Source organism: Rattus norvegicus, chromosome 5 (assembly GCF_021556685.1).
Source record: "Rattus norvegicus strain SHRSP/BbbUtx chromosome 5, alternate assembly SHRSP_T2T, whole genome shotgun sequence".
NCBI classification, from domain to species: domain Eukaryota; kingdom Metazoa; phylum Chordata; class Mammalia; order Rodentia; family Muridae; genus Rattus; species Rattus norvegicus.
This window is the reverse complement of record NC_141538.1, coordinates 23,302,358-23,446,536: the sequence shown is the minus strand read 5'-3', so window position 1 is coordinate 23,446,536 and position 144,179 is coordinate 23,302,358. Positions and strand designations below refer to the sequence as shown.

Here is a 144,179-nt window from a genome sequence, read left to right as displayed (position 1 = left end):
GCATTTGCTGTCACCTGAGTTTTTGATCTTAGCCATTCTCACTGGTGAGAGGTGAAATCTCAGGGTTGTTTTGATTTGCATTTCCCTTATGACTAAAGATGTTGAACATTTCTTTAGGTGTTTCTCAGCCATTCGGCATTCCTCAGCTGTGAATTCTTTCTTTAGCTCTGAACCCCATTTTTTAATAGGGTTATTTGTCTCTCTGCTGTCTAACTTCTTGAGTTCTTTGTATATTTTGGATATAAGCCCTCTATCTGTTGTAGGATTGGTAAAGATATTTTCCCAATCTGTTGGTTGCCATTTTGTCCTAACCACAGTGTCCTTTGCCTTACAGAAGCTTTGCAGTTTTATGAGATCCCATTTGTCGATTCTTGATCTTAGAGCATAAGCCATTGGTGTTTTGTTCAGGAAATTTTCTCCAGAGTCCATGTGTTCGAGATGTTTCCCCACTTTTCTTTCTATTAGTTTGAGTGTATCTGGTTTGATGTGGAGGTCCTTGATCCACTTGGACTTAAGCTTTGTACAGGGTGATAAGCATGGATCGATCTGCATTCTTCTACATGTTGACCTCCAGTTGAACCAGCACCATTTGCAAAAGAGGTTGTCTTTTTTCTAAAATATATTTTTATATTATTTCGAAGACCAGTTGTCTGTGGCTCTGTGGGTGCAACCTTATTCCCATTTTCTATTCCATTTATTTATATGTCTGTCTCTGTGTTCTGTGTCAATATCATAATGATTTTTTGTTTATTTTATTGTTTAAACTATGGCTCCATAGTATAACTTGAAAGCAGATGTGGTTGTATGGTTAATAACTCCAACATTATAATTTTTACCTTTATTACTGGAAACCACTTGTATTTGTATATAAAGTTTAAGACTTTTTCATTACTGTGAAGAATGATACGAAAAATTTTATTACATTGACTTGAATCTGTAGTTGGCTTTGCATAGTATACCCATTTTAAAATATTAAATCTTTGTATCTATGTGCATGGAAGGCCTTTAAGCATTAATTTTAAAATATTCTCATATATTTATGTGAATCTGTGTTTTGTTTGTATGTGTGTAACAATAACAGAGGATAAAAGAGAACCTCAAAGATCATGGAACTACAATTACAGATGGTTTTGAGCTACCATGGAATGCAAGGAACTGAACCCCAGTACTCCGTAAGAACAGCAAGAGTTCTTAGCCTTAGAGAAATCTCTCCAAATCAAGGGCTTCCCATGTTCTAAAATCTTTTTTTTTTCAGTATTTAAAATCTCATTGTAGATCTCTTTCACATTCCTCATTAAATTTATTCTAAAGTATTTTGGGAGATTTGTCATTGTTGAGGCCGTTCAGAATGGAGTTTCTCCTGATTTCTTTCTCAGGGTATTTATTATTGGTTTATAGGAAAGTGTCTCAGCTATTCATGTAAGGAAACACCATGCTAAGCAACTTGGCAGGAAAGGGTTTATTTAGCTTACTCTTCTGTATCACTGTGTATCACCAAAATAAGTCAGGATAGGAACTCAAACAGGGAAGAACCTTGCGTCAGGAGATGATATAGAGGGCATTGAGAAATGCTCCTTCCTGGCTTCCTTCTCATAGCTTGCTCAGCCTGCTTTCATAAAGAACGCAGAACCACCTGTCCAAGGGTAGGCCCAACCACAGTTGACTGGGCTATTCCACTTCAATGACTATATAAGAAAACACTCTCAAGGCTTGCCTACATCCCAATCTTATGAAAGCATTTTCTCAGTTGAGACTCCCTTCTCTCTAGTGATTATACATTATATTGTGTCAAATGGACAGAAAACTAGACAACACAAAACACTACTGATTCTTGTTGTCACTTTTATACTCAATTCTCTGGGCTCATCATTTATAGTCATTTTCTGGTGAAGCTTTAAAGGCTTTTACATATAGAATCGAATCACGTTCAAATAATGATTTTTTTATTTCTCCTTTCCTATTATTATTCCTTTTGTTTCCATTTCTTATCTCATGCCTGTAGCTAAGACTTTTAAGAACTATGTGGAATGGAAGTTAAGAAAGTAGACATTTTTGCCTTGCTTCTGATCCTATTGGAGATTCTTTGCTTTTGTCATTATTTACTAAAATGTTTGCTATAAGTTTGTTGTAAAGTCTTTACTATGTTGAGACATGTTCTATTTATTCCTATTTTCTTTAGAGCTTTTCTCATGCACAATGTTAGATTTTATTTTGAAATCCCCTTTGCTTCTATTAAAATGATCATATGATTATTGTTTACAAGTCCATTTATTGGATGACTAAAATTAGGTGATTTGCAGGTATTATAACATCTGTGCATTTCTGGGATAAAGCTTACTTGATCATGGTAAATGATTTGTCTGAAGTGCTCTTGATTTCAGTTTTTTTTTCCTTGGCAAAAACTTTATCAGTACTTTGTGATGCTGTACTTGTCAGAGAGATCTGTAAGTTTTTTTTTTTTTTTTTTTGTTTTTTTTTTTTTTTTTTTTTTGGTTCTTTTTTTTTCGGAGCTGGGGACCGAACCCAGGGCCTTGCGCTTCCTAGGTAAGAGCTCTACCACTGAGCTAAATCCCCAGCCCCGATCTGTAAGTTTTTTAAAGTATGTATGTTTTATACAGTTTAAGTATCAGGATACTACCCAGAATTATAAAAATACCCTGGTTTCTTTCTTTTCCTTATCGACTAATCTTGGAAACATTTTCTCTTTTCAAAGGACCCTAGCCTGAGTGAAATTTACAAAAAATAAAAAAAAATAATAAAAAAAACAAAATAAAGACAAAACTTTTTTAAAGAATACCACTACCACTACCACTATCACTACCACCACCACTGAATTTCAACCAGGACAATGACAATTATTTTCCTTCTTTTTCTCCTCTGCAGCCCTTCCTGTGTATATGTAAAAGAGGCTGTCTTTTCTCTAAAATATATTTATTACATCATTGTCAAAGATCAGCTGGCTGTCTTACTATAAAAGCCTATATTCAACAAAACTTGAAAATCTGCAGGAAATGGACAATTTTCTAGACAAATACCAGGTACCAAAGCTAAATCAGGAGCAGACAAACAACTCCATAACCCCTAAAGAAACAGAAGCAATTATTCAAAGTCTCCCAACTAAAAAGAGCCCAGGACCAGACGGGTTTAGTGCAGAATTCTATCAGACCTTCATAGAAGACCTCATACCAATACTGTCCAAACAATTCCACAAAATAGAAACAGATAGAGCACTACCAAATTCCTTCTATGAAGCCACAATTGTGAGTATGCCTAAACCACACAAAGACCAAACGAAGAAAGAGAACTTCAGAGCAATTTCCCTTATGAATATCGATGCCAAAATACTCAGTAAAATTATTGCAAACTGAATCCAAGAACATATCAAAACAATCATCCCTCATGATCAAGTAGGCTTCATCCCATGAATGCAGGAATGGTTCAATATATGGAAATCCATCAACATAATCCACTATATAAACAAAATCAAAGATAAAAACCACTTTAAATGCTGAGAAAGCATTTGACAAAATTCAACACCCCTTCATGATAAAAGTCCTGGAAAGATCAGAAATTCAAGGTCCATAACTAAACATAGTAAAAGCAATATACAGCAAACCAATAGCTAACATTAAACTAAAGGGAGAGAAACTTGAACAATCCCACTAAAATCAGGGACTAGACAAGGCTGCCCACTCTCTCCCTACTTATTCAGTATAGATCTCAAAGTCCTAGTTAGAGCAATGAGATAATGAAAGGAGGTCAAAGGGATGGAATTTGGAAGGAAAGAAATCAAAATATTACTACTTGCAGATGATATAATAGTATACTTTAGTGACCCCTAAAGTTTCACCAGAGAAATACTAAGTCTGATAAACAACTTCAGCAAAGTGGCTGGGTCTAAAATTAACTCAAAGTAGTAACCTTTCTCTACTCAAAGGATAAATAGGCTGAGAAGAAACTAGGGAAATAACACCCTTCACAATAGTCCCAAATAATATAAAATATGTTGGTGTGACTTTAACCAAGCAAGTGAAAGATTTGTATGACAAGAACTTTAAGCCTCTGAAGAAAGAAATTGAAGATCTCAGAAGATGGAAAGATCTCTCATGCTCATGGATTGGCAGGATTAATACAGTAAAAATGGCCATTTTGCCAAAAGCAATCTACAAATTCAATGCAATCCTCATCAAAATTCCAACTCAATTCTTCATAGAGATAGAAAAAGCAATTTGAAAATTCATTTGTAATAACATAAAGCTCAGGATAATGAAAACAATACTCAACAATAAAAGCACTTCTGGGGAAATCACCAACCCTTACCTCAAAGCAGTATTACAGAGCAATAGTGATAAAAACTGTATGGTATTGGCACAGAGACAAGTAGGTATATTAGTGGAATAGAATTGAAGACCCAGAAATAAACCCAAACACCTATGGTCATTTGATCTTTGACAAAGGAGCTAAAACCATCCAATGGAAAAAAGACAGCATTTTCAGCAAATGGTGCCAGTTCACCTGGAGGTCAGCATGTAGAAGAATGCAGATCGATCCATTCTTATCACTCTGTGCAAAGCTTAAGTCCAAGTGGATCAAGGACCTCCACATCAACCCAGATACACTCAAACTGATAGAAGAAAAAGTGGGGAAGAGTCTCAAACATATGGGTACTGGGGAAAATTTCCTGAGCAAAACACCAATGGCTTATACTCTAAAATCAAGAATCGGCAAATGGGATCTCATAAAACTGTAAAGCTTCTGTAAGGCAAAGAACACTGTCATTAGGACAAAACAGCAGCCAATAGATTGCAAAAAGATCTTTACCAATCTTACATCTGATAGAGGGCTATTATCCAAAATATACAAAGAACTCAAGAAGTTAGATTCCAGCAAGCCAAATAACTCTATTACAAAGGGGGTACAGAGCTAAACAAAAAAAGTTTCAGCTGAGGAATACTGAATGACTGAGAAGCACCTAAAGAAATGTTCAACATTCTTAGTAATCAGGGAAATGCAAATCAGGACAACCATGAGATTCCACTTCATACCAATCAGAAAGGCTAAGATAAAAAACTCAGGTGACAGCAGATGCTGGCAAGCATGTGGAGAAAGAGGAACACTCTTCCATTGTTGGTGGGATTACAAACTGGTTCAACCACTCTGGAAATCAGTCTGGAGGTTCCTCAGAAAGTTGGACATTCCACTACCTCAGGACCTATCTATACCTCTCCTGGGCATATACCCAAAAGATGCTCCAACATAGAACAAAGACACATGTTCCACTATGTTCATAGCAGCATTATTTGTAATACCCAGAAGCTGGAAAGAACCCAGATGACCTTCAACAGAGGAATGGATACAATGTGGTATATCTACACAATGGCATACTACTCAGCTGTCAAAAAAGAATGTCATGAAGAATGACTTCATGAAATTCATAAGCAAATGGATTGAATTAGAAAATATCCTCCTGAGTGAGCAAAGCCAATCACAGAAAAACACACATGCTATGCACTCACTGATAAGTGGATATTATCCGAAAAGATCGAATTATCCATGATGTAATCCATGGACCACATGAAGCTCAAGAAGGAGGATGACCAAAATGTGGATGCTTCACTCCTTCTAAAAAGGGGGAACAAAAATATTCATAGCAGTGGATATGGAGGCAAAGTTTGGAGCAGACACTGAAGGAATGGCCATTCAGAGCCTTTCCCATATATGGCCCCTATGTATATACAGCCACCAAAACTAGATAAGTTTCACAAAGCTAAGAAATGTATACTGGCAGGAGCCAGATATAGATCTCTCTTGAGAGAGACAGACAGAACATGTCAAATACAGAGGCAAATGGTAGAAGCAAACCATTGAACTGAGAACAGAATCCCTGTTAAAGGAATTAGAGCAAGGATTGAAAGAGCTGAAGTGGCTTGCAACCCCATAAGAACAACAATGTCGACACCGGCGGATCCCGGACCGCAGCAGCTCTCTGCTCCCAAACCCCGTGGGAGAGAGACCTCACCGCCTGATCAGGTGGGCACTCCTGAGGCTGCAGAGCGGAGGAGACCACCAACACTGCCCACCCCTGCCCACATCCCTGGCCCAAGAGGCAACTGTATAAGGCCTCTGGGTTCCCGTAGGGGAGGGCACGGGAGCGGCAGGACCCCTGCGCCTGAGACACTGCCGGAACCTGAAGGAAACAGACCGGATAAACAGTTCTCTGCACCCAAATCCCGTGGGAGGGAGAGCTGAACCTTCAGAGAGGCGGACACGCCTGGGAAACCAGAAGAGACTGCACTCTGTGCACATCCAGGCGCCAGAGGAAAACACCAAACGCCATCTGGAACCCTGGTGCACGGAGGCTCCTGGAAAGAGCGGCCCAGATCTTCCTGGTTGCTGCCAAGGCGGAGAGGACTTAGGCAGTACCCCAAGAGCAAACTTGAGCCTTGGAACTGCAGGTAGGACCAACTTTTCCCTTGCAAGAAACCTGCCTGGTGAACTCAGGACACACAGAGGCAAAATTCCTCTAAGGCCGGGCACTTCCTGTGTTTACCGGAAGTCCCACACCGGCGGATCCCGGACCGCAGCAGCTCTCTGCTCCCAAACCCCGTGGGAGAGAGACCCCACCGCCTGATCAGGTGGGCACTCCTGAGGCTGCAGAGCGGAGGAGACCACCAACACTGCCCACCCCTGCCCACATCCCTGGCCCAAGAGGCAACTGTATAAGGCCTCTGGGTTCCCGTAGGGGAGGGCCCGGGAGCGGCAGGACCCCTGCGCCTGAGACACTGCTGGAACCTGAAGGAAACAGACCGGATAAACAGTTCTCTGCACCCAAATCCCGTGGGAGGGAGAGCTGAACCTTCAGAGAGGCGGACACGCCTGGGAAACCAGAAGAGACTGCACTCTGTGCACATCCAGGCGCCAGAGGAAAACACCAAACGCCATCTGGAACCCTGGTGCACGGAGGCTCCTGGAAAGAGCGGCGCAGATCTTCCCGGTTGCTGCCACAGCGGAGAGGACTTAGGCAGTACCCCACGAGCAAACTTGAGCCTTGGAACTGCAGGTAGGACCAACTTTTCCCCTGCAAGAAACCTGCCTGGTGAACTCAGGACACACAGAGGCAAAATTCCTCTAAGGCCGGGCACTTCCTGTGTTTACCGGAAGTCCCACACCGGCGGATCCCGGACCGCAGCAGCTCTCTGCTCCCAAACCTGCCTGGTGAACTCAAGACACAGGCCCACAGGAACAGCTGAAGACCTGTAGAGAGGAAAAACTACATGCCCGAAAGCAGAACACTCTGTCCCCATAACTGGCTGAAAGAAAACAGGAAAACAGGTCTACAGCACTCCTGACACACAGGTTATAGGACAGTCTAGCCACTGTCAGAAATAGCAGAACAAAGTAACACTAGAGATAATCTGATGGCGAGAGGCAAGCACAGGAACCCAAGCAACAGAAACCAAGACTACATGCGATCATCGGAGCCCAATTCTCCCACCAAAACAAACATGGAATATCCAAACACACCAGAAAAGCAAGATCTAGTTTCAAAATCATATTTGATCATGATGCTGGAGGACTTCAAGAAAGACATGAACACACTTAGGGAAGCACAGGAAAACATTAATAAACAAGTAAAAGCCTACAGAGAGGAATCGCAAAAATCCCTGAAAGAATTCCAGGAAAACACAATCAAACAGTTGAAGGAATTAAAAATGGAAATAGAAGCAATCAAGAAAGAACACATGGAAACAACCCTGGATATAGAAAACCAAAAGAAGAGACAAGGAGCTGTAGATACAAGCTTCACCAACAGAATACAAGAGATGGAAGAGAGAATCTCAGGAGCAGAAAATTCCATAGAAATCATTGACTCAACTGTCAAAGATAATGTAAAGCGGAAAAAGCTACTGATCCAAAACATACAGGAAATCCAGGACTCAATGAGAAGATCAAACCTAAGGATAATAGGTATAGAAGAGAGTGAAGACTCCCAGCTCAAAGGACCAGTAAATATCTTCAACAAAATCATAGAAGAAAACTTCCCTAACCTAAAAAAAGAGATACCCATAGGCATACAAGAAGCCTACAGAACTCCAAATAGATTGGACCAGAAAAGAAACACCTCCCGTCACATAATTGTCAAAACACCAAACGCACAAAATAAAGAAAGAATATTAAAAGCAGTAAGGGAAAAAGGTCAAGTAACATATAAAGGCAGACCTATCAGAATCACACCAGACTTTTCGCCAGAAACAATGAAGGCCAGAAGATTCTGGACTGATGTCATACAGACCCTAAGAGAACACAAATGCCAGCCCAGCTTACTGTATCCTGCAAAACGCTCAATTAACATAGATGGAGAAACCAAGATATTCCATGACAAAACCAAATTTACACAATATCTTTCTACAAATCCAGCACTACAAAGGATAATAAAGGGTAAAGCCCAACATAAGGAGGCAAGCTATACCCTAGAAGCAAGAAACTAATCATCTTGGCAACAAAACAAAGAGAATGAAAGCACACAATCATAACCTCACTTCCAAATATGAATATAACGGGAAGCAATAATCACTATTCCTTAATATCTCTCAATATCAATGGCCTCAACTCCCCAATAAAAAGACATAGATTAACAAACTGGATACGCACGAGGCCCCTGCATTCGGCTGCCTACAGGAAACACACCTCAGAGACAAAGACAGACATTACCTCAGAGTGAAAGGCTGGAAAACAATTTTCCAAGCAAATGGTCAGAAGAAGCAAGCTGGAGTAGCCATTCTAATATCAAATAAAATCAATTTTCAACTAAAAGTCATCAAAAAAGATAAGGAAGGACACTTCATATTCATCAAAGGAAAAATCCACCAAGATGAAGTCTCAATCCTAAATATCTATGCCCCAAATACAAGGGCACCTACATATGTAAAAGAAACCTTACTAAAGCTCAAAACACACATTGCACCTCACACAATAATAGTGGGAGATTTCACCACCCCACTCTCATCAATGGACAGATCATGGAAACAGAAATTAAACAGAGATGTAGACAGACTAAGAGAAGTCATGAGCCAAATGGACTTAACGGATATTTATAGAACATTCTATCCTAAAGCAAAAGGATATACCTTCTTCTCAGCTCCTCATGGTACTTTCTCCAAAATTGACCATATAATTGGTCAAAAAACGGGCCTCAACAGGTACAGAAAGATAGAAATAATCCCATGCGTGCTATCGGACCACCACGGCCTAAAACTGGTCTTCAATAACAATAAGGGAAGAATGCCCACATATACGTGGAAATTGAACAATGCTCTACTCAATGATAACCTGGTCAAGGAAGAAATAAAGAAAGAAATTAAAAACTTTTTAGAATTTAATGAAAATGAAGGTACAACATACCCAAACTTATGGGACACAATGAAAGCTCTGCTAAGAGGAAAACTCATAGCGCTGAGTGCCTGCAGAAAGAAACAGGAAAGAGCATATGTCAGCAGCTTGACAGCACACCTAAAAGCTCTAGAACAAAAAGAAGCAAATACACCCAGGAGGAGTAGAAGGCAGGAAATAATCAAACTCAGAGCTGAAATCAACCAAGTAGAAACAAAAAGGACCATAGAAAGAATCAACAGAACCAAAAGTTGGTTCTTTGAGAAAATCAACAAGATAGATAAACCCTTAGCCAGACTAACGAGAGGACACAGAGAGTGCGTCCAAATTAACAAAATCAGAAATGAAAAGGGAGACATAACTACAGATTCAGAGGAAATTCAAAAAATCATCAGATCTTACTATAAAAACCTATATTCAACAAAACTTGAAAATCTTCAGGAAATGGACAATTTCCTAGACAGATACCAGGTATCGAAGTTAAATCAGGAACAGATAAACCAGTTAAACAACCCCATAACTCCTAAGGAAATAGAAGCAGTCATTAAAGGTCTCCCAACCAAAAAGAGCCCAGGTCCAGACGGGTTTAGTGCAGAATTCTATCAAACCTTCATAGAAGACCTCATACCAATATTATCCAAACTATTCCACAAAATTGAAACAGATGGAGCCCTACAGAATTCCTTCTACGAAGCCACAATTACTCTTCTACCTAAACCACACAAAGACCCAACAAAGAAAGAGAACTTCAGACCAATTTCCCTTATAAATATCGACGCAAAAATACTCAATAAAATTCTGGCAAACCGAATTCAAGAGCACATCAAAACAATCATCCACCATGATCAAGTAGGCTTCATCCCAGGCATGCAGGGATGGTTTAATATAAGGAAAACCATCAACGTGATCCATCATATAAACAAACTGAAAGAACAGAACCACATGATCATTTCATTAGATGCTGAGAAAGCATTTGACAAAATTCAACACCCCTTCATGATAAAAGTCCTGGAAAGAATAGGAATTCAAGGCCCATACCTAAACATAGTAAAAGCCATATACAGCAAACCAGTTGCTAACATTAAACTAAATGGAGAGAAACTTGAAGCAATCCCACTAAAATCAGGGACTAGACAAGGCTGCCCACTCTCTCCCTACTTATTCACTATAGTTCTTGAAGTTCTAGCCAGAGCAATCAGACAACAAAAGGAGGTCAAGGGGATACAGTTCGGAAAAGAAGAGGTCAAAATATCACTATTTGCAGACGACATGATAGTATATTTAAGTGATCCCAAAAGTTCCACCAGAGAACTACTAAAGCTGATAAACAACTTCAGCAAAGTGGCTGGGTATAAAATTAACTCAAATAAATCAGTTGCCTTCCTCTATACAAAAGAGAAACAAGCCGAGAAAGAAATTAGGGAAACGACACCCTTCATAATAGACCCAAATAATATAAAGTACCTCGGTGTGACTTTAACCAAGCAAGTAAAAGATCTGTACAATAAGAACTTCAAGACACTGAGGAAAGAAATTGAAGAAGACCTCAGAAGATGGAAAGATCTCCCATGCTCATGGATTGGCAGGATTAATATAGTAAAAATGGCCATTTTACCAAAAGCAATCTACAGATTCAATGCAATCCCCATCAAAATACCAATCCAATTCTTCAAAGAGTTAGACAGAACAATTTGCAAATTCATCTGGAATAACAAAAAACCCAGGATAGCTAAAGCTATCCTCAACAATAAGAGGACTTCAGGGGGAATCACTATCCCTGAACTCAAGCAGTATTACAGAGCAATAGTGATAAAAACTGCATGGTATTGGTACAGAGACAGACAGATAGACCAATGGAATAGAACTGAAGACCCAGAAATGAACCCACACACCTATGGGCACTTGATTTTTGACAAAGGAGCCAAAACCATCCAATGGAAAAAAGATAGCATTTTCAGCAAATGGTGCTGGTTCAACTGGAGGGCAACATGTAGAAGAATGCAGATCGATCCATGCTTATCACCCTGTACAAAGCTTAAGTCCAAGTGGATCAAGGACCTCCACATCAAACCAGACACACTCAAACTAATAGAAGAAAATCTAGGGAAGCATCTGGAACACATGGGCACTGGAAAAAATTTCCTGAACAAAACACCAATGGCTTATGCTCTAAGATCAAGAATCGACAAATGGGATCTCATAAAACTGCAAAGCTTCGGTAAGGCAAAGGACACTGTGGTTAGGACAAAACGGCAACCAACAGATTGGGAAAAGATCTTGACCAATCCTATAACAGATAGAGGCCTTATATCCAAAATATACAAAGAACTCAAGAAGTTAGACCGCAGGGAAACAAATAACCCTATTAAAAAATGGGGTTCAAAGCTAAACAAAGAATTCACAGCTGAGGAATGCCGAATGGCTGAGAAACACCTAAAGAAATGTTCAACATCTTTAGTCATAAGGGAAATGCAAATCAAAACAACCCTGAGATTTCACTTCACACCAGTGAGAATGGCTAAGATCAAAAACTCAGGTGAAAGCAGATGCTGGCGAGGATGTGGAGAAAGAGGAACACTCCTCCATTGTTGGTGGGATTGCAGACTGGTAAAACCATTCTGGAAATCAGTCTGGAGGTTCCTCAGAAAATTGGACATTGAACTGCCTGAGGATCCAGCCATACCTCTCTTGGGCATATACCCAAAAGATGCCTCAACATATAAAAGAGACACGTGCTCCACTATGTTCATCGCAGCCTTATTTATAATAGCCAGAAAATGGAAAGAACCCAGATGCCCTTCAACAGAGGAATGGATACAGAAAATGTGGTACATCTACACAATGGAATATTACTCAGCTATCAAAAACAACGAGTTTATGAAATTCGTAGGCAAATGGTTGGAACTGGAAAATATCATCCTGAGTGAGCTAACCCACTCACAGAAAGACATACATGGTATGCACTCATTGATAAGTGGCTATTAGCCCAAATGCTTGAATTACCCTAGATCCCTAGAACAAAGGAAACTCAAGACGGATGATCAAAATGTGAATGCTTCACTCCTTCTTTAAATGAGGAAAAAGAATACCCTTGGCAGGGAAGGGAGAGGCAAAGATTAAAACAGAGACTGAAGGAACACCCATTCAGAGCCTGCCCCACAGGTGGCCCATACATATACAGCCACCCAATTAGACAAGATGGATGAAGCAAAGAAGTGCAGACCGACAGGAGCCGGATGTAGATCGCTCCTGAGAGACACAGCCAGAATACAGCAAATACAGAGGCGAATGCCAGCAGCAAACCACTGAACTGAGAATAGGTCCCCCGTTGAAGGAATCAGAGAAAGAACTGGAAGAGCTTGAAGGTGCTAGAGACCCCAAAAGTACAACAATGTCAAGCAACCAGAGCTTCCAGGGACTAAGCCACTACCTAAAGACTATACATGGACTGACCCTGGACTCTGTCCCCATAGGTAGCAATGAATATCCTAGTAAGAGCACCAGTGGAAGGGGAAGCCCTGGGTCCTGCTAAGACTGAACCCCCAGTGAACTAGACTATGCGGGGAGGGTGGCAATGGGGGGAGGTTTGGGAGGGGAACACCCATAAGGAAGGGGAGGGGGGAGGGTGATGTTTGTCCGGAAACCGGGAAAGGGAATAACACTTGAAATGTATATAAGAAATACTCAAGTTAATAAAAAAAAAAAAAGAAAAATTAAAAAAAGAAACAAATAAAAAAAAAGAATTGTCATCAGCATTAATACTTCATTTGTCATCTCAGAATAGAGAAATCAGATTAAAGCTTAAATTATTTAAAAAAAAAAAAAAAGAACAACAATGTCATCCAATCCAAGCTTCCAAGGACTAATCCACTACCCATGACTCTAGCTGCATATGTAGCAGAGGATGGGCCTGTTGGGCACCAATGAAAGGAGAAGCCCTTGGTCCTGCCAAGGGTGGACTCCCAGTGTAAGGGAATGTTGGGGTTGGTAATGGGGGGGCTGGATGGAGAAGTGCACACCTTTATAAAAGCAGGGGAATGGGAGGGGATAGGGAGCTTATCGACAGGAAACCAGGAAAGGGCATAACATTTGAAGTATAAATAAAGAAATGTTCAATAAATAAATAATAAAAAATGATCAGCTAGCTGTGGCTCTGTGGCATCCTTGCTACCTCTTGAATTTATGACACTATTTTTTGTTATTTTACAGCATATATAAATACAGACTACTCAGTCCACTTAGTGTCACTTGTCTGTATATGATTTCAAAACTGATTACTTACTACTGGATGACAATTAGGGGAGAGTCTGCTTTTTTTATCACGTGGGCATACCCCGTGGGCATGTGCTGTATTACCCCATCTGCACAATTGCCTTTGGAATGCACTCCCATGGAGCATCACCTCACTGGGGGAAAGTCTCTTTTCATACTGAGTCTCTAGGAGATACAGCAATGCTAGCTAAGGAATGGGGAACACTTCACTTGAGCTTTGTCTGTGGAAATGCATGAGTCACACTTTCTGTAGCACTAAGGATTGCTTAAAGATGTGCCTAGGTCCATCACCCTCCACTTTGGCATAATCAGAGGAAAGTGCATGAGCAACAAGGGCACATGTTTTAATAGGAATGTTTTTAGTATCAGTCTGTGAGATTTCAATAATATCATCTAACTAAGCTTTCATTATATGACAGATCAGCATTTGGAAACCCATATCTAGGTGACCTATACAGATTTCTTTCACCTGCTTTCATGTAGGTATAGTCCTATGTACATAGAAACTTGACTCCCAACTAATTCACTTCTTGGAATTTCTCTTACAACTATGCTAAATGACCTGTCATGGTAGAAACATAGTTGATAGTCACTGACTTTGAAGAGGAATGCTACCCTGGATTATCTGGGTGATCTTGTTACAAATATATGGACCCTTTATATAAGCTGTGAACAGCAGAAAAGTTGGAAGAATAGCTAATAGAGACCTGAAGCAAGGGAGGAGCTCAACTCACTGAAATGGAGAAAAGGGTCCATAAAGTGTGGGAATGGCCTTTAACCAAGAGTTGGCAAGCAATGACATCTTGTCCTTATAACTGCAAGAAATTACTCAAATGAGCAAGGAAACAAAACACTGGACTCTCCAAGATGGTAACTCTTCCAAAAATGGAAACTTTGGACTAGAAAAAAACCACGCCAGACTTCTAATCTAATGGTCTGTTATACAATTATAGTGTAGTATGCTGATTTGACTGATAAACTTAAAACAGCAATATGAAAGTAATGTGTTACCTTAGTAATCTTAATACTAAATGAGACAGGGTTAACAAAAGAGTTTTGCCCATAGCACTTGCCTAGTTTTTGTTCTCATTGCAGATGAAACATACTAGCCCAGAGTGTCATAAAGAAGCACTTACAGAGCAGTAAGTGACCGGCTTTCTGGCTTCACTTTGCTACATATCCTGTGGGAAGATGTCAGGAGTAGGCCTATATCTGCAATCATGTTGTAAGTAGCGTCCTGGCTAATAGAAAGCTGAAGGCAGAGACTACCAAAGTCAGCAAGTCTGCAGTGGTGCTCTGTAAGGATGTTGGGAGGGCGTTTATGCCTAGAGCTTACACTGAGAACTCAATATCTTGCAGAATTGAGATTTCTTTTAAAATAAGGGAATAGCTAGTTCTCTTGCAAAAGAAGCAATAAACTTTTATTGTCCTGTGAGCTTTATTAAATGGATCAGTGAAAAATACAGAAAAATCAATTTACGCTTAATACAAACATTACATCCCTGTATTCTGTTCCTTCAAATTGAGTAAACCACATGGTGGCTGAGTGTGGTGGTTTCAATATGCTTGGCCCAGGAAGTGGCACTATTATGAGTTGTGGCCCAGTTGGAGTAGGTGTGTTGTAGTAGTAGTATGTGGATGAACTGCTAGACAACATGGGTTCTTCAGGGAACCTGATGATTGGAGGTTCACCAAACATTCAGAGGTTTTTACTCATGGTTCAAGGGGAAACAAAATCTTCCAAAAATATATATCAGGTTATGTTCTAGAGGGTTTTTTGGAAATAAACCATATAATTTTTTGCATTCTATTGTCTGATGTTTAGTTTAACTACTTTATTATAACCTATCTGCAAGAGATTAAGACAAATAGTACCTAAACTTTTGGTAATAGAGACAAAAATAACTTGAATGTAGTTCTCTGATAAGTCATTTGTAATAAAGACAAAGAAACTTTATTGTTAATGTTTCCTCTTGTTCAACATACCTTACTAGATACATTTCTTAACTTTAATTCCTGACTTATAACTATAGTAAAACTACAGTAGCTCTGGGGGCATGGATAAAAACTAACACCTGAAGTGATTTGTTACACACTTATTAGAAAGGACTAGTAGACTTTGGACAATGAGGATGCTAAAGGAGGACAAAGGACTTAAGAGTTACCCAGGCAAGAGGTGATAGAAAGGATGGACACCAACTGGGAAACAAGTGTGGATTGGAGATGCATTTTGGGAGTCAGTGTTAGAAGCTACGTGGGCTGGATAAAGAGAGACAAAGGGTTAGCATATTTTGTAGACTTCTTACTTAAGATGTTAGGTAATGATCGGAAGGGGTAGCTAAAGAAGAGTGGGAGTGAAGGGAAGACTGTGTGATCTTAGGGGAAGTTGCTTATTTGAACAAAAGAACTAGAAAATTCTGCTGACTCCTGATGCATCGTCAGCATTTCTGCTCAAAGCTGTGTTCAGTGTTGTCTGTGATGTATCAGATTTTCCCAGCCTGAATTATTTCTATGCTTACAGACATTTATTGTTGTTGCTTGCCTGAAATATCTTATATGACCATCAAAATCAATAAAGTTATGAAGTACTTGCCAAATCCCTCATGTTCTGTTTCTGAAGATAAACAAAATTTTAAAATATAAGAAATTACTTAGAATTGCCAGAATCAAATAGAGAATCCCTTTTCTCTATTTATTATGGGTGTGGTCTTCTTTCTTCATCTACTGTGACCATGCATGCATTAGAGCCTTCCCCCCATTTCCTATATTATTCTTACATTTATTTCCACAAATAAAATGTGCATATGCCACAGTGTATATAGGGAGGTCATAGGACTACTTGCAAAAAATGATTCTCTGTTTTCATTATGTGGGCTCCAGGGGTTGAACCTCATTTGTCAGACTCGGGGGCTATTGCTTAACCAAGTGAAACATCTCACTGACTCACGACATTTATATAAATACGGATCTGATGAACAACCCATTCTGTTTCTCAGTCTTTGATTTTTTGTTGATTTTCCATTCATGAGTGCGGAATATGAGAATTCATTAGACATCTTCTTGTGTCTTCATGGCTTTGCATAACAGTGAAATAGGGTCTAAAATGTCTATATTTTTTTTACTCCAAAATTTTACCAAACCAGGGCAAATATGTCAAGAATTTCCCCATTTCTCATGACACTCATTGTTTTAAACTTTCCTATATCTCAAAATGTTCTCATTAGAATATTTGAAATTTATTTCAATTAGCATGAGGTTACTGATATTCCATATAATTCCTATTCTAGGCTGAATTGTCTAAGAGTCAAAGCCAATTTTGAAGGAATGGGGACTAAGGTGGTAATTGCAGATTCCAGAAGACACTGAAGGTTAGAGTGTCTGAGCAAGTGTGAAGAGTCATAGGAAGCTCTGGATTCTTCTCTTTTCCCTTGACAGAGTAGTGCCCTAGATATGCCTTTTCCTCATCTGTAGCTGTCTGTCAGTGTTCTGTAGATGATAGTCTTTATAACTTTCATAGGCTTATATGGGAACAAGTGTAAGTCATGCTCTGTGAGAAGGAGGAATCTTGGAAGTTTCCGAGAGGAATCAGGTGCCTGGGTTTGCTGACTCCAGGCAGCCCCTCTGTGACTGAAAGATGATGGCAGATAAGGGATCCATATAACATCCATGTACCAGGAATACTCTTTGGGTGGGAAGTTACATAGGGATCTCCAACTTGTTTGCATACTTGATGATGAACATGAATATTAATAAGACTTCTGGAGGTTTAACCACTCACTTAATACCTAGCATAAAATTTAATGTGAAGTATTGTACCATATACTATCACAATTATTCTATTACTCTGCATTTGTGTGACATATTGTAACTTGAATATTTTTAGAGCAACAAAAGGTAGTTTAATTTGAATCGCAAACAGCTTCATAGCTGCACTTAGAAAATGAAGATATGGTTTTTTTGACATGTGGTCAATTATTTGTGAAGAGATATCTAAGTGGCTTGGTCATTATTTTGTAGAAATTTTAGGTGTTCAGTGTTTTTTTTTTTATGATAGTACTGTTTGAAAGACACAAAAATATCTTCCTGGTGCCTTTGAAACCCATTTCTAAGCCATTCAGACCTATCATTTTCTTGCACCTGTGTGTAATTTCTGGCTTCCTTCCTATTTATAATTCAGCGGTTTGGAAATGCTTCAATAACAATGCGAAGGTGGTATTATAAAAAGCTGGAAATCATCTTTTTGGTCCTCTGCATTTGCTTGATATATACAATTTCTCTTCCCAGCATCCAACCCCTCTCAATACTTACAATCAATTCTTTCAATGTCTTTCCCTTTAACTATGACTGGAAATTTACTTGTATAGCTGTGACTATGCATGAAGAATTTTGGATGTGCAAATGACTGTAGCATGTGCTGCAAAGGAACTTTATGAAAAACTCGTCTTTTCTACTTGTAAGTACATCAGATGGATTTGTATCAATGAGTGAGTTTTATGGCTGTTAAAATGTGTTTTTGAAAATTGTGTTCAATGGAGTAAGGACTACAGCTCTATAGGACTGTGTGAAAGATACTGTCATTTAGAAACAGCTGCATTTTTGATCATTTATTCATATTCCAGCAAAGAAAATATTATTGCAAAAGGAAAAGATGATTTTTCATTTTGAACTATAATTATAGTTCATGGAGAAATCTGGGAAAATACTTATTTGGGGTCTCATCTCTATAGGTATTAAATGATAGGGGAAGAATAATACAAGATGTAGCCACCTGTCTGTAACACTGAGTCAAATAGGGCTCATTTTTTTGTGACACTCAATTGTTTCTTATGCAAATGAGAAAAAAGTATTCAGAAACTGTCAATGAGAAGGTACTGGAACCCAGCAATGTCAACTGTGCCATTTAAGACATCATGAGGCAATGTTTCCAGTCAAAAGACTTACTTGTTTCCCTCTCCTGCTGGAAAGTAATTGAGTCACATAGTCAACAAACTCACAGTGAGCACAGACTCCCACATTCCTTACTTCGTACATCTCCACCTTCATGAAAGTACAGTAAAGCATCTTAGTTCACTTTATAGAAACGGTTTTTATCCTAGAGATATGTCTAAACTCTCACAGATGCTTGTTCCATACAATCACGTTCATTAAACTACTTGGAGCATAGATTTGGGTGAGATAAAAGAGGCCTGAAGATTTAACCTGGTGCCATTCTACAGTTTTAGAGGAAAGGAGGGGAAAGAGGAGGAGTGGGGGGAGATGAAATAAAGAAGGAAGAGGACAGATGAACAAGAGGAAGGAAAGGAATGTTCAGGAGAGGAGAGGTGGGAAGAGAGGCAGAGATGCACAAGGAAACAAATCAAGTCATCCCCATCTCCCATCCTCTCCTTCCCCAGACTTCACCAACTGTTGCAAAGCAGAGGGAAAATAGCAACATCCAGACTAGACTCTGGTATCCCTGACTCCTTGTTCTTGTTTTGTCCACTGCCAGGTTGGAAGCTGCAGCAGCCCATTTTTCACTTCAGACCTGTTTGTAGTCTATCATTTAGGAGGCACATGACCTTAAAAACAATCTCTCAGCTTATGACTTCCTTAGCTTCCCCACTGGTATAAGGGGGAAAGCTTTGTAACTATCTCATGGGATTAGTGAAGGACTGACTAAAATGACAGGTGTATAGTTTTTGGCAAAGGGTCTTTTGTGTGTGGTGTGTGTGTGTGTGTGTGTGTGTGTGTGTGTGTTGAATGTGTAGCTTTTGTAATTTATTGATTAATTCTTGCTTTATCTTGTATCCCATTTTGCTTAACTTCTTAGTTCACGTTACAATCTGATGACAGTTCTCATCAGTCTCAACTTCCCTTTTGATCACAGATGAGGCCTGGTTGGCTTTCAAGTGAGAACCCTAGGAATTGCTGCTGAGAATTTCAACAGGATTAAATGAAGTCTCAAGTTGGTTGCCCTGAGACCTGAATGTTCACAGTCTGTGAACACTGAAAACAAACAAACAAAAGAATCCCAAAGTGGGTATTTTTGAATGTGAACTTGCTTTTGACTTTCAGCATCTTACACGTAGAATTCATGAGTGTAGGCCTGTGGGCTAGAGGCTGCCTCCAAGTCCATCTTGAGAGTAAGTTCCCATTGTCTTAGGTTAGACACATAGGGAGCCCTCTCTTAGTTGATGACAGGAAGAAACTTGCAGATTGAGCTATTAGAAGAAAAATGGTCTGTTTCCGGGGATCCTATCTCTGCTGGAGTTTACAAGCAGAGACTGTGGTCCCCAGCATAGGGAGAGGGTGGGACTGTTGCAGCAGTCATGGAAGTGCAGAGAAGCCTACACTGATATATGGGATCTTAAGACTGTAATGCATGAATCAAGGAACCAAAAAATTGAAGAAGCATGTCCTCCTATGCCCATCTAATAAAATTATTTTATTTTCTTACACTGAGCAAATTGAAACAGACATTTCTCTTTTTAATACCTAATTTTCCTTAAAAAATAACAGCTTATTTGTACATAGTAGGATCTAGTGGCATTGTTTTATAGATTTCTAATCACATAGTGTTAGTTGATTGGAGCAGAGACCAAGCTCGTGACCTTGTCTATGACTTCACTAAACCTATCACAGTGATAAGTCCCAATGTCCACAGCTACAGAGCATGGCATTGGACCAGGCAGGCAGAGCACACTCCCCCCCGTAATTCAGCATACTTTTTCAAATACTGAAACCTAAGTAACTGGTAGTGACCACTTCAATAAAATTCAACAACAAGCTTATCATCAAAGCTAAGTCACTGCATCACTTTCAGGGCTGTTTAAGACACCTGTCATAGTGTCTCCATTACTGTGAAGAGACCCCGTAACCAAAGCAACTCATAAAGGGCAACATTTAATTGAGGCTGAATTATAGGTTTCAAGTTTCAGTCCATTTATCATCAAGGTGCTAACATAGCGGTGCCCAGACAGGCATGACTCTGGAGGACACTGTTACTCCATATTATTCCAAAGACAAACTGGAGAAGACTGACTTCTAGGCAGCTAGGAGGACAATCTCTTAAAGTCTACTCCCACAGTGACTCACTTCCTCCAACAAGGCCACATCTCCAAATAATGCCACTCCCTGGGCCAAGGACATTCAAGTCGCCACAGCACTCCTCACCTACAAGAAGAGTGAGTAAAGTATCTTTTGTTCCCACCTCCCAGGAACATTGGTGGAGGACTACTAGAGGGCCCCAACCTGACAAGACACACTCCATCTTGTAACCAAACCTCCATTTTATACACTAGGCCCTGCCCTCAGGTTAAACTCTAATTACTGGAAAAAACACAAACTGTTCCAGGGAAGAACCACCCTAGACATGACCATCAGCAGGAAAATACCTAACATTTCAGAGTCTATAGATAAATATAGATAGATTGCTTTAGACAACTGAAATCATTGTTAGTCACTCATATAATTGCCAAGTTGATAAGTTCCTCACCCTGCTGTAACCATAATTAAAAAGGATGAATCTTAGGTGTTTGTGGAATTCTGTACTACCCCACTGTGTCAGAGTGGACTAAGGGTACAAGATAAAGCTTTAATAAAGACTCTTTGCTTTAACAAAAGAGTTAGACCCCTGGTAGTTTTTGGAGACCCTCAAATCAGGGTATAACACCAGCATATTAGGAAGGCCTAAAGAAGTCTTTGTTGGGAACACATCAGGAATCCATTAATCTTGGGCACTTCTGCGAACTAATTCACAGACTTAGTGAGGATAATTCTTTTCCACCTGTTTCCATAGCCCCCATGACTGCTGGTTTCTAGCATTCTCTTTCTTCTCTCAGATGGCCTTCACCCTTCCAACTAACCTCAAGGTAAGTAAACCCCCAGGTAAGCAAAATTCCTGGTGGAATTCAGCTACACTATCTGAGGGCTGCAGGGACTAGCATTTCTGTCTTCTGTTAGAGAAAGAAAGGGTGTCAGAGATCTTAAGATGGCCAACATCAAAATTAGTGGTGGGGAGGGGTAGGAGAATAAGGATGGGGGAGTGTCTCTGGTAGTGGTGTTTTCATAAGGCTTAGGCAATTATCTACAGCAACTTCCCACTATTTAAGGAAGAGAGAACCGAAAGAACCACTGGATTGGGATATGGGGGAATAGCTGTGATGTGGGAAATACTGACATTTGCATATCTTATGCATATGTCAACTCACAACAGCCATTGTTACCTGTTTACTTGCACAAAATCAAAGCAGTCAAAATTTCAGCTGGGTAGAGGGGTTGTTATTAAGTCTCCATTGTTGCTGGAGAACTATTAGCATTTGATGGACACTTAGGGAGGGAGTGTCCATTTGGGCATATGGTAGCTAATAGGTCATTTATATCCCTGTGGATGGCACAGTGTTCATATATGTATATATACTGGACATAAGGGATTATTAATAAGAACAAAAAACATAAAATAAAGACAGGGCATTACTCCCACTTTACTTGGTAATGTGAACCTGGAAGCCTAAAATGAAGCCATCTAAAATCTCATATAATAGCCAACTTTATTCAGAGTATCTGACCATTTATATTCTGAGAGGATTCTAAAGGTTAAGCAAGGTTTTGTGAGAAAAATTCACTTGAGTTTAATTTATAAACTTTCACAAGGGCAAGGTCACATGAACTTAGGCTTACACAGTCCTGAGGACTGAGTCCATGGCTGGAAACCATCCTCAGTAATAATGGATGAAATGATGGGTAATCTAAAGTGAACCTGAACCTGTATTACACTTGGGAGGGGCATAAAAAGTATATTCCATGAACAAATTCATGTTATGGCATGTAATGACAGAAGTTACAAGACTCTTGTTTACTTGGAATTTCTCACAAGCTCTCAGAAATCCCCTCACTTCATTCATGGACTGTGTTTCAACAGCCATATAGCTAACAAGATAACTGAGGTGTGCCTGTGTGTGCAGAGTATTGGAGAGAGGTAATGGTAGAGGTTCATGATCAGCATACTTTGTGTGAATGTATGGACCTTTAAAGAATAAACATATTATTTAGGGCTTGGAGTACATTCCTCAATATTGTGACTTCTGAATGCTTTAATCAAGAATGGTTGCATTGTGTGAAATAACTTAGATTTGCTTTTTCTTCTATTAATACAATCATGTAATTCTTACTATACTTTTGTCCTGATGTTATTATGACATATTAACTTTTGCATATTGAATTGCTAATTGCAAGTGATTGTTAATCCCACTGGGTGAGATATCACAATTTCACAATTTTTGGGACACATTTGAAACAAGCTTTATTAAATGCTGGCTAGTATGATAGACACTGGCCAGGTCTGTATTCAGGGTTCCCAAAGTATGGCAGGAAATTACATTAGTGAGATGCTTAAAAAGGAAAAATCACAAGGCTACCCACATCTGACTTTATGCATCCTGCCATACTTCCTACTTATATAACTCCTGCTTAACTGTGATCAAGCACATCCTGTGCAGTTGGAGCAATCAAGATTATTAATAGAAGTAAAACACATGACCACATGACTTGTTATTTTGCATTATTGAATTCATTTCCTAATATTTAATTATTCTCTCTCTCTCTCTCTCTCTCTCTCTCTCTCTCTCTCTCTCTCTCTCTCTCTCTCTCTCCCTACCTCTAACTGGCCTGGATCATTATATAGTCCATTTGGCAGTGAATTCTTACTCTTCCTACATCCCTCCAAAGTGTTGGTGTTACATACAGGTGGTACCACACTAACCTCTATACACTGCTCTTTCTTTTAATGAGGACCTTTGTACCTACGTTCATAAGCAATATCAGTGTGTAGTCTTTCTCTATCGTTGTCTAGCTTTGGTATTAAGATAATACTGGCTTTGCAGAATGAGTTAAGAAATAAGACACTAATGGGTTAGCCAAATGCTGCAAAATTTATCTTATTATTACTAATAAGAAAGAAGGAAAGAATTCTCATTGCATAACCAGATTTAATGTTATTGTCTCTTAATGTTATATTATTGGCAACATTTGAACTTTAGTGGGGATTGAGTCACATGAATTTTGAAGGACAATGAATGAATGAATGAATGAGTGAATAAGTCATAGCATTTGTACCTCTTGTCTCTCTAAATTTTTTCTCACATTCAAAGTATACTTCTTTCATGGAATAGCTTAAAATTTTAACTTGCCCCAGTGTCAACTTCAGGACAAAAGTATTGTATAAACACAATAAGGTTACAATCTATGCTGAGCTGTATCAGCCAGTATTCTATGAATCTAAACAGCCCAATAATGGCTGTGTACATTTCTTGACCACCCATGGACTTGTAACAATAACATAATACAAAATGCATTTGGTTAAAATTCCAAAGTTGATTGTCTTTTCTGAGATTCATGTAATCTCTTAAGAGCAATCAATCATCTTTACAATCAAAATGAAAATGAAAAAGCAGTTCACATATGCCCAACATAAAATGGCACAATATATACATTACTGTTCCTAATGATAGGAAAAGGAGCACATTGAGGAAATACTGGACCAAATCAAGGCCAAAATCCAGCCGGGCAAACTCCAAACTCTGTATCTGTATGTCTGATATCAAAGCATATTTCATATCTCCAACTCCTTTCAACTTGTTTATGCAACACACTTGTTTCTGTTCTACTGTCTCTTGGCAGCTTTCTAGAACAGGTGTCCAATGGCTCTGCTATCTCTAACATCTTGGGGTCCCCAAGGCAATCTAGAATTAACACCTGCACAGATTCACACAATGTCCTCTCTGGGTCTACATGCATGGACACCTGGCCCCAGTAGCTTTCCTTAATGGCTGAAAATTTTCTGTGATCCCTTTCTTCTGTCCTTGATTCTAAAGCCAGAGACATATGGCCAAAGATGCTACATTCTGCCGCTTCCTGGGAATGGAACATAACCCTCTTGTTCAATGACATCTTCACTAGTTATCTCTTTTCAATAATTTACTTCACTATCTAAGCTTGGCTGTTCTGAAACTTGGTCTTTAAATAAAGCTAACCCTAAACTCAGAAATCTACCTGACTCTGCCTCTAGAGCACTGGAGTTAAAAATCTGTGCCTGATTCCAAGCTTTTTCTTTAATTCCTTTCAACTATTTGGACGCTTAGCTGGATGAGGTCTTGCCCTGAAGTTTATGTAGGCTTAAATTTTCCAAAACAACTTTAATAAGGGTTCTCAAATGCTTTGACATCCCCCTTTTAGCCCAGCATCCAAAGGTAGGGGAGAAAAGATGGACGATATGACAGTAGGGAATGTAGCCCTGTTTAGAAATAGTGCTTTGGGACAATTCCAATCTCTGTTGTCAGGATACCAGCAGTCCAGTTCTGTAATGTTAGGATACCAACTCAAAGTATCACCAATAATAAACCAGCAGTAGTGGCACAATTCAGCAGAAACAGCTAGGCATCCACTGAATGAGGAAGAGTCAATGGAAGCAACTAGAACAAGCTGGAATGACAAAAGTTCTCTGCTACATTTCTCTCAACAAAGTGAAGATCAGGGAAGAAATGAGATCAGTGAAGTATTGAACAGCTAGCAATACAAGTGCATTGTCACTGTCTGTTGGGTCCTATTTATTCTCTTTACAGACAACATGTGTCCTCCCAGGGTTTACTTCAGCAAACATTACATGAGTCTGTTTCAGCAAAGCACCACATGAGTCTGTTTCAGTAAAATATCACATCACATGACACAAAAATTTCCACTTTGAATTACCACCCTGTTTTTCCCATTTATCATCAGACATTTCTATACTCTTGAAAACAGGATGTAACTCGATTCCACTCCCTGGTGCTGTGTTTCTCCTGAAATTTTACATTTTCTATTTTTCCTTGCTCAGCTTGTTCCTTCATTATAGATATCAGTAAGAGTAAACACTAATAACAACATGACAGAGTCTATACTGGGCAGTTTTTAAGATTTCTTCTGCCAACAGAACTAATACAAAACTCGACTTTAGCCTCAGGCATATGTTTCAGATAAGGTCAAAAAGCAGCCACATTTTTAGAAAAACATGTCACAAGAATAGTCTCTGGACCAAATACAAATATTCTCCTCTGAAACCCCATGATCCAGGGCCCTACAAATTGAATCACCCTCAGTACCACAGTGTTCCATGTTCCCACTAGAGTGGCCCATTAAGCACCTCTTAAAGCATCCCATTGCTTACCTAATGCAAAGCCCTGAAATCCACAATCCCCCAAACAAAAGCATGGCAGGCCTATCAGAACAATATCCCAATACTTGAAACTAAATTCTGTCTTAGTTACAGTTTCTATTGCTGTGAAGAGACACTATGACCACAGCAACTCTGATTTAAAAAACCAAAACCAAAACCAAAATATTTAATCGGGGCTGACTTACAGTTTCAGACATTTTGTCAATTGTCATTGTGGCAGGAAATTTGGAGGCATGCAGACGGACAGGGCTGGAGAAGGAGCTGGGGGTTCTCCACCTTGATCTAAAGACAGAATGGGCATACCTTGCGCATAGGAGATGTCCAAGGCCACCTCCACAGTGACATACTTTCTCTAACAAGGCCACACCTACACCAATAAGGCCACACCTCATAATAATAGCACTCCCTATGGGCCAAGAAATTAAACACATGAGTCAATGGGAGCTATTCCTATTCAAGTTACCACATCTAGCTTCAAGGATTGATTTTAATTGTTGTTTCTTACAGAATTAAGTTAGGAAAATTAGAATTAATTAGGAAAATATGGTTTAAGTGATTTCTATGTAGAAAGATAGACAGGGAAGTGGCATGTCTGCTGTGACTCCAAGAAGAAAGGGTATACCATTAAAAGCCACATATCTTCATTTGATAAATTGCTTTTATGTAGCAAAGAGCAGGGATAAAGATGGTTGTGTTCATTCCACTGTAAATAGGAATACAATTTTGGGATCTGGCTTCAAGGTTGAGGATCAATGTAGCAATGCTACTGTGTACATCTATCCAGATGCAGACTTAGTAGACGAAGTGTCAAGGATCATAAAGCTGGTCATCTAAGATCTAGGGATTAGCCTAGATTACCATTCCCAACTACACTGGAAGCTGTTGAGTTGTGGGGAAATGTAACTGCTGGTTTTCTATCCTGCATATAATTTTCCCAAAATAATGACTTTGAAACTTGTTATATGTGAATAAATGTCTAGGCCAATAGCTTTGGCTTGTTTCCCTACTAGCCCATAATTTACTTAACCATTTATTCTAAGCTAAAGCCTGCCACATGGTTGAATCCTTCTCCTCAGTTTCATGCAACCATCTCCTTCAGCAATGGAGGTGAATCTCTAGCCCAACTCAGTCCCAAAATTTCTCTCTATCCCAGATGGTCCACCTATTAACCCTGCCTCAGTTCACTGGACAATAGCTTTCTATTGACATGTGAATGCCTTTACACAGTGCATAAGAGATTTTCTCTTCAGGGAATTGGTGGTAAGAGGGTATACACAGGAATGAGAAAATCCCATGACAGTACTGGGATAGTTGAGCAAAAAAAAAATGTAAAAGAAGGAAAAATAAAAAAGGAAGAATAAAAGAGAACAAGAAATCATACAAGTTCAAAGGAAATGCTTCCTCTTCTCATTGTATCTCTGTTTACCTAGTTCCATACACGTAGCTCACCACAAATTTCTTTTCTTTTTATTATTTATTGTGTTTCACAACACATGCTGTCTGTGCTGGTTAGTGGGTCTTTTGATTAACTATTAATTGGCACCAATTATTCTGAAGTTATGGTTTTTATCTTTAATTTGAATGAAGCAACTCTAAGAATGGAAGTGGTTGATACCTCCCAAGGCCGACCACAGAGAATAATCAAGAAATAAAATATTACTGAAAGGATTTGTAGGAGCCAAATATGGAGAGAGATGGCAATGTCCAAGCTTTGCTGGGAGAATGTGTGACTGTTTTCACTATTGACTGTCACAGTGATATAATGGGACAATCTTTATAAACAGTATTCTGTAAGTCCTCAATCTGTCTTGTTTTCTTTTTGCTATTTTATAATTCTTGTGACTTTATTCTAGGCAAAATTCTTGTGATTAAAAATGCTTTATGGCTAGAATAAAAGTCTCATATACAGGCATACAAGCTTGATGCTTCTGACCCTTTTCAATTGCAGTTATCCGTTCTTATTCAGAGCATTTCACTTCTGCTACAAGTAGAGGCATGTTCCCCAAAACTTCCCATGTTGTAATCCTGACATCCAGCACCTTGGAGTATGGTTATATTTGAAAATAAGATATTAAAAGAGGTAATTCAGGTATGCTGAAATTATTAGTGCAGATCCTAACCCAGTCTAATTGTTACCTTAACGAGGAGCAGGGAACAGAACTCACTAGATGGAGAAATATGAAGACAATGGGGAAAGAGAAAGATGATGGTTCAGAAGAAACCAGTCCTGCAAATTCATGACTTGGGACTTCTAACTTGAGAAAGTATAAGAGTACTTCTAGTATGAGAAAGTAGATTTATTCTTGCTCCTAACAGTTCAGAAGACCCTTCACCTCTGACTCTATTCCAGTTTTCTAACTCCAAAATTCCAGACCTCATACACTTCATTTTTGTTGTCAAATTGGAAGTGTATTCCATAGTGGTTTTCTTTAAAAGAGATGGGTTTTGAATGTTCTTTAGATGGTATAGGCTCAAATATATAAACTCCCTGGTGTGTATAACAGTAACTATATCTTCATTGAGAATTTGATGACCTACCACATTGTCTTTTATGGAATGTTCTGGGAAAGTTAAACTTCTCTGTGAGTACATACATGCATCAGGTCTGTTGGGCCAGGAAGAGAAACATACTTGATTACTTTTTTCCATAGCACCTGTATTTTAAAATTTCATGGTTCAGTTGGAATGTCCCTTTCAGGTCTATGTTATTTTCTATGAATTCTTGATTGGTAATATTATCACCAATAGTGATACTTATTTCACCAAAAATCTCTTATAGCTAAATACAATGACATTGCTGTCTTTCTGTAGATTATTTTCTATACTGTCTGCTTAAAATCTTATTCTCTCTAACTGTAAGCTGCCCTGGAAATAGAATCATCTCCTTCGGGACCTTTTAAATTTCTCTAGTTCTTGCTTTTCTTTAACTTCCACAATATGCTTCAATTCTTGTAGGCTTTGATTTTTTAAAACCTACTTTAATAAGAGTTCCTAAATGCTATAACCAGCCTTCTAGTCCACTAGTCACCAAAGATAGTGAAAAGGAAAGGTTAGTAAGACAAACGGGGATGTGACCTTTTTACAAATAGTACTTAGGGGGAAATTCCAATCTTCATTGTCAGGATATAGCAGTTCAGTTCACACAAATCAGCAGCAGTAGCTTGATCCAGTCTCAGACACCATTCACGAAACAGCAACAGCAGTCCAGTCCAGAAGAAACCACAGGCTCTACCAATCAGCTCGAGTTCCAGGAAGTGGCAAGGAGCTACAGGAATCTCACGAGAAGGTCTTTGTGTTTCCCTCTACAAAGTCACTACAAGTGATTTAATTTCCCTCTCAGCAGGTACCAATTATGAATAACTTCTAGGTTAGAAGTGGAACATTCTACCTACCCAAATTCCCTTTCTCTGTGTTCAGATTTTATATGGCTTGAACTTGCTCAGGCCTTGTGTGTGCCATCACAGTCTCTGTTATACATGCATCACCTCTGTTGAGCCAGGAGGATACTTTTTCCTTGGAGTCACCTACCATCCCTGGCTCTTCTTATCTTTCTTCTTTCTCTTCCAGTAAATTCTTGAACTGTGTGGAGATAACCCAATCAGGGCTGAGTATTCCAAAGTCTCTCACTCTCTGCACATTGTCCAGTTGATGGTCTCTGTATTTATCACCATCTACTATAGGAGGAAAGGTCTCTGATGAAGGAGAGTGATGCTTCTGATCTGTGCAATATTTTAATAGTCAGCTGTTGTCACCTTGAACATTTTAATTTTTGATCATTATATCTTCATGTTCTATTTTGAATGGGTCACTACAGATAATGCAGTTGGTTTGCCTATCTGGGAATATTCAACCATTTCCTATCGAGGGAAATGCACCTAAAATTGGCAAGGAAGTCAGCACTACTGGAGAATAGGATCTATGGATAAGCAGAATATTGCTGCTGAGGGTGCCGGCTGATGGAGAAAGTAACTACTTTTAATTACTGGAATGAGAGGATACACAGAGGCTACTGCTGATGCACATAAATCTTTGGTGTTTTCATTATAGCTGCTCTTCACAATATGTCTTTATTTTTCTTTCCCTTTGCTTGCTTATTCTGACAAATCCCTATGGACAGACCTAGAAATCTTCTCTAAATGAAAATGATTACTTGTTAGAGACCGTTTTGTTTTTTTTTAACTCCAAATCTATTGCAATCATTTGTAGGTATGCTATGTGTGTGAGCATGTACATGTGTTGTGCATGCAAATGTGTTGGCATGTATATGTGTAGGTGTGTGTGTATCTCTCACTCTGTGTGTGTGTGTGTGTGTGTGTGTGTGTGTGTGCGCGCACTCACGCGCGCGTGTACACACAGGGGAGAGTGTATATGAGAATGACAGGGTGAAGCCAACCATTCTTCCCAGCCAGACTCTCACAGTGTTGGTCTACTCTTTCCTTCTGTGTGTAAACTTATCGACTGACGACTCTTCTAAAGTAGTTCATATTCATTGGGATACTTTTGTATTATTATCACTAACCATTGGTGTGGAAAACTTGTTTTTTTCACTAAGTTATTAACATTTATTATTATGTTGTTACTAAGGAAAAATCTTCATTTTTAAATGACAATATGTGTTATGTTAGGACAGAAATCAAAACAAGTCTGTAATTCAGAATTGTAGACATATTTGTAGATAAACTTTTTGACACTTTGTTCCCATCTCCCAACAAAAGGCTTAGCTGTCACAGGTCCAAATATACCTCCAAAGGGGAAATATAAATATCTCAAAAACAAATATTTTGCCTAACTAAATATTTTTTGTCCTGTGGTAATTCTGGAAGCTAAGCAGATTTTTATGGTATGACCACATAATGAGTTGCACAGCTCCTCTGTAGTTTTCTGGCTCCTTAGCAAAACGGCATCTGAGAATAAGAGGCAATGGCAAACCAAGTTAGTCATACAAATTATCATGGGATATGTATGAAATAGTCAAATGCAAAATGTGTTAGTAAAACAGCATAAAAAAGGAATAATAGCCACCTACATGTATAAATGACAATTTACTTTTGGTCTGAGAATGATTCTATTTGCAATGGTTTGAATATGCTTGGCCCAGGAATTGGCTTTATTTGGAGTTGTGGCCTTGTTGGATAGGTGTGTCAGTAGGCACGGGCTTTAAGATCTTTATCTAGTTGCCTGAAAGTCAGTATTGTGCTAGTAGCCTTCAGATAAAGATGTAGAACTCTCAGCTCCTCCTCAACTATACCTGCCTGGATGCTGTCATGTCTCTGTTTTGATAATAATGGACTTAACCTCTGAACCTGTAAGCCAGCCCCAATTAAATGTTGTCCTTATAAGAGTTGCCTTGGTCATGGTATCCATTCACAGAAAAAAAACAAAAAACAAAAAACAAAAAAAAAACAAAAAAACAAAAACAAACAAAAAAAAACCCTAATTGAAGCACTATTTTATCTTCATTTCACAAGATTTCATTTGTACAACTGACAATTGTATTCCATCAGTGCCTAAAAATGACTATACCACTTCCTTTATGCCACCATCTTTCTGTTGACAAATTTACTATCAATTGGAATGAAAATTAATGGGAAGTTTACCATTTTGATACCCTTGCTGATTTCAATTATTTTAAATTTGTGTTCACCTTCCAGAAGTGCAATTTTGGTGTTCCTTAGCAAATATTTGAGTTTATCCATATAGTGGCTATTCCTGGTTGTCCACTTGACTATATCTGGAATGAATAACAACTCTACAATTGAGTTGGAAAGTTCAACTGTGTTTACGATCTTGAGGCTGGGAGATACAATTTCTGACCTGGATCTTGGCATGGTGGCTATGAATCCCAGGAGATTAAGGAAAGGAGATCTCTGAGTTCAAGGTCATCTGGGACAAAGCAAGCTACAGATCCAGGCATGGGGGTATGCACCTTTAATCTGGGCCACACCTTCTGCTGGAGACCTACATAAGGACATAGGAAAAAGGAAGAGGCTATCTTTTTGCCTGCTGCCTTGTGGGACTGAGCAACTGCTATATCCTTGGACTTCCATTCACAGCTGCTGCTGTCCATTGTTGAGGACTTGAAATACAGACTGTATGTCATCAACAAATTCCCTTATAATATGGATGCTGGGGACAGCATATGATGACAGGGACTGTCAGCAGTCGGATGGGATGGAGACATCTCAGAAACCCATGGAAGCTCCTTGTTAAAAAGGATGGTGTCTGGGATTCTGAGACGCAGGAGACATATCCATCCAAGGGACCCACCATCCGAAATAAGAGGATGCTTGCAGTAGGCTAGGATGGAGACATCTCAGTAGCCCGCAGCAGCTCTTTGTAAAAAGAGGTTGTTCCCATTTTTCCTAACCTTAGCACTAGACAATGACTGTATAGATTTTATTTGTGCGTGACTGCTTTTCACTTGGCCTTGGTATGCATAATTATTCTATTATATCTGACTTTCCTATTTTTTTCTCCTTCTGCTCTGGTAAATTCTGTGAAACTAGATTTTCCTTGGTGTAATAATTCTTAAACAATTGGAAATTGAGGCATAGGGGCACAGCACAGCACAGCCCTAATGGCCCAGGTGCATGCTGTGTGTTCTCATCTTGGAAACAATGTAATAACTACACAATAGTAGTTCCAAATTAATGCTTGATTTGCAAAGAAACTTTAAAGAAATTATTAGAAAATGAATTAGAGCCAACATTGGGACCTCTAGAAAGGAAAAAGTTATTGAAATTAGGAAATAAGTTTTATATATAATGTTTGAGAGTGGTTCCTGGATAAGGAAGTATAAAATTCATAAAATTATACACTAGTAAAACTAAGTCAAAGTACTGGTACTCTCTGAGAGTCATTGTGTACAAGGAACAGAAAGCTAGTGGAATTACTGAGTTAAGGGTTAGCTTGATTTTTTCTGGCCACTGCCTGGCAAGTTTGCCCATGTCATTTATCATTAGAGCTTCACAGGAAAATGCAAGTAGCTGACCTCAGAGCAATGAGCTCTGAAGTATAATAAGTTAAAGATTAAAGTTTAAATAATGATAAGTTTGCAATTATTATTATTTTGGCTACAGGCCTGGGAATAGGGGAAGCTTGGAACTTTGGGGAACAATTGTAATTCTTAATTCTTTGTGGGATGTGGTTACTCTTTTGAATTTTTCTTGGCAATAATTATACAATGTCTTTTATCTACCTGCTTTTGGATTATCAATAAAAAACTGGAACAAGAGAAAGGCTAGCGAGTGAATGAGAGCAAATCTGAGAGTGAATGTGAGAGCGAATGAGAGCACGAGAAGAACATGAGTGAGTGAAGAGACAATGTGAGGTGTGTATGAAGACTGTGCGTGTGAGTGAAAGGAGAGTGAATGTGGTGTGTGTGAGATATGTGTGAGGTGTGTGTGAACAGTGTGTGAGAGAATGAAAGGGTAATGAACAGAGGTGTGCATGAGTGTGGGAGTCCGAGAAAAGAAAAGCACAATAGAAAAAAGCAGAGTGCAGAAGAGAATGCAGTGTGTGCAGCCTCAAGCTGCAAGCAAGCAAGCAAGCAAGCAGGTGAGAGAGAGAGAGAGAGAGAGAGAGAGAGAGAAGTAACTTAAGTCTTGAAATTGCCCGTCAGTTGGTACCCAAAGAGTAGTTTGTGTATATTTATTATGCACCTTCCAGATATTCCTGCTTCCAGTTGAGAACTCCAATCCTGTGTCGAGGCTGGACCCTGGCAAATAGAGACTATCCATAAGTTTTGTAACTCTAGAGAACCTTAAGTAATACAATCCAACATGGTATTTTCTAAGTTTCTGGATTGTGTAGGTTTAATGCTCTGCCAAATTTGTGAAGTTTTAACTTACCCTTAGAATATTTTCCTTAATCTACTTCATCATATCTTCATGGGACTTAAATTATACTCATGTTAACCTGATCTCTCTCATCCATGGTCTCTGAGACTCTAGTCATCTTCCTAAAACAAGTTTTCTTGCTATAGTTCAGGTAGGATAAAATCTGCTGACCTGCGTTCAAGTTCAAATTCTATTCTCTGTCATCTACACCATTCTACTGAGCCTCACCCAGCATTTTTTTAATTTGATGCTACACTTTTTCATTTCTATTATCTCCATTTGATTTTATATATATATATATATATATATATATATATATGATTTCTTTTTCTTTGCAAAGTTTTCTGTCTTTCATTGCTTTTGGAGTACATGGCTCAATTGTTGAAGCATTATGATAGCTGCTTTAAACACAGGATCATAGAATTACAGCCTTTGATCTGTCTCATTGCTGATATCTATTGATTTCTTTTTATGAATGCTGTGATCTTCTTGGTTCTTGACATGGGAAATGGTTTGTTATTGTCATGGCTAGCCTGGGTATTTTTGGCAGACAGGATTACTGGATTCCTGATACCTCCTCCTACATCAGCATCATGTGAAATTGAGGCCCAAGTTCCCATTGGGCCACTTTGAACATTAATTGGGTAGATTAGGCAGATAGTGCTAACTTGGTATCATTTAGTCATCTTGAGACTCAACTTGCTGATTGATCTCACTGACGGGAATCTAGTTGGAGAATCAGAGATCTACCTAATTATGCCAGGTAAAAGAAGAAAGATCTCTTGTCTTCTGCAGACATGAATACTCATGAAAGAACATTGGATTGTGTCACCTGCTTTCAACAGAATGAGTATGGAAGGTCAGAATCCAGCTGACTGCAACTGACCACAACAACTGGGGGAAACAGATGGACTGCCTAGTCCACAAAAGTGGAAAACTATACATAAGGCTAGCTTCTCACTGAAAATGAAGTGGCATTAGATTTGCATTTAGAAGGAGCATTGTGTAGTAAGTTTTTCCACATCTTTAAAAGATGATACAAATATATGAGTTTACAGGAATTGATCTTCCATTTCTTTGGAGCTGGGCTCATCCAGGGACATTGCCTAGAAGGTTCTTATAATCTAATGAGTGTTCTTTTTTGGACTTGGGGATGGTTGTGACCTAACATGACCTCTCTCACATGGCCACATGTACAGAAAATAAAGGACATGGGAAAGTCATAAGGAAGGTATATACGAAGCAGGAAGGGTGCCATGACTGCAACTAAACATGCTCAAATCCTGAACTTGGACTTCCGAGACTCCATATCATGGAAATTATGGGGAATTTTATGAGTCACAAAGCCTGTAAGAGCTTTTTTATGACAGTCTAACTTAACAAATGCAAGTCTGATATTTTGAAATAGAATACTGCTGTACCAAGTAACCAGAAAGGCAGAAGGAGCTTTAAAACTAAATAGAGGCCGGGTGAGCTTCAAGGTGCATGCTAGCATAAGCCTAGATTTCCATGAAAAGATAGCTGGTAGTAATATTAGCTACATTACATGTCTAAGATGGATGCGAGGAATGATTCACAGGATGCTGGAGGAAAGGCGACCTTTGCTATAAAATGACAAATAACTCAGTTAAATTTTTTTCTTGTAACTTTGTGAAAGCCTAACTTTCAAGTAACACATTGAAATTTAATAGAGGTGATTCTAAGGAAAGGATTGGAGGTGTGCCTTAAATTGTAGTAAGTTAGTGTATTTTCAAAGAAGAGATTAGTTGAATAGAGCACTAAACATCTGAGAAATTCTCAGCCTGCCAAATTACAAAAAGAACAAAAGTACATTTTTGGTTCCTTGAGACAGGGCAACTCTGTATAACCCTGGCTATCCTGGAACTCACTCTGAAGACCAGGCTGGCCTCAAATTTAAAGATCCACCTGCCTCTGCCTTTTGAGTGCTGGGATTAAAGGCAAGAGCCACCACTGAGAATGCAGTTTGAAGGAAGCACTGGGGATCGTCAGGACAGTTACTTGATAAAGAAATAAAGAGTCTATATAAGCAGGCGTTGTCAGTGTAAGAAAGAGGACAAAGATAGATGGCTGAATGGGGAAAAAAGATGGATAGGGACACTATCAGGCTCCTTGGCTTCTACAGATCAGGATGAATAGTCATTTGGCTACAGCCATGTGGAGTCCTTCAAGAAAAGATAGGTTTGGTCATGCACACATCATCAGGGCTACCTCATCACCACAGGCTGGAGGTTCTCATGCCTGGCAGCAAAGATGAATCTACCTTTGTTGCAGAGGTGTGATTGTAACCTGGCGTTAGGAAGCTCTAGTTCTGATGTACTTCAGAACTGTATGAAATAGCAAATAGTGTTTTGTGAGGAGCAGAGGAAGCCCAGAGTGAATGTGACTTATTGACGTGAGTTCATGGAAGCCAATGATACAGACTCATAAGTATATCAAAGCCTTCTCCAGCTTTGTGTGCAGATGTTGACAGTGTTTACAAAAGTGATCGCTGTGTTCTCTTATTGCGTTTTTATAGCCTAAAATTGTTCTCATACATAGAACCCCCTTCAAACACACAAATGCACACACACACAAATGCACACACACACACACACACACACACACACACAGGTTTGTTACCTAAACCAGTCTTCTTGTTCAATCATTTACAACAAACCAGGCTCCTGGATTTAAATGTATAAAGTAAATTCACTGAGTTTATGGTTACAAGTGTATGTACTTGAATAGGAACATACAGTCAGCCATGAGGAACTCACATTGGTCAAAGGAGGGAAAGTTTCCATGAGAATCATATACATAAAGGTAGAGAAGGGGCACAGCTCTACACATCTTGACTAGACAGAGTAAGGTACAAGAGAAATTTTGAGGCAGCTAAGTTAGTTATTGGTATTTTGGGGGAGAGCTTGGGGGGAAAGCTGTGGTTATTAGACTATGTTCTGGAGACACACCCTGGTCTGCAGAAGTGACAGTGGGTTTGGCTAATTGAGAGGACATGGGATCAGGATGGAGGAATGGATTCATTGCCAAATGACCAACATTTTTTTCATTTTAACTTTTGGTTTGGACTCATATATGTGATTCCATAGATTGTGTGGCCATTTCCTCACAAAGGGCATTCTTTGTATAATTAGATCCTGAAAGCCTTTAGCCATGTAGACCTTGACCCTCGGGGTATGAGGGGGCCTGACATCATTTCCACTATCTTTTACAAGCCTACTAACAAATTAACATTCCTGCCTTAAAGTCATGGCTAGATAGAATTGCCTACACGTGAGTCACAGACACTTTCATAAATTTCTGCAATGACTCATAGATGAGATGCCAAAGTGGACCAAGGTGTCTTTAGGTCAGATCTTCTACCCAATATGAATATGAAATTATGGGGGGCTAGTCTATCTTGAGCCAAATTGGAGTCCTTTTTATAGCCCAGACCACAATTTCTCTCATTAGATGCTATTCCAGGGCCTTAACTTTTTAATGGGTTTAGGTAAAGCACAAGATACAGCTACTCCCAGAAATCCTTAAGGTCATTATAATAAGATGGGATTGGGATATTCCAGAACTTTTATGCTATGAGGCATCCATCAGGAAAACCTGCTCATCAGACCACTTTACTATCAGAGGACATAGTCTGAAGGTATCAGAAACCAGTCATTGGTGAAAACTTGACTCCTGATACTGCTTTGGTGGGAAAATAATTATAGGACAGACACAGTGTACTCAGTCCTTGGAACACCCATATCTCCACCATTAAAAGAACAGGTAAATGGAGGCTGTTGTAGGATTTAAGAGCTATAAATAAAGTAGTGTAGTCAATGAGCCCTGCTGCCTTTGCTCACTGCTATACCGTCATCTTCTCAGTTAATTGTAGTTGAATTATACTGTTATTTATTTTCACATTCTACTACATCCTAGTGATCTTGAAAAATTTTGCTTTGCCCTTCTGTTTTGGCTAGTTTTGTGTGAACTCAACACAAGCTAGAGTCCTCAGTGAAAAAGGAAGCTCAATTAGGAAAATGCTTCCATAAGACTGGGCTTCAGGTAAGCCAGCAGGGCATTTTCATATGTAGTGATTGATAAGGGGGAACCAATCTCATTATGTGTGGTACTCCCCTGGGCCGATGGTCCTAGATCCTCTAATAAAGCTTGCTGGGCAAGCAAGCCACAAGGAACAAGCCAGTAAGCAGCATCACTCGATGGCCTCTGCATCAGCTCCTGGCTCCAGGTTTTGGCCCTGCTTGAGTCCCTATCCTGACTTCCCTCAAAGATGGACAGTGATACAAAAATGAAGGATAAATAAACCTTTTTTCTCCTAAACTTGCTGTGGACCATGGTGTTTTACCACAGAGGTAGTAACCCCAATAAGGGAACCTTATCTCTTAAGCATAGTCTATCTACTATCTATTATCCATAGAAAATTATGCTTGAGGGTATGAAAAAGTGACCCACTATGTGTCAGGAATATGTTGCTGAGGTTATGAAGCCCACACATAACAAAACTACCTTATGTTTTCTAATATGTGGATGATATTCTGATCAGTCATCCTGACTTTTCTGAATTGGTAACCATTTTTGACTTAGGCTTGGGGCCTTCAGTGTCTCCAGAAGAGGTTCAAAAGACATTCCCATTCCAACATGCAAGGTGTACTTTTACTGTACACCATCAAAAGCTAAACATTTGCAAGGATTGTCTCAAAAGTTAGTTACTAGGGAGAGATGAGTTTCCTCAGAGATTCAAGGTTACTACTCAGGAACTTTCTCTACCCTCCCACGTTTTAGAAGGGGTCTGTACTTTCTCCATACCAGGTTACTTCTGAGGCTATGAGGACTCCATCTGTAAGTAGAAGCACTTTTATCTAACAGTTGAATACAAAGACAAGACCTGGTTGTACATCTTTCACTAGCAATCCTTAAATTATCCATGTACTCCTGCTGGAAAATTGTGGCAACTACAGAATGTTTTAAAATAGTTGCATTTCATATATTCTCCCTCCAGGGCAATGAGTCCTTATTCTAATTTGATGGCAAAGTTATCCTGAGGAGTACAAACATGCTATGGAAATGCTATATAAAGAGATGAAGACAATTGTTTTCCTATGGTCAGCCGATCAACAGTCTACAAACTGGCTATGTTCTTTGGCTTATTTCCCTGAGCCAGCATGATGTGCATTTTCTAGTATCCAAGATACTTCAAGATATTATTTTCCCTAAGATTACACAGTTTAAATCCCTTACTTTGGCTGAAATGGTCTGTCGTAGTTAATTATTATATTTTGGTTTTGTCTGTAATGTATGTATTTCCAATTTGAAATTCTACAGCACTGTTTGAGGGCATCAGAGACAGGGAGAAAAGTATCACATTTGTAGCTAAATTGTTCTTCAAGGTCAATGAACTACTCTATCTTATCAGTGGTTCCTCTACTTGCTGTGTTTTATGCAAGTTCATTTAGGTATTTAGTGAAAATTGGAAGGTATTTAGAAGAATTGGATCATTCTGCTTAATCAGAAATAGCAGTTTCTATAGTTTTTGGAAGGTCTAAATACATGCTTTAATAATAGAAAAACAATTACAGAGAAGAGTAAGTTTCAATATGAAAGGCCTTTGTTGTGTGTGATCTGTTTTTTTAGTTGATTTATTTACTATTTCATAGTGCCTCTATTTAGACTTTTCATTAGTTCTTAACACTGAAGAAAGAACTGTCCTCTAGAACTATAAATGTTAATGTCTGTTTGGAATTATTTTATCTGGACTAGGCAGAGGACAGCACCAAATAGGCAGTGTCACGTAGTTTAAAACTTATATGAGTCATATAAGTTTATATATTATAGCCCCCTAACAATATTTTCAAAAAACTAATAAACTTGGGAAATTGCAGTTCTGTGAGAATATTTTTGGATAATTTGTGCCAACCTAAATGGCAAGTGGTAAGAAAAATACATATGTTACATGGAGTTCAAACAATTTTCTTATTCAGATTATAATCACGGAACTGGCTTAAATATGGACACCTCTTAGATTTCACGAGAGCATCTGCTAGTACCAGCTGGCAGCTTTGGCTGCTGTAGAGGTCCATGGAAATTGGTCTCAAGGGAATCAGTAATGAGGCTTGGTGGCACATACCAGTAGCTTCAACTAATTGAGAGACTGAAGCAGAAGGGCATGTTGATTTCAAAATGTAAGGCTGGTCTGGTGGATGTAGTGGGAGTCTGCCTTAAACTGAAGCATCTAAGGCAATACCATCTTGTCCTAACTTCATTTTGTGTCTGTTTGGATATACCTCAGTCCTCTTCTCTGCTCCCAATATTAATATAAGTCTTGGTAAAACATTACAGACTTTCACAACTCTGATCATGATCCATTTGAATTAAAGAAAATAATGACTGTTTATCTGAACTTAACATAAAATAAAATAATGAAGAAGTTATAAGTAAAAATAATTGTCATGTTATATCTGAAATAACTACTATGTTCTGCCTAAACATACATTGCAAGGTTTCTCTGAGCATTATCAACACTCAAGTAATTGTGGGGTTTGCCCCTAGAATGCAGTACCCCTGACCTTCAGCACCAAAAGACTCTGAAGTTTTGCCTACTCTTTGATAATTTTCTTTCTTTGTACTTTGGTAATTTTCTTTCTTTCCTTTCTCTCTTTCTTTCTTTCTTTCTTTCTTTCTTTCTTTCTTTCTTTCTTTCTTTCTTTCTTTCTTATATTTTAGAAATAAGCATTTCATTTTGAAACTAAATTTTACCTTCTTCAATTTTATATTTTAAAAGATTTGAATAGCATAAAGTCTATTTGAAAAGACTTCCTTAGGCTTTTCAATAGAGAAGTGAGTTTTAGCACCACAGGAAATAAAGGTGAACTTCCAAAAATAGGAGAAGAGCTCTTCATAGAGGGGGAATGTATGTCTGTGTGGAAGGGGATGGTGGCTTGCAGCAACTGTGTTATTTGTGAGCCTGCCCTACGTGTGGCTCATATATATATATATATATATATATATATATATATATATATATATATATATATATATATATATATATTCACTGAAACTAGATAAGATTGATGAAGCTAAAAAGTACGTGTTGAAAGGGACCGGATATAGATCTTTCCTGAGAGACACAACTAGAGCATGTCAATTGCAGAGGTGAATGCTAGCAGCAAACCACCGAACTGAGAACGGGATCCCTGTTCGAGGAATTAGAGAAAGGATTGAAAGAGCTGAAGGTGCTTTCAATCCCATAAGAATAACAATACCAACCAACCAGAGCTTCCAGGGACTAAACCACTACCCAAAGACTATATATGGACTGACGAGGGCTACAACTGTGTATGTTGGGAAGACCAATGGAAGAGGAAGCCCTTGGTCCTGCCAAGGTTTGAGCTCCAGTACAGGTGAATGTCACAGGGGCGGTAAGGGGAGTGGATGGGGGAGAACACCCTTATGGGGGAGGGAAAGGAGATAGTGGACTTATAGACAGGAAACCGGGAAAGGGAATAACATTTGAATTGTAAATAAAGGAATATGTCCAATAAAAAAGAAATGTAAATACATAAACCATAAAAAAAGGTTTATTTAAAAAAATGGAGTATTAATGTTTTGGCTACATCTACCATTTTGGATTATCATATCTAAAAAAGTATGTGATTATTAAATATAACCAATACAAATCCTCTTGTGTAATTCATAATATCTCTAGATGACTTTTTTTTTCTTTTCTTTTTGTAGGCACTGGAGACCGAACCCAGGGTCTTGCAGGCAAGCGCTCTGCCACTGAGCTAAATCCCCAACCCCTCTAGATGACTTTCAATTCCCAATCCTAGGTAAGCATTATATAAATTGCTATGCTGTGTTATTAGGGAGTTAAGATAGTTTCTAATGTCTGCATATGTTCACTACAGTTACGATGTGTTCATTTTTTCCCAGTAATTTTCATCTGCAACTGGTTGAATGCAAAAACCTGTTTTCACTGAGATGGTTAAGGTTTAAACCAGAGTTTGGGTTTCTAGAAGTCCTCCTAACTCTCAACTTACCACCATCCTCAAGACATTGCTATCCTCAGACTATCCGGAGAACAAATTCCACATGCACTTTAAAGGAGCATTTCTTTGCTATTGTCAAAGGCTAAGGCAGTCTGATAAATTATTATAATCTCAACTCTAATAAAACTTATGATATTTTGGCACCTAAATATAAAATACTATAAATCATCTCCAGTAAAAGATGGTGTTATAATTCTTCAGAGACTTATCTTTTGATTCAAAACCTAATGTTCCAGTACAGTTGACATTCTGTCTGAGTTCTGTGTGCTCTGCTATACACACACACACACACACACACACACACACACACACACACACACACACACACATATGTTAGATAGAGAGATATAGATAGATAGAGAGAGATATAGATATAGATAGATATAGATAGGTAGATAGAGATAGATAGATGGATAGATAGATAGGGATAGAGAGACAGAGATATAGAAAGATGAGAGAGAGAGAGAGAGAGAGAGAGAGAGAGAGAGAGAGAGAGAGAGAGAGAGAGATTCATGACTGAAACAAATTATGGTACTGGAGTTGGATATTGCTGTAACAGACTTCTCAGAGCACAGTGGCCTGTTCTATGGGATCTTGGAAGAGTGTTGAGAGAAATGTCAACAATGGAGGCCTACCTTGTGATGTTTTGGGGGAAAATATGATAGCCCTTTACAGATTACTCAGAAACGAACATCAACCAATCAGAATTGACCACATTTACAGGACAGGATAACCTTCTAGAACATAACATGTGCAGTAGCTCATCTTAGTTAACTGAGGACAACTCTGAAGGGCAAGTTCTTAAACCTATCACTGTACACAGGGGGTTCTGTAATATTCATTCTTGCTATACTCTTTGCAGGCTAAAATATAAGCTTTTTTAAAATCTGCTCTGGTAGACCTTTAGGGATGAATTATTCTACCCACTCAAGAGTTCTTCCACCACCCTCATAAGCTCATGAAGCTTTTATCATGTCTGTCAGTTGTAATGTCCTGTTGTCTGTAAAAATACTAAGACAGACTACAGCAATTTGAATCTAACATATAAGGGCATTGCATATATATTTATGAACATACGTATACACATGTCTTCTATAAGTGTACAACACAACAAATGTTTCATGTATGTTTCAAACAATAGCTAATTTTGTTTTAAGCACAGTGTTGTATGTCAATAATAACCCATACTAATTCCATTTTGTTTCCATAGTTACAGACCTCATTCTCTCTCTCTCTCTCTCTCTCTCTCTCTCTCTCTCTCTCTCTCTCTCTCTCTGTGTGTGTGTGTGTGTGTGTAACCAGAGAGAAATTAAATTGTTCTATATCTTCACATCAGACCATAAATCAGCATTCTACTATCTTTACATTGCATGTCTATGCTTATTAACATGAACAATGTATTGACTCAACCACATAAAGATTGCACTTGAATTCATAAGATAAATAACAATTTAAGTGGCTTGTTTCAATTCTTTTCTTTCTTTATAATGAACCAGATGGCAGTTGGTTTCATACTGGGCTGCAGTGTCCCCAAAGATGAAGCAGGCAATTCTTTTGCTTTTTTTCAACAGAACATAAATCATATATTGACATTTTCCTAATAGTTTTTTAATCTTAAGAGAAAATAGTATATCTCCAGGTAATTACTTGCAATACAGTTTGTTGTAAATAGGGGAATTGAGGTCACATTCATTTTTCACTGTCATGTGTGATTACATCCAAGGGTTTGCATTTTTGTTTTTTGTTAGAAATAAACATGTTTCTTATTAGAACTGTCTCTGGTTCTATGTGGACCGAGTCTTGAAAGGTTTCAACAAAGGTCAAAGATACAAGAGAATGTCTACAATTTTTTTATGTGAAGAGAGGTGACTTACAGTACATGATCAATATTACTACAGAAAGCTAATTTTGAGCTTTGAGAACAGAGAAGGTCGAGGAATATTCAAGCATCAATTTAGAGGCTCCAGGTTTCAACAAATGGAAATTCTTGGCTAGGCTGGGCTTAGAATTATGGCAGACTTATCTGAGACTGGGAGCCTCTTTATTCTGGTAATGTGAGTCAGGAATTGAGAGCTAAGTTAAGGTTTTTGACTGACCTGTAGCTGGACCTTCTCCAGAGCTTGGGCTGAAGCTTCATATAGCCTTTCACAAGTTCTAATGGTGTTTCTAGCCGATGAGGCGCTTGACAAAAGAACCACAGTTCTGAGAAGCCTTGGATGACCTAGGTATTTCATTTTAAGAACAGTACACAGTTTTATGATCCAAATTGATTCCTTATTTGGAAACTGTGCTATACTGTCTTAAAGGAGAATAATGTAACTAATGATCTACCTAAATCAAACAAAAATTGATTTTTTTTTTGTTTCAACAGTTTCAGAGATTTCTAGGATTCGGCAGTGTTTTTTGTTTTTCCTCTTTCTTTTCTCTAAGGTTATTGATCTAGGAACACATTCTGAAGATTTTTCTGGGTAAGAGTGTACCTCAAGTTGTGATCTTGAGTTTTCCAGACTTGAGTATTTATAACAATTTTTACTGTAATCTTGAAGTTACTGATTTATTTTTTATGTGCCAATCTGCTTCTGTCTTATGTTGGGTAGGTGTGCTGGGTTAAGTCTTAATGGTTTGATCATAATACAGTTTTTATTGTTATTAAAGCTTTTCCTATTTTAAATTGCATTTACTTCTTAACTACACAATTTTCTAGATTAAACTATTTTTAAAGAAAAAAATACAATTTATGTCTAAGGCAGTTTCAACATCCATAGGAGGTGTATGTAAACACACTTCAAGACCTTAGGTAAAGGTTACAAATATATCTTACGAATTCCATCAGGACAACATTGATTTCATGAACACTTTAAATGAATTGATATTTTCATCAAAATTAGCATCTTCTGAACCTCAAGAAGTTCTGGGACAGTGTGACTCACTCAGTTATAATATATGTAAAAGTACAAAAATCTTCCCTTCAGGATTTTGCAAATAATACAGTTTGAATTTCATAGCTTCTAGATTCTGAGGACTCTAGTGTGTGTATTGTTACCTCTGTACTACAGTAACTAGATTGAAATGTAAGGTACAAAATGAAAAATGTTATTTTCATAAAAGATTGTGAGCAGTGCAGACTTCTCTGGAGACCGCATGCAGAAAATAAAGGAAGTTTTATGTAACAAAACAACAACAACAACAAAAAAATGGATAGCCTGTCCATCAGTGCTATAGGTATTGGTATAAAATAGATGGAAAGTCTCTGCATACTTGGCTAACTGAGTTTCCTTTTGCCCGCCATTTTATCACCCTCTCCATATTCGCCTTCAGAAGTAACCCACAAAATCTATTTCTTTTATAAAGAGAATTTCTGAAGTCTTTGTTTCAGTGTCCTAATGGTCCCACATCTACCAAGGTATGCCAGAAATAGACCACAACTTACTCCTGAGCATGCACAAAATTGTGTCAAGAAAGTTTGAAGGATACAATCTCCTACTAGATATATTTTAAATAACAGACTTTATATTGATAGGACTTTATAAAGTAATATTTTAAATGTATTATTTGGTAATATCATAAATGTCTATAGTTTGTCTTGAACTTATCTAACCTCAACTCTCCCTGGAATTCCCCTCAACATGTTCCCTTCATACCTTCCTGTCATAATGAATATCTTCTACATTCTCTTCCCAACTTCATGTATCTCCCCTTTTAGAAAGGGACCCACTGTGATACAATTAGTGCTGCCTGTATGAATGTGGCTGTAGGGCCACTCAGTGGTACACAGTCAACCTACCATATGCTACACCACAGAAAAAAATTAACCCCTTTCTCAAGAGCCATCACTTATGTAAAAATTCCCACTAAGGGTTTGGTCTTGTGAGTGCCTCTCCTGCCTTGTTGGAATATTAACTAGATTGTTTTTTTGTCAGTCATGTGCAGGCAACTCTGTTCTGTGAGTTGAGAGTGTAACAGAGTGCCCTGTCAGGTCCAGAAGGCAAAATCTTGCTACGGTTATACCTGACCTCTGACCCTTACAATCAATCCTTCTTCCCCTTCTTCCATGAAGTTCTTTGAGACTTGGGGAGAGGAGGTATGATATAGATGTCCCATTATTATTTTAAATTTTTTTATGATTTTAATTGTATGTGTGTCTATTTGGAGGCACACGCACATATTAGCATGGGCACATTCATAATATGTTGGGGTGTCCCTGGGAGCTGGAATTATAGATAATGTGTGCACTGGAAGAACCGGGTCCTCCTTAAGAGCAACAGTACATGCTCGTCACGGCCAATCCATTTTCCCAGATCTTAGAGATCCCATTTAGAACTAGGTACTCCATAGTCATGTATTCTCTCAACGTTGACAGTTGGGTCTCTATATTGTGTCCACTGCATAAAGGAACATTGCTGAAGACACGTAACAGGTGCACTAATATATAAGTATAGAAATAAATATTTAGAGCACAATTTGATTCTTAGTCATTTTAGCAAGATAATGCTAATAGATTCCCTGCTGAGGCCTATCATAATCCCAGTCACAGGTTTATCATTCTAGACATGGGTCTCTCTTCTGGAGCAATTAGAAAGCTGTTGGTTATTCCCATAACATTCATTACAATAATGCACCAATAGATATATCTTGCAAAGCTGGTCATTATTGTTGTCCATGTGGGTTTAAATCTAGGTAGTTAAAATTTTCTTTCACCAGCAGTCTATAAACCATCATCTGCTCTGGGAAAGCTAGCCAGGGGGGATGAACCTTCCAGGGCAGTACTACTTTATTTCTCTTTATTCTAGGACCAAAGTCTGTAGTGTATTTAGCAATATAAAGTTATGATTGGTAGCCAAGAGCAATGCACCAAATAGACTGTACTGTTTTGGTGGTCTCCAGAATACCTTGACTGACAACTGGATGGCACTGAGCTATTTATATATTTATGTATTAATAGTCTATAGCTCTTCTGAAGAGATTAATACTTCCCCTCCATTAGAGTAGCTCCAATTAAGTTATTTATATATTATTATATTTTAAAGAAGTTTATAAAGTATTAGTCTTTCATGTGTATTTTTCAAACATCCTGTTTTAATTTTTTAAAACATTCAACACCTGATATAAAAATACGGCATGACATATGTGTGAAGTATTTGATTTTAAATTATCTTCTAATATTATCTAAGAACAAAAGTAGTATTTCTATTTCAATATTTTTATGTCTTTTCATTTTGGTCTTTATGCATTCATCAGTGGGCTTCGCTTTCAGTTAAGAGATACTATTAATGATACTCTGCTATACTTGCGGACAGAGCCTAACATAACTGTTTTCTGAGAGGTTTCACTGAGCAGAAAGATGGAAAGACACACAGGAACTCACAGCCAAACATTAGGCAGAGCTTGTGGAGACTTGTGGAAGAGTTTAGTGAAGGAAGGGCGAGCTGGAGGGGTCAAGGACACCACAAGACGATCTATAGAGTCCACTAACCTAGGACCATAGGGGCTCACAGAGACTGAACAAGCAACTGGAGCATGTACGGTCTGGGCTTTACCTAGGTGAGCAGCTTGGTCTGCATGTGAGTGCCCTAACAATTGGAGCAGTGGTTGTCTTTGAGTGGATTCCGCTGCCTGCCTTTGGATCCCTTTTTCTTAGCCGGGCTGCCCTGTCTGGCCTCAGTGGGAGAGGATGTACTTAGCCTTGCTGGTACTAGATGTCCCACATCTGCCTGGGACCCATGGGGGGCTTCATCTTCTCTAAGGAGAAAAGGTAATAGTAGGAGGGGTTTGTGAAGGTGGGACTGAGCTGAGCAGAGGGGATGGGCTGGGATTGGGACACAATGAATAAATACATCAGAGAAAAAGAAGGCTACCACTTTAAAATGTCATAGTAAACATTCATTTACTTTTAGAGGATGCCCTAATTTTTCATGGGACATGCTATTTCCCTTCTTCTATAAACAGAGGGAAATCATGCAAAACATATATCTGTTCTTAGAAACTTGGCCTGATTAAAAACACTAAACTTGTTAAATTAGCAGTTTTCAAGGTGGTATCACATACATTATTTATATTTCCATAAATACTTACTGCATAAGAATTGACATCTCTTGATGAAGGTTTTACTCCTGACCAAGATGGAATAACAGAAGCAACCAGGATCATTTCCCTAAATGACCAAATGGATTTGGATGTATTTGCCATCAGACAACAAACAATAATGGCCCTAGAAAGATGGGCTACATTAAGTGAGCCCTCCAGTTACCAATGTCATTGTGTTAGGAAGCTTCTGGGGCACTCTCAAGGAAGGACGAACCCTGACAACAGACAGACCTCAGCGGTCTTCTTTTCTTTTCTTTTTTCTTTTCTTTTCCTTTCTTTTCTTTTCTTTTTTCTTTTCTTTTCTTTTCTTTTCTTCTCGTCTCTTTCCTTTTCCTTTTCTTTTCTTTTCTTCTCGTCTCTTTCCTTTTCCTTTTCTTTTTTTTTTTATTTTTTATTAACTTGAGTATTTCTTTTTTTTTTTTTATTAACTTGAGTATTTCTTATATACATTTCGAGTGTTATTCCCTTTCCCGGTTTCCGGGCAAACATCCCCCTCCCCCCTCCCCTTCCTTCTGGGTGTTCCCCTCCCAACCCTCCCCCCATTGCCGCCCTCCCCCCATAGACTAGTTCACTGGGGGTTCAGTCTTAGCAGGACCCAGGGCTTCCCCTTCCACTGGTGCTCTTACTAGGATATTCATTGCTACCTATGGGGTCAGAGTCCAGGGTCAGTCCATGTATAGTCTTTAGGTAGTGGCTTAGTCCCTGGAAGCTCTGGTTGCTTGGCATTGTTGTACTTTTGGGGTCTCGAGCCCCTTCAAGCTCTTCCAGTTCTTTCTCTGATTCCTTCAATAGGGGACCTATTCTCAGTTCAGTGGTTTGCTGCTGGCATTCGCCTCTATATTTGCTGTATTCTGGCTGTGTCTCTCAGGAGCGATCTACATCCGGCTCCTGTCGGTCTGCACTTCTTTGCTTCAACCATCTTGTCTAATTGGGTGGCTGTATATGTATGGGCCACCTGTGGGGCAGGCTCTGAATGGGTGTTCCTTCAGTCTCTGTTTTAATCTTTGCCTCTCCCTTCCCTGCCAAGGGTATTCTTTTTCCTCATTTAAAGAAGGAGTGAAGCATTCACATTTTGATCATCCGTCTTGAGTTTCCTTTGTTCTAGGGATCTAGGGTAATTCAAGCATTTGGGCTAATAGCCACTTATCAATGAGTGCATACCATGTATGTCTTTCTGTGATTGGGTTAGCTCACTCAGGATGATATTTTCCAGTTCCAACCATTTGCCTACGAATTTCATAAACTCGTTGTTTTTGATAGCTGAGTAATATTCCATTGTGTAGATGTACCACATTTTCTGTATCCATTCCTCTGTTGAAGGGCATCTGGGTTCTTTCCAGCTTCTGGCTATTATAAATAAGGCTGCGATGAACATAGTGGAGCACGTGTCTCTTTTATATGTTGAGGCATCTTTTGGGTATATGCCCAAGAGAGGTATAGCTGGATCCTCAGGCAGTTCAATGTCCAATTTTCTGAGGAACCTCCAGACTGATTTCCAGAATGGTTTTACCAGTCTGCAATCCCACCAACAATGGAGGAGTGTTCCTCTTTCTCCACATCCTCGCCAGCATCTGCTGTCACCTGACTTTTTGATCTTAGCCAATCGCACTGGTGTGAGGTGAAATCTCAGGGTTGTTTTGATTTGCATTTCCCTTATGACTAAAGATGTTGAACATTTCTTTAGGTGTTTCTCAGCCATTCGGCATTCCTCAGCTGTGAATTCTTTGTTTAGCTCTGAACCCCATTTTTTAATAGGGTTATTTGTTTCCCTTCGGTCTAACTTCTTGAGTTCTTTGTATATTTTGGATATAAGGCCTCTATCTGTTGTAGGATTGGTAAAGATCTTTTCCCAATCTGTTGGTTGCCGTTTTGTCCTAACCACAGTGTCCTTTGCCTTACAGAAGCTTTGCAGTTTTATGAGATCCCATTTGTCGATTCTTGATCTTAGAGCATGAGCCATTGGTGTTTTGTTCAGGAAATTTTTTCCAGTGCCCATGTGTTCCAGATGCTTCCCTAGTTTTTCTTCTATTAGTTTGAGTGTGTCTGGTTTGATGTGGAGGTCCTTGATCCACTTGGACTTAAGCTTTGTACAGGGTGATAAGCATGGATCGATCTGCATTCTTCTACATGTTGCCCTCCAGTTGAACCAGCACCATTTGCTGAAAATGCTATCTTTTTTCCATTGGATGGTTTTGGCTCCTTTGTCAAAAATCAAGTGACCATAGGTGTGTGGGTTCATTTCTGGGTCTTCAATTCTATTCCATTGGTCTATCTGTCTGTCTCTGTACCAATACCATGCAGTTTTTATCACTATTGCTCTGTAATACTGCTTGAGTTCAGGGATAGTGATTCCCCCTGAAGTTCTTTTATTGTTGAGGATAGCTTTAGCTATCCTGGGTTTTTTGTTATTCCAGATGAATTTGCAAATTGTTCTGTCTAACTCTTTGAAGAATTGGATTGGTATTTTGATGGGGATTGCATTGAATCTGTAGATTGCTTTTGGTAAAATGGCCATTTTTACTATATTAATCCTGCCAATCCATGAGCATGGGAGATCTTTCCATCTTCTGAGGTCTTCTTCAATTTCTTTCCTCAGTGTCTTGAAGTTCTTATTGTACAGATCTTTTACTTGCTTGGTTAAAGTCACACCGAGGTACTTTATATTATTTGGGTCTATTATGAAGGGTGTCGTTTCCCTAATTTCTTTCTCGGCTTGTTTCTCTTTTGTATAGAGGAAGGCAACTGATTTATTTGAGTTAATTTTATACCCAGCCACTTTGCTGAAGTTGTTTATCAGCTTTAGTAGTTCTCTGGTGGAACTTTTGGGATCACTTAAATATACTATCATGTCATCTGCAAATAGTGATATTTTGACCTCTTCTTTTCCGATCTGTATCCCTTTGATCTCCTTTTGTTGTCTGATTGCTCTGGCTAGAACTTCAAGAACTATATTGAATAAGTAGGGAGAGAGTGGGCAGCCTTGTCTAGTCCCTGATTTTAGTGGGATTGCTTCAAGGTTCTCTCCATTTAGTTTAATGTTAGCAACTGGTTTGCTGTATATGGCTTTTACTATGTTTAGGTATGGGCCTTGAATTCCTATTCTTTCCAGGACTTTTATCATGAAGGGGTGTTGAATTTTGTCAAATGCTTTCTCAGCATCTAATGAAATGATCATGTGGTTCTGTTCTTTCAGTTTGTTTATATGATGGATCACGTTGATGGTTTTCCTTATATTAAACCATCCCTGCATGCCTGGGATGAAGCCTACTTGATCATGGTGGATGATTGTTTTGATGTGCTCTTGAATTCGGTTTGCCAGAATTTTATTGAGTATTTTTGCGTCGATATTCATAAGGGAAATTGGTCTGAAGTTCTCTTTCTTTGTTGTGTCTTTGTGTGGTTTAGGTATAAGAGTAATTGTGGCTTCGTAGAAGGAATTCGGTAGGGCTCCATCTGTTTCAATTTTGTGGAATAGTTTGGATAATATTGGTATGAGGTCTTCTATGAAGGTTTGATAGAATTCTGCACTAAACCCGTCTGGACCTGGGCTCTTTTTGGTTGGGAGACCTTTAATGACTGCTTCTATTTCCTTAGGAGTTATGGGGTTGTTTAACTGGTTTATCTGTTCCTGATTTAACCTCGATACCTGGTATCTGTCTAGGAAATTGTCCATTTCCTGAAGATTTTCAAATTTTGTTGAATATAGGTTTTTATAGTAAGATCTGATGATTGTTTGAATTTCCTCCGAATCTGTAGTTATGTCTCCCTTTTCATTTCTGATTTTGTTAATTTGGACACACTCTCTGTGTCCTCTCGTTAGTCTGGCTAAGGGTTTATCTATCTTGTTGATTTTCTCAAAGAACCAACTTTTGGTTCTGTTGATTCTTTCTATGGTCCTTTTTGTTTCTACTTGGTTGATTTCAGCTCTGAGTTTGATTATTTCCTGCCTTCTACTCCTCCTGGGTGTATTTGCTTCTTTTTGTTCTAGAGCTTTTAGGTGTGCTGTCAAGCTGCTGACATTTGCTCTTTCCTGTTTCTTTCTGCAGGCACTCAGCGCTATGAGTTTTCCTCTTAGCACAGCTTTCATTGTGTCCCATAAGTTTGAGTATGTTGTATCTTCATTTTCATTAAATTCTAAAAAGTTTTAAATTTCTTTCTTTATTTCTTCCTTGACCAGGTTATCATTGAGTAGAGCATTGTTCAATTTCCACGTATATGTGGGCATTCTTCCCTTACTGTTATTGAAGACCAGTTTTAGGCCGTGGTGGTCCGATAGCACGCATGGGATTATTTCTATCTTTCTGTACCTGTTGAGGCCCGTTTTTTGACCAATTATATGGTCAATTTTGGAGAAAGTACCATGAGGAGCTGAGAAGAAGGTATATCCTTTTGCTTTAGGATAGAATGTTCTATAAATATCCGTTAAGTCCATTTGGCTCATGACTTCTCTTAGTCTGTCGACATCACTGTTTAATTTCTGTTTCCATGATCTGTCCATTGATGAGAGTGGGGTGTTGAAATCTCCCACTATTATTGTGTGAGGTGCAATGTGTGTTTTGAGCTTTAGTAAGGTTTCTTTTACGTATGTAGGTGCCCTTGTATTTGGGGCATAGATATTTAGGATTGAGAGTTCATCTTGGTGGATTTTTCCTTTGATGAATATGAAGTGTCCTTCCTTATCTTTTTTGATGACTTTTAGTTGAAAATTGATTTTATTTGATATTAGAATGGCTACTCCAGCTTGCTTCTTCTGACCATTTGCTTGGAAAGTTGTTTTCCAGCCTTTCACTCTGAGGTAGTGTCTGTCTTTGTCTCTGAGGTGTGTTTCCTGTAGGCAGCAGAATGCAGGGTCCTCGTTGCGTATCCAGTTTGTTAATCTATGTCTTTTTATTGGGGAGTTGAGGCCATTGATATTGAGAGATATTAAGGAATAGTGATTATTGCTTCCTGTTATATTCATATTTGGATGTGAGGTTATGTTTGTGTGCTTTCATTCTCTTTGTTTTGTTGCCAAGACGATTAGTTTCTTGCTTCTTCTAGGGTATAGCTTGCCTCCTTATGTTGGGCTTTACCATTTATTATCCTTTGTAGTGCTGGATTTGTAGAAAGATATTGTGTAAATTTGGTTTTGTCATGGAATATCTTGGTTTCTCCATCAATGTTAATTGAGAGTTTTGCTGGATACAGTAACCTGGGCTGGCATTTGTGTTCTCTTAGGGTCTGTATAACATCAGTCCAGGATATTCTGGCCTTCATAGTTTCTGGCGAGAAGTCTGGTGTGATTCTGATAGGTCTCCCTTTATATGTTACTTGACCTTTTTCCCTTACTGCTTTTAATATTCTTTCTTTATTTTGTGCGTTTGGTGTTTTGACAATTATGTGACGGGAGGTGTTTCTTTTCTGGTCCAATCTGTTTGGAGTTCTGTAGGCTTCTTGTATGTCTATGGGTATCTCTTTTTTTAGGTTAGGGAAGTTTTCTTCTATGATTTTGTTGAAGATATTTACTGGTCCTTTGAGCTGGGAGTCTTCACTCTCTTCTATACCTATTATCCTTAGGTTTGATCTTCTCATTGAGTCCTGGATTTCCTGTATGTTTTGGACCAGTAGCTTTTTCCGCTTTACATTATCTTTGACAGTTGAGTCAATGATTTCTATGGAATCTTCTGCTCCTGAGATTCTCTCTTCCATCTCTTGTATTCTGTTGGTGAAGCTTGTATCTACAGCTCCTTGTCTCTTCTTTTGGTTTTCTATATCCAGGGTTGTTTCCATGTGTTCTTTCTTGATTGCTTCTATTTCCATTTTTAATTCCTTCAACTGTTTGATTGTGTTTTCCTGGAATTCTTTCAGGGATTTTTGCGATTCCTCTCTGTAGGCTTTTACTTGTTTATTAATGTTTTCCTGTGCTTCCCTAAGTGTGTTCATGTCTTTCTTGAAGTCCTCCAGTATCATGATCAAATATGATTTTGAAACTAGATCTTGCTTTTCTGGTGTGTTTGGATATTCCATGTTTGTTTTGGTGGGAGAATTGGGCTCCGATGATGCCATGTAGTCTTGGTTTCTGTTGCTTGGGTTCCTGCGCTTGCCTCTCGCCATCAGATTATCTCTAGTGTTACTTTGTTCTGCTATTTCTGACAGTGGCTAGACTGTCCTATAAGCCTGTGTGTCAGGAGTGCTGTAGACCTGTTTTCCTCTCTTTCAGTCAGTTATGGGGACAGAGTGTTCTGCTTTCGGGCGTGTAGTTTTTCCTCTCTACAGGTCTTCAGCTGTTCCTGTGGGCCTGTGTCTTGAGTTCACCAGGCAGCTTTCTTGCAGCAGAAAATTTGGTCTTACCTGTGGTCCTGAGGCTCAGGTTCGCTCGTGGGGTGCTGCCCAGGGGCTCTCTGCAGCGGCAGCAACCAGGAAGACCTGTGCCGCCCCTTCCGGGAGCTTCAGTGCACCAGGGTTCCAGATGGTCTTTGGCTTTTTCCTCTGGCGTCCGAGATGTGTGTGCAGGGAGCAGTCTCTTCTGGTTTCCCAGGCTTGTCTGCCTCTCTGAAGGTTTACCTCTCCCTCCCACGGGATTTGGGTGCAGAGAACTGTTTATCCGGTCTGTTTCCTTCAGGGTCCGGCGGTGTCTTGAGTATTTCTTATATACATTTCGAGTGTTATTCCCTTTCCCGGTTTCCGGGCAAACATCCCCCTCCCCCCTCCCCTTCCTTCTGGGTGTTCCCCTCCCAACCCTCCCCCCATTGCCGCCCTCCCCCCATAGACTAGTTCACTGGGGGTTCAGTCTTAGCAGGACCCAGGGCTTCCCCTTCCACTGGTGCTCTTACTAGGATATTCATTGCTACCTATGGGGTCAGAGTCCAGGGTCAGTCCATGTATAGTCTTTAGGTAGTGGCTTAGTCCCTGGAAGCTCTGGTTGCTTGGCATTGTTGTACTTTTGGGGTCTCGAGCCCCTTCAAGCTCTTCCAGTTCTTTCTCTGATTCCTTCAATAGGGGACCTATTCTCAGTTCAGTGGTTTGCTGCTGGCATTCGCCTCTATATTTGCTGTATTCTGGCTGTGTCTCTCAGGAGCGATCTACATCCGGCTCCTGTCGGTCTGCACTTCTTTGCTTCAACCATCTTGTCTAATTGGGTGGCTGTATATGTATGGGCCACCTGTGGGGCAGGCTCTGAATGGGTGTTCCTTCAGTCTCTGTTTTAATCTTTGCCTCTCCCTTCCCTGCCAAGGGTATTCTTTTTCCTCATTTAAAGAAGGAGTGAAGCATTCACATTTTGATCATCCGTCTTGAGTTTCCTTTGTTCTAGGGATCTAGGGTAATTCAAGCATTTGGGCTAATAGCCACTTATCAATGAGTGCATACCATGTATGTCTTTCTGTGATTGGGTTAGCTCACTCAGGATGATATTTTCCAGTTCCAACCATTTGCCTACGAATTTCATAAACTCGTTGTTTTTGATAGCTGAGTAATATTCCATTGTGTAGATGTACCACATTTTCTGTATCCATTCCTCTGTTGAAGGGCATCTGGGTTCTTTCCAGCTTCTGGCTATTATAAATAAGGCTGCGATGAACATAGTGGAGCACGTGTCTCTTTTATATGTTGAGGCATCTTTTGGGTATATGCCCAAGAGAGGTATAGCTGGATCCTCAGGCAGTTCAATGTCCAATTTTCTGAGGAACCTCCAGACTGATTTCCAGAATGGTTTTACCAGTCTGCAATCCCACCAACAATGGAGGAGTGTTCCTCTTTCTCCACATCCTCGCCAGCATCTGCTGTCACCTGACTTTTTGATCTTAGCCAATCGCACTGGTGTGAGGTGAAATCTCAGGGTTGTTTTGATTTGCATTTCCCTTATGACTAAAGATGTTGAACATTTCTTTAGGTGTTTCTCAGCCATTCGGCATTCCTCAGCTGTGAATTCTTTGTTTAGCTCTGAACCCCATTTTTTAATAGGGTTATTTGTTTCCCTTCGGTCTAACTTCTTGAGTTCTTTGTATATTTTGGATATAAGGCCTCTATCTGTTGTAGGATTGGTAAAGATCTTTTCCCAATCTGTTGGTTGCCGTTTTGTCCTAACCACAGTGTCCTTTGCCTTACAGAAGCTTTGCAGTTTTATGAGATCCCATTTGTCGATTCTTGATCTTAGAGCATGAGCCATTGGTGTTTTGTTCAGGAAATTTTTTCCAGTGCCCATGTGTTCCAGATGGTTCCCTAGTTTTTCTTCTATTAGTTTGAGTGTGTCTGGTTTGATGTGGAGGTCCTTGATCCACTTGGACTTAAGCTTTGTACAGGGTGATAAGCATGGATCGATCTGCATTCTTCTACATGTTGCCCTCCAGTTGAACCAGCACCATTTGCTGAAAATGCTATCTTTTTTCCATTGGATGGTTTTGGCTCCTTTGTCAAAAATCAAGTGACCATAGGTGTGTGGGTTCATTTCTGGGTCTTCAATTCTATTCCATTGGTCTATCTGTCTGTCTCTGTACCAATACCATGCAGTTTTTATCACTATTGCTCTGTAATACTGCTTGAGTTCAGGGATAGTGATTCCCCCTGAAGTCCTTTTATTGTTGAGGATAGCTTTAGCTATCCTGGGTTTTTTGTTATTCCAGATGAATTTGCAAATTGTTCTGTCTAACTCTTTGAAGAATTGGATTGGTATTTTGATGGGGATTGCATTGAATCTGTAGATTGCTTTTGGTAAAATGGCCATTTTTACTATATTAATCCTGCCAATCCATGAGCATGGGAGATCTTTCCATCTTCTGAGGTCTTCTTCAATTTCTTTCCTCAGTGTCTTGAAGTTCTTATTGTACAGATCTTTTACTTGCTTGGTTAAAGTCACACCGAGGTACTTTATATTATTTGGGTCTATTATGAAGGGTGTCGTTTCCCTAATTTCTTTCTCGGCTTGTTTCTCTTTTGTATAGAGGAAGGCAACTGATTTATTTGAGTTAATTTTATACCCAGCCACTTTGCTGAAGTTGTTTATCAGCTTTAGTAGTTCTCTGGTGGAACTTTTGGGACCACTTAAATATACTATCATGTCATCTGCAAATAGTGATATTTTGACCTCTTCTTTTCCGATCTGTATCCCTTTGATCTCCTTTTGTTGTCTGATTGCTCTGGCTAGAACTTCAAGAACTATATTGAATAAGTAGGGAGAGAGTGGGCAGCCTTGTCTAGTCCCTGATTTTAGTGGGATTGCTTCAAGGTTCTCTCCATTTAGTTTAATGTTAGCAACTGGTTTGCTGTATATGGCTTTTACTATGTTTAGGTATGGGCCTTGAATTCCTATTCTTTCCAGGACTTTTATCATGAAGGGGTGTTGAATTTTGTCAAATGCTTTCTCAGCATCTAATGAAATGATCATGTGGTTCTGTTCTTTCAGTTTGTTTATATGATGGATCACGTTGATGGTTTTCCTTATATTAAACCATCCCTGCATGCCTGGGATGAAGCCTACTTGATCATGGTGGATGATTGTTTTGATGTGCTCTTGAATTCGGTTTGCCAGAATTTTATTGAGTATTTTTGCGTCGATATTCATAAGGGAAATTGGTCTGAAGTTCTCTTTCTTTGTTGTGTCTTTGTGTGGTTTAGGTATAAGAGTAATTGTGGCTTCGTAGAAGGAATTCGGTAGGGCTCCATCTGTTTCAATTTTGTGGAATAGTTTGGATAATATTGGTATGAGGTCTTCTATGAAGGTTTGATAGAATTCTGCACTAAACCCGTCTGGACCTGGGCTCTTTTTGGTTGGGAGACCTTTAATGACTGCTTCTATTTCCTTAGGAGTTATGGGGTTGTTTAACTGATTTATTTGTTCCTGATTTAACCTCGATACCTGGTATCTGTCTAGGAAATTGTCCATTTCCTGAAGATTTTCAAATTTTGTTGAATATAGGTTTTTATAGTAAGATCTGATGATTGTTTGAATTTCCTCCGAATCTGTAGTTATGTCTCCCTTTTCATTTCTGATTTTGTTAATTTGGACACACTCTCTGTGTCCTCTCGTTAGTCTGGCTAAGGGTTTATCTATCTTGTTGATTTTCTCAAAGAACCAACTTTTGGTTCTGTTGATTCTTTCTATGGTCCTTTTTGTTTCTACTTGGTTGATTTCAGCTCTGAGTTTGATTATTTCCTGCCTTCTACTCCTCCTGGGTGTATTTGCTTCTTTTTGTTCTAGAGCTTTTAGGTGTGCTGTCAAGCTGCTGACATTTGCTCTTTCCTGTTTCTTTCTGCAGGCACTCAGCGCTATGAGTTTTCCTCTTAGCACAGCTTTCATTGTGTCCCATAAGTTTGAGTATGTTGTATCTTCATTTTCATTAAATTCTAAAAAGTTTTAAATTTCTTTCTTTATTTCTTCCTTGACCAGGTTATCATTGAGTAGAGCATTGTTCAATTTCCACGTATATGTGGGCATTCTTCCCTTACTGTTATTGAAGACCAGTTTTAGGCCGTGGTGGTCCGATAGCACGCATGGGATTATTTCTATCTTTCTGTACCTGTTGAGGCCCGTTTTTTGACCAATTATATGGTTAATTTTGGAGAAAGTACCATGAGGAGCTGAGAAGAAGGTATATCCTTTTGCTTTAGGATAGAATGTTCTATAAATATCCGTTAAGTCCATTTGGCTCATGACTTCTCTTAGTCTGTCGACATCACTGTTTAATTTCTGTTTCCATGATCTGTCCATTGATGAGAGTGGGGTGTTGAAATCTCCCACTATTATTGTGTGAGGTGCAATGTGTGTTTTGAGCTTTAGTAAGGTTTCTTTTACGTATGTAGGTGCCCTTGTATTTGGGGCATAGATATTTAGGATTGAGAGTTCATCTTGGTTGATTTTTCCTTTGATGAATATGAAGTGTCCTTCCTTATCTTTTTTGATGACTTTTAGTTGAAAATTGATTTTATTTGATATTAGAATGTCTACTCCAGCTTGCTTCTTCTGACCATTTGCTTGGAAAGTTGTTTTCCAGGCTTTCACTCTGAGGTAGTGTCTGTCTTTGTCTCTGAGGTGTGTTTCCTGTAGGCAGCAGAATGCAGGGTCCTCGTTGCGTATCCAGTTTGTTAATCTATGTCTTTTTATTGGGGAGTTGAGGCCATTGATATTGAGAGATATTAAGGAATAGTGATTATTGCTTCCTGTTATATTCATATTTGGATGTGAGGTTATGTTTGTGTGCTTTCATTCTCTTTGTTTTGTTGCCAAGACGATTAGTTTCTTGCTTCTTCTAGGGTATAGCTTGCCTCCTTATGTTGGGCTTTACCATTTATTATCCTTTGTAGTGCTGGATTTGTAGAAAGATATTGTGTAAATTTGGTTTTGTCATGGAATATCTTGGTTTCTCCATCAATGTTAATTGAGAGTTTTGCTGGATACAGTAACCTGGGCTGGCATTTGTGTTCTCTTAGGGTCTGTATAACATCAGTCCAGGATATTCTGGCCTTCATAGTTTCTGGCGAGAAGTCTGGTGTGATTCTGATAGGTCTCCCTTTATATGTTACTTGACCTTTTTCCCTTACTGCTTTTAATATTCTTTCTTTATTTTGTGCGTTTGGTGTTTTGACAATTATGTGACGGGAGGTGTTTCTTTTCTGGTCCAATCTGTTTGGAGTTCTGTAGGCTTCTTGTATGTCTATGGGTATCTCTTTTTTTAGGTTAGGGAAGTTTTCTTCTATGATTTTGTTGAAGATATTTACTGGTCCTTTGAGCTGGGAGTCTTCACTCTCTTCTATACCTATTATCCTTAGGTTTGATCTTCTCATTGAGTCCTGGATTTCCTGTATGTTTTGGACCAGTAGCTTTTTCCGCTTTACATTATCTTTGACAGTTGAGTCAATGATTTCTATGGAATCTTCTGCTCCTGAGATTCTCTCTTCCATCTCTTGTATTCTGTTGGTGAAGCTTGTATCTACAGCTCCTTGTCTCTTCTTTTGGTTTTCTATATCCAGGGTTGTTTCCATGTGTTCTTTCTTGATTGCTTCTATTTCCATTTTTAATTCCTTCAACTGTTTGATTGTGTTTTCCTGGAATTCTTTCAGGGATTTTTGCGATTCCTCTCTGTAGGCTTTTACTTGTTTATTAATGTTTTCCTGTGCTTCCCTAAGTGTGTTCATGTCTTTCTTGAAGTCCTCCAGTATCATGATCAAATATGATTTTGAAACTAGATCTTGCTTTTCTGGTGTGTTTGGATATTCCATGTTTGTTTTGGTGGGAGAATTGGGCTCCGATGATGCCATGTAGTCTTGGTTTCTGTTGCTTGGGTTCCTGCGCTTGCCTCTCGCCATCAGATTATCTCTAGTGTTACTTTGTTCTGCTATTTCTGACAGTGGCTAGACTGTCCTATAAGCCTGTGTGTCAGGAGTGCTGTAGACCTGTTTTCCTCTCTTTCAGTCAGTTATGGGGACAGAGTGTTCTGCTTTCGGGCGTGTAGTTTTTCCTCTCTACAGGTCTTCAGCTGTTCCTGTGGGCCTGTGTCTTGAGTTCACCAGGCAGCTTTCTTGCAGCAGAAAATTTGGTCTTACCTGTGGTCCTGAGGCTCAGGTTCGCTCGTGGGGTGCTGCCCAGGGGCTCTCTGCAGCGGCAGCAACCAGGAAGACCTGTGCCGCCCCTTCCGGGAGCTTCAGTGCACCAGGGTTCCAGATGGTCTTTGGCTTTTTCCTCTGGCGTCCGAGATGTGTGTGCAGGGAGCAGTCTCTTCTGGTTTCCCAGGCGTGTCTGCCTCTCTGAAGGTTTAGCTCTCCCTCCCACGGGATTTGGGTGCAGAGAACTGTTTATCCGGTCTGTTTCCTTCAGGGTCCGGCGGTGTCTTGAGTATTTCTTATATACATTTCGAGTGTTATTCCCTTTCCCGGTTTCCGGGCAAACATCCCCCTCCCCCCTCCCCTTCCTTATGGGTGTTCCCCTCCCAACCCTCCCCCCATTGCCGCCCTCCCCCCATAGACTAGTTCACTGGGGGTTCAGTCTTAGCATGACCCAGGGCTTCCCCTTCCACTGGTGCTCTTACTAGGATATTCATTGCTACCTATGGGGTCAGAGTCCAGGGTCAGTCCATGTATAGTCTTTAGGTAGTGGCTTAGTCCCTGGAAGCTCTGATTACTTGGCATTGTTGTACTTTTGGGGTCTCGAGCCCCTTCAAGCTCTTCCAGTTCTTTCTCTGATTCCTTCAATAGGGGACCTATTCTCAGTTCAGTGGGTTGCTGCTGGCATTCGCCTCTGTATTTGCTGTATTCTGGCTGTGTCTCTCAGGAGAGATCTACATCCGGCTCCAGTCGGGCTGCACTTCTTTGCTTCATCCATCTTGTCTAATTGGGTGGCTGTATATGTATGGGCCACATGTGGGGAAGGCTCTGAATGGGTGTTCCTTCAGTCTCTGTTTTAATCTTTGCCTCTCCCTTCCCTGCCAAGGGTATTCTTTTTCCTCATTTAAAGAAGGAGTGAAGCATTCACATTTTGATCATCAGTTTTGAGTTTCGTTTGTTCTAGGGATCTAGGGTAATTCAAGCATTTGGGCTAATAGCCACTTATCAATGAGTGCATACCATGTATGTCTTTCTGTGATTGGGTTAGCTCACTCAGGATGATATTTTCCAGTTCCAACCATTTGCCTACGAATTTCATAAACTCGTTGTTTTTGATAGCTGAGTAATATTCCATTGTGTAGATGTACCACATTTTCTGTATCCATTCCTCTGTTGAAGGGCATCTGGGTTCTTTCCATTTTCTGGCTATTATAAATAAGGTTGCGATGAACATAGTGGAGCACGTGTCTCTTTTATATGTTGAGGCATCTTTTGGGTATATGCCCAAGAGAGGTATAGCTGGATCCTCAGGCAGTTCAATGTCCAATTTTCTGAGGAACCTCCAGACTGATTTCCAGAATGGTTTTACCAGTCTGCAATCCCACCAACAATGGAGGAGTGTTCCTCTTTCTCCACATCCTCGCCAGCATCTGCTGTCACCTGACTTTTTGATCTTAGCCAATCGCACTGGTGTGAGGTGAAATCTCAGGGTTGTTTTGATTTGCATTTCCCTTATGACTAAAGATGTTGAACATTTCTTTAGGTGTTTCTCAGCCATTCGGCATTCCTCAGCTGTGAATTCTTTGTTTAGCTCTGAACCCCATTTTTTAATAGGGTTTTTTGTTTCCCTGCGGTCTAACTTCTTGAGTTCTTTGTATATTTTGGATATAAGGCCTCTATCTGTTGTAGGATTGGTAAAGATCTTTTCCCAATCTGTTGGTTGCCGTTTTGTCCTAACCACAGTGTCCTTTGCCTTACAGAAGCTTTGCAGTTTTATGAGATCCCATTTGTCGATTCTTGATCTTAGAGCATAAGCCATTGGTGTTTTGTTCAGGAAATTTTTTCCTGTGCCCATGTGTTCCAGATGCTTCCCTAGTTTTTCTTCTATTAGTTTGAGTGTGTCTGGTTTGATGTGGAGGTCCTTGATCCACTTGGACTTAAGCTTTGTACAGGGTGATAAGCATGGATCGATCTGCATTCTTCTACATGTTACCCTCCAGTTGAACCAACACCATTTGCTGAAAATGCTATCTTTTTTCCATTGGATGGTTTTGGCTCCTTTGTCAAAAATCAAGTGACCATAGGTGTGTGGGTTCATTTCTGGGTCTTCAATTCTATTCCATTGGTCTATCTGTCTGTCTCTGTACCAATACCATGCAGTTTTTATCACTATTGCTCTGTAATACTGCTTGAGTTCAGGGATAGTGATTCCCCCTGAAGTCCTTTTATTGTTGAGGATAGCTTTAGCTATCCTGGGTTTTTTGTTATTCCAGATGAATTTGCAAATTGTTCTGTCTAACTCGTTGAAGAATTGGATTGGTATTTTGATGGGGATTGCATTGAATCTGTAGATTGCTTTTGGTAAAACGGCCATTTTTACTATATTAATCCTGCCAATCTATGAGCATGGGAGATCTTTCCATCTTCTGAGGTCTTCTTCAATTTCTTTGCTCAGTGTCTTGAAGTTCTTATTGTACAGATCTTTTACTTGCTTGGTTAAAGTCACACCGAGGTACTTTATATTATTTGGGTCTATTATGAAGGGTGTCGTTTCCCTAATTTCTTTCTCGGCTTGTTTCTCTTTTGTATAGAGGAAGGCAACTGATTTATTTGAGTTAATTTTATACCCAGCCACTTTGCTGAAGTTGTTTATCAGCTTTAGTAGTTCTCTGGTGGAACTTTTGGGATCACTTAAATATACTATCATATCATCTGCAAATAGTGATATTTTGATTTCTTCTTTACCAATCTGTATCCCCTTGATTTCCTTCTGTTGTCTGATTGCTCTGGCTAGAAGTTCAAGAACTATATTGAATAAGTAGGGAGAGAGTGGGCAGCCTTGTCTAGTCCCTGATTTTAGTGGGATTGCTTCAAGGTTCTCTCCATTTAGTTTAATGTTAGCAACTGGTTTGCTGTATATGGCTTTTACTATGTTTAGGTATGGGCCTTGAATTCCTATTCTTTCCAGGACTTTTATCATGAAGGGGTGTTGAATTTTGTCAAATGCTTTCTCAGCATCTAATGAAATGATCATGTGGTTCTGTTCTTTCAGTTTGTTTATATGATGGATCACGTTGATGGTTTTCCTTATATTAAACCATCCCTGCATGCCTGGGATGAAGCCTACTTGATCATGGTGGATGATTGTTTTGATGTGCTCTTGAATTCGGTTTGCCAGAATTTTATTGAGTATTTTTGCGTCGATATTCATAAGGGAAATTGGTCTGAAGTTCTCTTTCTTTGTTGTGTCTTTGTGTGGTTTAGGTATAAGAGTAATTGTGGCTTCGTAGAAGGAATTCGGTAGGGCTCCATCTGTTTCAATTTTGTGGAATAGTTTGGATAACATTGGTATGAGGTCTTCTATGAAGGTTTGATAGAATTCTGCACTTAACCCGTTTGGACCTGGGCTCTTTTTTGGTTGGGAGACCTTTAATGACTGCTTCTATTTCCTTAGGAGTTATGGGGTTGTTTAACTGGTTTATCTGTTCCTGATTTAACCTCGATACCTGGTATCTGTCTAGGAAATTGTCCATTTCCTGAAGATTTTCAAATTTTGTTGAATATAGGTTTTTATAGTAAGATCTGATGATTGTTTGAATTTCCTCCGAATCTGTAGTTATGTCTCCCTTTTCATTTCTGATTTTGTTAATTTGGACACACTCTCTGTGTCCTCTCGTTAGTCTGGCTAAGGGTTTATCTATCTTGTTGATTTTCTCAAAGAACCAACTTTTGGTTCTGTTGATTCTTTCTATGGTCCTTTTTGTTTCTACTTGGTTGATTTCAGCTCTGAGTTTGATTATTTCCTGCCTTCTACTCCTCCTGGGTGTATTTGCTTCTTTTTGTTCTAGAGCTTTTAGGTGTGCTGTCAAGCTGCTGACATATGCTCTTTCCTGTTTCTTTCTGCAGGCACTCAACGCTATGAGTTTTCCTCTTAGCACAGCTTTCATTGTGTCCCATAAGTTTGAGTATGTTGTATCTTCATTTTCATTAAATTCTAAAAAGTTTTTAATTTCTTTCTTTATTTCTTCCTTGACCAGGTTATCATTGAGTAGAGCATTGTTCAATTTCCACGTATATGTGGGCATTCTTCCCTTATTGTTATTGAAGACCAGTTTTAGGCCGTGGTGGTCCGATAGCACGCATGGGATTATTTCTATCTTTCTGTACCTGTTGAGGCCCGTTTTTTGACCAATTATATGGTCAATTTTGGAGAAAGTACCTTGAGCAGCTGAGAAGAAGGTATATCCTTTTGCTTTAGGATAGAATGTTCTATAAATATCCGTTAAGTCCATTTGGCTCATGACTTCTCTTAGTCTGTCGACATCACTGTTTAATTTCTGTTTCCATGATCTGTCCATTGATGAGAGTGGGGTGTTGAAATCTCCCACTATTATTGTGTGAGGTGCAATGTGTGTTTTGAGCTTTAGTAAGGTTTCTTTTACCTATGTAGGTGCCCTTGTATTTGGGGCATAGATATTTAGGATTGAGAGTTCATCTTGGTGGATTTTTCCTTTGATGAATATGAAGTGTCCTTCCTTATCTTTTTTGATGACTTTTAGTTGGAAATTGATTTTATTTGATATTAGAATGGCTACTCCAGCTTGCTTCTTCTGACCATTTGCTTGGAAAGTTGTTTTCCAGGCTTTCACTCTGAGGTAGTGTCTGTCTTTGTCTCTGAGGTGTGTTTCCTGTAGGCAGCAGAATGCAGGGTCCTCGTTGCGTATCCAGTTTGTTAATCTATGTCTTTTTATTGGGGAGTTGAGGCCATTGATATTGAGAGATATTAAAAAATAGTGATTATTGTTTCCCTTTATATTCATATTTGGATGTGAGGTTATGTTTGTGTGCTTTCATTCTCTTTGTTTTGTTGCCAAGACGATTAGTTTCTTGCTTCTTCTAGGGTATAGCTTGCCTCCTTATGTTGGGCTTTACCATTTATTATCCTTTGTAGTGCTGGATTTGTGGAAAGATATTGTGTAAATTTGGTTTTGTCATGGAATATCTTGGTTTCTCCATCAATGTTAATTGAGAGTTTTGCTGGATACAGTAACCTGGGCTGGCATTTGTGTTCTCTTAGGGTCTGTATGACATCAGTCCAGGATCTTCTGACCTTCATAATTTCTGGCAAGAAGTCTGGTGTGATTCTGATAGGTCTCCCTTTATATGTTACTTGACCTTTTTCCCTTACTGCTTTTAATATTCTTTCTTTATTTTGTGCGTTTGGTGTTTTGACAATTATGTGACGGGAGGTGTTTCTTTTCTGGTCCAATCTATTTGGAGTTCTGTAGGCTTCTTGTATGTCTATGGGTATCTCTTTTTTTAGGTTAGGGAAGTTTTCTTCTATGATTTTGTTGAAGATATTTACTGGTCCTTTGAGCTGGGAGTCTTCACTCTCTTCTATACCTATTATCCTTAGGTTTGATCTTCTCATTGAGTCCTGGATTTCCTGTATGTTTTGGACCAGTACCTTTTTCCGCTTTACATTATCTTTGACAGTTGAGTCAATGATTTCTATGGAATCTTCTGCTCCTGAGATTCTCTCTTCCATCTCTTGTATTCTGTTGGTGACGCTTGTATCTACAGCTCCTTGTCTCTTCTTTTGGTTTTCTATATCCAGGGTTGTTTCCATGTGTTCTTTCTTGATTGCTTCTATTTCCATTTTTAATTCCTTCAACTGTTTGATTGTGTTTTCCTGGAATTCTTTCAGGGATTTTTGTGTCTCCTCTCTATGTGCTTCTACTTGTTTATTTATGTTTTCCTGGAACTCTTTCAGGGATTTTTGTGATTCCTCTCTGTAGGCTTCTACTTGTTCTCTAAGGGAGTTCTTCATGTCTTTCTTGAAGTCCTCCAGCATCATGATCAAATATGATTTTGAAACTAGATCTTGCTTTTCTGGTGTGTTTGGATATTCCGTGTTTGCTTTGGTGGGAGAATTGGGCTCCGATGATGCCATGTAGTCTTGGTTTCTGTTGCTTGTGTTCCTGTGCTTGCCTCTCGCCATCAGATTATCTCTAGTGTTAGTTTGTTCTGCTATTTCTGACAGTCGCTAGACTGTCCTATAAGCCTGTGTGTCAGGAGTGCTGTAGACCTGTTTTCCTCTCTTTCAGTCAGTTTTGGGGACAGAGTGTTCTGCTTTCGGGCGTGTAGTTTTTCCTCTCTACAGGTCTTCAGCTGTTCCTGTGGGCCCGTGTCTTGAGTTCACCAGGCAGCTTTCTTGCAGCAGAAAATTTGGTCTTACCTGTGGTCCTGAGGCTCAAGTTCGCTCATGGGGTGCTGCCCACGGGCTCTCTGCAGAGGCAGCAACCAGGAAGACCTGTGCCGCCCCTTCCGGGAGCTTCAGTGCACCAGGGTTCCAGATGGTCTTTGGCTTTTTCCTCTGGCGTCCAAGATGTGTGTGCAGGGAGCAGGCTCTTCTGGTTTCCCAGGCTTGTCTGCCTCTCTGAAGGTTTAGCTCTCCCTCCCACGGGATTTGGGTGCAGAGAACTGTTTATCCGGTCTGTTTCTTTCAGGTTCCGGCGGTGTCTCAGGCGCAGGGGTCCTGCTGCTCCTGGGCCCTCCCCCACGGGAGCCCAGAGGCCTTATACAGTTTCCTCTTGGGCCAGGGATGTGGGCAGGGGTGAGCAGTGTTGGTGGTCTCTTCCGCTCTGCAGCCTCAGGAGTGCCCACCTGACCAGGCGGTTGGGTCTCTCTCCTTCTTTTCCTTTTCTTTTCTTTTCTTCTCGTCTCTTTTCTTTTCCTTTTCTTTTCTTTTCTTCTCGTCTCATTTCTTTTCCTTTCCTTTTCTTTTCTTCTCATCTCTTTTCTTTTCCTTTTCTTTTCTTTTCTTCTCGTCTCTTTTCTTTTCCTTTTCTTTTCTTTCTTTCTCTTTCTTTCTTCACTCTCTGCTCCCCCCCTCTCTCACTCCATCTCTCTTTTATGCCGTATATGTGCTTCTGAAAAGTATTGATTTCCTTATAGCTTTCTTTCCATCTCAAAAATTTTAGGGTTATAGGTTGAAAGTGTGACAAAACTTCATATTGTGGCACTTTGGAAAGGTATTTGGTTTGTTTTCTATTAATAAACTCAATTGTAGTTGATAGTTATGTTCTTTTCATTCAACTTTGAACTGATCACCCACCTCTATTGGATATTCCTAAAAGATCTGCCTCTTGCATGAATCCTACTTGAAATACATAACTTGAATCAGTGTTGCCGAGATAATTATTATAATCATAGGTGTACCAGAAATGGACTGTTTAGTAATGTAAAAAAAATTAATATGTAGCATGGAGTTGATTTCTGCAAATAGCCCCTATTGTTAAATTATACCCTCTATAATTTTGTTTATGACATAAATTTGGTAGGGTTTTAATGTGAGCCATTTAGATATAAATATCATCTAAATATTATCATTAGCGACTTAAGCACAATTTTAGGGCAAAACTATATCTTCACAGCCTGGAATTCAACTTCCATAAACTATCTCACATATCACTTAGTACTAAATTGACAGAACTGTCATAGTAGAGAGCTGCCCATCTTTCATTCATTCATTTATCAAGGCAATTAAATTTGGAATATGGAGAAAAGAATTGTTGAGTAATACCTCACCTTTGTTCACAGCTGGAGGGTGGCCTGTGAACTTCTGAGGAGGAGTCTGGTTCTCCTTTAGGCTATCCTTAATGTCCACCATCAAGGAGAGGACTTGTACAATATACCAGTCTAGCACTCACTTCCATGCAACATACATGGCATTATTCACTGTGTAGATGTATGCCAGGCTGCATCTACCCTAATAATTTAATATTTATTGCCTTTTATCTTTCAAAGTGGATAAGGAAGAATGAATTTAAAATAAGAACTGAGGCACCAGTAAAATGGCTCAGTGGGTAAAGTTACCTGCTACCAAGCCTTGTGACCAGAGTTTAATTTTAGTGACCCACAAGGTGGAAGAGGAAAATAAGACTCTCACAAGTTTTTCTCTGACCCTGCTCGCCAACTTGCATGTACTCATACACACTGTGTATGCATACACCCCTTATGTCACATGTACAATAAGTAAAAAAAGCATAATTAAAAATGAAGCAAAAAATCAGGAAGCTTATTATACTGTTGTAAAGAATAGCAGAGTCTGTTCTTTTTCTCTAAAAGAACTTCTTTTTTTCAGTGTTTTTTTTGAGTATCTGATTTGTGGATGCATTTGTAGTTATATAGAGCCTATGTAACACTGCTTTCTACTAATTTGCCCCTACAAATGGTGTTATTTCTACTCCCTATCCTTGTGCTTCCTTCCTGCCATCTCTCATTTTTGATTCCTTCCTATGGGAGTGGGTGCTTTCCTGCTGCTGCTGTTGTTGTTGTTGTTGTTGCTGCTGCTGCTGCTGCTGTTGTTGTTGCTCCAATTATCTTTTAATTAAATCACCATGGACCATTATTGAAAATCCTTAGGGCTCTCTTCAAACTATAAACAAGTGTTCATTTAAATGAAGTTTGAGAAATAGTTCTTTCTGAAGCGTATTTGTGAATTACTTGCAAAATCAACTTCTAAGTTCTCTCTCTCTCTCTCTCTCTCTCTCTCTCTCACACACACACACACACACACAGAGAGAGAGAGAGAGAGAGAGAGAGAGAGAGAGAGAGAGAGAGAAGATGAATATACAGAGAGACCCATGTGGCTCCTTCAGTTTTCCATTTAATATAGTAATGATAGACCAAACTTGAGGTTCATCTGTGCTGAAACTTCTTCCCCATGTAGTTCACTACTCAAGTTTATTCTAAAATAGATACTCAGTGGTCATGAGTAAGGCATTATGCTTGAAGTAGTGTTTTCACTAAGCAAAGTTACATAGGGATGTAAAGAACTTGTCCATTCTCAAGTAAATAATGAACATTCTCACGTTAGTCAGTTTCTTGAATGAAAGCAGATGATTTCCGACCTATGCGTACATTATGTGAAGCACTGAGCAGTGGCATGCATGTGACTTGTATTTGATTAATGCTGAATATACAGTAGCCTGTTCCTGGAGCTGTGTTTGCTAAGCATTATCTCAAAATAGTAAGTGTAGACTCCTGGCTACTCTGACTCAACCTTATTCCAGAGGACACGGTAAGTAACTGGCATGTAAGTGTTGTGAGGAAAAAGAGGAAATGCTGGATAAATGGAGACCAGCCTGTGCACATTCTGTGAGTTTGTTTCCTGAAATGCAGTCACAAGAGCATGCATAGAGTTCCTCAGCAAACCCAAAGAGCTGAAGAAACATCAATGCTATGTTCTCTGAAAATTCCCATTCTTCCTACATATACATCCCTCCCATCCTCCCTGGCTCAGACTAAAAGGCTTTCTCTAAAACCAGACCACTAAAGAGTAGCATATTTCTGGGGATGCTTCTAGAGACTGGTAGATCAACAGGTAGCAGCTGGTGTGAATAGGTCACTACATGCTACAGTTTTCCTGAGATGTTCTTTCTTGTCTTAAATAAAACTTCTCTTGGTTGTTTGTAGTGTTTTAGAGATAGGGTCTCCTATATAGCCCATGTTGCCTACAACTTTGTGAACATGTTGCCTCAGGCATCCCAGTATTTCTTTTTTTGTTGTTGTTGTTGTTGTTGTTGAATATAGGTTTTTATAGTAAAATCTGATGATTTTTTGAATTTCCTCTGAATCTGTAGTTATGTCTCCCTTTTCATTTCTGATTTTGTTAATTTGGACGCACTCTCTGTGTCCTCTCGTTAGTCTGGCTAAGGGTTTATCTATCTTGTTGATTTTCTCAAAGAACCAACTTTTGGTTCTGTTGATTCTTTCTATGGTCCTTTTTGTTTCTACTTGGTTGATTTCAGCTCTGAGTTTGATTATTTCCTGCCTTCTACTCCTCCTGGGTGCATTTGCTTCTTTTTGTTCTAGAGCTTTTAGGTGTGCTGTCAAGCTGCTGACATATGCTCTTTCCTGTTTCTTTCTGCAGGCACTCAGCGCTATGAGTTTTCCTCTTAGCACAGCTTTCATTGTGTCCCATAAGTTTGGGTATGTTGTACCTTCATTTTCATTAAATTCTAAAAAGTTTTTAATTTCTTTCTTTATTTCTTCCTTGACCAGGTTATCATTGAGTAGAGCATTGTTCAATTTCCACGTATATGTGGGCATTCTTCCCTTATTGTTATTGAAGACCAGTTTTAGGCCGTGGTGGTCCGATAGCACGCATGGGATTATTTCTATCTTTCTGTACCTGTTGAGGCCCGTTTTTTGACCAATTATATGGTCAATTTTGGAGAAAGTACCATGAGGAGCTGAGAAGAAGGTATATCCTTTTGCTTTAGGATAGAATGTTCTATAAATATCCGTTAAGTCCATTTGGCTCATGACTTCTCTTAGTCTGTCTACATCTCTGTTTAATTTCTGTATCCATGCTCTGTCCATTGATGAGAGTGGGGTGTTGAAATCTCCCACTATTATTGTGTGAGGTGCAATGTGTGTTTTGAGCTTCAGTAAGGTTTCTTTTACGTATGTAGGTGCCCTTGTATTTGGGGCATAGATATTTAGGATTGAGAGTTCATCTTGGTGGATTTTTCCTTTGATGAATATGAAGTGTCCTTCCTTATCTTTTTTGATGACTTTTAGTTGAAAATTGATTTTATTTGATATTAGAATGTCTACTCCAGCTTGCTTCTTCTGACCATTTGCTTGGAAAGTTGTTTTCCAGGCTTTCACTCTGAGGTAGTGTCTGTCTTTGTCTCTGAGGTGTGTTTCCTGTAGGCAGCAGAATGAAGGGTCCTCGTTGCGTATCCAGTTTGTTAATCTATGTCTTTTTATTGGGGAGTTGAGGCCATTGATATTGAGAGATATTAAGGAATAGTGATTATTGCTTCCCGTTATATTCATATTTGGATGTGAGGTTATGTTTGTGTGCTTTCATTCTCTTTGTTTTGTTGCCAAGACGATTAGTTTCTTGCTTCTTCTAGGGTATAGCTTGCCTCCTTATGTTGGGCTTTACCATTTATTATCCTTTGTAGTGCTGGATTTGTAGAAACATATTGTGTAAATTTGGTTTTGTCATGGAATATCTTGGTCTCTCCATCAATGTTAATTGAGAGTTTTGCAGGATACAGTAACCTGGGCTGGCATTTGTGTTCTCTTAGGGTCTGTATAACATCAGTCCAGGATCTTCTGGCCTTCATAGTTTCTGGCGAGAAGTCTGGTGTGATTCTGATAGGTCTCCCTTTATATGTTACTTGACCTTTTTCCCTTACTGCTTTTAATATTCTTTCTTTATTTTGTGCGTTTGGTGTTTTGACAATTATGTGACGGGAGGTGTTTCTTTTCTGGTCCAATCTATTTGGAGTTCTGTAGGCTTCTTGTATGTCTATGGGTATCTCTTTTTTTAGGTTAGGGAAGTTTTCTTCTATGATTTTGTTGAAGATATTTACTGGTCCTTTGAGCTGGGAGTCTTCACTCTCTTCTATACCTATTATCCTTAGGTTTGATCTTCTCATTGAGTCCTGGATTTCCTGTATGTTTTGGACCAGTACCTTTTTCCGCTTTACATTATCTTTGACAGTTGAGTCAATGATTTCTATGGAATCTTCTGCTCCTGAGATTCTCTCTTCCATCTCTTGTATTCTGTTGGTGACGCTTGTATCTACAGCTCCTTGTCTCTTCTTTTGGTTTTCTATATCCAGGGTTGTTTCCATGTGTTCTTTCTTGATTGCTTCTATTTCCATTTTTAATTCCTTCAACTGTTTGATTGTGTTTTCCTGGAATTCTTTCAGAGATTTTTGTGTCTCCTCTCTATGGGCTTCTACTTGTTTATTTATGTTTTCCTGGAATTCTTTCAGGGATTTTTGTGTCTCCTCTCTATGGGCTTCTACTTGTTTATTTATGTTTTCCTGGAGTTCTTTCAGGCATTTTTGCGATTCCTCTCTGTAGGCTTCTACTTGTTCTCTAAGGGAGTTCTTCACGTCTTTCTTGAAGTCCTCCAGCATCATGATCAAAAATGATTTTGAAACTAGATCTTGCTTTTCTGGTGTGTTTGGATATTCCATGTTTGTTTTGATGGGAGAATTGGGCTCCGATGGTGCCATGTAGTCTTGGTTTCTGTTGCTTGGGTTCCTGCACTTGCCTCTCGCCATCAGATTATCTCTAGTGTTACTTTGTTCTGCTATTTCTGACAGTGGCTAGACTGTCCTATAAGCCTGTGTGTCAGGAGTGCTGTAGACCTGTTTTCCTCTCTTTCAGTCAGTTATGGGGACAGAGTTGTAGAGGGCCGCAATAACATGCGCGACCATTAGATGGCGCTGGCTTCCACTGCGCCCCACGTGGAAGGCCAAGTCAGTCAAGATGACGCCAGCCTTTGCTGTGCCAGCTGGCCCCCCTATCAGGAAGTTAACTGTGGGCATGTGCAAGAGTGCCTTCCTGCCAGGTCTTTGCCCATTCCAGGGCGTGCCTGATGAGATCATGAGTAAACAACCAATCAGGCGTGGATGCGTGCCCGAGGGTTAAATAGGCGCGCCTGGCTGGCGCGCGGGGCTTCTCCATGAGATAGGAATAAAGTATCACTCATAGCAAGAATTTCTATGTCTCGCGTTCTTCTTGCCGGCGGAAAGTCGCGCGCGGGACATTTGGTGCCGAGAAACCCGGGACAAAAACATCGCCGGTGCTACGAGAGGCCTCCATTTCACGGAAGTAATTCAGAAGCTATGGAATACAGGTAAAAAACTCTGAGAGACCATGGCTAGCCTTGATCTGCTCCAACTCAGTCCCCTGCAGGACGCGGCAGGTGCCGCTGTGGTTGCTCTGGCAACCCTCGGGCTTTTTCTATTGACCTTTGAGTTTCTAGCTACCGCCAAAGGTCGCATGGGAACTGCCCAGCTATAACAGCAAAGCGGAGAGTGTTGGGGGAAGGGCGAGACGACAAAGGGTCAGAAACAGAGGGTAGTGAAAAGTTGCAACGAGAAAAGGATCCTGATCGATCTCAAGCACCAGGCCCCCCTGCGGTCTTACCACCGGCAGGGGTGAAAAATTGGGGAAAGAATGCCCCGGGTGAGAAGGGAGGAGGTAAAAGGAACACAGTATTTTGGGAGAAAAACTTTGTCTTAGTGCTTATGAAAGGTGTAATTAACCTCCCGCGCCGGCTCTGGGGATGCTGCGGCGTCCGGGCGCTGACGCGACAGCTTTACAGAGTCATACTGATCAGATTTGATAGAGGCAGACCGCCTGAAAATTTATTCAGGAGAATCAAACAAAAGGACATCTCAGTGCCTGTACACAGCCTGATAGAGTTAATGTAATTGGGTTGTGAGTAAAAATACTCAGGGCTGTGTTTCACTTCCATACCATTGGCGAATGTCGGTCGTACTGTTCAGATATCTCTCAGTGTCTTACAGAATTGGGTTTCAACACGTTGGTGGACTAGTCCAGGAATTGAGACAATCCATCGCCCATATCAGCTCCACTCGATGGATAGTCGCCGTGAACACCATCTGGCTTTTTCCCCTCTTTGTCTATTGTTTGTCCATGGACCAGGCTGTCCATGTCTGTCAGTTTATGTCTGTGGTTTTTGTTTCTCGTTGTATAAATGTTTTATGTTTCATGTTCAAAAGAAAAAATGGTAGAAAACTTTATCTGCTGGTCGTGCACACCTTGACTTGGTTTTAACTCGATTCAAAAAGGAACAAATGAATAAAAAACAGTTTCAATGAGGTTTTTGAAGCCCTGTGCCTAGAGCCAGGTGTCTAGATTAGCTGGAGAAGCTGACCAGAAGCTAAGCGTCTACACGAGCTGATCTTAAAAGCACCAACAGCTTCTTCATACAAGAGTTGATAGCTGTTTCTCTTAAAAAAAAAATCCCTGACTTATTACTTGACTCAACAGGTGACAAGGTGCTTCTCCTAAAATCATAACAAAAGGGTAAAAATGGTGTTTGGTCTAAATATTAAAGATAGGTGTAGCCATTTCAATTTTGTTTCTTATTGGTTTTATATGTATAAATATGCTCTACTTGCCTTGGTTGTGGACTATTGGCTTCCAAGTTATTGGATATGGTTAAAAGGGTATAATATTGGTAACAGAAAGTTGACATAAAGCTAGTAATCTGGATGGAGTCATTTTAGATAGCGTGTGACATGGGCCAACCTAGGGAAACAGGTCTAAATTGAGGTAATGTTTTTATGGAATTCTTATGCTAGAAACCAGGCTTCTAAAAGAATTTAGGACATTGTCCCTGGTTGAGGTATTGGAGGCCACACCATTGTGAGTCCAAATGTAAGAATTGACAGTCAAACTTTTTAACATAATAGATAGACCTGTGGTGCCTTGGAGACTAGATTGTTTGTTGGAGGTGGAGTTTTGCTTTCCAAAGCTGTGGCTTGCCCAGAAGTTATCTGTATTTTAATGCTAATTCCACTGCCCCCAAAACAGCTGCGGAACAAGTTTTACTTTCCAAAGTTGTGGCTTGCCCAGAAGTTATCTGTATTTTAATGTTAATTTCCACTGCCCGGAGAACAGCTGCCTAGTCAAGTACTCAGAATTCAGGTGACCTTGTGGCTGTGTTCTGGTGTTACAAAGAGAACTTAAAGATTGTGATTTAGGATTGCCAGTGTTACATTGACTAACTCAAACTTATTTTTAATTAAGGAAAAATCAAACAGGTAGAGATTGTTACAGGATTTATAAGGATTGATGAGGTTTTAGAACTTGTGAGAGCATTACAGCCAGTTTCCTTACTCCAACTGCCATTTCAAGACAAATTTAGAGGATTGATTTTATACAATTTGTTTTCGTCATAACAATTGTGAGTTTTCATTTCGTGAGCTTGCTTAAAGTTTTAGAGAGCCCATAAAGTGATATCATTAAGAATGGTTAACAGCCTCATATTAGGTAATTTTGTTGCTTCTTCAGTGTAAGAAGTTAGAACTTAAATCTTTCTATGTATATGGAAATGTTTACTACAAACATTTGCTCTCAAAATGAGCTTTAATATTTGGGGAGTAGCTGTTACACTACTCCAGATAAGAATATTTAAAGCTAATTTTAAGCTTCTAAAGATATGTTAATTGGCTAAGTACCTCACCTTACCAGAGGACTTAGGTCTTTGTTATGCACATTGGAGATAAAGCTTCAGCTGTGTTAGTACAGAGTTGTGGACTAGAGTCATGGAAGTATTTTAAATAGAAACCTGGTAAAACATATCTTATTCCAAACAACAATTAATTGGTTACTACTAAATACTGATATTTGGCCTATTACATATACAAATTTTTCAGACAAAATTGATAATTTACTCTTTACATGCTTTTGTACTTCCTACATATTTGTGCGTACAACCCATAGGAAATGCGCTTAGTACATTTATAGGTGGTTCATCTAATGAAAAGGCTACAGGTATGATTGGATCACTTGTTTATTCTCTTGAATTTCTATTGCTTCAACACAGATTATTTAATTCCATGCTTTAGCCGCTGTTTTTAAAATGTTAAAAAATCAAGCTTTCTATTCATATACTGATAGCCAATGTGTGGCTTGTGGTTTACAATTGATTTCAATTACTTAATGCTTTATTAGAGACAGGTTTTCTACTTGAAATCAGTGAGTGACGATTTCAATGTGAATTGTCTGACAACTCATTGTCCTTTCAGTGCTCTGGCTCAGACAACTAAACAAAACCATAGACCCTGCTCTTTAAAAATGGTAATAGAGTTGATAACACACCCTCACGAAAAGAGGAAGACTCCATTTGTTTACTTTCAACTCCCAGCCTCACCCTGCCAGCTCAGAGATTTCTAGTAAGACTAAATCTGGACAATATTTACAAGATTTGACATTTCTAATTAATGCTTATGTTTAGGTAAATAAAGTTTGTGAGGTGCTAGAAAAATGGCTTAGTGGTTAAGAGCACTATATACTGTTCCTTTATAGGACATTTAAAAACTCAAACTGGATTTTCTGGGCTCCTTAACAAGGGAGGAAAGATTCCAGACAGATTATAGGCCTTACATAGGAACAATTAGTCAAAAAATCTCATTCTTTATATATTCAATACAATTATGCTAGAGACAATAATTTGGTATACAAGTCAATTTATAAATACAAGTGCTCAGTGTCCTCAACTTAATCCTCGAGGACTTACCTTAATAAATAATATCTTTACTATATCTTTATAAATAAAAAGGGGGAGTTATCCCTGTATTCTAAATAATGCTCCTTTTATTTCAATTTTAAAATATTTCAATTTTAAAAATTTGGATGCCAAAGTTTATGGCACCCTACAACTAGGCATACTTCTGCCTAGGTGAAATAGAGAGATCCACTTATTGACATGTTCCTGTCCAGATATTTTATATGGGGAAGAGGGAATGTTTGTGTTTTTTCTACAGGATGCTACAAGAGTGTGCCAGCTGCCTGGGTGGTTGCTGAGACTTGCTGATCCTGGTTATTCAGCTCTCCTGGTTCGGGTCCCTGGAGTCATTCCTCTGCCCTGAGAGGAAGATAGAAGATTCCCCTTCATCCTTTGTCATCACAGAGATTTTGCCATTGCTGCAGTCAGTGTTACCGCTGCCTGCGTGTGTTCCCGTCCCATTGTGGCCTACACTCAGACTCTGTACACTGCTGTTTCCTGGAGAAGACTGGACTCTAGCTGTTACCCCTGTCCTTTCATTTCCCTGGTGACTCTTGCTGCCTTAACTGGTAACTGGTGTTGTCATTTTACAGACTGTAGCTTCACAGAAAGCTACCTGCGTAAAGCTACAATGACTGGAGAACTCTGTCCTGGTCATACAGATCTCAGAAATTGGTTCCATTGTCTGCTGGTTGTTCCAGAGAAAAATGACTGATCCTGAACTGTCCTGGAAAAGACCTTGACACTTTTGCTGCTATTGTAGCAGCCATTACTGCTGCAGACATTGTGTCTGCAGTGTCTGGAGTTATCCTCCCCCAATCTATTGTTAGACAAGTACAGTGGGTGAACTTTCTGGAGTAGTTACTAACAATTGGAAATTCTAAATTTCATTATAGGAGTGGCTTGACCACGGCCCTTGGTGGCAACAGCTGAGGAGGACCATATGAAGTGCCCACTACTTATCGGGTATGGCTCTGTCTGATGCAGCCCTATGCTGTGGATCAGTGTTCATACTATGGTTGGTTTACAAACTCAGATCTCAACAGTAACATGACAAGGCCGTTATCACTCAAGCACTTGCAGCCATTTGAACAAAGGGCCTCACCTGGAATTTGGTTATCTTGTTCAGGATTTACTCTGTATTTGAGTTCCCTGCTCCTGCACCCCATGGACCTGTGGGTCCATTGCACTGGGAGGAGAGGGATACTCTCTGTATCTGAGTTCTCTGCTCCTGCACCCCATGGATCTGTGGATCCATTGCACTGGGATTGAGAGAGACTCAGTGTTCCTTTGATCAGCCATTGCACATCGCTGAGGTTTCCTCATTGCACGCAATAGGGTGATCATTTCTGCTATAAAATTATAATTATAAGGGTGAGATGTAGAGGGCCGCAATAACATGCGCGACCATTAGATGGCGCTGGCTTCCACTGCGCCCCACGTGGAAGGCCAAGTCAGTCAAGATGGCGCCAGCCTTTGCTGCGCCAGCTGGCCCCCCTATCAGGAAGTTAACTGTGCGCATGTGCAAGAGTGCCTTCCTGCCAGGTCTTTGCCCATTCCAGGGCGTGCCTGATGAGATCATGAGTAAACAACCAATCAGGCGTGGATGCGTGCCCGAGGGTTAAATAGGCGCGCCTGGCTGGTGCGCGGGGCTTCTCCATGAGATAGGAATAAAGTATCACTCATAGCAAGAATTTCTATGTCTCGCGTGCTTCTTGCCGGCGGAAAGTCGCGCGCGGGACACAGTGTTCTGCTTTCGGGCGTGTAGTTTTTCCTCTCTACAGGTCTTCAGCTGTTCCTGTGGGCCTGTGTCTTGAGTTCACCAGCCAGCTATCTTGCAGCAGAAAATTTGGTCTTACCTGTGGTCCTGAGGCTCAAGTTCACTCGTGGGGTGCTGCCCACGGGCTCTCTGCAGCAGCAGCAACCAGGAAGACCTGTGCCGCCCCTTCCGGGAGCTTCAGTGCACCAGGGTTCCAGATGGTCTTTGGCTTTTTCCTCTGGCGTCCGAGATGTGTGTGCAGGGAGCAGGCTCTTCTGGTTTCCCAGGCTTGTCTGCCTCTCTGAAGGTTTAGCTCTCCCTCCCATGGGATTTGGGTGCAGAGAGCTGTTTATCCGGTCTGTTTCCTTCAGGTTCTGGCGGTGTCTCAGGCAGGGGTCCTGCCGCTCCTGGGCCCTCCCCCACGGGAGCCCAGAGGCCTTATACAGTTTCCTCTTGGGCCAGGGATGTGGGCAGCGGTGAGCCAGGCCTGGACTTTTTAAAGCTTCAGAAATACATGTGCCTCCTGACAGTTTTAGCCTTTATATATCAGTCACACTGAAAATGTTTGTGCCTACAGGTGGCATCGTTGATCCACCCACTTCTGCCTGGAAAGAAGTCCTGGCACTTCTAAGTTGAGGGAGTCGTGTTTCCCGTCCACCCCAGTATTTCAAATACAGGCATTTGTGACCAAGCCTGGCCTATGGAAGATGTTTAACCAAGAATGACAACATATCACCCACAACCTCAGAGTACCATTATAGTTCAGGGCCAGTACACTGTGAATTTCAGGTAAGCTAGGGCTATATAATGAGACCATGTCTGAAAGAAACAAAGAAGGCAGGGAGGCAGGAGGCAGGCAGGCAGGCAGGCAGGCAGGCAGGCAGGAAGGAAGGAAGGAAGGAAGGAAGGAAGGAAGGAAGGAAGGTTGTGGTGAGACTCACTTGTAGAATATGCTTAAGAGGTGGAGGCAGAAATGGTCAGCCCCAAAAACACACACAAATTACAATCTACAGACTGAGAAGGTTATATTTAGAATAATATATATGTATAATGTATGTATATTTTTATCCATATACAATATCAGTGAAAAGCGAGACCATGAATTTGAAGAAGAATGGGGAAGGGTACTGGGAAAGCTTGGGGGGAGGACAGGGAAAGGAGAAATCTTATAATTATTCAATAATAATAATAATCTAAAAGAGGTGACGATGGTAACATCATGAATTCAAAGCCGGCCTGCACTGCATGTGTGTTAGGAGCTAGAGGAAAGGCTCAAGTGATTAAGGGTAATTGTAACTCATCTAGACTATCAAGGTCCTATTCTTTGCTCCCACAAAGTGCCACATAAACATTTGCAACTCTAGTACCAAGGGACCTGGCTTCTTAGTAACTAGGCTGCCACTTTGGAAAGACCAATAACATAGAAGCCCTTGAAGTGCAAAATCAGTCTTGCTGAGCAAGAAGTGAACAGGAGACGATACTGATCAAAGCAGGGAGAAAAGAAGGAGGGCTTGACCAAAAGAAGCACAGATTCCTTGGAGAACCAGTGGGGCACTAAGGTACTGGTAAGAGCTGGCAGGGTAGTCCTGCATGTTTAAAAGTCAGAGTCTTCTTCCTCTGTCTTTTTACTTTGAAGTCTTGAGGACTAGCCCTAATTCCATGGCTAGTTACAAATAGCAGAAATATAAGACAAATCACTAATACTAAGCCCATGTATATTACAAATGTCACAAAAGAACATGAGGAACTAATCTAAGTTCACACATTTAACTTGGATAAACTCAGAGAGATTCCTTAGATATATAATCAAATTTTGATATAAAAATTAACTAATGTCTATTGAAATGGTTGAATTAATAATTAATAACCTCTTAAATCACAGTGTACTAGTCTACTGGCTCCCTGGTGACACTTACCAAACATTTCAGTAGGATGTAATGGAATTCTCTACAATCTCTTAAAAAGGAAAAAGTATTGCAACTACTTCCTAACTCATTTTATGAAGTAGAATTATTATTATAACATTGAAAAAGGAAATATACAATTAATATCCCTAATGAAGGATATGTCAAAACCTTCACAAAATGAAATCCTAATTATATGTACCAAATGAATTAGATACCACATGAGAGGTATTACAGATATAAAAGGCTGGCTTGACATCTAATAGTCAATGCAATTTTTCACATCAACAGATGATCAACATGTGATCATATCCAAGAGATGCAAAGCAAGCATTTGACAAAACTCAATACCCATTCATCATAAATCAGTTTACTGAACCAAAATTAGATTCTAAGTTACTAAAAATCATGAAGAGCATCCTTGGGAATCTACAGCACATCACACTTATGGTGAAAAACAGACATTTTGATCCTAAAATCAATATGAAAACTAGGATGTTACCACTCAACACTCCCACACAACTAGAAACTGGAAAAGTCTGCAAGTATGTGGAATACAGAGGAATATGTAAAACTCAGTTACTTTATTGATACCACTATTGAAATGAAATCTGAAATTTAAAACATTAAAAAATGGTGTGGAACTTTCTTGAAAAGCTAGAAGTAAGGGTTTTTTTTTTTTTACTTTAAAATTGTTATTACCATGTGATTTAGCTATACCACTCCTGGGCAAACATCCAAAGGACTCCATAATGTATTCCAGAGACACGTGTCCATCTGTGTACACTGCTGCTCTCATCACAATAGCTGGGGAATTGAATCAGCTTAGATGCTTATCACCTGATAAACAGATAATGAAGATGTGCTGCATATACACAGTGAAATTTTTAGTCAGCTGTAAGGAAAATGAAATTTTTAGGAAAACATGCAGAGCTCAAAAATATGATCTCTGGCCCAGAAAGAAACAGACTGCATGTCACCGTTCATATGGGAATCTTAGCTTTGAATTTTTTTTTAATTTATGTGTCTAATTTGGAGTAGCCGTGGAAGTTAGGAAGCCTGAAAGGTCCCATGAAATAGGCAAATCACACACGATATGAAAATGGAGTCGGGATGTTGCAGGGTGAAGGGTTAGGGGAGTAACATAGGCTATGGGTTCACTGAAACTAAGAATGTATGGGAAACATTTATGGAACCCACTATTTTTTAAGCTAACTAAAAATATTTTAAGGAGTCTGAACACAAAAATCCTTGCATGGGTGAACAGTGCTCCCCCCAGAAGACATGGGTTATTAAATCAAAATCTTTGTGTCAGGAATGAAATACCTCCCTACAAGTTATTGGTTTGGGAGACCCTAAAGAAACTCAAAGCAACACACATTGCCACTGCTCTTGGTTGTCCACCATAATCCTATGGTAAAACTCCACTGCTGAAGATATACTTCTGTTACTGGACATAGTGAAATCCAGAAGAAACTGAACTAAACACCTTCTTTCTCCTGGGTAGCATTCATGCTGCTTTATGACGCTGTCAAGCTGTTAGGAAAGTCATCAATGATATTACCCAGCAGTTGATCCTGAATGCTGCAATAGTGACCTGCCAGGCAGGAGCCAGTAACAGTGTAGGCTAATTGATTGCAGCTTGAAGACTGTGAAAGCAACTGGCAGCTTTCTGATTTTTATCCGAGGCCTGCTCCAAAGCACGGAATTCATGTCTGGTGTGCAAACCTGGTCAAACACCCATGATGCTGGACTTGGGAACCTACCACTGTTGTTTTACTCAGTGGACTGTGACCAATCTGCCTTCAAAATATTTATGCTATACACATAGACATTTTTCCTGCTCTAAATCGTATCCAGAGAAATTTCTTCTGCACTGGGTAGCCGTTAATACAAAGACTCATTTCTAGTGAAAAGGTTCATAAGTGACTGTTGCATGCTCTGCCCTAAATAGGACTACTATGTTAATCCCCCAATCCCAAAGCTGGATGAACATCACAGAAGAAAGTGTAGAATAAAATATAAGAGGCAGATGTTGTGATGCAAAGATGTGAAATGCTGTCTTCTAAACACGATGATGCCACAACACTTATGAACTCACTGTGGTGACAGTAATCTGCACAAAATCCCACAAGACCAGTCACTATTCCACCACTTAGACTAAAAAGACAGTGGAAGAGTGATGTGTTGGGAGAGAGGTTCACCAAGGAAGTGGGAGGAATGCATATATATACATATATGTACATGTATATCATTGTCAGAGAATAAGCAGGGTCCTTTAAAGTAGGGGTTGCAGAAGTGGTTAAATATATTAATGCTACCATGTGAGGAGCAGAAAAACTGAAATTTGAATCCTACGCATCTACACAAGAAGAAAATACATGGAGATCATCCTGTGTTGTGGTAAATTCTCCAACCCAGATAAGCCTGTGCAATGAAAACACCACTCGATTAATATGAAATCAAGCTGCGTGCCTACATTGGGCAGATCTACCACTATAGTACTCTGTGAGACCCTTTATAACTTGTGGTTTCTCCAGGCCATGTGCTTCATCTCCATTTTTCTTCCACCTCCTCTTGCTCCATCATCCTTCTCTCTCTCTCCTCTTTCTCTCCCCCAAACTCCTCAGCTCCACCTTCCCTTCCCCTGCCCAATCACTGGCTCTAGCCTTTATTTTACAAGTTAAAAATGGGGAGAAATGGAGGCAGGATTCCCAGGGCAAGCTAGCTAGCTAAACTAGCAGAATCAGCAAGCTCTGAATTCAGTGAGACACACTGCCTCAATAAGGAAAAGAACAATCAAGAAAGACACTAGACACAAACCTCTTGCCTCCTCACCCATGTGCACACTTATGCAAACACACAAATGCAAACATACAACACTCATAAGCAATTCTAAATAAATGAACAAGGGAAACTTACCATTATATTTGTTCCCAAAGGAAATGCTTGGGTATAAATCTAAAAGATGTGCATAAGACCTATAGTTCAAAACTCTCTTGAAAGATATCAAAGAAAATATAAATAAATGGAGAAGTATTTAAAGTTATTAACAGAATCAATACAGTTAGGATAACAGCTTTTCCCTGTTGGTTTACACACAATACAATCTTAATAAAGCCCTCCCCCCAGCAAGATAATTAGTAAGTAATAGCAAGATGATTTTAAATTTTTTATAGGGAGGAAAATTACATGTAATAGACAACAAAATACAGAAGAGGTGGGGGGAAGACAAGAAGCTCAAAAAAAAGTGTGCCCAGCTTTAAGGCTTACTATAAAGCCTTACTATTAAGTCAATATAATATGTGGAAAAAACAATAGGTAGACAGGAATCCATAATCAGACTAACACACAAAAGAAACTGAAGATAATTCAATAGAGAAAGGGCAGTAATTTCAACAGTGTTAGAACCAGGCAGTTATACACAATAAAGTGGATCAATACTATAGACTTCAATGGCATCCACAAAAATAATGAACTCAATGCATTGTAAGCCTATATATGAAACCAAAATTAAAAAAAATAATATTCCTTGGGTTCAGTTATTTTATTTTTCTGGAATAGCACCAAAAGCATGATCCTTTAAAGAAAACAATGTTAAAAGAAAATGAAAAAGGTGCTGAGTTAAAATGTAATAAAATCAATAATTTTTTTCTGCAAAAGATACTGTTAAGAGAATGAAAAGACAAAGTAATAACACGGAACACTACTATTATAAAATGGACAAAAGACCTGAACAAACATCCCATAAAAGATGAACAGCAAATTAAAAAATGATGACTGCACTATGTGTTATTATGGAATTGCTCATTCAGACAGAAAGGAGGTCCATTCCAAACCTTCATGACTGAAATTCAAAAAGCCACTGATGACAGTAAAATGCAGTGAGGATACAATCAAGGAGCTGGTGCACTGTGGCTACTCATGTGGTATAACCACATGTGAGAAGTCTGACAGTCTTCTACAAAACTCAACATGGCCTAACCATGTGACTCAGTGATCATGCTGTGAAACTTTTAGAAAGATGATTTCGGAATGTGAACCCACACAAAACATCTCTGCGCAAATGCATACTGTGGTGGCTTGGATATGCCTGACGCAGGGAGTGGTACTACTGGAAGGTGTGGCCTTGTTGGAATAGGCGTGGCCTTGTTGAAGGGGCTGTGTCACTGTAGAGGCTAGACTTGGAGATGATATATATGTTCAAACTCTGATCAGTGTGAGACACAGTAGTCTCCTGTTGCTGGCTTCAAATCAAAATGTAGAACTCTCACCTCATTCTCTAGCACCATGCCTGCCTGCAAGCTGCTATGTTTCCTGCCAAGACAATAATGGACTGAATCTCTGAAACTGTAAGCCAGCCCCAATTAGATGTCTATCCTTATAAGAATTGCCTTGGTTGTTGTGTTTCTTCACAGCAATAAAATGCTAACTAAGATATATACAGTCTTTTTAGTCTTGCATGCCAAAATTTGAAGCAATTGAGATAGATGGATACACCATGGAACATTCATGAAATAGACAATTATTATTCAAAATAAAAACAAACAACCCAGAATGAACACAGAGTAGTCATACATGCACATTGCTGAATGGAGCATGGCCATGATGAAAGGCTTCACACCCTAGAACGACCTGGAAGAAGCAGAGCGAAAGAGACTAAATACACGAGTTGTTGAATCCTGAGTGTGCACATGTGAAGAAAATAGGGTTACAGTAAGTGAAACTGTCCTTCTTAGTGCTTCAGTTATGGGCACAGGGCATTGAACATATCAACAGCCACAGAACTGGACAAGATGCATTCTAACAGATTCTATCAACTGGTGTTGGGAATAAAATTCAATACTGGGCCATTATAGCCACTACACCTCACTAATGCAAGATGCAAAGTGAGAGCTGTGTGTAACTCAGCAGGCAAGCAAACTCTATGCCTCTGCCTTGGTACTTAAGATGACCAACCAGGGTTCTACTCCCAGCACCCATATATTTGCTCATGACCAACTGTAACTATAGTTCCAGGGAATCTGACCCCTTCCAACATCCATGAACACATGGGATAACTGTGGTATATGTATGTAGGCAAACCCCTTGAAAATAAATATTTTTCCTTAAAAGTTACATGTTTAACTTTTTGAGATAGGGTTTCACAGAGATGCCTCTGCCTCTGCCTCTGCCCCTGCCCCTGCCCCTGCCCCTGCCCCTGCCCCTGCCCCTGCCCCTGCCCCTGCCCCTGCCCCTGCCCCTGCCCCTGCCCCTACCCCTGCCTCTGCCCCTGCCCCTGCCCCTGCCCCTGCCTTCCTAGTGCTGGGAATAAAGGTGTGAGCCACAATTCCTGGCTTTAGCTAAGATTTTGTGTAAGAGCATTAAAGGTTGCCAGTTAAGGGCTGGTTTGAACCATGGTGACCTTAGCCTGTTTTAGAGAGCTATACTGCCCTTTCATATAAATATTTTACTCTGGTACTAAATAATCAGAAGATGAGATGTGCCTCCTTCATATTCCTACTCCACTTTTTGTTGTTGTGTTTTGTTTGTGATAGGTTTTACCTCATTAGCTTACTTATTTATGCACTTTACATCCTGATCACTGCTCCTCCTCCCTCGTCTCTGTCCTACCCCAATCTCTCCCCTGTCCTCTCCTGGTCTCCTCTAAGAGGGGAAAGGTGCACCCACTAGATATCCCCTGACCCTAGCACATCCAGTCTGGGCAGGACTAGTCACATCCTCTCTCACTGAGACTAGCCCAGTTAGAGGAGGAGGATCTACAGACAAGCAACAGCTTTAGGGATAACTCTGACTCCAGCTGTCGGGAGACCCGCATGAAGACTGAGCTGCACATCTGCTGCATGTGGGGTGGGTAGGTCCAGTTCGTGTATGCTCTTTGGTTGTTGGTTCAGTCTCTGGAAGTCCCCAAGGGTCCAGGTTAGTTGATTTTCTTGGTCTTCCTGTGGAGTTCATCTCTACTCTAGAGCCCTCAATCCTTCCCCCAACTCTTCCATTAGACTCCCTGAGCTTCATCCAACATTTGGCTGTGGATCTCAGCATCTTTTTCAATCAGCTGCTTGGTAGAGCCTCTCAGAATACACCTACACCAGGCTCCTGTTTGCAAGCACAACAGAGAATCATTAATAGTGTCAGGGATTGGCACTTGCCCACCGGATGGGTCTCACTATGGGCCAGTTATTGGTTGGACATTCCCTCAGTCTCTACTTCATCTTTGACCCTGCATTTTTGTGAACAGGACAAATTTTGGATTGAAAGTTTTTGGGTTGGGTGGGTTGGTGTCTTTAGCCCTACACTGAGGTTCCTGCCTGGCTACAGGATATGATTATTTCAGGTTCCAGGGTTTTGTTTGTTTTGTTTTGCATGTGTGCGTGTGTGTGTGTGTGTGTGTGTGTGTGTGTGTGTGTGTGTGTGCGCGCGCGCGTGCGTGCATGCATGTGTGTGCATGTGCGTGTGTGTGCGCATATGTATTTGTGTCCATGGCTAGAGATCAGGAGTTCTGTGACTAAAGGTTTGTACCACCATTGCCCAGCTTTCTAATTTGGACCTTTCCCTTATTTCAAAGCAGCCCATGTAATAAAAATATATGCCAGGAAAGAGTACAGTTTGTTTCTTAAAACAGTGACTTCAGCTCTTTGCAGTTAAGCATGCAGACCTCCCAGCTACCCCAAGAAGATGCACAACCCAATTATTTGCTGTTCTCTCTGACTTCCTTAGTAAATCTTTAAATGGTCTGTTCTTTGAACATTACAGGAGGAAGAATAATACTGTTCACAACAGTTCGGGAACATAAGCCTTTCAAGAAACTATAAATTCATGAGCACCGTCTTTAGAAAAACTATCATAGACACATGCATTTTTCATGCAACATTAGGGAGTTTCTGTAAGTATTCTCTGAAATGTATTCAGTTACATTGTGGAAGCCATCTAAATTTAAAATAAGTGACACATTCTGAGATGTTCCATTTTAAATTGCCTCATGATTTATGAAAAGAATAGTTAGTAGAAAAGGATGGATAAAGTTGGGACTATCACTAAGTTCAACTTCACACCACTAGTGGGTCACAAACACATTGACAAATAGGATCAAGACGTTGTTAAACTTCCAGTTGCTTAGTTCACATAGCATGGAAAGAGATTTCTGAATGTGAACATATGTTGACCACTCTGCATTTCCTTTCATGGGGTGGGGAGAGGGCAGATCAGTGGTACAATTGGATAAAATTGTATTTCCAAACTTTGGCTTAGCTATATATTCTGTCTCTGTCTCTGTCTCTCTGTCTCTGTCTCTGTCTCTGTCTCTCTGTGTGTGTGTGTGTGCGTGTGTGTGCGTGTGTGTGTGTGTGTCTGTGATAGCATCTCATTGTAGTTTATACTGTAGTTTATACTTCTGATTTTAGTGGCTTTGAACTTGAGATTCTCCTAGCTCATCCTCCTGTGTACTGAGGTTATAAATGCCGGTTAGGAAACCTGACTTTCCTGTCCTTTTTTTCACTTGATTATTTTCTCTCCTTATTCCTGTTATGCAATAGTACAGAGAAAATGGAGGAATAAGTAACAACAACAGATGATCAAATTTTGAGCTGAAACTGATGGAGCTGGTAGAAGAAAGCTCTGATGGTTTGAATGAGAGTAGTCTTCATAGGCTCACATATTTCAATACTTAGTCTGATGTTGGAACTATTTTGGAAGGATTACGGGATGAGGCCTTGTTGCAGAAGGTGTCCCCCTGGGGGTAGGCTTGGTTTTGAAATATTCATTCCATTCCAGCATACTGTCTGCTTCCTGCTTGTGAACCAAGTTGTGAGTTTCCAGCTGCTGTTCCAGATGCCTGTTACAATGGCTTCACCCAGCCATTGCAGTCTCTTTTCTAAGATGTTGTGGTCATGGTATATTTATCATAGCAATAGAGAAAGAACTAAGACATCAGTTTAACACTTCAGTCTGCTTAGATCCTAATACTATTCAGTATGACCTATAACAGCATATTATTTTGTGAATAGTATAGTTTTTTTGTGAAGAAACTGTCTATTTTTCTTTATGTATAGTTTTTTCCTTAACCATTCAGAGAGCTGTTAAGCAGAACTATTGGCTTTACACATGTTTAATACTTATTGTGTGTGTGCCCTCCATTCTTCATCACTCTCATTCAGTCTCACAGTGAGCTGGTCTGTTCTCCCTACTAAGATGATCTATTCTCCCCTCTGGTATTGTTGCTCCATCTGTCTGGGTTTGTGTTTTGTTCTGTCAGTTCATCCCTCTTCACTCTTCCCTTTTTTTCAACGTCATTAATGACTTTTTTCACTTCACAATACATAGGGAAAATTCAGTAAAAAGTTTACTGTCTAACATTCAGTATTAGTGGTCTTCCTACAGCGTGTAGGCTCTGAGAAGCCTCTGTCACACGTTAAAGACATGCAAAATAATAGTATCAGTATATGTTATCAACGTTAGTGGATATTAGGTCTTTTGTTCTCTAGTTAACATGAAAAAGAAAAGTTGTATATACCAATGGATTGATGTTGCCCAAAGCTTGGGGCACACCTAATACTTTTTAGAGAACTTAAGTCTAATTGATGTAGAGTAGTGAAGTAAGATGGCATATGGTCCTGGTATGTGTGACCAGTGTCTACTCTGACTTGTAAGTCAGCAGGATGTTCTTCCAGCTACTCTTTCCTTAAATGCCAGAGTGTAGGACGACCTTCACAGACAGGTCACAAGCAAGATGAGGCAAAAGCCATTTGATACACTGGTCACAAAAGTGAGTTTACTTGTGGAAGAAGTAGGATGGTCACACATTTCAGAGTTTATAGTAGACATTTTAGTTAAGTATGTTTTATTTTTCTCTCAGGGCACACTTGCATTGGTGTACATGTATAATCATATACCTCCATCTCTATGTGTATAGCTCTATATTATCTATATCTATCTTATATACATGTATCTGTATTTCCACCTATATATCTACAGTCTATATCTCTATTTTATATCTATCTATAGCTCTATATTGTCTTTATCTCTATATCTTCATCTATGTATCTATAGCTGTCTATATTTGCATTTCTATGTCTGTGAAGTATTTCAAAACTTGGGATATGGCTCAGTGGCTAAAGTACTTAGAGGACTTAAGCTTGGCTCCCCAGAACCCACTTATGCTGCTGGACATGGTAGTGTGGTGCTGTGATTCTGGTGATGGGAAGAAGAGAAAGGGATATCCCTGGAAGCCCAGTGTCAAGCTAGGCTAGCATAAGTGGCAAATTCCCATGTCAGTAAAAGGCCTAGTCTCAAATAAAAGGTGGAAGGCTCCTGAGGTTGTTCTTTGGCAACCATGCATACCATGCATATCTGCATACACAAGAATGGGTGCATACACACATGAAATATTTACAATTTCAGTATCAAAGATTGTGTTCATTTGACACTTATTTTAAAATAAAGATACTGGTTTAGATGTTTTTTCTATTCTTGGGGCTGTTCATGCTAGCTCTTCTCTACACATATAGGTGATAAGTAGAATCCTCCATTATTTTGGTGCAGGACTGGAGAGTTTGAAATTATTTAATCTTCTTGTTAATTTTAAAAACTGACTTATTATATGGTAGTGTTTCTGAAGTAGCTTTGGTTAAACACCTATAAGTGTTGTTAAATTTTGTTCTTATATATGTATACTCCTAGGTTTATAGTTTTTGTTAACTCTTCAAATCAGAATGGAGTCAAAGAATGGAAACTGCAAGAGAATGCTCAGTTCTCTTAATTTCTTAATGGCCCATCCTCAACCAATGATGTCATCTTGCGTCATACTGGAGTAGAAGTCTGTAGGGAAGTTGGTAGGAACAGAAAGTACATACAAAATACTGTTCACAAGCTAGAAACCATATGTGCATTGGTGACCACAAAGATGTACTAAAATCATATCCATTCTTGTTGCCTCTGATGTTGAAGATATGGCAATCCTGAAGGAGAAGCTGACACCCTTATGATCAACACTGGATCTAGGGAAAAGTAAAATAATTATGAAACTATTGCTTTTCATTACAGACTTAGGCAGCAGATGAATGTGTTACATGCGAACTACAGAACAGTTGTTACATCATTGTGTTCTCTAAATCTTGCACAAGAAGGTGTCTTGTACTCCACATTAATTAGGAATGCACAGGGAAAGAGACTCAGTGAAATGCAGTTCATATACCTAATTTGCCACGTTGTACTTACATGTTTATAAGTTAAATCTTTGTATCAGAGATTGGAATGTAAGCTGTTTGGAGGTTATTTATTGTTGTTGTAGGTACAAAATTTCATAATTTTTGTGCAGTGGATCAATGGTCTTAGTGTTCCTCCTATTAAAGTAGAAGTTAAGTATGCTGAGAAAAAGCAACTTACTTGGTCAGGCCAGCTTTAGAATTTTATTGCTTAACTGGCTTGAATTTAAGCTTTACTAACCTTCCTCTGTCCTTCTGCTGTGGTAAGTCATATCATACTGGATGTTTCTGGTATGCATTGGCAGATCATCTCCTTATCTGTCCAAAAGCTTTTTCTTCTTAAATGATATTATTAATTTTAAGTATGGGTCTGTGTGTTGGTCTGTCTTTACCTCTGAGCTGTGGAGTCGAAAGGGCTGGCATCCAAATATTCCTTTTAAGTCCCTATGATCTCACACAAGAATACACACCCCTTTCTCATTAAAATATAGAATATACTAGTATGGACTAAGCTTTAAGCACAAAGGCCTTTGGAGGGATATTTACAATTCAACTAATAGCAGATGCCAAGCTATTATATAACAGACTACTCATTTAATACTGCATAGTAAGAAGAACACAGAAAGGAAAGTTTGGGGGGGAAACTAGGATTTTGACTTTGTTGCACATAGTCCTGCAATTCACCAGGAAAATCAATTCTACCATTTTGGGCCAAATTTAAAGAAAACATGTATTAAATATTAAATATTGACCAAGAGATGGACTTTGGTCAGGATCATCCTGTCCACTAGAATTTCCTAGCTTAAATAGCCCCAAGCCACATGTTGCAGGGGTTTTATACGCCTCTTATTTTCCCATGATGCTTCTCATTTCCTAAGAACTACAATTCCCAAGATTACAGGAAGTTACCTTGTTTCTGGGCATGGGAAGCTTACAGGTATTGTAATTTTGGGAATAACAATAGACATTACATTGTTGTGAATTATGTCATTTGGGGTAAGTTGTATTTATATGCACTGCACAGGGCATCCTTTGTCATTAGAGGGAAAGAGACAGTAGCAACAGTCATTGTTCTTCTGTGACGAGGTCAAACCTTTGAGTATCAGCAGAGAGCTTGGATAGTATTATATACGGTATAAACAAATCTGTGGAATCTGACTCATGGATACCCTAGAGTTTCAGAACCTAATACTAATTCATTATCTTTGAATTTTGGGCTTTCATAGACATTGCCTACATCCTGACAAAAAGTTCTAGGGCATTTTAATAGGTTATTTTGCTCATAGTACATTCTGAGACAAGTGTTAACATAGCAGTCTAAAAGAGAATTGTCCTTTTACTCCTTGGCAAGACCTATCTGAATGTGGTATGTATGCTTAGTTGTACTCTCTGTTCAGCCTTTCAATTATGATGTTTTCTCTGTCAGGATTCAAAGAGTAAGACTACCTAAGGAAGTCCACTTCTGTAGACTTCAGCTTCACTTACGATGGAACTCAAAAAAAGAAAATTTTTAGCTAAGCCTGAATGTTGAAAACCAGATAAGTGATTTTTCTTTGTCTGGAGAAAATTGGAAAAGGAATATTAACCCCAGTAAATGCAAATGTAGTTGTTGATGGACATGAGGGCAGATGGGTCCTGTTAGGTGCCACGCTCATGAGATATCAGTCGATATCAGATGTGTCAGAAGAGCCACACTGTGCACAAGTGATATCTGCTCAGACTCTTTACATGTAAATCGACCTTTTACAAATCCAAGTGGTTTTAATAAAAAAAAAAAAGTTTACCTGTCCTCCTTACTAAGCCAGATTCTTCTTGTCTCTGGCTTTCTGTACCCAACAGTTTCTGATTGTCTCAAAAAATAAAACATGTGCCTGAGTCAAGGTGCTGAAAATGCTTTCAGGTATTGTTTATGAGTCTGTGCTCTTTATTTTCAGAGAGAAAGCAATACCTTAATGTCTTCCATATTTCATAAATCTGTCTCATGCTGCTTTTCAAAGCTGTGTGTGTGTGCTTGTTAGAAGGTACTTTTGGTTGTACTTAGAACAGAGAAGCTGCCTTAGACTGTCATGGACTATTTGGGTATTGGTAGTGGACTCCCATAAGGGAGATGTAGGACTAGTTAGAAATGCTTTGGGTTTTGACTCAAGATAGTAGTTAGGGAAGGCACTCTGACAGAAGTAATTTAACCATTCTTTGATGGGTTTGCCCCAGTGAATTTCCTGTCTGGCTCATCCTTAGAGAATGGTTTGCTCTCTGGGCATGCTTGCTAGTTTACCATTTCAGAATCCACTGCTAAATAGCAGAGAATGTGTCTACCTGAAGGACAAAGAAGAGAAAAGGTGATTTGCCTGGTCACAGATAAGACTTTTCTTGGAGATCCAGCTAAAGAAATTTGAGTTGGAGGTCAATGTTTACTATTGTCTTTCTAACACTTCAAAGAACTTGTAGGTTTGCCAAGGACTATGTGACACTCGCCCAGTAGAATATTGGGGGTCAGGCTTCTGAAATGAGGTAGAGAAAAGGAAACCCTGCTAAGAAAACAGAATCCTCCATTTTTATATTCATCTCAGTGAAGCTATCGGGACATGGTAGACTGAAACCTTAAGTAGCAAGAGGCAGCAACCATCACCCTAGGAAAATTTTCTCCTTAGGCCCATGTGTGCTCAGTGCCAAGTAATGTTCTGATTTCCTCCAGCATAGATTGGTTCTCTCTGTTTTAGAACTTCATATAAATAGACTGCAATAGTTACGTGTGCTTTTATATAAGGCTCTTGTCATCCAACATTGAGATTTTTTTTTTGAATGGTGCTGTTGTTAGAAACTTTAGTAGATAATTCCTTTTTACTTATTAGCAGATTCATTTGAAAGAATTTAACATCTAAACACACTCCATTCTTCTATTAAGCCATTCCTGGAATGTGCTGGATTTGGGCCAATTTGAGTAACTCCTGTGAATATCCATCAAGTCATTTTAAGGTCACATGCTTCATTTCTCAAATAAATGTATGCAGAAGTAAAATTTTTTGGGTCAGAATTCTTGAGATGCTGTGAAATAATTGTACAAAGCAGTTGCAACATACTTACGCTTGTTCAGTTGGTCTCCGAAAGCTTCGGTTGCTCTGCTCTCTTGCCAACATCATGTCTATGTTAGTTATGGTGCCTTTACTAGGTTGAACTCTTTTGGTTTTGTTTCTTGTTCGGTTTTTTTTTTTTGTTTGTTTGTTTGGTTGGTTGGTTGGTTTTTTTGTTTTTGTTTTTGCTTTACCATAGAAAAGGAATGAACTAGACAAAGTCTGAAAACAAATCCCTGTGGCTGAAAGTGAATTATCTATTCCAGTATCAGACATAAATGCAGCAAATTGTAGTGGAAACAAACTCAGTGGATAAGGGAGCAGGGACACAAGACCTAACCACAGAGCAAACCAGGGCTGCAGAAACCAGGCTGGTTCAGCTTTCACAGATTTTACATGGGTGCTGAGGACAGGAGGGAACTCGGGTCCTCACTGAGCCGTCATCTCTCCAACCCCGTTGTTTGTTTTTTAAGTGACTGCCATTTTGGATGAAATTTCACCTCATGTAAGGGTAATTTTAATTTGCATTTCACTGATGGCTTGTAAGATCAAACATTTTTCATTTGTTTTACTGGACATTTGTGTTCCATCTTTTAAGAACTGTGTGCTCATTTCATTGTTTGATTTTTATTGTTGTTGTTTAGGTTCTTTGTATATACTAAATATTAATTATTTGTCAAATGTCAAATGTTAAATGAATATTAACTGTTTCCTTTGCTCTACAGAAGCCAGTTAATTTTATAGGGTGCCCAATTGTCATTTGTTTCCATTACTTGTGAGCCTCCAGTTTTAGTTGGCAAGACCTTTCCTATGCCTTGATCTTAAAGTATTTTCCTTGTAAAAGTTCCAAAGTTGCAGATCTTACATTAAGGTATTTGATCCATCATCTTGAAGCTGATTTTGTACAGATGAGAGATAGGTTTTGGGTTTTATTCTTGCACATATAGATGTCCAGTTTTCATAGCACCATTTTTTTAAAGCTATTCTATGACATTTGGAAATTTTGCACATAGTTATGTCATGTATATGGGGTGGGGTAAGGGGTCATGTGCATGCTCTAGTGGATATGTGTAAGTCATAGAATAACCTGAGAGAGTTGTTTTGCCACCATTGAGTTCCAGGGATGGAACTCAAGTTGTCAGGATTGGTAGCTAGCACCCTTTATCTACAGAGCCATCTGGTTGGTCTTAGTCTACCTCATTTTTTATATACTAGGCCTCCAGATACTGCTGCAAGATCTGATATAACCACTAGAAAAATATTTCTTTCACAATTATTCTTTCTTTCATCATACTTTTATGGAGTTCTCATGCAATTTTAGTGTTTCATGAGATGGCATTTGAAATTCAGAGGAGTGTTTTTCCGTTCCCATCTATAACTAGTAAACTATTTTAGAATATGAGACTTTACTAAAGTGAGCAACCTTGCAGGGCAATCTTGCAGGTCATTCATTTAATTCCAGCACCCCAAAGGCAGAGATCACTATGAGTTGAGGTCAGTCTTGACTATGTAGTGAGCCTCAGGCCAGCCAAGGCTACATAATAAGACATGGGCTCAACAACAGCAGCGATGATGATGATGACAATTATGACAATCTTGTTGCTCAGATATACTGACAAAGGACTGGCCAGAAACAAAGTCCTATTGTATGACTTGAATTTGTTTTTAATAAAAATCTACCACATACACCATGAATACTTTATCCAAAAGACTTACCTTGATAGCTCTCCATATCTGTTTCAAGCTTCCTGGTATGAGTTCGAGAAGGCTTCATAAGATTTTTCATCATAAGGTTTTTATTTTGTATCCTCAACCTTCCTACCAGAACTTGGTTCATAACCAATGTTCAAAGTGATGATTTTAAAAGGAAAGGAAAGAAGAAGGAAGGACTAAGTACAGCAATAGAACAAAATTTCCTGAAAAGTGATTCAAAAGTATGTCATTCAAAATCAACAAGCCTACTTTTGCACATATCTACATATTCATATGCATACATCAATTTCACTGATTTAACTAAAACTCTACAGCATTTTTACTAAAATGTTTATATACAAGCAGTACAGTTTTGAAAATTTCTTACATTATAGCTTACATACACATTTATATAGTATAAAACTGCTACCTTTTACACAGCACCTGTACAAATACATATGTGTATATTGCCTCTTCCCTCCTCACACACACTCTAAAATAAATGGTAAGGAAAACAAATAAAAATGCCACTAAGGACGTGGGCAAAGGGAAACCCCATCCACTCCTGGGATTGTGGATTAGTCTAGACATTATGGAAATCCATATGGACATTCCTCAAAAACTACCCTCTGACCTAACCATACCACTCTTGAATATTTATTCAAAGGACTCCAAGGCAATTTATCATAGAAATACTTTCACATTTTTCTGTTTTTTTAGCATAACAGCAAGTTATAGGAACAAACTAGATGTCTGCAATAGGAGAATGGATAAGAAAAGTGTGTATATGCAATGAGATTTTTTTACAGCCATAAGGAAGAATGAAGTTATCTCACTTGCAGAAAAATGCATATAATTGAAGATAATTATTCTAGTCTTAGAACACATATATCATATGATTTCACCTATATTTTGTTCTTCAATTTTTGTATGACTGCTGAAAGATATATATATATATATATATATATATGTGTGTGTGTGTGTGTGTGTATGTGTGTGTGTGTGTGTATGTGTAATCACATAAAAGTAGAACTCAAACTATTTGAGGAACAAAAGTAGCTCATATGGGGGAAAGGTTGAAGAAAAGGGAGGGAGGAGGGAGGTATGGAGTGAGCCATTCTTCATATTTTGGCTGCGAACTTAGCTTTTAAAAACTTGTTCTCAAGACTCTCTCTTGAGGAATGTCTGCACACTGGCCTCCCTTTACTTGGAAAATTTTGCCTGGAGAAGCAACAAGTAATGTGAGCTTCTGAAGCCAAAGGTATTAAGGCTAGATGTGAGATTCACCCACAAATCATCTGTCTCAAGGGTATGTAAGAAAACCCATCCATAGGCTCTGAACTCCTGGTCTTTTCAAAGGCAGGGGCATGCTTAAAACAAAACATACTTCATGATTCCTGAGCAGGGGTCTAGTGCTGTGTGGGTGGCATAAACATGGAGTTTTTCTACATGCACAGAGGCATCTCCGTCAGACTTAGAGACGTTTTAAGGGTAAATATAGGTCGGGTTCATTTACTAACCATAACTTGAGCTAATGCTGTTATTGAGGTTTATTTATTTCATTAACAACATTTTAAAGATTATATTAATTTATGTGTTTCTCCATTTATATATGTGCACCAATTGGGTGCCTGGTGTCCAAGGAGTTCAGAAAGGACAATGGATTCTCTGGAACTGGAATTAGGGATGAGTGTATGAAGTGGAAATTTTCAGAGGCTAAGTTGTGTCACGTTATGTTTTTCTAGAAACTGTTTTATGAGAACATATTTGTGCTGAAGCAGACATGTGGAAGGATGGTTTTCTGAGAATAGATATATGGTTGAAAGAATAATGGTGTTTGAAAGGGATATAAATAAACCCAACAGACAGTCCTTGCCACTCTGCTGATCATCATTTGTCATGACTTCATAGAGAAATGCAGCAAAGAACTTCTGGTTATGTTCGCGTGGCTTGCTGCTTCCACATACTTTGACCAATTGGCAGAGACTCAAGGTTTCTTTTGGGTCAAACTATCATTGTTGATTTGTGTTTTTCAGTGGACTGTGCTCACTGATGTTGATTCATGTGACCTGAGCTGCTGATATCCTGACACTGCAGATTGGATTTACCTCCACAACTACAGATCTACATCCTCCTTTGCTCAATTAACCATTCCTTTTCACTAGCTCTGGTTGATGGTGGGCTAGAAGGGAGGTTAAAGCATTTATGCACATGTATTAAAGTAGGTTTTAAAAAATGTAAGCCTATAGTTGTAATCAGCCATGTGGGTGCTAAGAGCCAAACCCAGGTCCTCTGAAAGAGCAACAAGTGCCTTTAACCACTGAACCATCTCTGAAGCTTCTAATCTCTAGTTTCAACTGAAAAAAAAAAAAGAAGCAAGGGTCATTCCAATATCATTTGTCTCTGGCCATATGGCTTAATAGTGGCATAACTGTGACATAAACGTCTGTACTCACACTCTGAAGCACACACTAAAAAAAAAAAACCAAAACCAAAACCAAAACCGAAAAACAAAACCCATTCTTTTCTTGAAATAGTGTCAGCATTAAAGGGCAGTTGAGGGGCTAAAAAAAGAAAAAGCAAATGTACTTCATTCAAATTCTTGAGGTGATAGTATTTACCATGTTTTTCTTGCCTTTTCCCTTATACAGTTGCAAATTTAAGTTTTGTGCAAAAAAATGAGTTCTTTAAAAAATAGTTTTCTCACATAATCACATTATCAGACGAGGTCATTACTGTTTAGACAATTCATATTCCGTTTTATTTTTTTTAAAGGTGAGCAAAACAGGTTCAGGATTCCATCCAGGATTATCGTTGAGAGCCAATACCCTTAATCCGTGCCCTGGTCAGCCTCGGTGTGCAAGTGATATTTTGTCATGTGACATTCTTTCTGGAAACTATCTCATGAATATGATTGGCAGCATTGCCATATTCTTCATCTCCAGGTATGTGCAGACTTGATGTTGTTATATTCCTGTTTGTTTGAGTGTTTCTTGCAAACATTTCCTCCAGTTAAAAGTACATACTTTATGTTCTCCATAACAGCCTCCATTTAATTTTAAAATAGCTTTTATGCCATGTAATGGTTTGAATATACTCGGCCCAGGGAGTGGCACTATTAGGAGGTATGTCTTTGTTGGAGTAGGTGTGGCCTTGTAAGAGTACATGTGGCCTTGTTAGAAGAAGTGTGTCACTGTGGGCATGGACTTTAAGACCCTTGTCCTAGCTACCTGGAAGCCAGTCTTCTCCAAGCTGCCTATGGAACAAAAGGTAGTACTCTCAACTCCTCCAGCACCATGCCTGCCTGGATGACGCCATGCTTCCTGCCATAACGATAAAGAACTGAACCTCTGAATCTGTAAGCCAGCCCCAATTACATGTTTTCATTTATAAGAGTTGCATTGGTCAGATGTCTCTTTACAACAATGAAACTGTAATACATTCCCTCAATGAATTCCTATGAGCTGGTCAGTTTTAAAATTAGATTTTTTTTTTTATTAACTTGAGTATTTCTTATATACATTTCGAATGTTATTCCCTTTCCCGGTTTCCGGGCAAACATCACCCTCCCCCCTCCCCTTCTTATGGGTGTTCCCCTCCCAACCCTCCCCCCATTGCCGCCCTCCCCCCATAGACTAGTTCACTGGGGGTTCAGTCTTAGCAGGACCCAGGGCTTCCCCTTCCACTGGTGCTCTTACTAGGATATTCATTGCTACCTATGGGGTCAGAGTCCAGGGTCAGTCCATGTATAGTCTTTGGGTAGTGGCTTAGTCCCTGGAAGCTCTGGTTGCTTGGCATTGTTGTTCATAGGGGGTCTCGAGCCCCTTCAAGCTCTTCCAGTCCTTTCTCTGATTCCTTCACGGGGGTCCTATTCTCAGTTCAGTGGTTTGCTGCTGGCATTCGCCTCTGTATTTGCTGTATTCTGGCTGTGTCTCTCAGGAGCGATCTACATCCGGCTCCTGTCGGTCTGCACTTCTTTGCTTCATCCATCTTGTCTAATTGGGTGGCTGTATATGTATGGGCCACATGTGGGGCAGGCTCTGAATGGGTGTTCCTTCAGTCTCTGTTTTAATCTTTGCCTCTCCCTTCCCTGCCAAGGGTATTCTTTTTCCTCATTTAAAGAAGGAGTGAAGCATTCACATTTTGATCATCCGTCTTGAGTTTCGTTTGTTCTAGGGATCTAGGGTAATTCAAGCATTTGGGCTAATAGCCACTTATCAATGAGTGCATACCATGTATGTCTTTCTGTGATTGGGTTAGCTCACTCAGGATGATATTTTCCAGTTCCAACCATTTGCCTACGAATTTCATAAACTCGTTGTTTTTGATAGCTGAGTAATATTCCATTGTGTAGATGTACCACATTTTCTGTATCCATTCCTCTGTTGAAGGGCATCTGGGTTCTTTCCAGCTTCTGGCTATTATAAATAAGGCTGCGATGAACATAGTGGAGCACGTGTCTCTTTTATATGTTGAGGCATCTTTTGGGTATATGCCCAAGAGAGGTATAGCTGGATCCTCAGGCAGTTCAATGTCCAATTTTCTGAGGAACCTCCAGACTGATTTCCAGAATGGTTTTACCAGTCTGCAATCCCACTACCAATGGAGGAGTGTTCCTCTTTCTCCACATCCTCGCCAGCATCTACTGTCACCTGAGTTTTTGATCTTAGCCATTCTCACTGGTGTGAGGTCAAATCTCAGGGTTGTTTTGATTTGCATTTCCCTTATGACTAAAGATGTTGAACATTTCTTTAGGTATTTCTCAGCCATTCGGCATTCCTCAGCTGTGAATTCTTTGTTTAGCTCTGAACCCCATTTTTTAATAGGGTTATTTGTTTCCCTGCGGTCTAACTTCTTGAGTTCTTTGTATATTTTGGATATAAGACCTCTATCTGTTGTAGGATTGGTAAAGATCTTTTCCCAATCTGTTGGTTGCCGTTTTGTCCGAACCACCGTGTCCTTTGCCTTACAGAAGCTTTGCAGTTTTATGAGATCCCATTTGTCGATTCTTGATCTTAGAGCATAAGCCATTGGTGTTTTGTTCAGGAAATTTTTTCCAGTGCCTATGTGTTCCAGATGCTTCCCTAGTTTTTCTTCTATTAGTTTGAGTGTGTCTGGTTTGATGTGGAGGTCCTTGATCCACTTGGACTTAAGCTTTGTACAGGGTGATAAGCATGGATCGATCTGCATTCTTCTACATGTTGCCCTCCAGTTGAACCAGCAACATTTGCTGAAAATGCTATCTTTTTTCCATTGGATGGTTTTGGCTCCTTTGTCAAAAATCAAGTGACCATAGGTGTGTGGGTTCATTTCTGGGTCTTCAATTCTATTCCATTGGTCTATCTGTCTGTCTCTGTACCAATACCATGCAGTTTTTATCACTATTGCTCTGTAATACTGCTTGAGTTCAGGGATAGTGATTCCCCCTGAAGTCCTTTTATTGTTGAGGATAGCTTTAGCTATCCTGGGTTTTTTGTTATTCCAGATGAATTTGCAAATTGTTCTGTCTAACTCTTTGAAGAATTGGATTGGTATTTTGATGGGGATTGCATTGAATCTGTAGATTGCTTTTGGTAAAATGGCCATTTTTACCATATTAATCCTGCCAATCCATGAGCATGGGAGATCTTTCCATCTTCTGAGGTCTTCTTCAATTTCTTTCCTCAGTGTCTTGAAGTTCTTATTGTACAGATCTTTTACTTGCTTGCTTAAAGTCACACCGAGGTACTTTATATTATTTGGGTCTATTATGAAGGGTGTCGTTTCCCTAATTTCTTTCTCGGCTTGTTTCTCTTTTGTATAGAGGAAGGCAACTGATTTATTTGAGTTAATTTTATACCCAGCCACTTTGCTGAAGTTGTTTATCAGCTTTAGTAGTTCTCTGGTGGAACTTTTGGGATCACTTAAATATACTAACATGTCATCTGCAAATAGTGATATTTTGACCTCTTCTTTTCCGATCTGTATCCCCTTGATCTCCTTTTGTTGTCTGATTGCTCTGGCTAGAACTTCAAGAACTATATTGAATAAGTAGGGAGAGAGTGGGCAGCCTTGTCTAGTCCCTGATTTTAGTGGGATTGCTTCAAGTTTCTCTCCATTTAGTTTAATGTTAGCAACTGGTTTGCTGTATATGGCTTTTAATATGTTTAGGTATGGGCCTTGAATTCCTATTCTTTCCAGGACTTTTATCATGAAGGGGTGTTGAATTTTGTCAAATGCTTTCTCAGCATCTAATGAAATGATCATGTGGTTCTGTTCTTTCAGTATGTTTATATAATGGATCACGTTGATGGTTTTCCATATATTAAACCATCCCTGCATGCCTGAGATGAAGCCTTCTTGATCATGGTGGATGATTGTTTTGATGTGCTCTTGAATTCGGTTTGCCAGAATTTTAGTGAGTATTTTTGCGTCGATATTCATAAGGGAAATTGGTCTGAAGTTCTCTTTCTTTGTTGTGTCTTTGTGTGGTTTAGGTATAAGAGTAATTGTGGCTTCGTAGAAGGAATTCGTTAGGGCTCCATCTGTTTCAATTTTGTGGAATAGTTTGGATAATATTGGTATGAGGTCTTCTATGAAGGTTTGATAGAATTCTGCACTAAACCCTTCTGGACCTGGGCTCTTTTTGGTTGGGAGACCTTTAATGACTGCTTCTATTTCCTTAAGAGTTATGGGGTTGTTTAACTGGTTTATCTGTTCCTGATTTAACTTCAATACCTGGTATCTTTCTAGGAAATTGTCCATTTCCTGAAGATTTTCAAATTTTGTTGAATATAGGTTTTTATAGTAAGATCTGATGATTTTTTAAATTTCCTCTGAATCTGTAGTTATGTCTCCCTTTTCATTTCTGATTTTGTTAATTTGGACGCACTCTCTGTGTCCTCTCGTTAGTCTGGCTAAGGGTTTATCTATCTTGTTGATTTTCTCAAAGAACCAACTTTTGGTTCTGTTGATTCTTTCTATGGTCCTTGGTGTTTCTACTTGGTTGATTTCAGCTCTGAGTTTGATTATTTCCTGCCTTCTACTCCTCCTGGGTGTATTTGCTTCTTTTTGTTCTAGAGCTTTTAGGTGTGCTGTCAAGCTGCTGACATATGCTCTTTCCTGTTTCTTTCTGCAGGCACTCAGCGCTATGAGTTTTCCTCTTAGCACAGCTTTCATTGTGTCCCATAAGTTTGGGTATGTTGTATCTTCATTTTCATTAAATTCTAAAAAGTTTTTAATTTCTTTCTTTATTTCTTCCTTGACCAGGTTATCATTGAGTAGAGCATTGTTCAATTTCCACGTATATGTGGGCATTCTTCCCTTACTGTTATTGAAGACCAGTTTTAGGCCGTGGTGGTCCGATAGCATGCATGGGATTATTTCTATCTTTCTGTACCTGTTGAGGCCCGTTTTTTGACCAATTATATGGTCAATTTTGGAGAAAGTACCATGAGGAGCTGAGAAGAAGGTATATCCTTTTGCTTTAGGATAGAGTGTTCTATAAATATCCGTTAAGTCCATTTGGCTCATGACTTTTCTTAGTCTGTCGACATCACTGTTTAATTTCTGTTTCCATGATCTGTCCATTGATGAGAGTGGGGTGTTGAAATCTCCCACTATTATTGTGTGAGGTGCAATGTGTGTTTTGAGCTTTAGTAAGGTTTCTTTTATGTATGTAGGTGCCCTTGTATTTGGGGCATAGATATTTAGGATTGAGAGTTCATCTTGGTGGATTTTTCCTTTGATGAATATGAAGTGTCCTTCCTTATCTTTTTTGATGACTTTTAGTTGGAAATTGATTTTATTTGATATTAGTATGGCTACTCCAGCTTGCTTCTTCTGACCATTTGCTTGGAAAATTGTTTTCCAGCCTTTCACTCTGAGGTAGTGTCTGTCTTTGTCTCTGAGGTGTGTTTCCTGTAGGCAGCAGAATGCAGGGTCCTCGTTGCGTATCTAGTTTGTTAATCTATGTCTTTTTATTGGGGAGTTGAGGCCATTGATATTGAGAGATATTAAGGAATAGTGATTGTTTCCCTTTATATTCATATTTGGATGTGAGGTTATGTTTGTGTGCTTTCATTCTCTTTGTTTTGTTGCCAAGACGATTAGTTTCTTGCTTCTTCTAGGGTATAGCTTGCCTCCTTATGTTGGGCTTTACCATTTATTATCCTTTGTAGTGCTGGATTTGTAGAAACATATTGTGTAAATTTGGTTTTGTCATGGAATATCTTGGTTTCTCCATCAATGTTAATTGAGAGTTTTGCTGGATACAGTAACCTGGGCTGGCATTTGTGTTCTCTTAGGGTCTGTATGACATCAGTCCAGGATCTTCTGGCCTTCATAGTTTCTGGCGAGAAGTCTGGTGTGATTCTGATAGGTCTGCCTTTATATGTTACTTGACCTTTTTCCCTTACTGCTTTTAATATTCTTTCTTTATTTTGTGCGTTTGGTGTTTTGACAATTATGTGACGGGAGGTGTTTCTTTTCTGGTCCAATCTATTTGGAGTTCTGTAGGCTTCTTGTATGTCTATGGGTATCTCTTTTTTTAGGTTAGGGAAGTTTTCTTCTATGATTTTGTTGAAGATATTTACTGGTCCTTTGAGCTGGGAGTCTTCACTCTCTTCTATGCCTATTATCCTTAGGTTTGATCATCTCATTGAGTCCTGGATTTCCTGTATGTTTTGGACCAGTAGCTTTTTCCGCTTTACATTATCTTTGACAGTTGAGTCAATGATTTCTATGGAATCTTCTGCTCCTGAGATTCTCTCTTCCATCTCTTGTATTCTGTTGGTGAAGCTTGTATCTACAGTTCCTTGTCTTTTCTTTTGGTTTTCTATATCCAGGGTTGTTTCCATGTGTTCTTTCTTGATTGTTTCTATTTCTATTTTTATTCCTTCAACTGTTTGATTGTGTTTTCCTGGAATTCTTTCAGGGATTTTTGTGTCTCCTCTCTATGGGCTTCTACTTGTTTATTTATGTTTTCCTGGAATTCTTTCAGGGATTTTTGCGATTCTTTCAGGCATTTTTGAGATTCCTCTCTGTAGGCTTCTACTTGTTCTCTAAGGGAATTCTTCATGTCTTTCTTGAAGTCCTTGAATCATGATCAAAAATGATTTTGGAACTAGATCTTGCTTTTCTGCTGTGTTTGGATATTCCATGTTTGTTTTGATTGGAGAATTGGGCTCCGATGTTGCCATTTAGTCTTGGTTTCTGTTGCTTGGGTCCTGCGCTTGCCTCTCGCCATCAGATTATCTCTAGTGTTACTTTGTTCTGCTATTTCTGACAGTGGCTAGACTGTCCTATAAGCCTGTGTGTCAGGAGTGCTGTAGACCTGTTTTCCTCTCTTTCAGTCAGTTATGGGGACAGAGTGTTCTGCTTTCGGGCGTGTAGTTTTTCCTCTCTACAGGTCTTCAGCTGTTCCTGTGGGCCTGTGTCTTGAGTTCACCAGGCAGCTTTCTTGCAGCAGAAAATTTGGTCTTACCTGTGGTCCTGAGGCTCAAGTTCGCTCGCGGGGTGCTGCCCAGGGGCTCTCTGCAGCGGCAGCAACCAGGAAGACCTGTGCCGCCCCTTCTGGGAGCTTCAGTGCACCAGGGTTCCAGATGGTCTTTGGCTTTTTCCTCTGGCGTCCGAAATGTGTGTGCAGGGAGCAGTCTCTTCTGGTTTCCCAGGCTTCTAGATTTTGTTTTTTTACAAACCTTCTTTCTTACTGAAAGTATAATAAAAATTATAATCTTAATTATATTTGTGACTAACATTTTGCTTGTTACTTTTAAGATATATGTTTTAGAACTAAAATTCTTCATGTTGGATGTGCTTTTGAGCACATGTGTTCATGTGTGTACGTGCGTGTGTGTGTGTGTGTGTGTGTGTGTGGGTGTGTGTGTGTGTGTGTGTGTGTGTGTGTGTCAGCTCTCATACGAATGGAAGGAATTAGACAGCCTCAGGTGGTATTCCTCAGAACTGTTACCTATCTTATAGTTTGAGACACGATCTCTCTGAATTAGGATTTACTAAGAAGGCTCAGCTGGCTGGCCAGAGAGCCTCAGGGATCTTTCTATTTCATTTTTCCCCACTAGTAGGATTATAAATACATACTATCATATTCATTTTAAAATATGGGCTGTGGGAATTGAACTCAAGTCCTTGTCTTTGCATGGCAATCTCTTTACCCACTGTGCCCTCACCTTAGTCCCGGAATTGAAGCTCTTAATCTAGCACTCCGTGTTTTGGTTCTTGCTATATTGCTGTGAACAGACACCAAGACTAGGGAACATTATGATTGCAAGAAAAAAGAATTTAATTTTAATGGAGCTTATTTAGAGTTACAGAGTGTTAATCCATAAAATTGTTATGTCAAGTAGCATGGCATTTAAACTGAGAGCTTACATCTAATCCACAAAGATGGAGGAAGGGAAGGGTGGGGACAGAACCAGAGCCAGACAAAATGAAGGGACAGGGACAGACAGATGTGGGGGGGGGGAGGCACTAGTGTGTGCTTTTAAAACATCAAAGCCCCCTGCCAGTGACACAGAATCCCCAACAAGGTTACACTTCCTAATCCTTTCTAAAACAATGCCACCAACTGAAGACCATGTATTCAAAAATAAAAATGGGTTTATAGGTCCTATTCTCATTCAAACCAACAAGCTCACAGCTATAGTTTCCATTCACACTGTGGAATTCAAGGTAATGTTTTGTGTACTTGTACATAATTTGGGAGACCAATTCTGTTTTAATTATGGTTCTTTATAGGAACAGAGTAATAGAAGAAATATCTATCTATATCGATGTATCTGTCTCCCAGATTTATTAAGAGTGACTTTGAGGCTATGGGCCAGCTAGTCCAACAATGGCCATCTGTCAAGGAAAGTCCAAGAACAGGGTAATTTCTTCAATCTATAAAGCTAGATGTCTTATCTGATCTTCAATATATATTGGAGTCCAAAGGAAGTAGGCCTGAATGCCAGTGATAGAATGAATTTTCCAGCAATAGTAAGGAGAAAAAGGCAAATAGAGACACTGGGCTTGGCATGGGGTTTTGAACCTGAAATCTTACCCCTACTAACACACCTCCTCCAATAGGGGTACTCCTACTCTAATAAAGCAACACCTAATACCCCAATCCTTCTCAAACAATTCCACTCTTTGGTGACTAAGCATTAAAATATATGAGCCTATGGTGGCCATTCTTATTTAAACCTCCAGAGTTCATACTTTTATTAGAGTTTAGAACAACTGATAACTCCACAAAGCTTAAAGAGTTGCTTTGCTATATGCCTGCATTTAATAATTTAAGATTGCATCCTGCCCTATAAAGTTCTAACAAGTAACATAATAGTTCCGGGTAAATTTTAACAAAATGCACTTACTGAGAAGTCACACAGCAGATCCATCAATTTACTATGAACTTCTTAGTATATCTATTTCCTACTTAAAGCAGACTGCTTGTATATTTTATTGACTCCTTCAGTATTTTAATAAATGGTGGTTTTCTTTTCTGTCCTCTTCTGGGAAATCAGTGCCAACACAGAGCCACACTGCGTATCTATTGTGCAGTGGAATCAGTCTATACACTATGTCCTATAGGTATTAAAACAGGAACTGATCATTTATACAGATGTCCAGCAGGTCACATGTAGTGAGTAGCATTGCAAGACAAATGTGTAGGTGTCCAAAGGTGAGAGTGTATAATATTTAATAGAGGAGGATAATTCTTTAGTCATTGTGATAGGCAGATTCTTGAGTTCTAGTGCCATAATATTTGATGATGCTTGATGACACAAGGAGTACAGTGCATGATGATTCAGGCTCTCAGGTTATTCTTGAGAACTATGTCAAGGTCTTTTCTTCTCTCCTCTTATGTGTGATCATTTTCTTCTTTTAAATTACGATAATCCTACTGTGATCTAGCAATCCACAGTCACTAAAAGAGCTATTGACACAGAAACTCCAGTGGTAGATTGTCTTTGGATGAGGAATATTGGCAATTCTTAAAGTAGTCAGCTCTCAGGAATTGCTCATCATCTTATCTATTTTTCTGAGTTTATGTTTTTAAGAGAGTTTAGTTCTACCTCTCAGTTTCTGTAGGTCATGTCCTCCACTTTGTCTTCTCTGTTGAGGGTTCTTGTGGGTTCCAGATACTGAGGGTAAAGTTAAACCTTATTGATGGATAAGATTCCTTTAGGCTTACCTACAGTGATACATATTATCAAATTGCATACAGCTGCCTTTTCTCTAGCACTGGTAAATTAAACGTACAAACAATAAAATGTTTTATTATTTATGTCTCTGTGACTCTTTTAAGCATAGTACAGAGTTCTTTGGAAAATTCTAGAAGAAAGTATTAAATAAAATTAAACATATGACATGTGACCTCAGAAATAGATAATGGATGTCTAACATTGGAAATATTTGGGGGAAAAACAACAAAGGCTTGATCTTCACCATTTGAGTAGCTTTTCTTTCAATGTTCACTGAAATGTGTCCATCACCCCTTTCCTCTTTAAATATAATAAGGAAGCCTGGGCTTATGTCCTGCCTGTTGATAGTCTGTCCTATTGCAAGTTAAGGCAGTGGATTTTGAAGCATTGAAGTGTATTCTAAGCACTAGCCGATTTTTAGTACATTAATATTAATAAGGAAATCAATTTATTGCTGATATGTAGTTGAGTGGTATAGTGCCTTGACATTTCTATTTGATCCCCAGAATTCCTAGCACCCATCCCCCAAAAGCAAACTAATATTTGTCAAAACAATAGTATATCAGAATATTTCAAAAAATTAAAACTCAATATTATATGTAATTTCTTACCTGTAAGAAAGACTCACTGAGTCTTTGAACTTGGTACTGATTTCATGTTTAAAGTAGTGTAATGCAAATTGCTAAGAGATAGTTAGAAAACAAAAATATTTTTAAAAAGGCTAAGCAATATCTTTTGAAATATAAAGATAACAGTTGACTATTCTTTCCTTTAGTCTGATGAAATTCATCAGAATCTTCTGAAAATCCTCATAAACGTGCCTCCTCTATAAGGAACTGACATGTCAAACAATGTCAAATACTTGAATACTGGAATTCTGGTGGAATTTTTGGCTCATGGGATACTTGAGGGGATTTCCAGCAACTAAATGTTTTATACAAGCCATGTCAAGCATCAAAAAGACATAGAAAATTATCTTTGTCTGCCCTACTGTTGTTTAAACATACCTACACAGTGTGGTCCTCTATGTTTTAGTATCAGCTCCTCTCCTACTGTTTCTCTCACTTTCTTATCTTCTGCTCATCCCCAGAGTCTTTATTAAGGGATCTAAAATGTCTGCTAATCTATGAATCATTTTGTGAGCATCTCATGTTAGTTTAAAATAACACGTGCTTTCAGAATTGAAGGGGAAATCTGGTTTACTACAAGTCATTCTTACCCTTGAGAATGCGTTGGTCATTTTGTGTCTGTCCATCTGCAATGTCAACCTTTGACTGGATTTTTTAAGGCATCTGAGTTAGTGAAAAAGCACTCTAAATACTTTTCCAAGTACAATCTCCCTGCTACCCCCCATCAAAACAACACAGAAAGGCAAAGACCCCCAACCATATTCCAGAGGACAATTTGAATAAGCATTTTGGTTTTTTGCTGGAAAAGTAATTTATGAAGAGATGAGTTTAAAACATTCATCCATACACACTACATAGTTAGAAACAAAAGAGAAAAAAATATTTCTAGCCACCAGAAGAAGAAACAGGACAGAATTTGGTTCCTTGAACAAAAGAACATGCTTTTCTCTTCTATCATTTCCAACTGTATGATCTGCTTTCATGGGATCAGAAATGCATAGCCTATGACATCTGGTTATCTATACAGACTACATATACATCTGAAGTCTTCAGTAAGATTAACAAGGCTGATGGTTGAAAGTGAAGAGTGAGTCCCCAAATTCCACTTCTGAGGAGAAATTGTTCTGCCTACTGAGTCTGGGGAAGTGACTCAATTCAGAATTCCATCCCACTCCCTACACAGATGCTGAGTACAACACCACTGATGATAGAACTGGTTTGGGCCAGAAAATAAGAAAGGAACCCTTGCAAGGGGAGATAAAAAATTTTTTGGGAGTTGGTCTGCTGTTGTGTATTCAAGTGCTAAATACTGGCCCCCAAGATCTGGTGCAGATTTTCATATACACCATGTGATGTTGTATAAATTTTGCTTGCCAATATTCTCTGACTGGTTAAATAAAAGTGACGGACGCTCAATTACTGGGGAGAATACAGGTGAGAAGGGCTTTGGTTACTGGGCAATGGTAGGGACCATGAGGAGAAAGACAATGAAAGAGGAAGAAAAAGAAGATGGACAAAACAGGAAATCTTCACAGATAAGACAGACCAGGCTCACATGGCTGAGACCCATATGGACCCTGAGGACAGACTGACAGAGCAGGAACAGCCTGGGTGAGACTCGAACAAGTACTTGGGGAGCAGGAATGGGAAATACCCCCATGTAGCATAGAAAAATAGTTTTGAGGTAATCATCCAGTAATTGTGCTAAAGCTGATTAAATAAATCTATATGGCTCTGTCTTGATTATCAGGGCACAGCAAAGTCATATTAAGAACTAATAAAATTAATTGATAGCATTTACAACTATAAAAATAAAACAAAAAAGTCACAGATTAAACATATCAGAATGATGTTGGACCAAAATAGCCAGAAACAAAGAAATTCCAAAGGACTATCATTTTTGTCATAAACCTTACTAAATTTTAGTTCTAGGCTATGTATTTTCTTATACATAAGAAGGAAGCTTAGTGAATCTTCAAAGATCATTAGTTTCATGGCTTTTATAAAAGGGATGGGACTCTGGGTGTAAAAGAAAGTAAACAATAGGGAGCAAGATCATTTGTGTGGGATGGGAGCTTCTTAATTGTAAGTAGTCATTTGAGAGAAATACCAGCAATGTCATGGCAGACGAGAGGTTGAAAGTATGTGTGATCTATTAGTTCACTGCCAGAACATAGGTGTCACATATCCCTCAGAAATCTGTACATAGCAGTCTGTGGACCTGTAGGACCAGGAGTCCTATGGGTACTTAGTCCAAAGAAAGTTTCTTCTTAAAAGAGATTTGGGACCCTAGTCCCTTCCTCCTTCTTCCCTGCCTTTTGGCTGTTGGCATGAGTGAATTTCTCTGCCACAAGCTCCCATCAATATCCAAAACACCAAGTCCCCCTGATCTTGGACTAGAGCCTCTATCAATTGAGAGTCTAAATAACCTTTCTTCTTACAAATGTATCATCTCAGGTATTTCATCACGTTGGTGAAAAGTTTGCTAGTAGTAGGTAGGAAGGACTAACATGGGGAAAGAAAGAAGGGGTCACTCAGATTTCCCAGTGAAGCTAACTTACACAAAGGAATCAAGGACTCAAAATCAAAGACTTTCTGGATACAGTATGCTTAAGAGCCTGTTCTATGCTTCAGAGGACTTGAATTTGGTTCCCAGTACACTACCTGTAACTCCAGCTCGAGGGTATATACCCCATCTTCTGGGAGCTACAGGGTATTTACACTCACATGCATGTGTCCCCTTCTAAAACATATATGTATCTAAAATAAAATAAGCCTTAAAAATCAAATAGAAAAGACACTTTGAAGTAACAGACTCTGTTCTTTCTGTCAAGACAAAGATATCATCCTTATTACTTCTAATGAAGGCAAGTTTTAAGTGTTAAAAGAAAAGTCTTATTTGCTCCCTTGCAAACAGTTTGTTATCTGCTGGTGCTTTGAGATAGCAGAGGCAGTCTTGGTTATGGGAGCCACTGAGAAGGGTCTATATCACCATCTCAGACTATGGGTCGTGACTCCTTTGTGCATTTCATACAGAATCTGGCCTAGGCTTTTAAAATGTTGATACTATGCTAAGGCTGGATGAACCACAGTAGGCTAAAGCCAGAAAAATCAGATAGATCACATGGTTCATTAAGCCATGACAGTAGAAACGGAGCTCATGTAGGGGCTGGACAAGGTTCTGGCAGGGACGTGCGTGGGACATAGAGGAGTAAGACTACCTTGGAAAGCACCTAGAATTTCCCCAGTATTCTCTAATTTTTCACTGACTGCCTTGGTAGCCTTAGGTCTGCTGCTGCTCTTGACAATAGAGCAGTCACAGGCTGGGAAAGTGTCCTCTTCTGCAATGGGTTATGGCTCTTAGTCACCATGCTTCCAGGAATGGTGCCTCAGAACTCTACATTGTTATCCATGAGGTTTCTGGAAAGATAGGAATGGTAAATTGTTCTGTATGCTGTTTTTGAAAACAGGTCTTATGTTATTGCCCAAGCTGGCAGTCAAACTTGCAGCAGTCCTCTTGCTTCAACCACCTAAGTGCTGGAGATATAGGAATGAGTCACCTCTTCTCATTTCCAAGCTTCTTAATGCTTCCAGAGAGGAAGTAAGAAAGCCTCCTAGGCATGAACTCCATCATACTTCCTGGTATTACCTGCTAGCCATGTAATGCCAGATGAGTAGGTAGCTTGGGATCTAGGTATGCTTAATGACTAGTTTTCATGGTCAAGCAGACTAAATTATTTTTCTTTTCTATTATTGGATATTTTATTTATTTGCATTTTAAATGTTATCCTTTCTCCCAGTTTCCCCTTTGGAAAGCCCCTATCCCATCTTCCTACTTCCATGAGAGTGCTTCCTCACCCACCCATGGACTCCCTCTCACCACCTTCTCACCCTGGCATTCCCCTACACTGGGGAATTTTCTGCTACATATGCAGATGGGGCCATGGGTTGCTCCATGTGTACTCTTTGGTGGATGGTTTAGTCCCTGGGAACTCTGGGGCTGGGGGATCTGGTTGGTTGATATTGTTGTCCTTATGAGGTTCCAAGCCCCAGGAACTCCTTCCGTTCTTTCTCTGACTGCTCCACTGGGGACCCTATTCTAAGTCCAATGGTTGGCTGCAAGCATCTGCCTCCGTATTTGCCAGACTCTGGCAGAGCCTCTCAGAAGACAATTATATCAGGCTCCTGTCAGAATGTACTTCTTGGCATCCACAATAGTGTCTGGGTTTGGTATCTTTATGTAGGATGGATCCCCTAGTGGGGGCAGTCTCTGAATGGCCTTTCATTCAGTCTCTGCTCCACACTTTGTCTCTGTATTTCCTCCTGTGTATAATGGCTTTACTCAGCCTGAGAGTTAAACTGTCCTCAATAATCACAACCAAAAAACCCAAGATAGGGAAAACCATTTTCAACAATAAAAGAACTTCTGGGGGAATCATCAGCCCTAACCTCAAATTGTATTTCAGAGCAATCTGAAATAAATCTGTATAAATGGTATTTATACAGAGACAAACATGTAGATCAATGGAATAGAATTGAAGACCCAGAAATGAACCCACACAGCTAGGGTCACTTGATCTTTGACAAAGGACCTAAAACCATCCAATGGAAGAAAGATAGCATTTTCACCAAATGGTGCTGGTTCAACTGGCGGTCAGCATGTAAAAGAATGCAAATGGATCCATTTTTATTATTTTGTATAAAGCTCAAGTCCAAATAGATAAAGGACCTTCACATAAGACCAGAAATACTGAAATTAATAGAAGTGGAGAAGAGCCTCAAACACATGGGAACATGGGCACAGGAGAAATTTTCCTGAACAAAACACAAATGGCTTATGCTCTAAGATCAACAATAGGCAAATGGAACGTCATAAAATTGCAAAGCTTATGTAAGGGAAAGGACACTGTCAATAGGATAAAATGGCAACTAACAGATTGAGAAAAGATCTTTACCAATCCTACATCCAATAGAGGGCTAATATCTAATATATACAAAGAACTCAAGAAGATAGACTCCAGAGAATCAAATAACCCTATTAAAAATGGGGTACAAAGGAAAGGAGAAAGAGACAGGAGGGAGAGTGAGAGAAGCCATGGCAGGACAATATGGCAGATTTTCTGATTTCATGAAAGCTAAATTAATGAAAGTTTGACAGCTAAAAAACAGAATACTAAACAGTTCTCTGCACCCAAATCCCGTGGGTGGGAGAGCTAAACCTTCAGAGAGGCAGACACGCCTGGGAAACCAGAAGAGACTGCACTCTGCACACACATCTCCGACACCAGAGGAAAACACCAAATGCCATCTGGAATCCTGGTGCACTGAAGCTCCCGGAAACGGCGGCACAGATCTTCCTGGTTGCTGCCGCTGCGGAAAGCTCGTGGGCAGCACCCCGCGAGCAAACTTGAGCCTCGGGACCACAGGTAAGACCAACTTTTTTGCTGCAAGAGACCTGCCTGGTGAACTCGGGACACACAGAGGCAGAATTCCTCTAGGACTGGGCACCTCCTGTGTTTACCAGGAGTCCCACACCCGAGGATCCCGGCCCACAGCAGCTCTCTGCGCCCAGACCCCGTGGGAGAGAGACCCTACCGCCTGGTCAGGTGGGCACTCCTGAGGCTCCAGAGCGGAAGAGACCAACAACACTGCCCACCCCTGCCCACATCCCTGGCCCAAGAGGAAAATGTATAAGGCCTCTGGGTTCCCGTAGGGGAGGGCCCAGGAGCAGCAGGACCACTGCATCTGAGACACCGCCAGAACCTGAAGGAAACAGACCAGATAAACAGTTCTCTGCACCCAAATCCCATGGGAGAGAGAGCTAAACCTTCAGAGAGGCAGTCACGCCTAGGAATCCAGAAGAGACTGCACTTTGCACACACATCTCGGACGCGAGAGGAAAACACCAAACGCCATCTGGAACCCTGGTACACTGAAGCTCCCGGAAACGGCGGCGCAGATCTTCCTGGTTGCTGCCGCCACAGAGAGCTAGTGGGCAGCTCAACGCGAGCAAACTTGAGCCTCGGGACCACAGGTAAGACCAACTTTTCTGCTGCAAAAGACCTGCCTGGTGAACTCAAGACACAGGCCCACAGGAACAGCTGAAGACCTGTAGAGAGGAAAAACTACACGCCCGAAAGCAGAACACTCTGTCCCCATAACAGGCTGAAAGAAAACAGGAAAACAGGTCTACAGCACTCCTGACACACAGGCTTATAGGGCAGTCTAGCCACTGTCAGAAATAGCAGAACAAAGTAACACTAGAGATAATCTGATGGCGAGAGGCAAGCGCAGGAACCCAAGCAACAGAAACCAAGACTACATGGCAACATCGGAGCCCAATTCTCCCATCAAAACAAACATAGAATATCCAAACACACCAGAAAAGCAAGATCTACTTTCAAAATCATATTTGATCATGATGCTGGAGGACTTCAAGAAAGACGTGAAGAACTCCCTTAGAGAAACACAGAAAAGCATTAGTAAACAAGTAGAAGCCGACAGAGAAGAATCGCAAAAATGCCTGAAAGAATTCCAGGAAAACATAAATAAACAAGTAGAAGCCCATAGAGAAGAGACACAAAAATCCCTGAAAGAATTCCAGGAAAACACAATCAAACAGTTGAAGGAATTAAAAATGGAAATAGAAGCAATCAAGAAAGAACACATGGAAACAACCCTGGATATAGAAAACCAAAAGAAGAAACAAGGAACTGTAGATACAAGCTTCACCAACAGAATACAAGAGATGGAAGAGAGAATCTCAGGAGCAGAAGATTCCATAGAAATCATTGACTCAACTGTCAAAGATAATGTAAAGCGGAAAAAGCTACTGGTCCAAAACATACAGGAAATCCAGGACTCAATGAGAAGATCAAACCTAAGGACAATAGGTATAGAAGAGAGTGAAGACTCCCAGCTCAAAGGACCAGTAAATATCTTCAACAAAATCATAGAAGAAAACTTCCCTAACATAAAAAAAGAGATACCCATAGGCATACAAGAAGCCTACAGAACTCCAAATAGATTGGACCAGAAAAGAAACACCTCCCGTCACATAATTGTCAAAACACCAAACGCACAAAATAAAGAAAGAATATTAAAAGCAGTAAGGGAAAAAGGTCAAGTAACATATAAAGGCAGACCTATCAGAATCACACCACACTTTTCACCAGAGACTATGAAAGTCAGAAGATCCTGGACAGATGTCATACAGACCCTAAGAGAACACAAATGCCAGCCCAGGTTACTGTATCCTGCAAAACTCTCAATTAACATTGATGGAGAAACCAAGATATTCCATGACAAAACCAAATTTACACAATATCTTTCTACAAATCCAGCACTACAAAGGATAATAAATGGTAAAGCCCAACATAAGGAGGCAAGCTATACCCTAGAAGAAGCAAGAAACTAATCATCTTGGCAACAAAACAAAGAGAAGAAAAGCACTAAAACATAACCTCACATCCAAATATGAATATAACAGGAAGCAATAATCACTATTCCTTAATATCTCTCAACATCAATGGCCTCACCTCCCCAATAAAAAGACATAGATTAACAAACTGGATACGCAACGAGGACTCTTCATTCTGCTGCCTACAGGTAACATACCTCAGAGACAAAGACAGACACTACGTCAGAGTGAAAGGCTGGAAAACAACTTTCCAAGCAAATGGTCAGAAGGAGCAAGCTGGAGTAGCCATTCTAATATCAGATAAAATCAATTTTCAACTAAAAGTCATCAAAAAAGATAAGGAAGGACACTTCATATTCATCAAAGGAAAAAATCCACCAAGATGAACTCTCAATCCTAAATATCTATGCCCCAAATACAGGGTACCTACATACGTAAAAGAAACCTTACTAAAGCTCAAAACACACATTGCACTTCACAGAATAATAGTAGGAGATTTCAACACCCCACTCTGATCAATGGACAGATCATGGAAACAGACTAAGAGAAGTCATGAGCCAAATGAACTTAACGGATATTTATAGAACATTCTATCCTAAAGCAAAAGGATATACCTTCTTCTCAGCTCCTCATGGTACTTTCTCCAAAATTGACCATATAATTGGTCAAAAAACGGGCCTCAACAGGTACAGAAAGATAGAAATAATCCCATGTGTGCTATCGGACCACCACGGCCTAAAACTGGTCTTCAATAAAAATAAGGGAAGAATGCCCACATATACGTGGAAATGGTACAATGCTCTACATTATGATAACCTGGTCAAGGAAGAAATAAAGAAAGAAATTAAAGACTTTTTAGAATTTAATGAAAATGAAGGTACAACATACCCAAACTTATGGGACACGATGAAAGCTGTGCTAAGAGGAAAATTCATAGCGCTGAGTGCCTGCAGAAAGAAACAGGAAAGAGCATATGTCAGCAGCTTGACAGCACACCTAAAAGCTCTAGAACAAAAAGAAGCAAATACACCCAGGAGGAGTAGAAGGCAGCAAATAATCAAACTCAGAGCTGAAATCAACCAAGTAGAAACAAAAAGGACCATAGAAGGAATCAACAGAACCAAAAGTTGGTTCTTTGAGAAAATCAACAAGATAGATAAACCCTTAGCCAGACTAAGAAGAGGACACAGAAAGTGTGTCCAAATTAACAAAATCAGAAATGAAAAGGGAGACATAACTACAGATTCAGAGGAAATTCAAAAAATCATCAGATCTTACTATCAAAGCCTATATTCAACAAAACTTGAAAATCTGCAGGAAATGGACAATTTCCTAGACAGATACCAGGTACCGAAGTTAAATCAGGAACAGATAAACCAGTTAAACAACCCCATGACTCTAAGGAAATAGAAGCAGTCATTAAAGGTCTCCCAACCAAAAAGAGCCCAGGTCCAGATGGGTTTAGTGCAGAATTCTATCAGACCTTCATAGAAGACCTCATACCAATATTATCCAAACTATTCCACAAAATTGAAACAGATGGAGCACTTCCGAATTCCTTCTATGAAGCCACAATTACTCTTATACCTAAACCACACAAAGACCGAACAAAGAAAGAGAACTTCAGACCAATTTCCCTTATGAATATCGACGCAAAAAAATACTCAATAAAATTCTGGCAAACTGAATCCAAGAGCACATCAAAACAATCATCCACCAAGATCAAGTAGGCTTCATCCCAGGCATGCAGGGATGGTTTAATATATGGAAAACCATCAATGTGATCCATTATATAAACAAAGTGAAAGAACAAAACTACATGATCATTTCATTGGATGCTGAGAAAGCATTTGACAAAACTCAACACCCCTTCATGATAAAAGTCCTGGAAAGAATAAGAATTCAAGGCCCATACCTAAACATAGTGAAAGCCATATACAGCAAACCAGTTGCTAACTTTAAACTAAATGGAGAGAAACTTGAAGCAATCCCACTAAAATCAGGGACTAGACAAGGCTGCCCACTCTCTCCCTACTTATTCAATATAGTTCTTGAAGTTCTAGCCAGAGCAATCAGACAACAAAAGGAGATCAAGGGGATACAGATCGGAAAAGAAGAAGTCAAAATATCACTATTTGCAGATGATATGATAGTATATTTAAGTGATCCCAAAAGTTCCACCAGAGAACTACTAAAGCTGGTAAACAACTTCAGCAAAGTGGCTGGGTATAAAATTAACTCAAATAAATCAGTAGCCTTCCTCTACACAAAAGAGAAACAAGCCGAGAAAGAAATTAGTGAACGACACCCTTCATAATAGACCCAAATAATATAAAGTACCTCGGTGTGACTTTAACCAAGCAAGTAAAAGATCTGTACAATAAGAACTTCAAGACTCTGAAGAAAGAAATTGAAGAAGACCTCAAAAGATGGAAAGATCTCCCATGCTCATGGATCGGCAGGATTAATATAGTAAAAATGGCCATTTTACCAAAAGTGATCTACAGATTCAATGCAATCCCCATCAAAATACCAATCCAATTCTTCAAAGAGTTAGACAGAACAATTTGCAAATTCATCTGGAATAACAAAAAACCCAGGATAGCTAAAACTATCCTCAACAATAAAAGGACTTCAGGGGGAATCACTATCCCTGAACTCAAGCAGTATTACAGAGCAATAGTGATAAAAACTGCATGGTATTGGTACAGAGACAGACAGATAGACCAATGGAATAGAATTGAAGACCCAGAAATGAACCCACACACCTATGGTCATTTGATTTTTGACAAAGGAGCCAAAACCATCCAATGGAAAAAAGATAGCATTTTCAGCAAATGGTGCTGGTTCAACTGGAGGTCAATATGTAGAAGAATGCAGATCGATTCATGCTTATCACCCTGTACAAAGCTTAAGTCCAAGTGGATCAAGGACCTCCACATCAAACCAGACACACTCAAACTAATAGAAGAAAAACTAGGGAAGCATCTGGAACACATGGGCACTGGAAAAAATCTCCTGAACAAAACACCAATGGCTTATGCTCTAAAATCAAGAAGTGACAAATGGGATCTCATAAAACTGCAAAGCTTCTGTAAGGCAAAGGACACTGTGGTTAGGACAAAACGGCAACCAACAGATTGGGAAAAGATCTTTACCAATCCTACAACAGATAGAGGCCTTATATCCAAAATATACAAAGAACTCAATAAGTTAGACCGCAGGGAGACAAATAACCCTATTAAAAAATGGGGTTCAGAGCTAAACAAAGAATTCACAGCTGAGGAATGCTGAATGGCTGAGAAACACCTAAAGAAATGTTCAACATCTTTAGTCATAAGGGAAATGCAAATCAAAACAACCCTGAGATTTGACCTCACACCAGTGAGAATGGCTAAGATCAAAAACTCAGGTGAAGGCAGTTGCTGGTGATGATGCGGAGAAAGAGGAACACTCCTCCATTGTTGGTGGGATTGCAGACTGGTACAACCATTCTGGAAATCAGTCTGGAGGTTCCTCAGAAAATTGGACATTGAACTGCCTTAGGATCCAGCTATACCTCTCTTGGGCATATACCCAAAAATGCCCCAACATATAAAAAAGACACGTGCTCCACTATGTTCATTGCAGCCTTATTTATAATAGCCAGAAGCTGGAAAGAACCCAGATGCCCTTCAACAGAGGAATGGATACAGAAAATGTGGTACATCTACACAATGGAATATTACTCAGCTATCAAAAACAACGAGTTTATGAAATTCGTAGGAAATGGTTGGACCTGGAAAATATCACCCTGAGTGAGCTAACCCAATCACAGAAAGACATACATGGTATGCACTCATTGATAAGTGGCTATTAGTCCAAATGCTTGAATTACCCTAGATGCCTAGAACAAATGAAACTCAAGACAGATGATCAAAATGTGAATGCTTCACTCCTTCTTTAAAAGGGGAACAAGAATACCCTTGACAGGGAAGAGAGAGGCAAAGATTAAAACAGAGACTGAAGGAACACCCATTCAGAGCCTCCCCCACATGTGGTCCATACATATACAGCCTCCCAATTAGACAAGATGGATGAAGCAAAGAAGTGCAGACGGACAGGAGCCGGATATAGATCGCTCCTGAGAGAGACAGCCAGAATACAGCAAATACAGAGGCGAATTCCAGCAGCAAACCACTGAATTGAGAATAGGATCCCCGTTGAAGGAATCAGAGAAAGAATTGGAAGAGCTTGAAGGGGCTCGAGACCCCATATGTACAACAATGTTAAGCAACCAGAGCTTCCAGGGACCAAGCCACTACCTAAAGACTATATATGGACTGACCCTGGACTCTGACCTCATAGGTAGCAATGAATATCCTAGTAAGAGCAGCAGTGGAAGGGGAAGCCCTGGGTCCTCCTAAGACTGAACCCCCAGTGAACTAGACTGTTGGGGGGAGGGCGGCAATGGGAGGAGGGTTGGGAGGGGAACACCCATAAGGAAGGGGAGGTGGGAGGGTGATGTTTGCCCGGAAACCGGGAAAGGGAATAACACTCGAAATGTATATAAGAAATACTCAAGTTAATAAAAAAATGTAAATTAAAAAATCCAGTAAAAGCAAAAAGAAAAGAAAAGAAAAAAAAGGGTGTACAGAGCCAAGCAAAAAAAAATTCTCAACTGAGGAATATTGAATGATCTAGAAGCCAACTAAATTCAAATTCACCTAAAAGACTCCTCTGTGGGTGTGTCTGTGAGGAAGAAAGATCCACAATAAGTCTTGGTGCCACTACCTCATGTGCTAGGGTCACAGACAGAAGAAAATAACAAAACTACTAGGATAGAGAAAGGAAGATACCAGTTGGCCACCACTCCTCATCCCTGTCCTCTTCCTGATCTGTCCAGGTATGAGGTGGCAGCCCTGTGATCCCACCACAGCTGTGAGCCATTTTTACTGTCATGCTTGCCTACAGTGATGGGCTGTACTCTCACACTGCGAGCCCCCCAAAAACTCTGCCTTCTTTAAACTGAGCCTTTTAAAGAAGAAAGTTATGAACTGATCACTGCACCAGCTCTTATGTGTGGTTGTGTGTGTGTGTGTGTGTGTGTGTGTGTGTGTGTGTGTGTGTAGAGTGGGGAGGACAGAATGATATAAGATGTCCCTGCTCTAGTCCTTCATGGGACAAAGGAACTCTCAAAACGGGACTGAATGAAGAACTTGGTAGGGGAAATGTCTTTGGATGATAGGAGTGGACACTTAATGTCATCTGTAGGGCCTTGGGAGAACAAGGCAAGATAGAGAGAGTCAAAGTGACCCATGCTCATTGTCAACTCTGAAGCTGAAGGAGGTTAGGACAGACCTCTAGGCTCTGGGAGAGCCAGGCTGTTAACTCAGGTGTGGCAGATGCAGGAAAAGTGTATGTTACTGTAGACACCAAGCCTGGAATTCCACCAAAGCAATGGGAGTCAAACAATGGTTCCCAGAGGGTCTACAGTTAGGAATCCAGCGACCTCCAGATCAGGGTTCTCTTGTGCTTGCACTGATCATTCAAGCCCTTCAGGAAGCTGGGTCACTTAAACCAGGAGTTCAAGACTAGTCCAGGCAACATGTGAGACACCCTCTCAAAAGGTTTCTTTTTCCCCCAAATAATAAAATCTATAAAAGAAAAGTTATGGATGTACATGAGTTTCCAGAATGTCTCCTTAGTCACCTAGCCAGCTGTCCCCACCACAGCCTCTGATATAGAGTGTGGACTATGCCCACCACAGCCTCTGGTGCAGAGTTGGGAATATAAAACTATTTTATGCTACTTTGTATGCTGTAATGTTGCCAGTAAGATGAGCTGGGACATTCCAATCTCATCATGGCTTCACATCAGGAACCATCAAACATAGGAGGGTCTGTGATACAACTAATCATTAATAGGAACCAATTTCAACTCTACCCAATCTGTGGAAGGAGTAGTTTCCTCTGGTCTTCTATGACCCATGACTGGAAATGAAAATGAGGACCAAACCAAAACAAAAGCAAAAACAAAATAAAACCAACCAAATAAACAAACAAAAACAACAAACAACAAATAAAAGAAAACAAAAACCTTCCAGTATTTAAGTGTTTTGTTGAATCTAGACTTTAATCAGTATGGCCGTATACTTTTTCCTTGAAACATTGCAAACAAATATATTGACAGTATACCCCTCTAAGCTTTACTAGTTATTGATATATTGTCATGTAAGTTAATAAACATATTTGTAAATACATAGTTTACATGGAAAAATTCTGAATTCCACCTCCAAAGAAACTGCTAAGTTTATTTTGTGAGCACAACTCAACACAGAATCAAGATGAAAGGACTACAAAACTAACTTCATACTTTCTCACCTCCTCATTGCAATGAAATCTTTAAAGCTGGGAACACCTGATACTCTTTCTTTGTCCTCCACATTTCATTGATTGCCACCTTGGAATATGTTAATAGCGTTGAGATTATAGATAATAGAATAAAAAAAGAATTTTAGATAAAAGAAGTAAGTAGAAAAATAATTTCCGATAATCATCAGCCCTCAGGTACTGTCACTGATATTAAAAATAAGATGGAATTGTTAAGGATTGTTATAATACAATTTTACTGCTAAAAGAAAAAAGGGAAACAGCTATAAAGAGCCTGGAATGGAGGAATCATAATTGCATGAGGTCAAGGTTGAGGATAGATGGCCTTGGGCATGTGGTGAGGTAGAATGGTCATGGTATCCTACTAGCTGTTCTACCAGTCTTTGTGTAGCAGAATATGCACATGCACATTCATAGACAGACACAGATGCACACAGACACACACACAGGAGCACAGGAGCACAAAGATGTATACAGGAGTATATACATGCGCATATAATTTATACATACACATGCATGGACACAAGCACAAATGTACACACATGAACAGAGTGGTTTGTTCTTATTTCCAAGTTTAGCTTCAGGCTCTGGTTGGGCTTTGATTCCTAGATATGTTTTTTTTTTTAATTGTCCAGAAATAGTTCCTGGAGAACAAAAAGACAGGTCTCAAACTGGCCGGCATGATAGTTTCTCTAAAGAGGCAGTTCATGATTTTATAGCTTCTTGAAAGGTTTATGTTCTTAAAATGTTGTGGATGCTGTGTTAGAATGCTCCCTTCTGCAATGTTCAAAGAACAGACTAGAGAATTTACTAAGAAAGTTAAAGAGAGCAGCAGTCAAACCATCAGGACATTACCTTCTTCATGAAGCAGCCGGGAGCCCTACATGTTTAACTGCTGCAAAGAGATTACGTGGGCTATTTAGAAGCAAGGGAAAGGTCCAAAGCAGAAATAGGTTTTAGCCTAAGCAAAAGAAGTAGGAATAAAACTTCATCAGATTATGTAGTGTCAAAGTAAAAATTTTATACTGATACAGCTCTCAAAAGCAGGCTAATTTCACCATGGTTCAAAGCAACCCTTAACTGACAACCTTTAATTCCCTTACACAAAATCTCAGCTAAAGCTAGGAATGGTGGCTCACACCTTTAATCCTAGCACTAGGGAAGCAGAGGCAGAGGCAGAGGCAGAGGCAGAGGCAGAGGCAGAGGCAGAGGCAGAGGCAGAGGCAGAGGCAGAGGCAGAGGCAGAGGCAGAGGCAGAGGAGGCAGAGGCAGAGGCAGAGGCAGAGGCAGAGGCAGAGGCAGAGGCAGAGGCAGAGGCAGAGGAGGCAGAGGCAGAGGCAGAGGCAGAGGCAGAGGCAGAGGCAGAGGAGGCAGAGGCAGAGGCAGAGGCAGAGGCAGAGGAGGCAGAGGCAGAGGAAGAGGCAGAGGCAGAGGCAGAGGCAGAGGCAGAGGCAGAGGCAGAGGAGGCAGAGGCAGAGGCAGAGGCAGAGGCAGAGGCAGAGGCAGAGGCAGAGGCAGAGGCAGAGGCAGAGGCAGAGGCAGAGGCAGAGGCAGAGGCAGAGGCAGAGGCAGAGGCAGAGGCAGAGGCAGAGGCAGAGGCAGAGGCATCTCTTTGAGACTCTATCCCTTGCCCCCAAAAGGTATAGCATTTAAAAACAGATTTTTTTCATTTTAAATGTGTATTGTTTTGCCTACACATGTGTATGCACTCCACATTCATACCACCATGTCCTCACAGATTTCAGAAGAGAGAGTCAGATTCCCTTGAACTAAATTGCAGTTGGTCATGAGCCAACACGTGGGTGCTGGGAGTAGAACTCTGGGTAGTTATCTGCCTGAGCAGCTAGTGTTTTTAACCATTGAGTCATCTCTCCTGCCCCTAAAAATGTAACTTTCTATAAATGACCAGAAAGAGAGAGGGAGAGACAGAGAGACAGAGAGAGACAAAGACAAAGATGGATTTGTTTTAACCAATAAGACTAGAAAAACTTTGCTACAGTAAAAAACAAATGTGTTTACTCCTAAACGTATGCCTTAAGGAACTTAAACAAACAAAATTATTTTAAAAATTAGAGACAATCTACTTCTTATTTATGGAAGACTGCCATATTTTAAAGTCTCAGAAACTCCATATATCCAGAAACGTGCTTAAGAACTGCAGAGCCATTTCTAGCCATTAGATAAAAGTCAACATTCCTCAGGAACTTGTGAAGACAATTTCCATCTGCTAGAGAGACTCATTTCTCTTACCTCTGGCAGAAGGGACATAAGGCTGTTTGTGGTGCTTAAAAACATCCAAAATCCATGCAGGCCTCCAGGCTCCCTCAGGATCATAAATACCAGTTATACATTGCAAAGCGCCTCCTAGCATCCTGGCCCTTCCCTCCCCAGCTACTCATCCTCCTTATAATACACATAAGTTTTGACCACACTACCACTCTCCCACTCTCTAAAGGGCATAACTGACATTCCTTAACAGCTATAACAGTTCTCAGCTGCTAAGGCAGGAGAATGGCCAGGCCCCGCCCTACAGAAAAAAAAAACGCACCAATCCCTGAGCTTGTCCCTAGATTAGCCCATGTAATCCTGGGCCATCCTGGAGAATCCCCCCACCCCTGGAAATTTCATGTAAATAAACCTTGTCTTCCACTCATTTTTCTGCTGTTTATCGTTCAGCAAGGCAGTCACCTTCCTGCGCTCTTCCCTCGCAATAAATCTTTTGTGTGAAGTTTGGAGAGTAAAAGACCTAGGGAAAGAACATACTGAGTGGGTTTTGGGTGAAGGGGAAGGTAAGTGCCCAACAGAGTGGGTTGTTTGGGGTGCCAAGGGTTGAGGACTAAGCAATTGCCAGACTTCCTTTTAGGACTCCCACCTTCAGTGGGCTCCTTGATTTTGAGGAACAGAGGGAAGAAGACTGGAGCTAAAAGGCCCTAAAGAGAATCCATAGCCACCACAGTCTAGCTCAGTTTATCCAGTTTGTCCTCCAAGGGTCAGAAAGTATGTAGTCCCCTTTCTAGATAGCCCCACACTCCTGACCACTATGCCCAGAAGCGCATGGGATGGGTACCCTTTGCCTCATCTGATAGGGACCACTGATGCACTGGGGAAAGGAAGTCAGACTTCTGACTCTTGTTTCCCACTAACCCATTTCCCCCCACAGCATCATATAACTCTTTCTGGGACTGTGAATGCAAAAAGTGCCCTGGGATGTTTGAGAGTCTCCAGATCTGGTCAGCCTGAACCAGCTGATGAAGTAACTGAGGCTCCGTGTGCCCTTATGGAACCTAGTAATGAATGCACAGGATCTTTGTATCACTGCTGGAGAAGCAGGAGTCCAAGAAATCAACGCTTGAAAAAGATCAGGAGGCCTGGGATTGTGGGCTCCTCAGAGCAACAGCTCCTGAACTCCCAACGGAGAATGCCCAAGACTCTGAGACCAACTTCTATGGCAGAGCAACAGGAAGATGTGACATATGTGACATGCCAAATGGATCCTGTTGTAATGAAACCTGTGGATATTGAGCCAAGTGTGCCAGAAGCCAGGCCACTGCAGTTTCTGACTGTTAGGTGCTTAGATCAGGCTCTATACACACCAGCTGCTACACGGTCACGGCTAGATGCAGCTGCAGATGATCCGGATGCCAGGCAGGTATTTCTACCTGCCGTTGTGCTATTAGGTACACCAGAGCCCATGTCCCCTCTGCCTGAGGTTGACATATAGTTAAGTAGTAGAATTACCTGCTGAGTTCCACCCAGCACCAGATCCATGGCTGTACTGTCTGGATATAAGCTAGAGTCATCAGAGTGGAAGGAGAAGTTGAGAAAATATCTCCATAAGGTCAGGCTGTAAGGCATTTTCTTAACCAGTGATCAATGGTGGAGGGTCCAGCAGATTATGGGAGATGCCATCCCTGCGTTGAAGGTCACGAGTTTTGTAAAAAAGCAGGATGAGTAAGCCATTTGAAGCAAGCTAAATCAGTTCTTGCCTGCAAGTTCCTCCCTGCTTGAGTTCTTGTCCTCACTTCCTTTGGTAATGAATAGTGATATGGAAATGTAAGCTGAATTACCTCCCCTTGCTAAACAGAAAACAAAATAAACAAACCTATGTCTCTCTTCTATTGTCAGAGTAGGGGTACAGCCTTGCCAGTCCCACCAAGCTCCACCACTTAGCTGTATCTTCAGGTGAATCCCCTTACCTATTCCTTCCTACCAACTCCTAAGCTTTTCCCAAGATCAGAATCCCCAGATGCCAACAATCCCAAAGCCACTCTGGGAAGCTAGGCCCCCAAGTAAGCTTGTATAAACTCTGTTTTCTGTTCAGCTGACTGCTTCCCACCCAAACAGAGATATGCACCTTCCTGGGTTTCTCCCTCTCAATAAACCTTGTGTGTGAGGTTTGTTGTGTAGTATGACTTTGTGGTATTCTTTGACTTCCAACTGTCATGATACATTTCCATTTAGAACTGCCACACTCACACTGGGGAACATTTTCCCTCAGACTGTAACACCTCTGGTACAACGACTTGGGTAGAGTCTCATGGTGCCTGTGCTCTACCTCGGGTTCTGAAATAAACTCAGACCCATTCCTCATCTCTAGTCCACCTACAGCAGGACTACAATACCTTCTGCCTCACCAATCACTCAACACTCCATCCACCAATGCCAATTAGGTAAGCTTGCCCTTTGGTCAGTGGAGTCACTTCTCAGAGTCCAAGGAAGTGATTGTTGAATGTCTGGCACCCCTTGGATACTCTTGTATATGGAGGAACCCCAAACTACTATCTTTAAGGCTAGGATTGACCCTCTTCTCCTGACCCTATCCTCCAATCCTTGGAACTTCAATTTTGTGGTTTCCTTAGGCCCAATGGGGCTATTGGCCCTCTTCTCCCACCTTCCCTTTGGAGTTGCTCAGAATCCCACAGCTCTTGTGGTTTTTGTAAACCTGTTCTTTGACACACTTCTGTGGATGCAATCTCTACCTTAGAGCTGGGGCTTTATTCTCCTCTTCTAGAGTCTATGAAATCTCTGGTAACAGACGTTCATTCTCTCTTCTGGTTTAACCAGGTTAAGCCTGGACACATGTTGAATGTAGTGATAAGCCACCGAATGACTTGGTCCTCATTCAGTCCTCCCTGAGTCCTGGGGATTTGCATAGCTACAGCATGAAATGACATTTTTCTCCCCCTTTCTTATCCATGAGAATGGTATCTTCGAACTGGAGGAGCAGATAGGGATTGCAACTACATTAGAAGAACAATATAGGCTGGCCTGACCACCCAGCTCTCTCGTAGTCTAGACCACCAATCAAGGAGTGTACCTGGAGGGATCCATGGCTCCGGATACATATGTAGCAGAGGATGGTCTTGCCTGACAGCAACAGGAAGGAGGGAAGGCCCTTGGTCACTGGCTTGATGCCCCAGCATGGGGGAATATTGGAGCAGTGGGTTGAGAGAGTATGTGTGGGTGGGGGAGCACTCTCATACAAACAAAGGGAAGGGAGGAGGGCAGATGGGGGGTTGGTAGAGGGGTAACCAGAAAGTAGGATATCATGGGATGGGGGGTTGGGTGGTAGAGGGAGTAACAACAAAATGGTATATCATTTGAGATGTAAATGAATGGAATGATTAATTTAAAAAAATTAGATTTGAGCTGCCCAACAAGACCATTAGTAGCCACATACAACTATTGTAATTTTTACTTTAAGCTAATAACATTCAGTTCCTCATTTTCACTAGCAAGAATCCAAAACACTCAACACCACACATCTGCCTGTGATGGCCTGCAGATTACAGAGTACATACCTCAGCACAAGAAGTCCCTGTGAAACACAACTACAGAGACAGTAGTCACCATACATTCAAGTTGTAGAAATATAGAACTCCATCCTTTAATCCTAGTACCTGAAGGAGAGGCAATCAGAATTCTGTGAGTTTGAGGCCAGACTAATCTCTATGCTGCAAGCTCCAGACCAGGTTGACTGACACAGTGAGATCCTCTCTCAAAACAAAACTACACTGAACAAATTGACTGCATTCCTGTTGAACACTTCAAGAATATACACGTTAACCAACAGTAAATAGAGCAAGAAAAAAAATTCCACGTATTTTCTAGAGTAGAAGTTGTAGAAACTGTACCCATTGTTCACATGCAATTAAGTTAAACTTTGGAAGGCTGATTGGATAGTTGCATTCCTAATGAAGATTATCCTTGTCACCACAACTGACAACCCGAGATAACCCCTGGAATGGCAGAGGGAGAGAATCAAAATCCTCACACATATACATACATTAAATTCATTTTCTTAAAAATTAATTATTAAAGAATAAACAGCAATGTTGCAGTAAATATTATAGAATGGATCTACCATCCCATGCTAGTGCTGGCTGTGGTGGGCCACATGGCATCTGCAGATATTTTCATCTTAAAGAGCAAAGCATCTCAACCAGACTTGCCATCTCATGCTGCTGCAGGCTAATCCCTGAGCCTGGAAGTAGCCACCCTCTTTTAACTCTCTTGCTTGGGACTCTGCTCACATTCGCCACATCTGCCCCCTGTGGTAGCAGTCACAACTCCCAGTAACCCATCAAAATCAAAACTCAATAAGCTTGTAATTTAGCAATCAGATTTATAATTCTCATTACACAAAATGTCCATACAAGAAAGTCACAACCAATTGATAATGATATAAACTGCCCACCTAGATAAGATAAATTGTCCTATAAAATTCCATCCCTTATGAAATACACATTTAAGGTCACACTGCCTGGGTTGTCCTTCTCTGCCTCCATCTTGGTTCTTCTCCTTTCTTTTCCTCTCTCCCACATTTCCAAACTCTGTCCCCACCTTACTTTTTCACTGCCCAATCTCAGGCCTTCCCTGGCCTTGTGCCAGCCCTCACCTGCAAACAGAAATCAACTACACAGCAGTGCACTCATACGAACAACTCAGCTAAATTATTTTTTTTTTCGTTTTCTTGTTTTGTTTTTTGTTTATGAGACAGTGTCTCACTATGTAACTCTGGCTATCCTGAGACTGATTTCTACTCTGACTCATAACCTTTATGTTTCCTCTTCTACAAAATCCCTGAGCTCTAAGGAGAGGGATTTGACAAATAACTTCCATTTAGCATCTCTATCCTTGTAATATTTAACTGTGAGTCTCTGCATCTTTTCCTATCTACTTTTGGAGGAAGTCTCTCTGATAATGACCAGGTAAGGTACTGATCTATGAGTATAGAAGAATATCATTAATAGTCAATTTATTGAAAAAAGTTTTAGACCAGTAATGTTTACTTTTATTCTAGGTCTCTGACCTACCTAGTCTCTGATTCCTCATTACTCAAGCAGTGCCACATATTGGTTCCCTCTTGTGGACTGTGCCTTAGGTCTAATAAGACAATGGTGGGCTACTCTCACAAGTTCTGTGCTTCCATTGCCCTAGCATATTTTGCAGGCCAGACCAATGTTTTATAACTGGGTTGGTGTCCATATGTCTCATTTGGTAGCCTGCAGAGTACATTTCCTCACCACAGAGATCAGAACGTAGGGATGAGGCACCACGTAGAAAGCAGCCACCTTCTTCATGATCAATGAGTTGTTAGGACATTGTCCTCAGCGATGGAACACTGCTATCATTTTGTGATAAGCAGTCTTTTGTCTTAACAATAGCTTGGCTTGTTTGGGGATATTCATGGGACCCCCATGGCCAACAGCTCAACTGAATGTAATCATATCCTACCTTGCTACAAATTATGGCCAGTTAATACTCCATATTTACCATTACTAGAAGTTCTCATTAGGATCACCTTTATAGATTTTAGGAAGTTTCCACTCCACTAGTTCCGTCATAAGTCTTAAATGTCCCCATAATTCCAGCTGTCTCTTCTATTCTTTCCCTCCACTCATACCCCTACTCCCATCCACATTTACCCTCAGTCCACCCATAAAATCTAGGTTCTTCCCTTTTAGGGAGTTCACTGCATCAACCTGAGAATCCTCCATTTTACCTAGCCTCTATGGATCTACAGATTGAGCCTTACTTAATAGTTATCACTTACTTAATAGCTAATATTGATTTATAAGTGAATACTATCATATTTGTCTTCCTGGATCTGGATTACCTCACTCGGGACTTTTTTTCTAGTTCCATCAATTTGCCTGCAAATTTCAAGATGTCAGTGTGTGTGTGTGTGTGTGTGTGTGTGTGTGTGTGTGTGTGTGTACATGCTTCTTCAAACTGCTTGCTGTCTGCTGTCTGCCTCATCTTTTTTTGGACTTTTAAAAAATTATTTGTATTTCAAGTGTTATCCCATTTCCCAGCTTCCTGTCCATAAGCCCCTATCCCATTGCCCTCCCCCTTCTATGAGGGTATTCCCCACCCACCTACTCAGCCCTTCTTGCCTCTCTGCCCTGACATTCCCAGTGTTCCTGGGAGCTCTGGTTGGTTGGCATTGTTGTTCTTATGGGGTTGCAAACCCCTTCAGCTCCTTCAATCTTTTCTCTAACTCCTCCAATGGGGACCCTGTTCTCAGGTCAATGGTTGGCTGTAAGCATTTCCCTCTGTATTTATCATGCTTTGGCAGAGCCTCGCAGGAAATAGTTATATCAGGTTCCTGTCGGCATGCTCTTCTTGCCATCAACAATATTGTTTGGGTTTGGTGGCTGTGTGTATATGGGGTGGATCGTCAGTTGGAGCAGTCTCTGAATGGCCTTTCCTTCAGTCCCTGCTCCAAATTTTGTCTCCATATCTCCTCCTATGAATATTTTGTTCCCCCTTCAAAGAAGGACTGAAGCATCCATACTTTAGTCGTTCTTCTTCCTGAACTTCATGTGGTCTGTGGATTGTATCTTGGATAACCCAAGCTTTTGGGCTAAGCTGAGTGCTTAAGAGCACTGACTGTTTTTTCCAAAGATCTTGAGATCAATTCTCAGCAAGCACATGGTGGCTCACAGCCATTTATAATAGGATCTGATGACTTCACCTGGTGTGTACGATGTCATTTTTTAAACAGTTGAGTAATATTCCATTGTGTATGTACCACATTTTCATTAGTGATTTTTCTGTTGAGGGACATTAGGTTGTTTCCAGGTTTTCAGTTACTATGAATAAAAATTCAATGAATAAGAGTATGCAAGTTAACATGTGGTAGAACAACATACCCTTTGATCCAAGAGTATACCTATGATCCAGGTGTATCAGAGACCTCAACATAAAACTGAATACACTAAAACTGATAGAAGAAAAAATGAGGAATAGCCTTGAATGCAATGACACAGGAGACTTTCTGAACAGAACACTTGTACCAGAGGCACCAAGATCAAGAATTAATAGTTGGGACCTTATGAAATTGAAAAACTTATGTAAGGCAAAAGACAAAGTGGGACAAAGAGGCAGCCTATGAAGTGGGAAAAGTTTTTTCCAACTCCACATTTGAAGCAGACTAATATCCAAAATATATAAAGAACTCAAGAAGTTAGATATCAAAAAACCAAATAATTTTAAAAATCAGGTATGGATTCAAACAAAAAATTCTCAATAGAGAAAGCTCAAATGGTTAAGAAATACTTAAATGGATCTTCAACATGCTTTCCCATCAGAAATACACATCAAACTACTGTGATGCTCCGTCTTACATCCGTCAATACGGCTAAAATCAATAGCACACGTGACAGTTTATGCTGGTGATGATATGAAACAAGAGGAATAGTTTCCATTACTGCTGGGAGTACACACTTGTAAAGTCACTATGGAAATCAATATGGCAGTTCCTCAGAAAGTTAGGAAATAGGCTGCCTGGAGCTTCAGCAACACCACTCTTGAGTTTTGTTCAGGGTGATAAATATGGGTCTATTTGCATTTTCCCACATGCACACACCAGGTTTTACCAGCACCATTTGTCTAAGATGCTCTCTCTTTTCCAATGTATATTTCTTTTTTCATTTTTTTATTATCTATATTTCTTTACTTACATTTCAAATGTTGTTCCCTTTCCCGGTTTTCTCTCCATAAGCCCCCATCCCCAATCCCTACCCTATACGGGTGTTCCCCCCATCCATCCCGCTTACTGCTCCTCCTATATTCCCCTGCACTGGGGGTCCAAACTTGGCAGGAACAAGGGCTTCCCCTCCCCTGGTGCCCCAACAAGGCTATTCTCTGCTACATATGCAGTTGGAGCCCTGGGTCAGTCCATGTATAGTCTTTCAGTGGTGGTTTAGTTCCTGAAAGCTCTGGTTGGTTGACATTGTTGTTCTTATGGGGTTGCAAGCTGCTTCAACTCTTTCAGTCCTTCCTCTAATTCCCCTAAATGGGGTCCTGTTCTCAATTCAGTAATTTGCTGCTAGCATTGATGCCTGTATTAGACATGCTCTGGATGTGTCTCTCAGGAGAGATCTATATCTGGTCCCTTTCAGCATGCATTTTTCAGATTCATCAATCTTATCTAGTTTTGGTGGCCATATATATATGGGCCACATGTGGGGCAGGATCGGAATGGCCTTTCCTTGAGTCTATGCTCTAAACTTTGCTTCCAAATCCCCTCCTATGCATAATTTTCCTCTTTTTAAGAAGGAGTGGGAGCATCCTCATTTTGTTCATCCTTCTTCTTGAACTTCCTGTGGTATATGGATTGCATCTTGGGTAATTGGAGCCTTTTGGGCTAATATCCATTTATCAGTGAGTGCATACCAAGTGTGTTTTTCTGTGATTGGGTTACCTCACTCAGGATGATATTTTCTAGTTCATTCCATTTGCTTATGAATTACATGAAGTCATTGTTTTTGATAGCTGAGTAGTACTCCAATGTGTAGATGTCCCACAATTTTTTTAATCCATTCCTCTGTTGAAGGGCATCTGGGTCCTTTCCAGCTTCTGGCTATTATTAATAAGGCTGCTATGGACATAGTGGAGCATGTGTCTTTGTTGTATGTTGGAGCATCCTGGTATATGCCCAGTAGAGATATGGCTGGGTCCTCAGGTAGAGGAATGTCCTATTTTCTGAGGGACCTCCAGACTGATTTCCAGAGTGGTTGTACCAGTTTGCAATCCCACTAACAATGGAGGAGTGTTCCTCTTTCTCAACATCCTCGCCAGCATCTGCTGTCAGTTGAGTTTTTTATCGTAGCCATTCTGAATGGTTTGAGGTGGAATCTCAGGGTTGTTTTGATTTGCATTTCCCTGATGACTAAGGATGTTGAACATTTCTTTAGGTGCTTTTTGGCTATTATATAATCCTGAGAATGTTTTGTTTGGCTCTGTACCCAATTTTTTAATACGGTTATTTGGCTCTCTGGAGTCTGACTTCTTGAGTTCTTTTTATATTTTGAATATTAGCCCTGTACCAGATGTAGGATTGGTAAAGATCTTTTCCCAATCTGTTGGTTACCATTTTGTCCTAATGACAATGTTTTTTGCCTTACAGAAGCTTTGCAGTTTTATGAGGACCAATTTGTTGATTATTGATCTTAGAGCATAAGCCATTGGTGTTTTGTTCAGGAAATTTTCCCCAGGGCCCATGTGCTCAAAAATCTTCTCCGCTTTGTCTTCTACTAGGTTGAATGCATCTTGTTTGATGTGGAGGTCCTTGGTCCACTTGGACTTAAGCTTTGTACATGGTGATAAGAATGGATCCATTTGCATTCTTCTATGTTCGGACCTCCAGTTGAACCAGCACTTTCAGCATTTGGTGAAAATGCTATCTTTCTTTCATTGGATGGTTTTAGCTCCTTTGTCAAAGATCAAGTGACCACAGGTGTGTGGGCTCATTTCTGGGTCTTCAATTCTGTTCCTCTGATCTATCTGCCTGTATCTGTACCAATACCATACAGTTTTTATGACTATTGCTCTGTAATACTGCTTGAGTTCAGGGATAGTGATTCCCCCAGAAGTTCTTTTATTGTTGAGGATAGTTTTCACTATCCTGGGTTTTTTTGTTATTCCAAATGAATTTACAAATTGCTCTTTCTATCTCTATAAAGAATTGAGTAGGAACATTGATGAGGATTGCATTGAATCTGTAGATTGCTCTTGGCAAAATGGCCATATTTTCTACATTAATCCTGCCAATCCATGAGCATGGGAGATCTTTCCATCTTCTGAGATCTTCCTCACTTTCTTTCTCCAGTTACTTGAAGTTCTTGTCATATAGATCTTTCACTTGCTTGGTTAAAGTCACACCAAGATATTTTATATTATTTGGGACTATTGTGAAGGGTGTCATTTCCCTAATTTTATTCTCAGCCTGTTTATCCTGTTTGAGTAGAGGAAGGCTTCTGATTTGTTTGAGTTAATTTTATACCCCGACACATTGCTGAAATTGTTTATCAGGTTAAATAGTTCTCTGGTGAAACTTTTGGGGTCACTTAAGTACACTATCATGTCATCTGTAAATAGTGATATTTTAATTTCTTCCTTTCCAATTTGTATCCATTTAACCTCCTTTCATTGTCTGATTGTTCTGGCTAGGACTTTGAATACTTTACTGTATAAGTAGGGAGAGAGTGGACAGCCTTGCCTAGTTCCTGATTTTAGTGGGATTGTTTAAAATTTCGCTCCATTTAGTTTGATGTTAGCTACTGGTTTGCTGTATATTGCTTTCACTATGTTTAGATATGAGCCTTGAATTCCTGATCTTTCCAGGACTTTTATCATGAAGGGGTGTTGAATTTTGTCACATGCTTTTTCAACATCTAATGAAATGCTAGGCAGCAAATGAGGAAGACAGAAAAGTTAATGAAATTCCAAGGACATGAATAATTCGATGCTCTGTAGATGGTTCTGAGATGTGGGGTCATATAGAAGGACCAGAGAGACCTAGTAAGAATCTGTCTATGACCAGGTGGCCAGCAAAGGAATAGTGACCTCAGTACCATATGCCAGGACTGGAATATAAGAAAGTGAATTTTTTCCCAGGTTCCTAAGCAAGGAATGTAGTCCTACAAGAGTCTCTGTAGGCTGAATATTGTCAGGCATGGTATGTTAGACTTCTGACCAACAACACTGGAGTTAAGAAAAGAATGGGGCTTGAAAATGCTTTGCTTAGATGGTAGTTTTCTTTGGTCTCAATGAAAAGCTAAGGTATAATATAATGCATATGTCTTCCTTCATGGCTTATCTATACTGATCACAGAATTCATATTGCATTCACATAACTGGAGAAACAAGTGTCTTCTCGTGAATGTTTGGTGTTATCACCAGGGCTGAACACGCTTTCCCTCTGGTTTTAAGACAGGTACTCTAGTGTACACCTCTTACCCTGTTACCTCAATTAGGGTGTCACATCCAGACTTAAGTATCCTCTGCCCTAGCACTCCCTACCCCTGACACTGCAGCCTGCAGTTCTTGGTTTGTCAACCCTGAAGGCATTGGCAGCACCGACATCTTACTCACCTTCAGTGTGAATTTGGCATGAGAAGGTAATCAGTAAAAGTGCAGATCTCATGAGTTCAACTAAATATAACTATTTCACAGCTCACACCACAGGACTGAACTTTAAAGAGAGAAGTTGGCTGAGCAGGGAAATCTCATGGTATTTGGTGTTATAGGTGTCCCTGGAAGTTTGTTTCACTTCTGTATCCCTGCTCAGCTATTGGCCACTGGCAACTTTATTTATCAATCAAAATCAACTGGAGCAGAGTCCCTCAGCATTTTAAGTGCAGATTTTCAGACTCCTGTGCAATTTGGAGGACTAAATTAATATGAGTACCATTAGAACAAATCGACAATATATAAACAATGTTTTTTAAATACATTGAAACAATACTTTGCAAAGTATTTTTGAACCCCTGTAAATTGGCTATCCCAAGGTTGCCATCTCATTAAAGGAAAAACATTCATTTCTCTAGAAGATAAATACCCCGAAAAACAAAATAGCCCCTTTAGGCTCTTAATTTCTTATTAGGCATTCTGTCTATGTCTATGGAGATGAAAGCTTAAAATACCAGTTCTGTAATGACAAAGAATTTCTAAGCTTATGATATTGAGAATTTTACTATAAGTCTGAATATAGATGTAACATAAGACACAGGGTAGTATCATAGAGACGTTTTAGCAGTGTGTCCAATACAGTGAATTAAAAGAAGCCCATTCAATCTAGAAAGACTTCCAGACCATTCACAGCATAAATCTTGGGAAGGGATTCATCTTCCATTATCACATGATAAGAGAGAGAGAGAGAGAGAGAGAGAGAGAGAGAGAGAGAGAGAGAGCCTCCTGACTTGAGTGACATAGAAGAAATTTAAATATGAGCAGGAGGCTATTTAAACAAATTTTTAAGTAAGCCTTCCAGGTATGATAAATATATTGGTTTAAAAAACATTAATTTACCATGTTATAACTTCATCATATTTAAATTCAAAATTAACTTTAAGTTTAGTTTGAATAATTAAATCAGCCATTTAACCAAGAGAGAAAAAATGCACAAATTAATGGAATGAAATCAGCCATAATTCAGTTCAAAGCCACAAATGATTGTGATATTATTGTTCTCCTAGTATATTAAATAAGCTTTGCTCATGGAAAGGTGATGTGCATTGGGATCCTATGCCCTTACATACATAAATTCAATATATGTTCATGAGGAAAAATAGTCATGGTTAACATGGAAAGATCAAGGTGAAAGTGTGTGTGAGCACACTCTTGGCTCTGTTTAGGGTTATCTTGTTATGGAGTACCAGTAGAAAGCATGACAATACATGTACACATGTCTGCTTTCAACAGTTACTTAATTGGACTATAATATTTCAGAATCGTAGGCAAAGAGTGAGAAGTGGAAGAACCAGTTATAGATACAGTCACACCTCAGTATCCAGAAGATGTTGATCTCAAGACTGCAGAAGCCAGACCGCTGCATCAAGTGTTAAAGTTTTTGTGTATAATCTATACATGGTGAGCCATATCAGTTATTTATATCTACACTAGTTATAATACTAATGCTTTCTGAAAAACAGTTCTCTCTCTCTCCCTCTCTCTCTTTCTCTCTCTCTCTCTCTCTGTGTGTGTGTGTGTGTGTGTCTGTCTGTCTGTCTCTTCCTCTCCCTCCTCCCCTTTGTCTTCTTTCTCAGCCACACAAACATAATGTGTGTATGTTTTTGTGTACATTTATATAGATAAACACAAACATTCCAGTAAAATTTAGATATGATTTTAGCCATAAGTCACTGATATTCAAATTCTATAAAATAAAATATTCATCTTCATTTTACACAATTAGTTCAATATCAGAAGCTGAAGTCCCTTGACCTATACAGCTTCCACCTCTGTTAGAGCATGTCTCTGGTCTCTCCCAGAGTTGACTCCAGAGAAAGGTCAAATGTTCATTCCTCTTTCGAAAAACCATATGAGGGGCCTTGGAGAGGTTCAGGAATCCTAATGGAGTGTGATCTCATCTTCCTAAAACCCTACTGCAGGAGTTTGGTAGTACATAGGAAGCAGTGTCTTTGGAGACTAAACCCAAAGCATTCTGGAAAGGTACAACGTTTGACACAAGCTGCCAGGAAACTGAGGCATATGTGTGGGTTCTGCTGCTAACTGGGGACCTTGGTAAGGAGTCTTCCTCCGAGTGAGCAGGATGAGGACTGGCTGCAAACTGTCAGCAGTAGAGAGGGCACTAAGACAGCGTTCTGAGGACATTGGCTTGGTACAGTGAGGGCTTCTCCTGATTGCTCTGCTCTTTCAACCACAGCACAGAGGGCACTCGGATGCAGATGGAACAACCTGGAGAAATAAAGGAGAACTAGGAAAAGGCAGTAAAGCGGGAGAGCTCGGTAGGAGCAGTGGGTACTTACAGGAAGCAATGTTCACAGTCCCTGCTGGAGAAGGCTGGAAGAGTGAATTGAAGCAGGCAGAAACCTGCCAAGGAGAAACAGCATGGAGAGCACGGACTTCATCCTGCCAGAAAGTCACCAGTGAAGACCTTATGATTAGAATCTTAATTATTCATTCCCTCACTGTAGGTCTTAGAATTTTTTAATTAATTTACTTATTCACTTTATATCCAACTGAAGTTTCCACTCAATTCACTCCTCGAAGTCCTTCTCCCAACTCCCCCACCACAAATATTCCTCCTCCATTTCTCTTTAGAAGAAGGGAGTCCTTCCATGGATATCAATGAGCCTTGGCATATCAAGTTTCAGTAACACTAGGAGCACTTTATCCTATTGGGGTTAGACAAGGGAGCTTGGTAGGGGAAAGGATTTAAAAGTTAAGCATCAGAGTCAGAGACAGTTCCTGATTTCACTGTTGAGTCCCACATGAAGACCAGGCTACACAATATGTTACATATGTGCAGAGGGCCTAGGTCGGTAACATGCTTGCTCTCTGATTGCCATACAACCTTAATTATCATTAGTAACATGGAGTCCTTTCAAAGAAAGTACAGCACAGAAAGTGCACAAAGGAATCAAAGGTTCATGGAACTTTTTGTGTCCTAAAACACACAGGTGCTTTCTTATGTGGCCTGTTATTCTTCTGGTCTGTATTTCCACTCCATAAAAATACTTGTCAGTACAGCACAGGCAAGGGCCACCTCAGCAGTGCTTTCCTTTGTAGTGACTGAAATTGCTTAGAGCTGCTTTCTTCCTCTTCTCTGATTTATCTCAGAGAAGACTGACAGAGTTTGCTTCACTGGGACATAGCAAAGCATTCATAGTGGTTATCTGTTGAGATTACCTGACAGCAGACAGAGCAAAATGAAATGGGATTTTCCAGCATACCAGAGATTCATCCTGTCAGGTCCATGACCACTGGTGGTATGGAGACCACATGTTTGTCTCAGCAGCCCAACTGTAAGTTGTATTTGTGAATCCACTTCAGAGTTTGCAAATGAAACTAACAACACATCCTTGAACTGTCAGAACATAGCTCTTCTCCCCTTCCCCGAGGCATCTTCCTCTATTCTCATGCAAGTCTTAAAACTATGTCAAACAAGAGAATTCAAAACATACTTCAAGGATGATCATGTTGGATTTCACATCCTTGTGGTAGGAAGGAATGCTAGAGGAAGAACTTGAAGGTATGGGTAGGAACAGTAGCAGGGAGATAAAGAGGCAGGGACGCTTTAGGGCCTGCTGAAGCAGAACACTGAGCAACAGCCAAAGCCTACAGTGGCCAGCCTTGCTGTTGGCATCCTACTCCCTGCCCTCTCTCCTGAGAAATGCTTCCTAAGTTGTTTACTTCCCATTATGCTAAGTCAGTATCTGAGAGGAGATGAAGCTGAACCTACCAAAAGGTAGCATGTCTCATCTCCAAATGGATGCTTAGGAAAACACCACTGAGGTCACAGGCCCTCCCTTGGCATTCCTCTTCCCATGACCCCATTCCCTCACTGGCAGCTCTCATTGGTCCTCATCCCAGAAACCTGAACTGAGCCCTGTACAGGTTGGAATCTGTGCTAAGGAACTGAAGCACCTTGGAACCTAATGAGCTCAAGCATGTTCCCTTTCTTCTCTTCTATTAGATGCAGGCTTTATAGTCTTAGGTTTCCATCCTTGATGCATTTGAAGTTGAACGTCATACATGGTAAGAGAGGTGCATCTAATTTTATTCTTCTTGTATGGATATCCAGTTTTACTAGTACCATTTAATTTATTTATTTATTTATTTATTTTGGCTATACATTGTCATTAAAATTTCTCTCTCATTCTAAGAGACTGGAACCTTACAGTCAAACATAATAATGTACCTTGAGCTCATCTAAGATTAAGACTGCTGACCTACTGTGTACTCAGCCTGTTAGTTTAACATACCTTTAAGAGAAAAATGTAACAATCAATAGTATTTACCTTGGATTTCCCATGCAATCAAATCTTACAACACAAGCTAATGCATTGGTTCAATCTTAAATTATATATTATTCCATACCCTTCACCCAAAGAACAATACATGTATGTTAGGATAATAAATTCTGAAAACAATGAATAGGTTAAAAACAACCATGTAAATTAAATATCCACATAAATGTTGAAAACAATTATGTATATTGTTTTATAGAATTTTTTATCAGGGTGAGTTGGAATTAGTCAATAATATTTGGTCTCTTGAAAAACTCGAACATTTTTGTAAAGTATTCCTCATTTCTTTCCAGTGTGATGCTTTCTATGCTGTCCAATAAATACAAAACAAAGGCCTTCGGGGGGCCAGACACATAGTGACAGATGAGATGGCTAGAGAATTGAAAGACATAGGGACACAAAGTCACAATCATAAAAAAATACATTATGGATAACCCAGAAGCCATAAATTATACACAGAGAAAAAAGGAGAATCCAAATCTGGGCTTGTTCTTGGTCAAACTACACCAAGGGGAAGCTTTTGGGTTTCTTTCCTTAATCTGACACCAACAGATTTTAGTTTATCACTGTTTGTTAAAGAAACTGTGTTTTTGTTTTTGTCTTTGTTTTTTTTGCCAATGTGTAACTTTTGACTTCTTTTTTAAGAATGAGGAGGCTGATGTGTGAGTTTTCAATGATACACCATTGCTCAATATGTCTTATAACAACGCCATACTGTTTTATTACTGTAACTATGAAATGACTTAAAGGAAAAACTGTGATGCTTTGTACTACTGCACTGTTTTGCATTAATTTGGGGGCTTTGTGTTTCTTTGTGAAATTTTTAAGGTTTTAATATTTTCTGTGAATAATTTGGTTCGAATTTTGGCAGGGACTGTGTTGAATCTGGAGACTGAGTTTGATAGTATGGCCGTGGTCACAAGGCTATTACTACTAATCCCTGGGCATGAAGGCCTTTCTACTTTTTAGTGTCTTCAATCAGATTCTAGGGCATCTAGGGTTTTCACCATACAAGGATTTCACCTCCTTGGTTACATTTTCCACAGAAAAAATATCGAGGGTATTGTGAATGACATTTTCCCTGGATTTCTTTCTCATTAAGTCTGTCATTTATATTTGGGAAGCCTGCTGATGAGTAGCGAAGGGGGTGATGACCTGAGAGAGAGTGGGAATGGGGTTGAATCAGATCATTGACACATCGTACAAAACTCAAAGAATTGAAGAAGTGAGAGCAACAGAAGTTCTGATGTCAAAAGGAAATCCAAATGAATTAGAATTATCTCTTAAAGAGTTTAAAATCCTTAGCAGTTAGCAAAATGAAAATTAAACTAATTTGATATTTAATTTTACACAGTCAAGATGCATAACAACATGGGGAATCACAAATGCTGGTGAGGATGAGCAAACCAAGGCTGTTGGTGGAATTGCGAACTGCCTTAGCCACTCTGGACATCAGTGTGGATAATCCAAATATACCTAACAATATACCCACCACATGACCCAACCTTCCTGCTCCTCAGCATATATCCAAAGACTTCTAGAGCCTACACAGCAGGCACTTACCAGCTAAGCCATGCTCGCTGTTGCTCTGCTCACAGTCACTAGAATATGGAAACTACCAAAAAGTTCTCTAACAGATGACTCGATCATAGAAAGTCTGCATGTAATTCTATTTAGCTCTTAAATAAATCTCATAAAACATGGCAGCAAATAGATGAAAAGCTAGAAAAATGTTATACTGAGTGAGGCGATCCTGATCCAGAAAGACAAACACCATATGTTCTCTGTTATTTGCAAACTCTTGCTCCAAATGTTTATATGTTAGTACACAACGTAGTGTAACTGTACACAAATAGTAAAGAGAGACCATAAACAGAAGGAAAAACAAGCTTCAGATGAAGGGCTACAGTCAATGGCTGCTAAAGAATGAAGAATCAGTATTTCTCTGAGACAAGCCCATCTCTAGTAAGAGAAACAAAGTATTATCTGTTTTAGACTTTAGATTTTTTTCCCTTCTGCATTTTTGTTCAGAATTGGAACAGAAGCCACATATTTCAAAATTCCCTCTATATCAAACTGATATTTGTCTTATACATATTATTTGTACACATCTCAATACAAATCTTTCTCTAAATAGAAAAGAAATGAAATTCCTCAAGCTCGTGATACATGCTGAGACTTATCATAGCTCCCTTCCTGATTGCTTTCCTTGTGTCCATGGAAGATCATTCCAACTACTTTCTACTACGAAGAAAAGGCCCAGGTAGAAAGATCTAGTTTTGGAGGAAGACATTTCAAAACAATGTTCACCTTTTCAAGAATTATTGTTTTAGAGTCAATTGTGGCAGTCATGGTAAAAGTCTTAGATTTTGTATTTCTGTTACAAAACACTGAAGACTGTTTGTTTCATAAATAAAATAGTTTTCATTCATTATTCCAGACAGACAAAAAGTCTAAAAAAGTTCCTGTCTGTCATAGAATAGTAGGTGGCCTCGCATGGTTGTAAAAAATGAAAAATGGCTCACATGAAAATGAAAATGACTGACATGCCAACCTTTGAGAGACAAACATCATAAATGATGCCATAGACATCTGTGTTTCCTGGACACATTTTAAAAATGTAAGAAGTTGTATTACGAGAAAAATACTCCATTGCGCGTACACAGTTTTCTGAGCATGTAAGAATTCTATGCATAATCATGACTGAGAGTCACCCACTTAACCTGATTATCCAAAGGTAATTATTTTACAGGCGTAGTACAGCAAAGTAAAAGCCATTTGCAAGTTATAAAAATGTGAATTGATTTGCTTTCCTGAAGTATTATGAAATACTCCTGAGGTTCGATGTAAAGTGTGAAGCAATGTAAAAACTTTTAATAATTAGACTCAGTCTGGAACCAGGTTTTAAAAAATGAATCTTATTTTTATAAAGTACAATTATCAAGTGGACTCATGACCATAATTACTCAGTATATTGACATATGTTCTTTTATGCACAAGCTCTCCCAGGAAGCATCATGTGGTACACTAGTAAAAATTTGTGAAATGATAAGAAGATTCAAGTTACTAAGTTATATTTGCCATAACATTGAAGAAAAATCATTACTAAGTACAGATGCATAAAACATATGGATTAGAATTGATTCATTTCATAATCCACTGTCTCAGTTATTGAGGTAATGGTCAATACAACTGATAGAACAATTTACATTTAATAGAAAACACAGGTAAAAGAGATGAAAAGAAAGGCACTCTCCAGAGGATGACAGAGAGATGAGAGGACAAATACAATACTCATGAGGACCAACACTCTCTAACTTGACTCAATGCGAAAGAATCGCCAGCTTCTAGAAAACAAACACCAAAGAGCTCCTCATCTCTGTGGTGTTTCTACTTCCTTGGGTTTCTTGACTTTTTTCTTTTGACAAGAAAATTTGTACTTTTACTGTCTTCTTGGCCAATGTTCTTGGTCTAGAGACCTCCATTTTTGAACTGATAGTGTTGCGAACTTTGGGATATTTCTGAGAAGCTGGTACCTAATTATCATGAAATTTGGTGAAAAGGATCCCTCTGCTGCTTTAACTATAGTGTGATTCATTTAGGGTTTTCCAGATGAAAGCATATAATTCCAAGTGGTAGAGTACCTCTGTTGTAAAAGCAAAACTCCTGTGAGATTACAGCTGACTTTTCTCAACCTTGCTTAGCCCAGAAAGAAGTGTTTACAGTGACAACCTATCCCTCAGGATAATTTGTCTTCCCTGAAGAGAGATCACAGGCCTAACTAACATAGCTCCCACAAATGAATCAACTTCCTCATTCAATAGCTTCTCCCTGACCTCTCTAAAGGATCCTAGCAGCCTTTTCCTCTTGCAGACCCCTTCATTGACACAGGAAAGATGCTGTGTGTACTTATAGGTCCACTTTCATCTGTTAAGGACAGACTCTCATCTCTTTCCGTCTGTCTCCTTATGCTTCTTCAGAAATATAACAACCAGATAAACTGAAACCACCATAATTCATTTCTTTTCCAAAATATGAAGGAAGAGTTTCCCTTTCTCTTTGTTTGTTTATCTGATAGCTGACTGGGGAGCTATCAGATGCTCCAAGATTCCTTTGTAATGAACTTGGGGCCAGAAGAGTATTTTACAAGCAGTTATGATAGGTGTCACTTTCTGGAACTTTGCACAAATGTATTGTAAATTCTTGATCTTGTAAGTAAGATTGTATGAGAATGGATGATACGTAAGAACTACTTCCAATTCTGGATTATTTCAAGTATCACAATGTTGATTTAGCTTTCTATCTACTGAGTCAACATTCTTGCACGAAGGAGGAAATTTCTGATGTCTCTGAGGTTCGTAACTTCTGCATAATGTATAAGGCTTGAAAAGAGCATTGGTGCCCTGTATCATGCCTTCAAATGTTGAAAAACATCGGGCATAGAGCAGAATCATTACTACAAAATATCAGAACTAACAGATTTAAGCAGATTATGTTAACTACTGTGTCTTATTTAACCTAAAAAGTAAGTTAATAACTGCTGCTGTCTACATATGCTGTATGAAGGTACTACATTATAATGGTTCAGCCAGAAACCAAACCAATCCAATGTCTACAACACCTACTTTAACTGTCACCTCATAAATCTATGGAAATTGACCTTAGTTCCTCCCTTCAATATCACTATATGAAGATGCCCAAGTCTCTCCTATAAAATAGTAATGTAAGTAGAACCTGCATA

At 39.7% G+C, this 144,179-nt stretch overlaps 1 protein-coding gene and 1 long non-coding RNA gene across 3 annotated transcripts; one reads left to right on the top strand and one right to left on the bottom strand.

The window, feature by feature from the left end:
* Positions 1–88,910: 88,910 nt before the first annotated feature.
* On the bottom strand, positions 88,911–124,184 carry LOC108350924 (uncharacterized). Of its 2 annotated transcripts, XM_087551475.1 has the most exons (4): positions 123,906–124,147; positions 104,517–104,741; positions 95,078–95,188; positions 88,911–90,083 (listed from the first exon to the last, which is right to left on the bottom strand). In XM_087551475.1, exons 1-4 carry the CDS (start codon positions 124,024–124,026, stop codon positions 90,001–90,003), a joined length of 540 nt encoding a protein of 179 aa, XP_087407601.1. In that variant the 5' UTR covers positions 124,027–124,147; the 3' UTR covers positions 88,911–90,000. The 2 variants fall into 2 exon arrangements, 1 of the variants encoding a protein (XP_087407601.1); XR_015620119.1 differs by lacking the exon at positions 104,517–104,741 and having other exon boundaries at positions 123,906–124,184.
* Positions 124,185–124,218: 34 nt separating this feature from the next.
* Positions 124,219–126,057, top strand: LOC134478923 (uncharacterized). The gene is made up of 2 exons (XR_015620118.1): positions 124,219–124,444; positions 124,816–126,057. It is a non-coding gene; the product is annotated as an uncharacterized LOC134478923 (long non-coding RNA).
* Positions 126,058–144,179: the final 18,122 nt, after the last annotated feature.

Coding starts and splice junctions, on each gene's coding strand:
- LOC108350924 (XM_087551475.1), bottom strand. CDS start 124,026: ATGCTAGGAGGCGCTTTGCAATGTATAACTGGTATTTATGATCCTGAG. Junction 95,189..104,516: donor CTTGAGCCTCAGGACCACAG/GTAAGACCAAAT, acceptor TTATGAACCAAG/TTCTGGTAGGAAGGTTGAGG. Junction 90,084..95,077: donor AGATATGGAGAGCTATCAAG/GTAAGTCTTTTG, acceptor ACTTTTCCCTAG/ATCCAGTGTTGATCATAAGG.